Source organism: Apteryx mantelli, chromosome 7 (assembly GCF_036417845.1).
Source record: "Apteryx mantelli isolate bAptMan1 chromosome 7, bAptMan1.hap1, whole genome shotgun sequence".
NCBI classification, from domain to species: domain Eukaryota; kingdom Metazoa; phylum Chordata; class Aves; order Apterygiformes; family Apterygidae; genus Apteryx; species Apteryx mantelli.
In genome coordinates, this window is record NC_089984.1 from 33844826 (window position 1) to 33989004 (window position 144179).

Consider the following 144179-nt stretch of genomic DNA (forward strand, 5'->3'; position numbering starts at 1 on the left):
CTAGAAAATATATTGTCAGCTGGTCATGATGGAAAGGGATTTGTCTGTGTGACAGTATGAAAGGCCATTGCATGGCATGGCTTCCCACAAAACAAAGGAAATTAAGTTCTGGGTTTCAGCTCAGCATGTAAATTTTTCACCAACATTTCAGGGCTTTCTGCAGCAGTAGTTTTCGTAAGTGAAAATGGACTCACAATTATAAGAAAGAGCTTTGAATTTCATGGTAGGACGGATGACCTAGTATTACAGGGTACCTCCTAAGAGGAAACTTCTATAGTGGGAACTTCGTGATGTGTATTAAAATATAAGTACATATTTTTCTTGATTCCTGGAAGAAATGGGTCTTATACACAGCATGATCTGTTTAAAAAACAAAGCCCAGTTATATTTTCACACAGCTCAAAACTGATAGGTTTAGATGCCAAGTGGTTTCATGCAGTTCAGAAAAAAGACGGGCCCTATCATTGTTACTTATGAACCCCGCTGTGATTACATGCAGTATTTTTTGTGTTCAGTAAAAGAGAGATACTGCAACAAAATGTTGTATAGAGACTATATTACTCAGCAGGGCTAAAGTGGCAAAAACAGTGTTCAGAAAAATTGCCTGTAGGGGATTTAGCAAGAGATTCCCTGAGCATTCACATATCCAGGGAAAAATCCTTTAGTAACTCTGGATCACAAAGCACAAGGGCCATGGAGAATTCACAGTCAGTGTGGTATGCAAAGGCAGGGGAAAAGGCCATTCAGAGGTTACTGATAGTGATCTGCTATGCTGGTTAATAATTTTTGTAGATACATGCATTCTAAAAGCTAAAAGGTATCCTTCCATCATCATGCCTGTTCTTCTGTAGGAAACATAATCCATATAGTGTGCTCCAGTGTCTCCTGTGTGAAGCTCAGTAACTTATGTTTAACTGAAGAGTTTACCAAAAAGATATTCTAGGTATAAAGACTTTAAAGAAATGGACCATTTTGTATTTCGCCTTTACCGGTGACTTGAAATTTAGGATTTGGTATTTTAGATGTTTGCAAGTGCCCCAAAAGCAGAAATTATACAGATATCACACTGGCTTATTTTATGAGATTTATGGCATTTATTCTTCTTTGTTATGAGTGTTGAGATCTTCCAGAGGAGTGACAAGAGAGGAACAGAGCTTTGTGGTGATAAGACCTAGTAAGTGTTTCTTTTTATTACTAACTGTGACTACTTCTAAAACCCGGAAAAAAAAAGCGAGTGTTGTACAAATGATGGAAGTATATCTGGGATCTGGGAAGGCCTTCACTGAGTCAGCTGCAATGCTGTTTTCCTGAAGCAAAAGAGAAAATAGAAACCTAGGGCCAATAAATTGACCTTCATCTTCCTCCTGCAATGTGCTCATCACAGTCATAAATTTCACAATTTTCTAGTTCCCTCTTCTGATTGAAGGTTTTACCCGGGACAGTGTCATAGTTCTTTGACAGTTTAAAATATAGAGTATCTCAGCTACAGGAAGAAAGGCATCTGCATTTCATTAAACAGCCTCGGAGGCATGATAGAAAATGGAGGGGTATGAAGAGATTATTAATGCCATTAAAGGCAGTTACACCACGTTTCTATGCTCCAATTTAAATTCAACTCCTGGCCTACCAGTGGCTTGGCATGTACTTTGAGCAGCGCAAATCTGAGAGAAGGAAAGGAATGTGAATCAGTCCCTTAGCCCAAATCTCATAGATTTTATACATTTGAGATTTCAGAAATTGGCAGCATATGTTGGTAAAAAGTCTGAGGGATCAGCCAGGACAATAGTTACTGTGTGGAAACAACTTGCTTATTCGGCTTTAATTTGCTGCAACAGGGTTGTCCATATGTGAGCATGTGGCTACATGTGTGTGTGTAGAAACCTTTGCACTGCCACATACATGCCATCCTTCACCCCTTGAATCACATGCAACACTCCCAAATAATGAAGCAGCTATTTCCCCTTTCAAAGGCAGGTCAGCAGGAAATGTATTCTAAACTCACTTGCTTTGTGGAATTACTCAGGTCTCCTGCCAGCTGGAAGTTGGTTGGCAGGCGCACACCAACATCTAGCCTTTCTCCAACACGACCTTATGCAACTCATCAGAGCAGGCTATTAAATAAAAAAAAAATCATTCCATAAATGCAGATGGTTTGGCGGAGGATGCTGTTCAGTCTGTGCCGCCAGCATTTGCTACGTGCCATCCCCACAAGGGTCACAGCTTATTGCCAGAGAAGGGAACGATGCCTCAGAGAGGTCACAGCACTGGATACAGTAGAGTATATGTACTGCATGACATCACTCATTGACAACCTTGTAGAGATAAAAGCAAGCACACTCCTGCCTTGTAATATTCATACACAAAGAGCAGATGACCCAAAGTCCTGCAGCAGTAAGCTCCATAACAAAATCTTCACCTGGCCAAGAAGCACCAAACACTTAGAGACTTAGAGTACTGAGAGCCAGAGAGTCTTGGAGTAGCAGCTCTTCTAATGTCCCGCTGCTCCAACCTAGTGCAGGCTGGGTGTGCCGCTTGGTCCTGGGGAACCCCGTGACGTCAGCTTCAGTAGTGCTCACTGCTTCACTTCACCCTGCTGGCAGGGATTTAAATTAGCCAGTGTTTCACATGCCAGTGCTGCCCTGGTGCCAGCTCGGGACCCACACAATTTGGCTTTTGCATTTGGCTTCATAGCCATGGTTTGACCACAACTATCTCAGATTTGTTGTAATTTCCCTGAGCAGCATCCAAGGAATTTCCACTGTATTTTCTAAGAGAAATTCTTTTATAACCAAAATACACCTTACAGTGGTTTCCTGACCATTTGTTACAGAACTTGGTATCTCACCAGCCAACATAAGCCACAGTTTTTTAAATGTCCACATTATATGGCAAAATACATGTTTGAAAACAGTTCCTAAAGGGTTAAAGTTTTAAGTGTTTTTTGTTATAGAATTCAACAAGTCAACAAGCTGCCTATAACCATCAATGACATCTGCTTCAGATGTCATGAGAGCAATCTGTAAACACGTAAGATTCTATCCACAAAGTGAGGATTAAAGATTCTATTTATACTAAAGCCATGTATTTAAAGAGTAAAGAGACTGTGATCTTAACTGTGGAGCTATTTCTTTTAGGATCGAACTAATCCTGGTCCTCTGGTGCAGGAGGGAGGCTACTCCACTGCACATGGGCGCACTGCACGAGCAGCACTGGGGAGGAAGAGGAGGACAATGTTGTTGCTGTTTTAAGCTAGAATGTAAACAGCATTTATCACCAAATCTGAAATTTGCCCAGGATAACAAGTTGAAACAGTGACACCACCTATCTCTTCAAAAAAGCATACCAGACAACTTCAAGTGACGAACCCCAAATTGGGTGGTCCTGCCAACACGAGACAACTGCTTGTAAGCAATGCTATTTCTTGGCAAAGAAAAGAGCTTTCTTTTTTGGGCTTCACTGCAGAGGACATATAAATCCTGCCACAGTTTAGGCAAAAGTAAAACTCCTAGAACTAGAGTTCTAGGACCTGCAATATAAAATACAATTTCAGATTTTGACTCTCCCAACAACTGGAACTGGAGTTTACAGTTTGTGGCCACCTCTTGAAATACAGCTCTGGCTAGACATAAGTGAAGTTTCATTTATTTACTGAGGGAAGGAGAAAGATCATACCATGACAGCTACAAATATTGCAGTATCCGGAGGTGTTTTGGGGGGCTGAGAGGGGAAAAGATTCCATATATACAGTGTTAAGCATGGCCATGAAATTTTCCTCCCTTAGGAGACTCTGCTCCAGTTATGTCAGGAATACAAATCGATGCTTTTAAATTGGTTTAAGTTTTGTTTTGTACTTGGTGAACTATATCAGTATGATTTTTTTTGCTAAAGAAATAGAAATGAACAATTCTTTTTTTTTTGGTAGCAGTATTTCTGCATTCAGACAAACACTACTGCTGCAGGCAGCTTTTAGCTGGTGAAATATGATAGCCTCATTGTCTCCTAGGTAGCAGCTCCAGTTGGGAAGCTTAGAAATGCTTTCAGTTCTTAGAATAAAAATAAGCAACTACATTCCTAATTCATTCTCCATTCAGGCTGAGATGTCTGAGCTGATCTAAGGGCATTGGGCACCCACATCTACAAGTTCTGTGCACAGCAGCCAGGAGACCTGAGTATGGTCTGTTTGTCTTGAAAAGCCTGAAGGATAACCTTGTATTAAACTGAGAAATAATCAACCTTTTATTCTTCTATGTACTTCAGCACAAATTTCCAGCTGTTGGACTGGAATTTTCTTCCACTCAGACTGCATTTAATACCAATGAAGCTTCGCAGCTTTCAGCAGAGTTGCTTCTGGTTTACTTTGATGTAACTGCATGGATACATCCATGAGTGCAGAGGGAGCTGGCCAACATCATTTCAAGGCCACTCTTGATTATCTTTGAAAGGTTGTGGCAATCAGGGCAGTTTCTTGAGGACTGGAAGAAAGAAAATGTCACTCCTGTCTTTAAGAAGGGCAAGAGGGATCATTGGGGTAACTACAGGCCCGTCAGCCTCACGTCAATCCCTGGGAAGATGATGGAGCAAATAATCAGGGGAAACCATTTCTGAACATATTAAGGACAAGAAGGTGATTGGCAGTAGTTAGTACGGATTTGCAAAGGGGAAATCACATCTGATCAACCTGATGGCCCTCTACAATGAGATGGCTGGCCTGGTGGATGAAGGGAGAGTAGTGGATGTTGTTTATATTGCCTTCCTTAAGGCTTTTGACACTGTCTCCCATAACATCCTCATAGACAAACTGATGAAATATGGACTAGATAAGTAGACAGTGAGGTGGACTGAAAACTGGCTAAACTACTGGGATCAGAGAGTCGTGATGAGTGGCACAAAGTCCAGCTGGAGGCCAGTCACTAGTGGTGTGCCACAGGGGCCGATACTGGATCCTATACTGTTCAACATCTTCATTAATGATCTAGATGATGGGACAAAGTGTGCACTCAGCAAGTTTGCAGATGCTACAAAACTGGAGGGAGGAGAGTAAAGAGGAGAGTAAACTGAGGAGGGGCAGGGTAAAGAGGATGGGGCCAGACTCTTTTCAGTGGTGCCAAGACAGGAGACAATGGAATGGAAACTGTAATACACAAAATTCTGTTTAAACGTAAGTTTTCTTTACTGTAAGGGTGGTCAAAACTTCAGACAGGTTTTGCCGAGAGGTTGTAGAGTCTCCTTCCCTGGAGATATTCAAAACCCAACTGGACATGGTCTTGGGCAGACTGCTTTAGCAGAGCCTGCTTGAGCAGAGAGGTTGGATTAGACAATCTCCAGAGGTCCCATCCAATCCCAAATATTCTGTAATTCTATGACTGAAAACTGATCCAATTTCTCCTACCTGACAGTCCCAAACTACCTCCCTTTCCTCTCTACTTGGCAATTTAATAACTAAAAAGTAACAGATGGACTGCTGATTGCATTTGTTCATCATCATATTTAATTCATTAAATATCTCAATAAGAAGAACTCCAATTAGTAGAACAACTGTCAAATTTCCAGGTTTAGGCAGCAAAATGTAAAATCTTTAGTTCAGAAATTAGCCCAGAGCTTATATTTAGGACCCTCTTAACAGTCAAGAGCTCGATTGTACTTAGTGATTGTGGTTGTCAAAGTGTTCTCCAATCTAATAAGACTAGATTAATATATGGTCTAATAAGACCAGGAGTAAAGATTCACACAGGCAAGTGAGACATTCCAGAAATCCATTTGTTGGCAGTCAGTTAGGAGGCACAAAGTTACTCTGAACTTCAATTCATGTGATCTGGTCACAAGAACAAATTTCATGTTGCAATGCCTCCTCCTAAGCTACAAATATTGTAGTCTGGACTTATTATCTGGTGAATGTTTTATTCAGCTCTGAAGATGTGGTAATAGTGACTTCATTTCAGCCATGCTGTCCAACTGTGCCATGACTGAGGCACCAGGTTTCAGTAATACAGTCTATCTTCCTTGACGAAGTGGGTAAGACATGGGGATTTATGACATTGATTTGAAAGGAAACATAACAAGGTACCATCAGTAAAAAGTCAAATAGAGTCAGCGAGTAATGTTTTATGTTATATCATTGCTTGTTGTATGATTTGAATTGAAAATGTTGTGAAATATTAGACACAGAAAAGCAGCTGCCAGGCAGAGGATCTATTGTTTGCTTGCTGTTAATACCCTGTGAGCAGAGTGCATATATTAATGTTCAGGAAATGAAACTCTCTAATACCCTGGCAGGATTACTCAGATTGATGGCGGGGGGAATGTGTATCGGTGCATGCATATTTTTAAAAAATTCCTACTCGCTTCCTTCTCTTAAACACATCGAGGAATATTTTCTTCTCATTCCATGTTCACCCATCAGAAAATACATACCACTATCTTCCATTTTATTACAAACACATTGTTTTTACCAAATTACAGCTATGCAATATCAATTATCCCTCTAAATAAAAAAAGACTAATGATGAGGAAAGATATTTCAAAGCAATTAGTTGTAAACCTGTTAATAAACTTGACAATGTAATTTAAATTTCGAAATTTCTTTCTTTGAAGATCTATTGCCTCAAAAGACATTTAACTAAATATTTTCAACCTACTGGGAAAACAGGGACAGAAAAGGAACAAGTGAACAATATGCAGTTTGCTTGGTATCAGAATAACCAACTGGCAAACTAAAGAATGCAAAACAAGGGAAGGAAACTGAGGAGTAGACAAAGAGATTTGTGGAGAGAAACCTGGGAAAACAAGCTCTGCCTTTCAATATCATAGTCCAGGAAGAGTGTGGGTTGTCTAGGAACTAACTGGGTGAATACTGAGTATCATATCTGACTCCCAACATGAAGGAGGCAGCAAGATGAGGTGGATGCAGAAGCATAGGATGTTCATAATCCCCGAGCAGGTGGAGTGATTTATGGGTGGAGATAGCAGCAGAGCTGATGGAATAAAAGGCACAAGAACTAAGGATGGTGACATTCCTGTGTTTTGAAATGTGACAGGGTTAAGGAGATAATTCAGAGTCCACAGATGTTTGAAAAGATGTTTTACAGCTGACTGAAAAGGACAGGCTATTGATATCATAAAACAGTGAGGCCATGGTAAAAAGGCAGAGGGAGAGACAAGAGGAGAAATAGAGCAAGACAACTGACTAACAGAAAAGACGGGACTATATTGAAAAGACTTTCATCAAGAAGAGAAGAAAGTATACCCACAGATAGAGAGGACTACTGTTTCATTTCCACAGCAAAAGGAATTACATTTGTGGGATCAGGAACTCTTTATCAGGGAAAAATCAAAAAGCATGTTCCCAGAGTGTTTCAGAGGTTGGTCTGATGGGAAAAAAGATAAGCCAGAGACTGCACAAGCCTGTAACTGTTCTTCATGCTGGGGCAAATGACTGCCAGTTTCTTGCTGGAATGGATCAAGGTTGCCTATGGCAGATTGGGGAAAATGGTTCTAGAAGGATGGTCCTGGGTGATTTCCTGGTCCTGGAGAAGGCAATGAGAAGACCATAAGGATTAGTGCGGGGCTCTAGACCTTGTATTCTGAAATTTTAAGATGTCTAAGCAGTGGGAGACATTCACAGAGAAAGGAGTGCTGGTAAATGGGCTCCACTGGAGTCCAAGTGAAGCTGATGGAATTGATAAGTAAGGCTTTAACCCTGTGATTTTTAGACTGCATGGATAGGTGTGAAGGAGGGTCTACAAGACAGGGGGTATAAGGAGTATGAACTATTAGCATAGTTTAGCCCTCTTCCCTACATAGTTCCTGGAAAAAAGATTTTTAATACTTCCTTTAAAACCTACAGAGAAGAAAATTAGGAAGGTAGCGACAGTTAGAAGGAATATCAGCATACAGAAAAAACAGATAAGAATACATGGAGGAGAGCAGTTATTTGGACAATAATTTTTAATGAAATTTTTCATTTTTAGTGAAAGCCTTAATTTGACTGAGAAATTGAACGGCTTAGGAGAAATTAATTAAGATTCTTATACACTATTGCAAAGAAACTGGACAGCAAAATAGAAGGAACTAGACTGATAAAGAAGGAAATAAAAGTAGCTATACAGAGTAAACAGAACAAGGCTGGAAAGGTACTTGCTACTGGTACAGAGGTACTAAAGGACATTCATTGTTCAAAGGGGATAGGAACAAACATGAAGTGAGCTGAGGGACTGAAGGAAAGGAAGAAGCACAGAATCACAGGAAAACGTAGGTTGGAAGGGACTTCAGGAGGTCTCTAGCCTAACCTCCTGCTCAAAGCAGCGCTAACTTCAAAGTGAGATTAGGTTGTTCATGCTTTATTCAGTTGAGTTTTGAAAATTTCTAAGGATGGAGATTTTACCACCTCTCTTAAGAGAGACTTTGCTGGAGTTGCATATGTGGTCTTCTAGAGACATTCAAGGTCAGATCTGCTTATGTCTTGAAAGCTCTTCGATATTTTTCAGACAGATAAATATTACCTGGAAGTGTCTTCTTCTAAATGGCATGAACTTCCCAGTTATAAATTCAGAACAAATGTTATTAATAATATTAAAGACTAGGTATATTTCTCCAGCAAATAGCAAAGAAATCAACCAGGAGTGACAGCATTTTACACTTGATTTGGATAAATTATCATACATAACACTATAGGAAGAAATGTTGGTTAAAATAGGCTTGGATAGTGTGTGATATGTCTGATGTCAAAGGTTGAAGATTAAACAGAAAAAAATGAAATGAAAATGCAGCTGTAGACAAAAGTATTTGTGTAGTGGAAAGGCTTGACAGTTTGCAAGTTGATGCTGCTGGACCGCATCTATAGGGCTGTCTCTCAGAAAGCCCAAAGATTTGGTGCAACTGGGCCCAGCACGAGACCTTGCATTTTAAGATGTACTGAAGCAGAAAGGTAGGCATATTATTTCTGCAATGTTTTCAATACTTGCACATAGCTTTTTTTCTTCAGTATGCTTATTAGATCTGTCATTTTGCTAGCTGGCATAGTTGACAGTCTACGAAACAATTTATTAATCTGTGAGTAGAATATTTCATAAATTATGTTTGATGAATGATAACGTCTCCCTGCAGTTTTTACAAAGTAACTCTGAAGGTGACACTTTTATCTTGTGAATGGATGATGGGATTTATCATTCATATGAAAGAATCAGTCAAAGAGAAGATGTCATTTGCCACAGTGAAGAAGATGGTCCCTTACAGTGTGTGTGCTCACTGCTTTTGGGATAAAAATATCCCAAAAGCAAAAGGATGGAATAAGAGATTGGGAGTAAAACCAAAAGATGATGATAAGGCAAGTTGCAGGACAGCATGAACAGCAGCTATTTAAACAGGTGAGAAAGAATATATATGGGTCTTAATTCAGTGCTTATAATCTGGAATTCTTAACCTATGGTCCATTAAATGAAGAGTCTGCTGCACGTGATACAAAAAATGATATGAAGGTGTATGTACATCTAAAGAACATGGGACTTTCCCTAAAAGAAAAATTGTACACATAAGTGAAAGAAATTGGGGACCTTGGATTGGATTAAAATATAAGAAGATGGGGTGAGGGGGCAGCTTGGCAAAACCAGTCAAGACTATGGGGATGCTTGACGTGTATCATTCAGAACTGGATTAACCTCTCTGAAACTGAGGCTATAGCAGCCATTCTTTCCTTTGGGCTACAGGAACAAAACAAATGATAAGATCAGCTACGAAAATGAGTTGGTGAAACAATGGAAGCTCCCAACCAAAACACAGGGGTTGTCTCCACCTAAGACTGGGAGCCTTGCCTGTGTCTGAGCTGTGAGCTGGAGGGCTTTTCTCCTTAGTGTTAATAAGCAGCTATGTTCAATGGTGGGCATAAGAGACACTTGAAATGCCACAGAAAGTTTTTTTCCCTTTCCTTGGTCGGAAGACCAAGAGTACAGTGAGAAGAAACACTGGGATTTTAGCCTTTAGCGTCCACTAAGGGTTTGTAGCTTAAGTGTTGGCTGAAAATACATTTGGTTCAGAGTGAAAAGAGTCAATCTCCTGCTGTTTGATTGTTCTGCTGTGATCACAAAATCAGGAATTTGTGCATTCTTTGACAAGATGGATGACTGCACTGATATTTGTTTCAAGACTAATTTCTTCTCGTGTCCCACATTTGACTACTGTTTCAGTCATAAAGGGATAGCAGTATTTTTCTGTTTTTATCCCTGCTATAAAGCCTATAAAATGTCTGTGTATCTGGGAAGAAAAATGTAACATATCTTTTAAGTTTTTTTTTTTCTGTTATGACTTAGCACTACAGAGCAGCCTGCCTTAAATATCCTTATTTTATTAAAAGTAAAAAATTGTTTTGTTCTCATTAAAGAATACAGAATTCTTTAATATACAGAATAAAGAACTATACAGCAGAACCAAAAAGATGTTTTTAATAGGCAAGCTGAGAGTCAGAAAAAGGATTAAAAGAAGATTTCCCTTCATTTAAATGGTTTACCTTCATTCAGCCCAGCTCTTGCTCAACAGGGAGGGTTTAAAAAAAGAGCTCTTTGCACAGAGGCAATGAACTACAGAAAGGACCTTCAATTCCAGCATTGTCAGGATTTCTTTTTAGGCTTGACAAGAAAATCACAATGAAAAGTTATGTAGAGCTTGAAATGCAACACAGGAAACAAACGTGGCACAACATGTAAGTAGCAGTTGACATGTGATGATGCTCTATTTCATCTTGAAGCATTTTTAGGTTCTGCCTCAGCTTCACAAACACTTAAAGGCTGTTAAAAACAGAGTGAATCCTATTCATTGAGTAGGATTATTTGAAATCTTAAGTTTCAAACACATGCAGTTTAAGAAAGCCATTAAGATGCAGCCTGAAGGGCCTTCCTCTCCATGTGGCACTGAAGACATGCCCATTTTCATTAAGAGTCATTAAAAAGATGTGATATTAATGACTTATTTTCACACTTAATTTCCTTTTCAGAATCATAAATTATCTATAATTCTGAGTCCTACCCTTGCCTCATTTGGTTTCTAAAACCTTATATAAAGAATGGAGACTCTAAGACAAAAAGAAATGTCTTTAAAATTCTCCTAACCTCACCATGGACTGCATTTTGTGATGTCTCCTTGCAAGACAAGAGAGTGCAAGTGCTTCTAGGACTTTGAGCAATGATTTCATACTTTTAGACTTATGTCTGATATCAAACACATAAACCTACAAGTGTTAGTAGATTCTAAACAGCTTTTTGAGACTAAAGGAAGTATACTGAGAAACAACTTGGCAATGAATACAGCATGAAAAAGGAGATCTATTGTTTTTATTCAGTTACTTGCCTCTTACATTAACTCAGTTAAGTCCTTTGACTGAAGTGTTTTCCCTTGGCACTTTGAGAAATTTATCTTTCCCAGGGTAAACTACAGTAAGGGCGGACATGGGTCCTTGCCTTTGGAAGTGACAAAATAGGGACTATAAACATTTGCCTTCATTTCATGCCAAGGAAATGTTAGAAGACTGGAAAAGTGCTAAAGTTCTGCCAATATTAAAAAAAAGACAATAAGAAAACATGGGTAACAATAGGGGAATTTCTTAATTTGGTGATTAGTTTAATCATGGTCAAAGTAGTGGAAATACTAATACAGGATACAATTAATAAAGACTTAAGAGGTTGGGCATAGAGTGAAGATCAGCTAACAAAACAAACTTGGTTTAATTTTTTCAGAGGCAGAAGTATTTGCTTACTGATGATATTTGTGTATAATGTGATATACTGAGATCGAAAGTGTCTGACATCTGGACAGACTCAGCCAAACTTCAAACTTTTAGCAGTTTTAACTTCATGCTGAGCCTGAAAAATGATGAATTCTAATTTTAACTTCATACATGTAAGCCACAACACTCAATAAAACAGGTAAATACTGCCTTGGGGGAGGATTTTATCATACAGCCTGATGTCCCACACAGTATGAGGCCTTCTGTGAATAAAACTTTGGGTATGCAGTCAGGGTAGTGCTGAGTGGCTCCTTCAGAGCTGACTGGGTTATCAGAAACTGAGTAGCTCCACTAAAGAGGTGCTTCACCTACTTAGGCTTTCTACAAAGCTCTGAGAAGCGTGGATTGGGTGTCTTTGTAGATAGAGAGTTAAATAGTAAAGTGAAAGGGAGTGACGAAAACATGCTTTATTATGGACTATGTCAAATTTTCCTCCAGAAACTCCTCAAAGAGAAGGATGAAAACAACAATGGAAAAAGCAAAACACTCACATTTGGTTGGCTGGACTGAATTCCAAATTGGGAATCTGGTGGGCAGCTCAGCTCCAGAGAGGAGGGTGCACGAGACTGCAAGTTGTAGTGAACGCACACCCTTTATTTGCCAGAACACTGTTGCCTGTAAAAAGCAAATTAGGCAGTTTAATTGGAAATCCTTGAACTTTGGGAGTACAACTTTAAAATCTCACTCTAGCAAGTAATCCAGGCGGACAACAGTCTCACAATATTCTAGCATTTCTACTAGCTGACAGGTAGTGGGGTTACCCCTCCAGGTCAAATGGTACGTGCCTGTCTTCAGTCCTGGGTTCAAACTCTGTGGTTTTAATGGGTCAGATGGTACTATCCTGCTAAAAACCCAAAATAAACTTCCCCCATTTTCCCCACAAGAAAATGCAATAAATTATTTGCCATCTAGGAGGTAAACAGCTCTGAGGTGAATAGAATGAGTAATGTGTATGGATGTGTTTTGTCCAGCTTCTCATGATGAACTGAAACCAGTTGTGTTATGATCGGCCTGGTTATGAGTCATGGTCAGGAGTATTCTCTTTGCTGGCTTGGTAAACTGCACCTCACAGCTTATTTTAAGCTTTACAGGTAGTGTAAAATGTAATCCTTCTTAGCACAGATCTTCCTCACCCAGACTCAATTTGAAGTAAAATATTAAATCTTTTTTTCATTTATTCCCTTCTCATTGGTCAAGAACAGGAGATGCTTTTAAGTGTTTTCTTCTTAGGGTTTTCTTCCTTGCTTATGGCTCTTGGTGAATGAGGGGATTCTTGCAAAAGAATTCCTTTACTGTAAAACCAAGAGTCTACTCTGCGCTTAGAATAGTGGGACTTTGGTCTCCTATTGGACCCTGTGGATGCTGTCATGATAAAAAAACACTATGTCCACAAGCTTGCACTTCACCAATGAGAGGTAATAAGTCCACTCTGCTCTGGGACATCAAACACCCAAGAATTCTGCAGGGCAGGAGCCTGGAAAGCTCACCACTGAGGAGTCATAGGGCAACGTGAATGTTGACGTGTTTTCACACACACATGTCCTTAGGGCCAAGAGAAGGCAACAGAAAGTGCTTGTGCTTTGTGAGGCTGTAGCAATTTTCAGAGAGTAGAAAATATATTTTCAAAAAATATCTAATGACAGGCTTTTTCTCCTCACAACTGCCTTTTTCCCCATTGTGCTGATTTTCCAAGCTGTCTGTGTAGCCTGCTGCTCCATGTATGCACATACTCTCTATTTCGGGATTTTGTGTCATACTGGCACAGCACTTTCTCTTATAGCTGTCTTGCTTGGATGATAACACAGAACCAGCTGCTTACATTTCTTATGCTGGGATTGTCTCTGAGATTAGAGAGATTAAAAGGTACAAGCTAATGCCCTCAATGAGTAGACAAGCTCCTCATGTAGACACTCATTAAAGCAATCTTGCTGAGATTTAGCCATTCACTCAAAAGAAAGCCCAGGACCTGTCCTTGACTGGGCTCTCTGAGAGCTGAATCTAACAAAATGGATTTGAAAGCTCTTTGAGAGGCACAAAATGATCATACAGATTTTTGAAGACTGTTCTTTGCTGTTTGCAAATGCCATAGTGGTTTAATCATCTCTCTTTGCATGTATGAAGTCTGACTGTGACAATCTGTTCATACATATCCATCTTTTTCTTTTCTCAAGTGACTGTACAACATTTACTCATGTAACCTGAGGACAGTGCTGTCATTACCTGAATTTTGTCTGTGGGTTGTAGTGAAACCAAGAACATTTATAACCCCAGTTCATGTTGACCATTAACCAAATAATAAATTACAGATGTTAGTACCTGGGGCGTTTAGTCTAAGGATACAGAACTGATATGTTGTCAGTTCCCTCATTAACTGATAAAGCAAATTTGACAGGCAGAGGCTTTGAAGATGTTGAATTCCTAGAATTTTTTTGAGAACAGTTACACAGATACAGAAGGAAAAGTGCAATTAAAACTCTCCCCCAGAGAAAAATTGCAGTGGGAATTCATCAGTAAATTATCTATCAGTGTGTCCAAACAGAAGGAGTGTCTATGAATGCCAACCATAGAGAAACTTCCACCAGACCTCGTGCCTTATCAGGCACAGGATAATTCGTATGAAAACAAAACAAAACAAAACAAAAAACACACAAAAAGCCACAAGAGGAACCAAACTTTAGAAGTTCTGATACTTGAAGAATTGCTTGTTTGGTTGAATCTGAGCTATCTTAACCTTTTGGGGGGGATGAGAGTTCAGCCAAGAACACATTTGACAACACTTCAAGCATCCTTTACATTTTCCATCCTTCTGCTCTGGCACATTCTGAGTTCTCACAGGAGAGCAAATGCCACCATTATTGTATTCTTTTCATTTTTCGCAATAAAACTGACACACCCACAGGAGAAGTGAGGAAGTCGTTAGCCATTTCTTTAAAAGAATGTCTCACGGTGCACTCCGGAGGATACATAGTGTTCTTGCCTCTTTAAATGAATCAGCTGTTTAGCAGCTAAACTGGGAAAGCAAGCAAAAAGTTCCCAAGGGACCTGCTGCCAGAAAGGCATCATAGTCGTATAATATAAAAATATGAACTCTATAGCGTTAGAGCTCCTTTATTATAACTCTTTCCAAGATGATTTTGGATAACAAAATGTAATGGCAATCACACAGAATCGTATGGGATTCAAGGACACAGATAAAACCACCCAGATCCTCCTTTTTTTCAAACTGCCTGGTAGGGCTCTTGGGACTGTCAGCCAAGAATGAGACAACAGATACAACTGAGTGGCATTTTCGTTTGGGTTAAACACATATCTGTACCTATATCTGTCATGATACAACCCTCCCACAGTGTAAATGCGCGGGAATACATGGCACTAGCACTTGGAAGCCCTAAACGTGAAGGCAGACCCCTTTTGCAGTTGTTCACATGCATGGCAGGACATGGTTTCCATTTTAGAAAGGCTACAGTCTGAGCAGACAGACAGGATTGGAAAAAGAAAACACTGAGTACTTCTTTATTTTAGCACACTCATGTATCTCTGTGGCATATGAGTGAGAAAAGTACTTTGCTGTGTAAAGTTGGGGAGGGTTTTTCAGGTCAAAACTCATTGCAGGCATGGACAAAAGAGCTCCCTAGGCATAAGGCAGGACTGGAGTCCTGGAAAGTGCCATTTGTGATTTTTGCCACGAGGAAAGGTCTCAAATCTGTGGCAAAACTGAAAAACTTGCACACAGGTGGGCTGAATCTTAGCTGGGAGATCAGTGGTTTCCTAGCCTGCATGTCTGATGAAAACAGCCTTGCACACAACTTCTGGGAGTTCATTAGGACCAGAGCAGGTTGGGAACGCGTCACTAACTTTGAAAATAAATGGCTGCTACAGCCAGGAATAAAATGACTACTTTGAGGTTTCACAAACGTAGAATTTTCTGTTGAGATTCAGCAGGAGAGTAACAACCAGAGCTCTGATTCTTATATGTAAAAGTCAAAAATCTGTCTGACAGTCCAAAAAATAACAACTATATTATATATTTCTGCAATATTCAGATGCAATGAATCTTGTGCAGCTTCAGGGAATATCAAGTTACTTTGTAACATGTGATTTGATATTCCAAAGAGAAGAATAACCTGACAAAATGATTTGCAAAAGAAACATTACCAGACTCATCCAACTGTTCCCATCTCTCTCTCTTGCAGTATCTCCATAGTACCCAAGGGGATGGACTAAAAGTATGAGTTTACCATTAACTAGAAAGATCCAGAGCTGTTTTTGTAATATCCAGCCTGTTGTATGTATAATTTTTAATTCCGTTGTCACTAAAGGAAACAGCATCTGTTTACCCCCCAAGTAATAATCCAAATGCTATGCTGGACATTAGATGCACATGCAAGCATTTAAGTCAGTAGATATTTCCCATTGAAAAGCATAATTGTAGAGAAAAACCTTTTAATTTATACAAATAAGAATCGTTCTTAGACAATGTGAAAATGGGGAGAAGACTTGGTAAAGCTGTTAACCTTGCAGTCCATAGATCGATGTGCTTTATCTCTTGTTTTTTAGAAATAATATTCTGGGCTGCCTGTGAACAAGCAGGTTCGACCTGCAAGGTGAACAACTGCATACCGAAGGGTTTTATCTGTTCGGCCAGGAGGCAGCCATTGGAGACGCATTCCCCTAGAGTCACGCAGGCAACTAAAACAAACCTGCCCGAGAGGGAAGGAGGATTCTCCTTCTGCACCACAAGCCATATGGTAACTGGGATCACACAAATAAACAAACAAAAAAACAGTTTCTCTCCCATTCTGGCTCCTGCACACTGAAAAATTCCCCGAAAAAGCAGGGAACAGACTTCCTAAAAATACAGAAGCTGGTTTTGCTTTACTTTTGTAGCTTATGAGGAAAGCCACTCTAATTTAGCTTGCAAACATAATCAGAGCTGAAATGGAATATTCTTGTTTTTTGCTAAAATCTTTGTTCTTCAGTACTTTAGTCCAGTGGCTAACTAAAACAAGTTTTGTTAGTCCCAAATGAGGCTGGTCACCAACTCCCAGACCAACCTTAGATGTAGTGTATACAGACAATGCTGTGGACCAGTTCTAATCTGAGATGGGAAGAACCACAGTTTTCCTTCCCGTTACAAGTTGGGAACAAGATGTTTGTGACCCGAGACGGGATGATACGCTTGTGATAAGGACCTGAGAGACAGCTGGTTTTGCAAACAGTAAGTAATTACGGGATTTAACTCCATAATTCCAGTCTGAATTACGACCTTCAGAGATAATATTTTGAGTGAGGCAGTTGAAAATCTAAATGTCCAGTTTGTTAACCTATAGGTATTATATATGGACTACAGCTGGAATTCAATACTAAAAATACTCAGAATGCCGAGCCCACTCCCATGAATTTATTATTCAGAGACAAAGACATAGACTAATTACCTCACTGAAGAACAGAGATCTACCCCTAAGTAAGCAATATTTGTGGTGTCTATTTAAAACTTCCTCCAGGAACAACATACAAGCCAACAGGATATTTTATATAACTTGAGGGCCTTACCAAATGACGCACTTACAGAGTGTCTATGTCTGACCTACACTAGCTTTGACTAAATTTACCAGGACAATTCATTGTACAGAATGCATAGTCCACAAATTAATATAGCACCCCAGTACCTTCCTGTAACACAAAATCTGAGGGTTAATTTCCCTCAGAGGATTAATGTAAGCCAAGGACAATGCTCTGTGGGTCTGTGGGTGTGATCTAGCTCAAAGTTAAGGATGATTTTATTACTGAAAAGTAATCACTATTACTTATAAGTACCTAATATGGAAAATTACAATTAAAAATAGAGTAACAATATGACTCTGGTTATCTGAACAACATACATCACTGCCAACAAGTTTTTGTTTTCAGGAGTCAAACTAATTCATTTATAGAGCTTATTAAGCTCATTCCTTCCTACAAAATGGCTGGAAGCCTGCAGGAAAGAGCAGTCTTACCCCATTTCAGAAAGACAGAGGCAAAAAGGGAAGACCATGATGTCAAACTCACTGGGGACCAAGAAAGCTAATTCAAATAGTACACAACAAGTGATGCCCAAGCCAGATCATCTGCATGTGTATTTTGCAACATGGGATATTTTTGTTAGTTTGTAATATGTGCATTGATATTGAAAAAAACCAGACCCATAGATTGTTCTAACCAGTTGCCTGGGCAAGGAACTGGAACAGATTTTCTCTTTGAAGGGAGTCCTTTTACAGCTGTATGTTCAGTGTAGATCTTATCTGTCAAGAACATGCATACCCTGGGAAACTGAACATGCTCCTTACATGTGGCAAATACGTCTGCTACCCAGCTGGGCTTCTCCAAGTAGGTCACATCTATTCAGACTTCCAAACTGAGTCTTCCCCATTGCTCCAGGAAGCCCCCAACAGTGGTGGGTTCTGTTCCAGGTGGGAACTCAAGCCAGCTCTATCTAACAAGAAAACACAGAATTTGAACACAGTTCATATTGCTGCCAGTCAGAGCCCATCAGGATTACATTATGGTATATTTCATAGCAGACTTTCTATAAATAATCTGTCTTCATTGTTTGCTCAAATATTCTTAATTCTTCATGCCTGTATATGGAGATCTGCTGCTACAATGAACTATATTACTGCATTCTCTTATACTTTTGAAATTAAAAAGACTGCTTTTGGTCAGAAGTAAATCACTTTAGTGAGCTCAATCCCATAAATGGATCTTAGTCCACATCATTCTGGGCAAAATATCAGAGATTCTGATACTTTTGGCATGTGCAAAAGGTACAGAACTTTACCCATTGTCAGTGGAACAATCGTCCCATGTCTCTGGTGTTTTGTTCTTAGAGATTTTCAATATCTAAATTATATTAAATGCAATTTATTTTCACAAGATTTTTCATTATCATCTTTCTCTCTTTAAAGAAAACTCTGAAATAACATGCTATCCTTGACTTTGCTCTCCTTTGAAAATTGGTGGCAAGGGCTGAAGCTCTGTGTGTGAAGACAGTGTCCTGACTAACGTGTTCTAATGGCCTTAATTACTTTAAGTAGGTTCTCAGACTGAGCTCTTGCTCTGGTCACTTCAGCAAATACCTCATCTAAAACTGGATTTTTTTTTCATTTTTGAGAATTAAATTGACACACACGATATTCTAGTTCTGGACTTAGCTCCAGGGCACCTGGTAGTTTTGCTGAATGCTTGAGAGAACATGCGTTTGCAGCCCCCGAATACTCATTCATTTACAGGCAACCTGCAAACCATAAATAAATAATCCAAAACAGAAACTGGTTTCTCAGAAGGGTCTTTTCTGGGCCCCTTTTGGCAACGGTAAGGGCTGTCTTGCTCTGGCTAACAAACATGTGAAATTTTTACATTGATGAGGAAAGGCCAAAACCTCCATCTGTTTCAGAGCATATGGGCATCCTTTTTTCAGTGTGACAGACATCAGATTGTGGGCTCTTGACTGCAGTAAAAGAAGCGTGACAGGGAGACATTCCTCTTTTATGCTTCTGTCACAGCAGATACCTCATAAAGTCCATAGGCCATCTTTGCATGGTTGCACTCTAACTTTACCTATTAACCCCTAAAATCTTTGTTCTGGTTACTGAATCACAAACTCATCTCCCCCTTTACTGGAAATTGCAAAGTTGGATCTTTCAGCCTGCCAAAAGCCTTAGGTTCTCTTTTAGTTTTGTTTTCCATTCTTTCCAGAGAACTTCACTAAAAATTTTTTTTTTCCACTTTTTTGGTTTGTTTGTTTGGTTTTTACAAAGGAAAGACACCCTTTGTTGGTTGGATATGCTCCCACAGTTTTTCTTTTTCCCCTTTACAGATCACCACAAATTAGACCATGTTTATGATTGTTTAGAAAGCATTTGCAGAAAAGAATAGAAAGCTTGTTACCCGACATGATCGCTGTATCAGCTTTCACTTTCTTTGATATTGGAAATTGGCTGCAGAAGAAAACAAAATCTAAAAAAGAAACACTGAAACATGTCCAGCCAACTCTTTTCCCGTTCGCTTTCCATGACCTTGGACTGCAGCATTAGTTTCTCTTACAGAACAAGGCTTTGCAACAAATAGTCTGGGAAAAGAAATTAACTAAGATCTTGATACTATATGCCTAAAAAGTTTCCACATGTTTATGAGACAGGAACTTCAAGTACTGAAAGCACAGTGCTCACGTCAGGCTTTTGCAAGCTTTCCACTTTTATTCATTAAAAATATCCCCATAGACTTTCCCATAACTAATGTCATAGCTATACCACCTCCAGCTGCAATCTCATCAGACGTCTCGGGCAGAGCAAGGTCAGGTCGAGCTGGTTCAAGCTTGTAGAGCTTCTGAGAACCCCATCCTGCTGTGAGGAGGATGCGGTATCAGTAATTCGACAGGAGCTACTTTTTTCTCTGAGTCTGTGCTTTTGTGTACGAAAGCAATGAGCAACCTTTCTTCTATGAGGGATTAAGAAGCTGCAGGTCTCTGAATGTAATAAAGTCCAAGATGATCTCCATAAACGTATATCTAGGAAAAAACTCAGAATTACTTCAGAACTGGGATGCAAATGTTAAAAATAATGGTCCTTACTGGAGGAAAGAAGTTATAATGTCAGAATATTGTTCCAAGCTCACCTCAGTGATATACGTAGGCATGTAATGTGTGAATATAATACAGAGGTCAATAGAAATGACCTAGAAATATGTCATAACATACTCAGATCTCCTAGAAAAAACAGGACATTGGGCTTCCCAAATGTATTCTAGTTTAAACAAGTTCACCATTTTTTTTTCCCCAATCAACCAAAGTACTATAAAACAAAAACCGCTATAATTATTGTCTAGATTTGTCCATTTTCAGCCTCCAGCTGTTGAATGCATACATATTTTGTCCATTGGATTAACAGGCCTGTTATTAACACTGTGTTTACTATAAGTCAGGGCACTTCTTCATTTCCTTCCTGTTGAGCTAAATGAGCAGCACTTCAACTAGCCAAGACATCTTTTTTGGCCCTCTTATTTATTCCCATGGCTCTTCACAATATCTTTCTTAATCTGACAGCAGTAGGACTAGATGCACTATCCCCACGACAGTCACATCAGCACCGATAGAGACAGGGGCCTTACTCAAAATTCTCTTGTGTTATCTCTGGATTACAGGCACTTTTCCAGCCAAGGCTTCCATGCATCAGGACAAATATTATATCCAATCTTTGCTAATGAGTATAATACTTAAAAATGACATTCATCAGTATTAATTTTGCAGAATTTCTGATAGTCATGAAAGAGTAACACGATGCTCTCTGAAATGACTGAATGCCACCAGGAAATACTTGAGTAAAATGGCTTGATGGAGAAAAGAGCATTGATCTTTGGAGTTAACACAAATATCCACACCTGCACCTGTAAGGCAAGAAGATGGCTTGATTCCGAGTGTGGTCTTAAAGTGTTGGATGATAGAAACCCTAATTTAGACTTGGTTTTTGCTACCCACAGAAGACAAAAGAGGTTTCCTGACAAGGAAATTCAGCAACACCTGAATGAGAGAATCAGCAACTGCACAGACCAACAACTTTATGCAAATCAAATAAACTGTGAAAGGATAGTCTGCACTGGGGACAACAGCCCTTCGCTGTATGAATACAGTGAGAGCAGAAGTGGCTTGGATCTGCAAAGAGCATCTGCACAGGGTATGTACAACTTAAGAGGTATTTTCACACAAGCTTTGAATGACTCCACAGAGCTTCACTGGGAAGTTACGATAAGATGCACAGTGATTGCCACTGAGTGTTTCTATGAGCCCAGGAATAACACCACACAATCATTCACATAGCATACTCTCATTGTTATGGAAATTACCGAGCTCCTGGAGGAGAGGAGTTATTTGGCCGTAAAAAACACAGAAATCAACACTGGGTGCCACCTCTGGGGTCATATCTTGTTAGCATTTTCATAAGGGATTGCTTTGTTTACATGGCCAATCTCCTAATGTGTTTGGAAAAATGATAAATAAGAAAAGAAAAGAAAACTATGCTTTCCTTTAAAACACAGGAAAAACGAGCCTCTCAAAAGTAATAAAATAGCTACAGAATACCTTCCACTTTTGGACTGTTACTAGATAAGGTAGTTTCAGGTAAAAATCCCCTCTTCTTACTTGGAACAGATTTGATGAGCTTTATCTATTTTGAAGACTCTCTAATTATCTGCAACTTAATTTGCACTGGCCGTGTTCAACAGTGAGCCAGCTGAGGTGGTGTTCACTGACTGTAAAACCAGGCTGTCTCCACCTTCTGAGTGGTGATAAAAAGCCTTTCAGTAGCATGGAGGTGTCAGTGTTTTTACTCTCACAGTCCTACCCTATTAGCACAGATATTTCCTCATTAGCCTGGCCTATTGGTCCTTTGCCTTGTAGAACCTCCTGTGTACACAGGTTATGTCAACTCAAACTTTTTCCATGCATAATGTCTCATCTGCATTTCTTTCACGATCCGTGGCTATGCCCAACTCTGCATCTCCTGATTTACGCCCTTGAACAGCAGTTTAATGTTCTCTTCTGTTTCCTGTTTCAGTTTCCAATACCGAGCACAAACACACTACTCAAGTTAACAAGATTTTATCTTTAGACCTGGTGACAAGTATCCTGGCTGGATGCGAGCAAATTGAGTCTTCCACATAAATATGTCATGCCTGCCTCCCAGTGTCACACAAGATCAAAGGGGCAAGGGACACATGAATTTGAGAATGACGTCATTCACAGAAGCAGCACACCACTAACAGAGGCTGCATTTTCTGTATGACTGAAACAGATTTGGGATCCATGACACTCAGACACATTCACATGGCCTGGATCTCCCCATTTGCTGCCTAACCTGTGGCTCCTGCTGATTGTGGCTGATTTGAGAGTGCTCTTGTACCACTTAGAAAAACATGCTTGTTAGGATGTTTTTATCTAAATGTAACTACTGAGGGGCTGGATGGAGCATGCTGGTAGCGGACACACACATTTCCAAGCTTCACGTCTCCCTAGGATCTAAAATGGTGCTGAAGAGGCCAAAGACTTTGGTGAGTTTCATGTATCCAGAGGGGTCTGGTTCTCTCACCTCCATCTGGGAGGAGAACGGCAAACAGCCAGAAGACCTCAGGCAACTTAACTATTTACTTGCCTCTGTCGAATTCAGGAACTAAGCCTTAGACGTTCACCCTTGAAAACCATTAGCTAAAATCTTTGAACACTAGGAACCCGAAAACACAGTATCCCTGACAAGCACAGCAGACAAGGAAAGTATAAAAGTTAGGTAGAAATAGAGGCGAAAAAGACAAAAAAAAAAAAAGACAAAAAAAAAAAGGAAGGGCAACAGGAACAGATCTACTTTATTACAGTAGGTTGTGAACTGCGAAAGTTTCAGGGCCTGCGTCTTGAGGGACATGGTTTCCACCCTGACAGAAAGCAGCAAGGATGCTAACCTTGTTAGCAACATCTGTTTAATCTGCTGCAGCATGTGAGACAACTCCAAGAGAAATAGGCAAAATAAAACACAATAAAATTAAATTAAATATCGTGAATGTTGGCTTGGCATCTAGATTTCTCTCTCAAAGGATCAGAAGATGTGATAAACCCACACAACACTCCTTGTCAGTTGTGCTGAGGAAATAAACACCAGGACAAATGATTCAGAGGTAGCAAATTATGATAATGAAGGAATACTCAGGATGTGGCCAGGGGGCTGAACGCACAAAACCTAAATGGCTTAAAGAGTCACCACTCAAATGGTTAACTTAGCCTGTAGCTAGGCTAAGCAATGAATAAGAGCAGTGGAGCCCAAATAATGCTCTATAAGCTTTAGTTTTTGGGATACTAGAAATTGTACCAGGTGAGGAAAAAAGAAAGAGAAATACTAGACATACGTTTCAATTCTGAGGAGCTTGCAGCAAACAGCCTCTATCCAAACATGTTAATTTTTCAGTAGCCTTGAAGTCCCTCCCAGGCGTTGCTGAAAACATCAGAAAGACTGACTGCTAACTCCAGGAACAAACTGCTCTCAGCTGTGCCTTATTAAATTACACGTATGCAACCACTTAGATAAACTAACCACTGTCCTGTTTACACTATGTCTTCCAAAAGCCCCAAGAAATAAATCAAACCCATATCTTTACAATAGATGTGTCGTGTACTTTTTGTGATATGTTGTGTCTGCACCCAAGCCTGTTCTGCGTACAAGACCGCACCTAAACTATCAGGGAGCAAAGTCCCTGTTCCTGCCTCTGCTCCCTTCTATAAGCACGTGGAAGTTTCTTGCTGTTTAACTTCTCAGGAAAACACTGGATAGTATGCAGGTATTTTACTAATTTGTACACATGACTTTGATCAGAGAGGATTGTAAAGTGATTACAGTCCTTTTTTCCTGAGACAAGGCCAAATGCAAACAGGGAAGCTTAACCTAAATTTTATCTACAGGACACAGTGCTCTCAATTTCACATGTACCTGGAAAAAATTAGTGTTCCCCTAGCTCTATTGCTTTTTATGCTCATGGTAAAATAATCAGCCCATTTCTTGGTGAACAAAAGGATCTTTTATCAAAGAGAGCCTCATGTGGTGCCTTGGGTTTACTAAAAGTGTTTCCAGGCCTCCCTCAATTTAGCTTGTAGCAGCGGGGACGGCCACAGCAGCTCTCGGTCCTGCGCGGGGAGGCATGGAGGCAGGGCAAGAGAAAGCCTCTCGTCTGAGGCAGCAGTTGCATCCTGCTGCGAAGGAGGTTTTGTACCACAGCTTAAAAGTGTCCAAACGGCCGCAGTAGATGTGGAGGCAGAAGAGGCAGGTGCACAGCACTGCAGCTGTTACAGCTGTGCTCTGCAGGTGGGAGGGAAGGTCACTGTAAATCAGGATCAAATTAAAACATGGTCTAACTCTGTTATGAAGGCAGTTCAGTGACAGAATAAATGAATCCAGGCCTTGGGAGTTAACAAGTCTGACCGGACCTGGAAGCAAAGAGCCTTTTTTTCTGTTAACTACACAGGCAGGAGGAGATGAAACTGGTGTCACCTTAGCAGGTGGATACTGCCTCTGTCCTGTGGCCAGAGCTGCTTCAGGGTTTCAGGGGGTTCCCTGCTTTTTTGGAGCCACAGCAGCAGCAACGCCCTCCATGTCTGTCACTCCTGTCACAAGGTCACACATAGCACAAGCGAGGTCAGACGGCTGCCGCAGAAGTGACAAGGGCAGATGAGATAGTAGTTGTCCGGACAACTTCAACCATCTAAAAAGGTCCAAATGTTTGACATATTCTTGTATGCCTGAACAGCCACTAGTGCTTCTCTAACTATGGCAGGCACAGTCTGAGAGATCTAAATCACAGCTGGGCTTAAGCCATATCCTCAGGAAAGTATTTGCATGTGAAAGCATAATTCATTGCTCCCCTGCGCCTAATCTGTACATGAAAAGTTTTGCAATACGGTGGCTGAGCACCTCAAATACAGCTGCACTCCTGAGATTTGGAGCTGGGAGAAGCAGAGGAACTCGGGGCTATTCAGCAGAGGCATCTCCCAGCTCCTCTGAAGTTCCCTGCTGAAGGCAGGTAGGAAGTTCAGAAGAGGGCTGGCACAGTTACCAATGAAGAATCAAATGAAATGCATGAGAGATATATGCTAGCTGCCTCTTTTACATGCCAGGAACCATGTTTCATTTGTCTCCTAATTAAAAATAAAATAGACAGGAGTCATCCTTGGTAGGCATTACTCTTACCAAGTATCCGGAATTCTCTTGGCTTTTGAATAGCAGCTACAAATCCTGAGGCTGTATAAGTTGTATTGCTCCTGTTTTTGAAAGCTCCTTCCCTCTCCTGCCCCTGAGCTTCTTAGTCACAAGAAAAGAAAGACTCAGCACAGGAGGAAATGTTGTTTCTAAAAGGTAGCTATTATTCCAGAAATCAGCCTGGCTTCTTGACCCCAAAGTCATCCTCATATTATAGCTAAATCACTGGGGGGAAAAAAAAAAAAAAAAAAAGAAAGAAAGAAAGAGAGACATAGAAAGAGACAGAGGGAAGAGTAATACCTGCTAACATATTCCAGCTCACATCTAAGTAGCTAGCACACTCCTATCCCCTCTCTTTATAAAATCACCTGTTCTTTGATAAGGTTCAGCTGTAGCAGTTCAGAAGTCTCCTCCCTCTTCTTCCCCCAGGATCTATCAACACCCTCCATCTTCATTAAAGCTATTTGACCTCAAGTTTGATGTATTTCCTCTTACTGTCTGCAAACCCTGCTTAAGGAAACGTTGTTAGAAAATGCTTGCAAACCCCACAGCAACTCCATGGTTAGGGAAATTAATCTGTTAGTAGCAAAATTTCCAAAAGAGGTCCCTGCACTGCATGTCCAGTGAAGATCAGAGACTTTGAAAATCTGACCTAAAAAGATATATCTGGAGTTTAGCTGCAAATTTCAGCCTGCAGGCGAGGCTCCTCTAGGAGAATGTATCTAGTAACAGTCTCAGAGAAGTGCATAATTGAATTTCTGTTATAATTAAAAAATGTATCATTTTCTGTAGCTGAAGAATTGAACTGATTTTTTTCTGCTGTGATTTTAATGCTGACAAAGACAGTACTATCATTTGCATTTGTTTAACAAAGTGACTGGAATGACTCTGCATCTATCCGATGTTGCTTTTGAATCCTGCGATGTAGTCTAAGCCCATGGAAATGTGTTTAGGGAAACAAATTGCTCTTCCAGAAGTAGATATTTAACGTTGCTCTTGGCTCTGAAGTACATACAGAAGCTCAAGTTATATATGAGCTGAGCTTTATTCCCTGTTAATGGAACCTTTTCTAAATGGTACCACTTACAAGGGGTAATTTGTGATTTCCCTAAGAGTTGTTTTTTTTTTGGCCAGCTGTTGGTGAAGCGGTAGCCAAAAGGACCATGCAATAGTCTGTTATCTGGGAATCATGGATTCTACCCCAGTCTAATCGGTGTTTGTTGGGGGAGATAGGCTAAGTCACCTTGCATCTCATTGCTTCGGCTTCTGGATTGGTAAGAATGCGGTTGCAGGGTTGCTTTGTAGGAACACAGATTCACTCTGAAAACTGCTCTGTGAGAATCTGATGTCATTATGAGTGATTACATGATATCAATATCTTTAAGAAATTATTACCATAAATGACTGTGACCGAGTCACAGAAAGTGTAAATCAACAGCTGAGAAAGAATCTGAGCCCACCTTCTCCTGATTCCCCATCACCCCTTTTAATTAGATGAAATTTATAAAAAAGTTCCGAAACTGAGCAATACCACATGAAATTCAGTTTGTCAATCTAAGAAACAGGCCAAGTTTTGAATAAGAAACCAGGTAGCTGATGATCAGTGCCAACTGATGGAGTCATGCCATTAATCTATAAACAGAATCTCTGTTAATAATCTAAAAGAGGAGCACCCAGGAAATGAGTCAGTGGCTGTTGAGTCTCCTTCATGTAGATGCCACCTTCTTATTACATAGTTCTCATTCCCCCGCTTCTGTCAAAGGGATCCACGCACGTCTGTTATTATGGCTTAGATTAGGCAGCTGGGACTGATTTTATGTTTTTTTTTCTTTCATTTTTTAATAGTGCTGCAGCAGTTGCTTAGAGGAAAAAGAAGAGAAGTAATTACATTAGCATTTAAAACAAATCACTATAAGAAAGCAGTGTTCTTTAGGTCAACCAATTTGTTAAAAGTTATTTAAATCACAAGAGCAGAGTATAGGATTGCAAAATCTTTAATCGTATATCTTTTGCTTTTTTTTGTGTGTGTGTGTATAAATGCACATGTATATATTTATATATATATATCTGCAGATGTATTTTATCTATTAAAATGTGTGTGTGTACATTGACATATTTAATTTTGAAACCTTGGCAAAACTAGCTAAAAAGAAATGTCATCCTTGTCTGAAATACTGTAAAGAAGCAAGACTGACCACTATATTATCTGAAGAAATACCAGGTTATTAGAAGTGGAATAGATTTTTATTTGCAACTTTATCAATAGACACCACTGAGGTAATTACAGCCAATGAGGATCCAATAATGATACCACCGTTAGCATGAGCTCTGCAGGTTGTCCCACTCTCTCCCAGACACTCTGGCATCTGCCAGATCAGGAAAGTGTGTTTCCCCCTTGCACCATCTTTCCTGTGAAAACAAAATGGCTTAATAATGAGATCTCTTAGCACAAACCCAGGAAACAGTTCAGGAATGCTGCTGGGAACGGACGGCATATGCTGGATCTTCCGCCTGGAGACACGTCCGAACAGGCACACTGTTTTCTTTATTTTTCTCACCCTTCCTGTAGAAGGGAACTGGATTCATTTCTCTAGTTGAGGAGGAAGTCACCTTTTTCCACACTTTTGCAGGGTCTGAAGGGCAGGAAAAGGGAATCGTTTGCATGAGCTACTGGAGAGGCTGGGGATCTGTGCATCACGTGTAAACCACTGCTGCGTTTGGCGGAGCTGCACCATCAATTCCTTGGGCTTCTCTGTGCACAACCAGGAGGACCGTTAAAGCTGTAATATTCCTAACTAGATCATGGATGATGTGCATGTCTCACTCTGCAGAGCATCAAAGAAGGGAAGAGATGTTTATTAACTGGCAAAGGAGCCTCATGTTCTTCTCAGTTCTGTGATGTATAAAAGAGAGCAGAAAAGCCAAGTTAGGGAAGGGTCTTTCTCTGAGTGCTTATAAACTTTTATTTCCACACTTTGAAGTGTTTTTTACAGTCAGACTTGAGAACCCAAGAAGCTGAGAGGGAAAAAAAGGCTGGAGGTGAACTCTGCAACCATCAAGTAGGGGCCAAAGATCGCTGGAAGATTCCAATAAATTTTGTGCAAAACAAAAAGGATTTGTATTACCTACCTTTACTGTGGGATGAGACAATATGTAGTGAAAAGAGGATCTAGCTTTTGAAACTCATTTTTCTGCCAAGCATTACAAAAAATTCTTTTTTTTGCTCTGCCCTCAGTGGTCAAGTTGGCTTATAGTCTAGCCAGGCACAGTGCAAACCTTTCCATCTTTGAAGAATTTCAGTTCTTGTACCTGGGCTCTTCTAGGAGACCTGAAACTACATGGAGCTTCACCTCCAAACTTGAGTTTGGCATTCTGGGCCCTTTTTGAGCTTTAAAATTTCCCTTTTTCTTCCTAAATAAGTTATAAAGAGTTATTGTACTTTTTATTAAAATTATCTGCTGTAAATTAATCTTTTTCATTAAAAATTTGAAATACTAGGCATTTTGGAAGGAGATATATTTTTATATATTTTCAAAGTAGCTTTCCATTGCAAAATTGTTCTAACAGATATATTTTGATCAGTCTAAAAACAGACACTGACACTTGCCACGATAAGGAATGGTAAGGAGGACTACCCATACTATCTAATATCAGCTTCTGAGGTACTTAAGTTAGTATTCCATTAGCAATAGGCTTCTATTTAGTTAATGGAGCAAGATAGGATCTTGCAGAGAACTATTTATGAGAACTGGATATGTGTGTATGTCTGTATCTGTCAGCTTGTGGGAAATTAACTATTAGGTTTCATGAATCCTCCCTTCCCCAAAAGTCTCAGTCCTGGCACTACAGAAGTGGAGATAAGTGAGGAAGCCAGCCATGCCTTTATAACTGAGAGAAGGCATTGATGCTGTTCCCTGAGGGTGGCAACAGGCTGTGACTTCTCCTCAGAAGATGACACCTCAAGGGGACTAAGTGTGTTATGCATAAGGGTGTCATAGGTTCTTTTATTTTGGATTTCTTTTTTTTTTTCATCCATCCCCAGATTTGAATGGGACAGTTGACACCAGCTACCTACTGCCTAAGGAGAAACCGCATATACGACAATGAAGCATACGTTCCCGAACTTCAGATCTAGAAAACCTGTCTGAGTTTCAAGGAAGATAAAGTCACTCATTTTCATTTCTGTAGTACTGTATGAGTTGGTGCTTGTCTAGTCAGAGCAATATGGAAGCCTGTATGGTCTAACTTACCTGGAGCAAGACACAATGCCTAAAATGAATTAATCCCTCAAGGAACTTAGTTTGCCTGGCAGTTATTGGGAGTGAAAGTAACTCATAACTTTAGGGGGAGCTATCAGATTGAGAACATAGGGCCTAAAAAGTCTCTTTGCTGATGCATTGCTGAATAATGGGAAGGAGAAACATGTTACCGATAAAATATAAATGACATTCTCCACCTTCAAACCCAGCTGAAGTACCTCCTGACTGTCAGAAGGATGAATTACCTCACTATTCAGCCTTGGTGCAGCTCTGTATATCCTGGATCCGATCCAGGCTAGAAAGTATACTGAAAATCTCCTCAGAAAGGCCCATATGAGTTATTTCCCTTCTGGCATCAAGAAACTCAAAATGGCCATGTTGGCTGGTTTCCAGAGCACAGAGCACCTATAAATCCTTTGAAGTTCTTGACAGATGCTGGTACTTAGCACATAGCATGAAGACAAAATTAAAGTTGCCATGGATTTATGACAGGTCTTATTTTATGTGCCATACAGTGTCCTGCTCTGCCTCTGTTCCAAAATGAAGGCTTGCTAATACTGCAGAGTATCCCCTGGGATTTTTTCAGCAGGCCCCACTACTGTTCTTCAAGTGGTTTAAGATGCTCGACTGGACCATACATTAGCAACATTCACTGCTGGCCAAGCACGTAATATCATTTATTGCTTTTATATTCCTGTTTCTGAAACTTTTTCCTGTGTATTGCTGTGGCTAACTAACCATGTCTCACAGATTCATGTTATTTTTCAGAACTCAATACCTATGCTTCTGCCCTTCAGGGAAGGTGAAGGTGTCATAGGTGATGTCAGCCGAACTCAACGGTCTTGACTTTAGCCACCTGTTAGCCCACATGTAATTTTTTAGGTCATGTTTAGCTAGACTCTGCTTCAAACAAAGGCTGATGTATCCCACTTAGCTAGACAGAACATTGCACAAAGGGCAGGGAAATGTAATGGTTGAACGTGAGTAAAGAACAACAGCTGTCTCAGCATGGTGTTTGCTATTTTATAGTGCACTGTTGGGGTGTGCAGTGTGAGTTACTGTTTTAATGATGGTGCATGAATCACTGCCTGCGTACATTGGTTTCACTCAGTGGAACTATGAGTAGCACTGAGCTAGTATTAATTTGTCTGTTTTAATACAGCAGATTGTTGGTTTTGGTGTTTCCAAAACCTTATGTGAGGGCTACAAGACACTTCTTGTCACAGTAAGAATGACGACTGCAACAATATCACAGAATCACAGAATCACAGAATGGTTGAGGTTGGAAGGGACCTCTGGAGATCATCTAGGCCAACCCCCCTGCTCAAGCAGGGTCACCTAGAGCACGTTGCACAGGATCGTGTCCAGGCGGGTTTTGAATATCCCCAGAGAAGCAGACTCCACAACCTCTCTGGGCAACCTGTTCCAGTGCTCTGTCGCCCTCACAGTGAAAAAGTTTTTCCTCATGTTCAGATGGAACTGTCTGTGTTTCAGTTTGTGCCCGTTGCCTCGCGTCCTGTCGCTGGGCACCACTGAAAAGAGTCTGGTCCCATCCTCTCGACACCCTCCCTTCAGATACTTGTACACATTGATAAGATCTCCTCTCTGCCTTCTCTTCTCCAGGCTAAACAGGCCCAGCTCTCTCAGTCTTTCCTCATAGGAGAGATGCTCCAGTCCCCTAATCATCTTTGTAGCGCTTCGCTGGACTTGCTCCAGTAGTGCCACATCCCTCTTGTACTGGGGAGCCCAGAACTGGACGCAGTACTCCAGATGTGGCCTCACCAGGGCTGAGTAGAGGGGGAGAATCGCCTCCCTCGACCTGCTGGCAACACTCTTCCTGATGCACCCCAGGATACCATTGGCCTTCTTGGCCACAAGGGCACATTGCTGCCTCATGCTTAACTTGGTGTCCACCAGCACTCCCAGGTCCTTCTCAGCAGAGCTGCTTTCCAGCAGGTCAGCCCCCAACCTGTACTGGTGCATGGGGTTATTCCTCCCCAGGTGCAGGACCCTGCACTTGCCTTTGTTGAACTTCATGAGGTTCCTCTCCGCCCACCTCTCCAGCCTGTCCAGGTCTCTCTGAATGGCAGCGCAGCCCTCTGGTGTATCGGCCACTCCTCCCAGTTTTGTATGCAAACTTGCTGAGGGTGCACTCTGTCCCTTCATCCAGGTCATTGATGAAGACGTTGAACAAGACTGGACCCAGGACTGACCCCTGGGGGACACCACTAGCTACAGACCTCCAACTAGACTCTGTGTGGCTGAGCATAACCCTCTGAGCTCTGCCATTCAGCCACTCACTGTCCACTCATCTAACCCACACTTCCTGAGCTTGCCTATGAGGATGTTATGGAAGAGAGCGTCAAAAGCCTTGCTGAAGTCAAGGTAGACAACATACACTGCTCTCCCCTCACCTACCCAGCCAGTCATTCCATCATAGAAGGCTATCAGATTGGTTAAGCATGATTTCCCCTTGGTGAAGCCATGCTGACTACTCTTGATCACCTTCTTGTCCTCCACATGCTTGGAGATGGCCTCCAGGGTGAGCTGCTCCATCACCTTTCCAGGGATGGAGGTGAGGCTGACTGGCCTGTAGTTTCCTGGGTCCTCCTTCTTGCCCTTTTTGAAGGCTGGAGTGACACTGGCTCATTGAGCCAATGAGTGAGAAGTCGGAGCCAGTAGCATAAGTCAGTCAAAGTACAGCATCACAGAACACAGTAAAGCAGCAAAAAGCTTTGGTTAATAATATATGTAAATATATGTAAATATAGATTCACATGCAATTCTCTAAAAATGCATGTTTCTTATATTTTTGTGACTGGACTGCAAATTGCTTGAGAAGGCATTACTCTCTGAACATTATTTCCCCTGCAGCGGAAAACGAGGCTCAGGGATGTCACCTGATCTTGTGGTCACAAAGCAGGTTCAAGGCACAGCCCAGGAGCAGATCCTGGCCTGGATTGCCTCAGTCATCCTGTCAATGTAAAGCTCACGGTAACTTGAAAAAAAAACATGTTTCAGGATTAACTGCCCCCCCCCAAATGACAAACACCTCCTATCAAGACAAACGTCATCTCCAAATGTCAATATTTTAAAAAATAAAAATCTCTGAATAGGTTGCTATGAAGTACATTTATTTTTAGGCTTACTTCTCTAATTAGAAGTTACCAGGGCTTTACCAGAGCAGTCTTAAAGTGTTTATGGGGGACGTACAATGAAACAGAGCCTTATGCTTACAGTGAATATCTTCCATTATTAGCTAGTTCCTAAGTGCTAGTGACAAAGTCTGTCCCTGGCGTTTTGGCATTCACAGATTTGCTATTGATTGTGGACACGTCCTTGTGAGTGCAAAAGATAAAGGGAAATTTTTTAAAAATAAATTTCAGGTGAGGAAAGTTGCAGGGCACAAAGCTATCACAACAGGAAAGCAGAGAGGCTGTTTGGAACAGGGAAATGCATTCGATTTCCATAATGGGGGAAGAGTTTCCTGAGAAATCTGGTACATTTAGAAGCACTCATTAGCCCAGCATAGATTTATTAATACCAATTGAAATGCATGTCAGAAATGTTGCCACAAAAACTCCTCAAAACAGGAAAAATAGTAATAATAATAATAAAAAAAACAAACCCTTTTGATACATATCAAGTTCTCTAAAGAATCTTTGCCAAATGGTTTTCCTACAAATCTGCTTCTTTACTGTTGTTAGTCTTCCAACAGCAATAGACAAAAATGCAATGACTATCACATCTGTTAGACCATTATTATTTCATGTGTGGGGGTGACATTGCCACTTCATGATGCACAGTAATGATGCATAATCGGCTGATGACGCGAGTGGGCTGGCTGTCACTGGGAGCCTCTGCAGCTGTGACTCTTTTGGGTGGGGAGAAGAGACGCAGCATTTATTCGAGGTTTCTGTGTGACAGCGTGGAGGGGTTAATCTAAGTGCAAGGAGATGTGTAGATGCCTCTTGTCCACTTGCAGGGCACTGAACAAGCTTTGAGAGTATTAGAAAGAGCGTATAGGACTAGTTGATGGTAGCTGAAAACACCAGGCAGATCCAAACAAGCTGTGTAGGCTTCTGTGTCCCGCTTTGCACTTCGAAACATAGAATGATGCCAAGCCTCCAAAATGTTGTGTTTCTAGTCTTGTATGTGAAAGAGAAATGCCCAAGCCTGATTTTGGTACAAGAAAAGGAAGGTTCTTTTATTTTTTTAATGCCTTTCTTTATAGTGTCTGAGTGCTCCTTACCAATTCAAAGGAGGGAAATAGTATATTGTATAATAAACCTATTAATCTTCTCTTTCTTGGGAAGTTTATGAAGGCCCAAAATTCTCTCATTTTTATTATTCTGCTGGGTTCTTAAATTTCTCTCCAGTTCTCCGCCATATCTTTTATTCTGCCAGGCTAAGTAAACTGCTCCTATAGTTTTCTCCAATGTGATTCCTGTGTCTGCTACAATTTAAATCCATCTTCCTTGACTCCATCAAAATGAAGCTACGCATGCTGTCCCACATGTGATCCCACTTGAGCCATTTACAACAGTATCCGTACTTCCTATCACTATTGCAAAGTTAGATATTACAGTTCTCTTTCAGCAGTATGTATTGTTTGATATATATTGCCATTATATGAGCTATATTGTAATCAGAGTTGCTTTTCTCATGGTAGCAATCTTTTGGTAGCTTGTAATCTGCATCCCGTGTAGCTCCTGGGAATGGCCAGTTCCCAACCTTCCTGCCATCTCTAGCTCCTCTGGTGGTCTCCGAGTAGGGGTTGTTGCCTCCTTCCCTGGGAGTAGGTTCATTAAGGCCCTGGCAGGTGGTGACTCACTCCAGAGTCCTCAGCTCCTTGATGCTTCCCTGTCTCCAGTTCAGCAAACTTGGTGCAGCTCTGCCCAGGGTGCCAGTGCAGGCGCTGGGCTCACAGCTCTCCTTTTGGGTGCCCCCGTATAGTGTTGCATGTGAGGACTAAGTTGTCCTTCTGGGATGCTATGGTGCCACTGATAGAACATGAGTACTGTTGTGGCTACTTGCAGTATCCTGGGTCAGTTCTGCCATAAATCTGGAGGGATTGCACCCCTTATCCCTCTCATGGGAGCTAGTTATATTTCTTGAAACCCTCAGACAAAGGTGGTAATTTTCATTTCCATACTGTCTTTTGCACTGCTCTTCAGCACTTCTGTTTAAAGGTTGCAGCATCTGTTTTCTCCGAGGGTCCTGCATGAATTGCCTTTATGAAGATAATCTTAAGCCAAACAAAGATTTATTAAAAAGAAAAAGAAAGGAAATTGAAAAAAGAAAGAAATGGTTTATTTAACTTTCAACATAAATTTATCTACATTCCTCATGAGCTAAGCTAGATAAAATATTTCAGCTGTGTGATAAAAGTGAAGAGAAATACAAATAGTTCACCTTCCTTGAAAATCAGTCTTCTATCTATTTAAATACTCGTTATCATGAACTTTCTGTCTAGAGAGAGATATGAGTATCCTATGTGTTTCTCAGCATTTTCTCCAGGTAAACATGCAGCAGAAGTTGAAACCATCACTTTCCCTGACAGGTGGCACGTTGAGGATTAGCTTAACAGTGATGAACAGCTAGTTTTCAAATGCTCAGTTACTTGCTCAGAGACTGTCTTGCACAGGTTGTAACATGTCAGCAGAGTAAAAGTTATCCAGGCATCAGGTTTATCAAAATTTTCCTTTATATAAATTTTCCCTTTGAGTCAATTTTTCCTGCACTAATAATATGGTAATATGAACTATGAGCATATCTCTGGACTCAGCTTAACATTTGTCCAGTCTGAGTCTTGTAATAAGCTTTTGATTCTATTTTCAGGAGACAGGTCAGCAGTGAGTTGATCCTGAGCTGATCACCTCAAACCTTCTGATATTTGAAATCTAGAATCAACCCTAGTTCTGAAATATCTTTGCCATCATGAAATTAAGCCTAAAATGCAATTACTCTTTGTCATTTCAACAGAACTTAACCTGTTGTCAGGACTCCTAAAATGCAAGAAATAAAGAGTAAAGAATTAAATATCCATACAATCCAGACACACGAAAGGCATATCTTGAGCCTTGTGGGAAGCGTGTGACTGAATGTACTCTCACCCATTGCCTTCTAAATTGGATGCAAAGGCAGTGGCCTACTAAAATGAAGAAGTTAGGGCATTGCCTTGCCCTAGCCTGCCACAAAGTAATAATACAATTAGGAGAGGATGCACCTGACTAATAAGTAGATTTTCATCAGGGGCAGTAGGAAAGTTTTTCTCACATCCTCTCAGAAAACACAAGCATTTTTTTCTGCATGGCTGAGTTGTACAACGTGGTGTCCTCATCCAGGCCAGAGAGGATGCCGGGGTGTGCGCCAGCGGATCTGCACTGGGAGTTGATATCAGGCAGTGATGCTCTCTTTGGGAGACTCTTCTGGAGGTCTCAGTCTTATTGAGACAGTATGTGAGCAGATCAGCCCCACACGTAGGCTTATGGGGAGCCACACATCAGATATTCCTTAATGTCCATAGGGGTGTGTGATAGACCTGCTATGAGCATGCCAGCTCCCCACATATGGGGAACCTACACATGCCAAGACAGAAGCAATTGCTTGTCTTTAAGCCAGAGAGATGCATGTCAGTCCCACAATGGGATGAGCTGTGAGGAGCACTGTAGCTGTTGGTGCCTCTTACTGACTGTCCAGCTTCCTGTTGACCATGCTGCAGGTCCTGGCCAGGTGCTTTCAAGTATTATGATGTTAAAAGGCAATTCCTTTCAGCCAACATTAGCCATGTCAGACTTAGGTGCTGCAAAGCTAGCTTCTTCCTCTGCTGCCAATGAGAAGAGCCACTCTTGGTATTTGAAGGCCTAAATCTGTTTGTGGGATTAGCACCCTTGGATTAGTGCTACCATTTGGAAAATATGAATCTTGATTTCAAATGAATTCAAGGTTTTTAGCTGGGTTTGGCTGTCTTCTCTCTTAGATAACAACACTGTGATGCAGCGTTTGCTTAGCTTCATGGAGGCCCAACAGCATCAGCCAATAGTATAAGAACTCGCAAAATTACTTAAATCAGCTGCTGGTGACTATTTTCAAGTTACTATTTTCAGGAATTTTGTCCTTCCTCCTTTTGTATATGGCTAGTTGATATTAATTCTAACCCAGCAGAAATTGTGTGTGCTACAGAAGGTAACATAAGAAGCGTTACTGCATATCTTCTCTATAACAGATTTGCACTTATTGGCATAAATCCAATAATCACTAGGTTAGTTTCCTCTTCATAAGACAAAGTAGTCTGATACACTTTGCTTATTTGAATTTTGATTATCCAGATCTAGAGGCCTTATAATTCTGTCCAATACAAAGGGATGGTTATCTGATGGCATTTGTCTAGTGACGGATAAACACAATCAGTGTAGCTTCCGGATTTTCACTGTCAGCCATTGCCCTCCTCTCTTGTCAGCCTGACAGCTGTGCTTTGGCAGTCAGTCGTCCCCACTATCCTCGCTGCCCATACCAGAGCCCTGATAAGGCAAGCTAGTTAATGCTACCGCTCCTGCTGCTGGGGAAAGAGCTGGTCTCTAAGGGTAATGCCTACAGCTCTCCCCTCATGGCAACAGTAGTTACTACTCCGGCCTCACCCCTTTCCAAGAAGCAAAAAGATCATCAGACCCCCAAAAGAAGTCCATGTCCACCAGCATTGGACCTGTCCCTGGTTCAAGTCATGCTCCCAGCACTCTTTGTTCCTGAGTCTCAGGTGAGAAAAAAAATGGCATTTTGGCAGTCTGCTTCTTGCCCATTTCATCCTCATCCTGGTGTCATAATTATCGTGACTTCTTCATCCACCCCACCCAGGCCACGGCAGGCAGAGACAAGTGGCTGAAATTGTACCCCTTATCTGTGCAGTGCTGAAGCCTCATCTGTCGGGACAGTCCCACTGATCAGGAGCAATCCAGTTGCTCCTCTAAATGGCTCAGAGTTGGAGAGGATTAATGGCGAAAGCAAAGCACTCCAGCCAGGCTTCTCTGTCTTTCCTAAAGCGTGAAGGAGCCCAGGCCTTTGTGTGGATCTTTTGATGCAATTGTAGTACTTTCACCAAAGCAAGAGTTGGCAGCTATTTTTATGGGGAAAGCTGTACAGTTTCTACAGTAGTTAAGATTTTCAAAGCAGTCTAGGGGATTTTGACACATATCTTCCATTCGCTTTAATACACCCTCACTTTAATGAAAGATATGTGTCTGAATCCCCCAGGCTGCTTTGGAAGTCTCAGCTATAGAGTCTGATTTAAAACCTACTGAGATCAAGTCTCTCCACTGACGTCAATGGGCTTTGGACTGTCCCAACGTGAAGGAGATTTCTTTATTGGATGTGCCTGTAAAAGGCAGAATCTAAGCCAGTTCACATTGACCCATTCTTCATATCAGGCAGACTTTACTAGTCATCGCTAATGGTACACAGCCTTTGAGCAGCAGGATTTTCCAAGTGATGAACGATTGAACAGCCACAGTTACAATTAAATCTTTAGTGCAATTGCTATTAGAAATGGATTAGGGCAGGGGGTAATGTTGCCTGAGACATTCATTGTGAGGCAAAGGTCGAACAGGATGCCCAGAAAGAAGGGAAAGATTTTGAGATGGTAGCTTAAAATGAATGCAAAGGCTGGAAAGATGTTCTACGCCCTCTTTATATGCAGCTTAGCGTCCGGGCTGTTTTTTTCCTCATCGTTTTGAAAAACATCCAACATTATCTTCAGCTAAAAGAGAGGAGTTTGAGCAAGGGACACTGGTGTTCCTAGCGGTATAGAGAAACCTTTCAGCAACCTGTTTGTTTTATCTTTCATGCATTTAAGGCTAAACTGACTGTCAGGAAAAGATCTTCCCCTCTCCCTACCCCAGGGTCAGACCAGCAGGGACTGTTTTCATTTGGAAGTGAGAGAGAGGAAAAAGAAAGAAGGTTGTGGGAAATACGGAGTAGTTGTTTTCCTTTGTATATGGATATGGTCCTCTCAGGTCACCTTAAAATTTCCCTCCTATTTCTAAGGTGCTAGGACAGTGGCCATGCTGCCTATTCCTTTGGTAGCTGGGAGACTTTGATATCCAGGGGCTCCTGAACTGAAGGTCTTACATTCATTGTAAGCTTCTGGAGAGCATGTGGTATATTTGGATCACGATTTGAACCTTTCTAGACATAACCATCATATGTGAGCACAGGGAGCTCTGCAGGAAGACTAAATAGGTACTGATTCATAGGTTGAAGAGAATTTAATAGCTGTTATTCTTTTACATTTAATTAATAATCTAACAGTCTAAGTCACTGCAGAAATGGGCCTCTCCTTAGCTCCAGAAGGTTGCTACACCTCAGAGAGGGTAATTTAGGTTACATTGAATTTCCCTCCAGCCCTTCAAGAAAGCCAAGATTAGCAAGAGCTAACAGCTGTGTGTTGTAAGAAGCACAGACAAATCCTCCAACATTATCTTTTGGATTTTAATTGCCTTTTTTCCCCATGAGTTTTCCCAGTCTGACCAATCAGCCACACTCATCTAGTGGAAATAACTGCAATGGAGAATGGGACCTAGTTATCATTGGGTATCTGCAGCTGAGGCAGAAGAATTGTGAATTTAAACTATGCAGATATAAGCTTTCAGACCTCTTCTCAGCTCTGGAAATGTGTTCTATCCGCAGGAAATTCCAGGAAACACTTGACACATCTGTTTGTGCGGTGCAGAATAAAGAACCCATATTAATATGAAGACAAGTTATTGAATAACTCTTGCATTTCCAGGCTTGTCAAAGGGACTCACACCAAGAACCTGCACCTACTTGGGCATTTCACGTTATGTTCTTTAGCCTGTTATACTGAAAGGAATATGAGTCATTCAAATATCACAAAGTAAATTAATGAATCTGACTGAAACTGGAGACAGTACTCTTTTAAAACAAATACAAAATCAGTTCAAACAAGGAGTTCATTTCTCAGCAGTGTGGAATTACTCCAGTGACACATCCTATATGGTCACAGAATCACAAAGGAGTCTTCCATGAAGCATGAAATCACAGCATGTCCAGCTTTGGAGAAATATTCAAGTTTGCATTGCTTGGTTTAGTCTAATTTTAATTCTAATGATTCACAGGCAGGTATTTTGGACCTCTGTGTGTGTGTGTGTGTGTCTGTGTCTGTGTCTGTGTCTGTGTCCGTGTACATGTATGCATACACTTATATCCGTACTTACATACACCTTCCCCACACACTTATTTAATAATATGAATCCAAGCAGTGACTGTTGAAAAACCCTCACATTTTATGGAAAGCAGAGGTATGCTTTCAGAGAATGGTGTCATAGATTGTTATAACAGGTTAGACAGAAAATTAATGTGTAAGTGAGAAGTGATATATCCATCTGAACATGCTGGAAAACTGACAAGACATACAAACTGGCAATAAGTATATAGGTATATATACTTATTAAAAGCCCATTATATGATTACTGGCTCTGTTACAATATTTCTCCATATGTATACATACAATAGGTATATACAAATCCCATGTACACCATGGACTAGCTGTCACATGATATAAACTAGTACTGCTTTGTTGACTTTCATAGAGCTATGCAAATTCACTCTAGCTGATTATATGTTCTACTAAATGTATAAGATTAGCCGTAGTGTATGCCTTATCTCTGAAGTATTTAGGTAGTTATTTTGTAATTCAAACTATCTTTAAAATCTCAAAAGAGAAGTTTGAGCCCCCACTAATTTTTTTGAACTGCCTTCAGCACTAGTACAATGTTGTACAGCGGGTCTGTACAACATAATTTGGATTTTAATTGTGATGCTATAGCATCAATAATCTTCATTCTCTCTGAAGATGGTGATTTGGATGTCTCAGAGAATTGCTTATAGTCTATATCTGTTTTGTCCATAGACTGCTGATTGAAGAGCAGGAGCCTGCCGTTAGTAATCAAATGCAATTGTTACACTTGTACCATGTGGACAGGTAGGTTTGGGACTTCTCCACACCCCTAACTTCGCATCACCAAAATCACCCCTGAGTTTTTTTTCTTAGCCCCCCCAACAGATCAGACTTGCAACTTCAGTGCACCAGAAGATAGGGCGGTAACTTTTCTACCATGTTTGTTCCATACAAAAAAACATGTTCATTTTCTGTGGCTGTTTGGTCTAAATTGACACACAGAGAAAAGCAATAACATGGGTATCAACTGAAGGGGAAAGAAAACACCCACTCATCAATGTTCCCTCATATTACTCCTGCCAGATTTAATTTCAGACTATCCAATTTTTATCCCAACTCAAATATCTCATTTCACATGAAGTTTGTATTGTATTAGCAGAAAGAATAGCCAGTATCTAGCATTTATAGAAAGTCTCATAGCCTTTCTTTCTCATCATTGTTTTTGTTTTTGTTAATTCCCTTCCTGTTTTCAGAGAAGCAGAGCCGTTTCTCAAACAGTATTGCAGTGAACAACTGCTTGAGGACTGAGTCATGTGCCAGCATCTGTGCTGGGCCACTGCTAGGACAGGGAGCTCTTGGACCATCCCATTGCTAATCAAACAATCTGGCGACATCCTGCCAACCCTGTCCTTGTCATCTGCTGCTCGCTCTGCATGAACATTCGATTAGCTCGGCATCAGATTCTTCCTGCTGTGCACAAAGTTTCTTTTCCTTTGCTACCAGCCAAAGGAAGCAGGGATGGACTGTTTTAAAAATCTTGGCTCATCTTATCTGGTTCATGACAAATGCATTCTCAAATTAGTCTTGCAAGTCACTTTTTCCTAACTAGAAATGACTTGTTACAATAGCCTGTGACATATTTTTATTCTGCTTTATATCTTGCTAGCCTGCTTGTCCTTTTTTTTTTTTTTTTTTTTAATACCATGCTCATTTTCCCAGCCTCCTTCTTAGGGTTTGATTCTGAAAAGGGGGAGCAGTTTGCCTTTGACCTAGGAAAGTGATAAGCAGATAAGCAAGTCCAACTGTTTTCAGACCACTGTTACTTGTGTGCTTGAAGTTAAGCATATAATCAAGTACTAGGTTGCAGTAGGGCAAGACTGGTTCCAAAAATGCAAACATTACATATACCATGGGGTTAGTTTTCTTTTTTCTTTTCCTGAACATAGAGGAGTGGTGTCTCCTCCTTTCGGTATGATGGTTCCCAGTGGTTTAGCTCTCTCTACATCCTTTTTCTACTGTTGTTGTCTTCTCCTTGCATCCCCTTCTCACCACAAGAAACAGAGCAGGAAGAGGATTACGAAAGCAGAAATCCCCTTGGACAACTCAGATCAAGGATGAAGAACTACTACTGACAAAGCATGGCTGTAATCATTCCCATGTGCAGGGAAAGGTCAGTGGAGAGTTTGTCCTTAGGGGGTGGATAATTTCCAGTGACATAGGATCTTCCAAGAGCACAAGGAAAAAGAAAAAGTGCCTTGAAAACAAGCAGTTTCGGGCTTTGGGGCTAAGACAGTTAGTCCTGTGCAGTTTTAAAAGCACAAGCAGGGCTAAAAATAAATATAAATATCTTTATTGCATTACTATTAAAGGCTAGCCAATATCCACACAGAAACTTAACCTCATGGGACTGGATGTTAGGGACTTAAATATCCTTATGGATAACAGACAGCAAATCAAGTAATGAAGCAGTAGTGAATTTACACTTTAAAAAAGAAGAAGAATTTTCAAAACATAAGAAAGGGTTGAATCTTAGAGTTTAAGTCTTCACAGTAAATAGAAGTAACATGGATAAAAACAGTTATAATATGGATTCTGTATTCTTAGAGATCATGGAGTAAGGCTGCTTTTCCCACCCCTGATACTGCCTTAGGTAATACGATAGGTACAGTGACTGGGCTACTATCAATGTGCACCGCTTCTGTGCACTGGATTGAACCAGAGTGGTGTGTGCCACCAGCCCTGTGAAATTCACTGCAGCAGAGGTCCTACTTTCATTTACTAGGGATAGAAATCCCTTCCTGATCAGTGCTGGGCTGCATCAGCTGTCATCACCACCATGATGAAGTGAAACATGGTGATGGCAGACAAGGGTGAAGTCCTTGAGAGAAACACAGATTATCTGATTATGAATGAATTATTATCTGATTAGGATGAAATACCAATTATGCTATTTGTAGAGTGCTTTCTCTCTGCCTTTCCCATTTGGACACTTGCTTCTTGTTGGATATTTACAAGCTGGTGTTTACTCTCTCTCTCTCTCTCTCTCCCCCTCTCTCTCTCTCTATCCTAATCAAAAGGGAGCCATAGGTACCTCCAGAGGGCAATTCATCACCTCTTGGAGGATTCTCTCTCTATGGACAATAGAAGGAATCAAGAACACCAAAGTCAGGCTAAACATCCAACTTGCAGACATCTGTATAGAGAGTCATCCAACTTCTAAGTGTCTAAGTGACAAATTGGAACTTGCTCAGGGGGTCAGGGCAAAGATGCTACACTTCTCAGTGCACTGTTTGGTCAGTGTTTTGGTCAGCTGCCTATTCTCTCCCAGAGTATTGCCTCACAGTATAAACTATTTAGCTCTGTTTGATTCAAGGCTATGGCAGGAAAGGACAGTAATGTACGGAAAATCGAGTTAAAACGTATTTTCCTCCTGGGGACTTTAAAATAATGGGCAAAGAGTATTTACAAGGAGCTCCAATGAATAAAAGGCAATGTGTCCCTAATAAAACAGTTACTGGAAAGGTAATTTAGGACACACACACCTCAGATTTTCTGTCTGAGTTGGGACCCTTCAAGTACAGTTCCCTTGTGCCTTAGATTGAGTCCTTATCTTGCAAAGAGATGGTTGTTTGTTGTTGTTGTTGTTGTTTTTAATTTATACCTACACCCTTCAAAGAGGGGGGGAAAAAAACCTGACATGGAAAAAATCCCCCAAATTCTTGAAACGACTGTACAGAGAAATCTTGAGCTTGGTCAGCTGGTTTGCTGTTTAGTGGGCTAGAGAAGCTGTGAAGGCCACTGAAGAGAGAGGAAAGGCTTAAGCCTACTATGGGATCGAGTTAACCTTGTTGTTGTAAGCATGGATCTAGCACTGACCACAATTCCATGTTATGAGTCCTTGGGCAACAGGTCATTTAATGATTTCCCACCTTGATTCCCTTTTTACATTTGCTCTGTAATTGCTCTTTTAGTCGGATCTTTTCAGACATCACCCATTACAGAGTTGTGTAGTGGGAGCAGCAGCAGTTGCACAGGGTAGGCAGTAACTTCGAGCACAGGGGAGAGTGGCCAGTGATTTCGGCAGGGAGGGACAATGTCCTTTTGAGTCAGGACAAGCTTTGAGGCAGGGAGCAGTTCCAGCAAAATCACTGGCGTTCACTGACCACAAAGAGGAAAAAGAGGAAACTGAGCTTTTCCTATAGCTGCAAATGCAGAAACGTGAAACTGTTGCAAGGCTGTTTCATGGTACAGTCTTTCGCACCTGGGAAACGTTGGAGCTCATTTATGAGCCATTTTACAGCCTTCAAAGACCACTATGGCCACAGTATTCTCTAGAGTTCAACTTGACAAACCGCTTCACACCTGGAATTGTTTGCAGGGAAAACAGGAAAGAACTGTCATTGCTTAGCTCCAGTGTGGATCCAAGCTACAAATCTGCTGAGGCACGGATATTTTAGAGCATATTAGCTGGAAACTTTGAACTAACTTGAACTTGAACTGAACAAGCAGTTCAGTTAATTTGCATGAAAATAATTAGGGGTTTGGCTTCATAACTAATTTCTGTGCTGTATATTGTGCTTATTATCTCGGCAGGTACTCTGTAAAAGCTCTTGACAATACAGCCCATTTCTAATAAACTCCTGCCTAAATCTTGGTGAATCTAGATCTATGACTATGTTCTTCTACACTCGAATGCTTCTCCTAGTTTGTATTACTTCTGCAAGGAGAAATTGCAAATACCTTTTTCTGTACAATGATATAAAGAGGACAACTTACGTGATGAAGGAAGCTGATAAAGAATTGGGCCTGGAATCTGTATTTGCTCTTTGGTTGAAATCCTGTAATCGTTTTGAGGGCAAGTTGGGAGTTACTGTCAGCTGTATAAATGAAAACCACAGAAAGACAAGTAAATATATTTGTAGCACAGGCAAGCAGCTTTTAAAAAACATCTCTGTAGAATATAAACCCTGAGAATTACTGTTTCAATGATTCAGTTATTAATGACAGTGATTGATTTAGCTGAGAATTTAGAGAAGCAAGTCATCCCCATGTAACAGTTTTGCTGTGTCAGCTGAACTGGGATAACTCTCTCAGGGAACATTTACCTTATGTAAATGCAGCTCTTCCTCAGTAGGCTCAGCTGAGGTTACTCTTTACTTATCTGCCGCAGGATAGGAACAGGAATACAGCCAGGTACTGAGGATCAGCCGACACCAGCTATTTTTTTGTGGCTGAGCCCCAAGTTCTACTCAAGTCACAACGCCGGTCTCAGAGGACCCTGAAGGACAGAATTTTGAAGTAGTTCCAGGCTGGATCCCAGCTTCAAGGTTGGGGCTCACCAATTTTGAATTGACAGTCTAACTGCACGGCACAAGGGATCCCTGTGTTAATGATTTGCCTGGGCAGTATCATGTGTCCATATTCACTGAAAAAACAAACAAACCAAAACCAAGACAAAACTGCTGTAGTTAGAAAATTTGTTTTCATGAAATGTTCATTTCAACAGAAGAATTTGGAAGCATTTGTAGGGGAACTCTTGATACAAAGCTCATGGACATCAGTGGGACTCTCTTCATTGACCTCTGAGACCTTTGGATCTTAAGGTCTTAATTGTAGCTATAGTTTCGAGTTTGCAGGCATGTTCAGACCAGCTGTCCATTTACTGAGTGAGCTTTCCGTAAGGTTAGTAACCTTAAGGTTGCTTTCTTAGGGAAGTAACCTTCCTTAAGGTTAATTGGTTAACTCTTGTCTCAGGAAAAGTATTTCCCTGTCTAAAGCCACCTATGCATTCTCATAGAAGGACTCTACCTTGAATTATATGTTGTCTCCTTTCTATACTGTATTTCCTTGCAAATAATAAAACACCATGCCATTATAAAGAAAAGATGGTGTCATCACTTCTCTTCCTACAGCCTAGTATTTTCCTGGTAAGTCATAATGCATTGAGTACATTAAGCAGCCTTATAAATTCATTTTTTGGTAACTAAAATTTGTTGCATTTTGGGTCATTAAGCAGTTCTCAATGTAGCATCATCATAAAAGAAAACACATTAAAAGGCTATCAAAATTGCTGATATCATATTTCTTATCAGAAAGTAATGGCTATCATTGGAGACAGAGCTATTGCATTTGGGCAAATTAACATCATGACCCACAATTTAAGGCACATATCTATTGAGGACTTAGTTTTACAACTTGGTTTATAGAAGCAAATTTCACTTTGAATTTCAAGCTTGAACAAAGTTGGATAAATATGGAACATAACAACAACCCCATCAGTAGGCCAGTTTTCTGCCTGCCTGGGATTCTGTTTCTGTGGAAGAGTATAACAACAGAGAAAATGTGTCATGACATGTCCCCAGCTTTGGGAAACCTGCTTTCCCAACCCTCAGCCACTTCAAGTTCTAGAACTTCTGGCTGGGAAGTGATTACCATATCTCCCAAGGGATGCATTTCTATGCATTTCTCCGGTCTTTCAGTACCCGCAAATGCATATCCTGCAGCAAGGAGATCCATAACTGTACTGTGTGAAATTTCTTCTTTTATCTGTTTTGAACCTGCCTCCTGTTAGAGACTACAAATGCCTTTTAATCAGTGTTCTGTCAGAGACAAACCTTCCTCATGCCACTTAAGATTTAATCGACCTCTGTCATACAGCACCTCCCTTCCCCCAGTCATCTCTTTTCCAAACTGGTCACCAGATCTGTATACTTCTTCATGTGTAAACTACTTGACACCTCAATAAAAGTGTTGAAATCATGTGAAATTACCCAGGTCAGGGTGAGTTCGACCATAAACAATACTGAGCATGGTACATATTCAGAGAACCTTATAAATGTTATAAACACAAGCCAATAAATTTTCTCAGCTCCCATGTGAATAATTAGCCATGTCTTATGAGCAAGGCACCCTGAGTACACTCTGGAGGAGCTACTGCATAGCTTGCTGTGGCTTTCTTCTGCCTGTGTGACTGTCTCACAGCTCCGGCGGCTGCCTAGCTGGGGACTACTAAGCCATGGTCAGCGCTGCGAGCCCGTGTGAACTGGAGGGAAGGTGGTTTCAGCCACGTTGAAGATTATACTTGCAGCTTCGCAGCATGTACAAGACACAATCTTGTGGCTGTCACTGTAGTTGTCAGTGACTTGCCTGATTCTCCAGAGTTTAAGGGACCTGCTCTTGAGTTGAGGGCTTCCCAGCTCTCCTTCCCACAGAGCCCGAATGAACCTTCCTAGTCTCACCAGGAGCCCCATAGACTTTTCTTTCAGTGAGCTAGAACTGTCTCCTAAAACTTTACCTTTCACTGACTGCCATTTTACAGGCTTGCCTGGTTTTGAGTTTCTCACCCTCCTGAAATATTTATTCTTGTGAGACCTCCCTTGCAGTAGATCTAGAAGCAGAAAGCAGATAGTCCCTGGTCTGTGAGCCCACTAACGCTTGGGATAAGTGGGATTCAACTCTGAAGCTCTCCAGCATAAAACAGAAGAATAAACAAAACCAAAGCACAAAGGGACTGGATTTGAAAGTCTGGTGAGAGGCTGTCCTTTGTAGCCCCATGTTTCACACTTGTATACCCGTCACTGAAATGCAGCTGCTGCGAGAGCAGGGAGCGCGACCAACTCAGCACCCTGCTGAACAAAAGCAGGTAGGACGGAAAGTTAGATTAGCAATAATAAGACAAATCCTCATCATGGGGAATTACAAAGTGTTGTAGAGCTTTTTATATCAACAAAGAGAACCTAAAACCTTGCTGAGCCTGTGTCTGGTTCAGTAAGCGAACATTTAAGCTGTGTGATATTTGACATTGCTTTCTGTAAACACGTAAAGGATCAACCAGATCCTTTTGAGGCTGCAACCTAAAATTCCAGATGGTTTAGACCAGTTGCTTAGCCCTCTGAGCCACTGTCTACCAGTGCAGAGACTGCAGAGGTTTGGTTTTTTACACTCCCAGCATGTACATAAACACCAACCAGAAACTTTCTACTTGTCGCAATCACCATGAAAAAGAAGGTGAGAGGCAGGAAAATATCCAAGCCTGCACGTTAAAGAAAGCAACAATGAACTTTCAAATGTACTTTTACTATTTTGAGCATCTCAGGGCAGCTCTCTTCTGCAAATCCCTGTTCTGGAGATGGATAATTCTCTCTCTAGTGTTTATTCTTACTACACATATTTTTACAGGAGACATTCCCTGGATATACAGATATCAGCTATGACTCAAAGCAAATACTGTATGTAACTCTTTAGATTAGAACGGCACTGATTTAATTAGAAAGCAGCTTCGGTCTGTGTTGAGCAGCTGTAGAACTGAAAAATCTGGCCAGAAAGGGCACAGATGGATCTAACTGTCTCAACTCGAACTGTGCCTAGATTACAGCTATCATGTGGATCATAAAGGATGAGACTGTATATGCCATTCAATTGAGATGACTTTTGGCCTAAAGTCCTATGAAGAAGAAGAAGAAATAAAAAAGTTTGCATCTAGAACCAGCAGAAAGACAAATTTTCCCCAGAGAGATTTTAGCTAGAAAGGTGCCCTTCAAACCTTTTCTTAGGAAAAAAACAGTAAAAAGTGAAAATTTTACTATTTTTTTTGATTGCATAACAATTCTCTAATAGGTAAAAAGCTTAAAAACAATCAGAAAGTGCTGGACAAGATTCTTCCTTTTTGAAAGCAGCATCTTCACTTTTAAGTAACACCAAAGGAGAGAGTGTTACTTTAAAAGTTAAAAGCGGCACTTAACAGTGAAGAAGCTACTTTCAGCTGTTCTGTGTCACAGCTTTTATAATGATTTTTAAGTGAAAAAAATAGTGAAAAAATGACCTTTTCTCAATGCGAATATTAAAGTAATAGTATTTTGAGTGAAAAAAACTACCCTTTTTTGCTGGGAAATCCTACTTTAACAGGTGATTGCTATACCTGAAGCAAGAATATAATGCTATTAAAACACTATTTTGGACATTTTAGAAGGGGATCTTGTTCACCTTGCAGTATTAATGATTACTGCTGAACATTAAGAAATTCTTCCTGAAAAAAATGCACAAAAAATAGAACTAAACTCTCCAGTCTTATATATGCTTACAGAAGCATAAAGGCAAAATTGTGCAAATATCCAAACCAAAGCCCTTTAAAAATCAATGAAAAACTTCACAACGGGCTTCTAGTGTGGGTTACCTCCCCACTGACTACAAATGAAATTAATCTGTCAGGCAGCAATAATTCAGTGATATAATTAACTTGCTTAGAATACAATCACTTTAACTTTCATTAAAAGTGATGAGTCTCTTTCAATTACCTTGCCAAGATGTATTTTGTTGTTGTTTGTTTGCTTGCTGTTGGAAAAAATCCCCTTTTTGGTTAATTTCCCCTTGGACTAGTGATTGTTGCTATAATGGAGTCTGACTTCCTCAGTCATGTTTGCAAATGTAGTGATAAATAGGGACGTCTGTAGAATGGAGAAATAAAATGCCATTTTCTTAGTGGAGACGAGAGTATGCATATTTCACCCCAAAGTTAATGAGGACTCAATGCAATATTGATTCTGCCTCAATAGTTATATGGATGGTAAGCTCGTCTTACAATAAGAGATTGCACAAGTTTTCCAAACAGTGCTAGGCAGGTGAGGGGAAAATGTGGGCCCTGAAGCACCCCAGAGTCTGGATACATCACGACTTGTGGCCTCTGTTCCTGAAATTCTCCCGGCAAATAGGCTGGCCTGCGTTCACTGGTACATCAGGCTTTCACCGGGCTCATTGACTTCTCAGCGCTGTGGTTACGTTTTCCCTTCTCTTGGGGCTGGAACTAGCAGCGAGCAGCGACTGCCTCCTTTCCTGCTGTGCTCGCTCTCTCACCAAACTCCCAGGTCACTTTTGACTGCCCGCTTGCAGCTCATTTCCAGCTTGAAGCTCAAATCTGACCAGGATGACAGGAAAGCTGTTATGGAAGAGGTTTGGCCTTCTCCTAAGCATATGATACTTCTCGCCTGTGCAGCCTAATGGAAGTTACAGGGAAGAGCTGCACCAAGCCACAGCAGGGGAGAAAAGAGCATTAAATAAACATGAGACTGTACCAAGTGAAGCTATGAGGAACTTGGCAGTTTTGATTCCCGCAGGTTCACATGAGCATCTTCAGCTGCGATCCACTGAACAGCTGCCAGAGACACAGTAGCTGCGGGGGCTGTTTCAGTCTGGGCTGCAGAGAAGGAGACGCCACCTGGAGTGTGAATCTTCACCGCATTCACTCCCAGCGACATTTGTGTGAACGCTAAGACTTGTATCCCTCTCTCCTTTCTTTTCTTTTTCATTCTTCATCCCGAAAGGGTGGAAAGCTGATAAAATTTGAAAAGAATTGAAATCCCCCCTTTTTCGATTGGAGACAACAGTCAGTGGGACCATCTAGTCACTGTTTTCAGGCAGTGCTGAGATGGGCTGCTTTTTAACCTACCAAACTGACCACAGATATTTCTTTATCCCATGATAAAGGGGCTGTTCAAACGTGTTAAGGTCAGAGTGTCACAGTAAAGTCACAGTACAGTGTCAGACTGTATTGGGATATTAAAAGTTGGAAGAAGGTTCAGATGCATCTTTAAGCATAAACCTAGAGCTAAATAAATGATGGTCTAGTAACTGGCAGTGTGAAGAGCCAGAGGAGGATTGTTGACTGAGTTGACCTGGAAGAGCTTAAAGATGTGGAGCAAAGCAGAAAAAAATATGTGTAAATTTTTAATCTGATGAACCTATTCTGGTTTCACATTATTTAACAGTTATTTTAATATTAAAATATAGTTTAATTTTTAGTGGAAAAAAAACACCACTTTGAAGGTGAAGGGACAAAACAGAAGAGTTCCATTTCAAGAATGTTAAAATGTGAGTTCGTCCCTGCTGATTCTCCTTTCTTGCCCCTTCATGACAAGTTCACCCAAATCCTTTCAGTTGCTCTGAAAATCTATTTTTAAATGAATTTTTTAATCATTTCAAAAGCCTTGGTGAGGTCCTTACAGAGTCAGGATTGGTTGGATGGCACCTGCTTTGTCCTTTTACACAAGAAGCTTTTGAATAGCTCCAAGGAGCACATTGCTGGGGTATCTCTGTGTTGCGGAAACAGATCTCCTCCCAAAGTTCACCAGTGTGGAGAGGTAGCCTGTCCCTTTCCCTCCATTCAGAAGAGCCAGGTTTATCTACTTTGCTTGGCTGAACAGCGCTCTGGCTGGTTCCTACAGACTGCTGAGCTGCCTAGCAAAGCCTTTCCAACAGAAAAGGGCCAGACGTTGAGAATCAGTCCATTTTTTGCAGGCTGTGGAGGAGCAGAGAGTGTAATGGTAACCACCAGGAGAAAAGATTAGGAAGTATCTTGCTCTTAAAAAGTCAGGGATTCTTCGTAGCTTTTAATTTTCAACCTCAGCCTCACATTTGCAGGAACCCTTACTTACAGGTTCAATTTAAGCAGCTCCTTATTCTGGTTCTTGTCCTTTCTGTCCTCACTCTGTGCTTTGAGTCCAACCCAGAACAAGACACCCATTCCAGTGTCCTGTTCTGCAGTGACACCCATTAAAACTGGGGTGATGAAGCCAGCTGGCTGAATAAAGCAGAAGCAGGAATGAGTGGACAATAACATTTTGCTGCCCTGGTAGATAGATACAGGCAGAATAAATGATACAGTCTGCCTGTTAAACTCTGATTCAGGGTCTCTTCTGCTTAGGATTCCCCTAGGATTTTCTTCCTTCATTCTGTGCAATCTTTAATGTATGTGACGGTTGGTAAGGAAATGCCTTGTAAATCTGGCTTAGTATTCAGCAAATATCCAAAGGGCTGAATGATACTCTAATTAAAACCTATTTGCCTCAAACTTCCTCTATATGCACGAGCTTTCCTCCATGACTGTACTACATCCCTTGGCATTATCTCAGACGTGTCCTGCTCCTTTCCTCCTGCTGTCAGTGTATTCATTACCAGCTCAGCAGGTCAGCACCAAGTTTGCAGAGAGTAGCAGGACTTTGGACTCTGAGCTCCCCTGACCCAAAAGCTCAGTAAACATGGAGCTTTTCACTGCTGAGTTCAGAGTCACAAGTCCATACAGTGCCAGGACTGCAGCTCGGGGAAAGGTAGCTGGAGGATAAGGGGTGAAATATGTACTTGAATTACTCTGCTCCAGGGCAAAGCCAGCCCCCATGGCACAGCTATAAGCAGAATGTGCTCAGGCCTGCCAGGCCATCTGTACTGACACACTTCTTGTGAAGTGTGCCTGTGAGATGGGGCAGCTTTTTTTGGACATGGGTTTAGTGATTGGAGATATCAGATGGACATGTCTAGATCCCCTAAATATGGCAAATCCTAGGTGGACTTAGTGGATTCTGAGTATGGGCCAGATCCTCATGGCTTGAATGCACTGGGCGGCAGAGAGAGGGTCACTGTCCTTCCTAAAATCCATTTGCATCTGCTGTGATTTAATTTCCATCTTTATTGTGATACCTTCAAGAAACCAGAAAGCCAGAGCTCTTTCCCCACTACTTGACAGGGTCGAGCCAATGGGTATGCTGAGGCCATGGCCTGTCAGGAGGACAGATGTATTGTCCTCACTACTCTCTGGTGTGAGCTTTCATCCTTTTTTCCTCATGCCCAGATGTGGAAGTGTTTGAGGCAGAAACCACCTTTCCACAAAGTGCCTAGCATGGGATGTTATGGATGACTAGGTTTTCTCAGCACTGGAGTCACGTGCCTTGTGGCAATAACTAATGAAGGACACCAACGATGACAACAACCTCTTGTTCCCAGCTCAGGATTAATCTCAGAGCAAATTGTTATGATCACCTGGAGCAACCTTCCATGTATCCCATAATATAACCTTTAGGATTTGTGTTAATTCTGGTTTGGACCTGGATATTTCTTTCAGCAAATAATGAAAGCCAAACTATCCAAAAATTTCTAGGGACAGTTTGGTTAGTTGACCAATTTCACGTCATCAGATCTCTCAAACATTGCCAGTACCTGAAGACTGTATTCCTCTCCTGAGCCTCTGAGGGCTTCACACTACCACCCCTCCCCCCAAAAAAACCCCCTCAGAAATGATGTCTGTGATCTTAAAACTCTCTTTTACACCAACTCATTAAGCATTGCACTAAAAAAATAGGCTCTCACAAAAATAACCAAACTGACATGAAGTCTTTAGCCCAAGTGCTAAAATTAAGCCATGACCTAAACAATTATAAAATGGAGGGCACATTGGTTTCCTTATATAACAGCTTTATCTAGATGTATTCGGTCACCTTCCAGACACTCATACGTAATATGGTCTGGTGACCTGTTCCCTCAGCTAAGTTAGAGACTGAAATTTAACTAAAATTCTTGAGAAAAAAGTGAAAGGGAGGAAATCTCTTACCAGCATCTCCACTTGGCACTCCAGAAGACATTATCTTTCTACTAGTGTTATCTGCGCACACAAATGACCCCATTTTCTAGGACTGACAGATTAGCTGAAAAGTGTGCAGTTTAGGTGTAGCTGAAAAACAGGAACTATTAGAAACAAGGTTTCCTCTAAACCATATTTTCCTATAGAAACCAGAGATTGATTTTGGTGCTGTTTTCTTTCTGGGAAAATCCACAGAAAGCATTATTTAACATTCTGTAGATTAATCCAGATTTGCCTAAAGGCATTGGCTGTGTGGCAGGTTTAGCTCCAGGTGCCCTGAGCTTCTCTGGTGGCTGTGCTTGCCAGCCAAACCATATCTCTTAGGAGTCCTCTCCTTTGCCAGAGCTTCTGTGGGGTGGAAATTTCATTTTTTCCGGTCAGTTTTATTTTCTGCACATTTATTTTCTACTTTTGTCTCAGAGAGTTCTTTGCTTTAATTATATTGGAAGGCATGTTTAAATATCTTCCATGCCTCCCTTTTTAGTCCTGTCCTCCTGTGATTTACTGGACACTGTTAAACACAAATCTCTGTCTAGAAAACCCAAGGCTAAATGCTTGAGCAGAGGACAATGGTGGCTGAGATTTTATCCGAAAGGAGCCTTATTTCAATATAGCTCATACTTTAAGAGTGCTTGCCACCTTCTGGTTTGAGAAAGGATTACAGTTGTTTAACAACTCAAGCATATTGCGGAAATCAACTGTAAAAATGCTGGTCCTATTCCTAATCCCCCTGAAATGACTGAGAGATCTTTCAAGATGTCCAAAAGTCTATTGGTGAGTTTTGAAGTGAAAATATACATATATATTTTTTATCAAAAGGACATAGTGGCATCTGGCAACAAACAAACAAAAAGTGATCTTTTAAAGGAAATATTGGCATCCTTGGAAAATTTATGTAAAGTGTTCAGGCAAAATGTTGAGAATGGGAATAATGAAAAAAATAATCTTATAAGTGAAATAGGTACAAATCCTTCAAAAGGAAAATAACTTTGAAGTTGGGAACTTCTTTTCTCACAAAGATGTTTGCAGTTTTGGTCAGTCTGAGACACTGCCATTCAATCTTGTCAGCAGTGGACAAGATGCCCAAGCTCAGTGATGCCAGTAAGACTATTGTATATACCATTTATACAAGAGGGGGATGTATATTATCTCTAAAAGAGCTGCTTAGCAATTATGATTACTCAAAGAATATGAATAGCCTCACTACCAAAAATCAAGGCTTACCTCAGCCAGTCATTTGCAATTTAGCCAGATGAAAGAGTGTTTCCTCAAAACACATATATATCAGTAAGGCCAATAAATGCTTATTCCAAGGGATATCACATTTGTCTGGCTTCATGTAATTCATACTTAATTTCAGATGTCACAAAACTATCCAAAAATCATTCATATTTAATTCTACAGAGATCCTAATAGAAGGCACCGGAGTATTTGAAAGCATTTCAGGAGTGCATGAAGCAATGTGACTAACATATGCCATTTGTTTGTTCAATTTGTTCCTTCACAGCAAGGGAAGAATGGGCAGTGAAGCAGTTCTTTTTGTACGTGAATTTTTATACTACACAGAAAGAATTGTACTTATATTAGAAAAGGCAAGTCAAAACCAATGTTCCTTACACACAGAGAGGGTAGCGATAAGATTTCAGTGGTCCACAGTTCTTGGCAGTTCACATAAGGGTTTTGGCCACCGCTCCAAAAAATGGTTGTTTGTTTTCTTGGTTATAACTTGGCCTTACCCATTTTCACAGTGCAAAGGACTGCAATACAGTCCTTGCTCATCTTAACTAAATAAAACAGACCTTCCTGTGCCCCACCACTGGGCACTGCTTGAGTGATGAATCCAGCCACGATGAGGAGAGCAGCAGCTATTTGTTTGATATGATCCACTAAGAAGATGTGGGAAGAGAAGCTGAAAACTGGAGGAAAGCCAGCAGATGTAGGACAATTTTGTGACGTGCTGCAGCACTGCTTGCCAAGGATGCTCCATCTCTATGGATGCTAAAATTCTACAGATGATACAAGAAAGGACCAGAGAAAACATGAAATCATGGATTTCTGGCCTGCCCCAGAGTTGTGGGGGTAAAACTGGATATGAGCTGGGGGTGAAAACTCTACTGATTTTTCCTCTCCAGACAAGAAGGCAAAACAGGGTCAGCGCTAGTGGGAACAAAGGAAGCAAAAGGAACAAGAAGTCTCTGAGTCACAGAGAAATATTTTTGCACCCGTATTCACTTAATCTCAGGCCTCTGAGGCGATGCCTAGAGTAACACTAATGTCTCAAGTGATGAACAGCCTGGACATCAGACGACTATTGGCTGAAGAAGTAGCCGACTGCTGACCTGCAACAGAATAATGGCCATTCTCAGCTTTGCTTTAATCACTCACAAATCACTACCAGCCCCATTTTGAAGCTGTGAGGTTTTGGCAAGGCTTTCTCTCCTGAACAGGGATGCATCAGGTTTATGAAAAGAGAGACAACATCATCCAGGCTAATTTCTGTAAAACTGCTCTCTCAGGCCCAGTGCATAAATCAGGTTGTTCTGTCTTTGCACTGGTTGAACCAATTGTTCTGCCTTCTGTTCAGCTATATGAGAATTACTGATGAGAAACTGTGGTAAATATGGTTAACTTAAGATGCTTGTTTGTCATCATTTAAGCGCCATTCACTTGCCACACAAAAACAGGGGCCCTTTCTCACTGAATATTTGAGTTGGCTGTTAATAACAAATTTGGCTAGCCACACTACGTATGTTTGAACCTTTATTAGCTCCAAGGTTTGCTAATTCAGGAATTAATTTTGTTACCAAAATGCCCAAGAGAGATCAGATATTGTGACTGCAACAACAAAAACTTTCTGAGGATCTGCAAGGTCTCAAGTATCTTCCATCACTGTGGAGTCTATTCAGTGAACAGAACAAGATAAGAAACAAATTGATTCCCCTAAAGTAATACCTGTGCCATGCAGAACAAAAAAAATCTCTTTGGAGGGACTGAAGAACTGCTAATAACGACTAAGGTATCTATACATTTCAAACTTTTTTTTTTTTTTCATTCTCTGGGTCACTTTGCCATTTTTTCATGTTCACTCATGTGAATAATTTCTGCTTGGTAGATCACTTTATAACCATTTTGAGAGTACAGTGTAATCAAAACTGGTGTGACTGTTTGCTTAAGTGATATATTATGTATCTGTTCACTATTTGGTTGAACATAATCCAGATTTCCTAGTGCATGCATTTGAGGCTGATATATTTAAACTTCCCTCTTGGCAAATGTTTTCTAATAGTTTCTTAAATAAACCAGTTTCCATGGATGTTCCTGCCAATACATTTATTCATTCAGAACTTTGGGTCTTATCCAAACTGAACACTTATTTGTCAGTCAAAAAAGGACAGATGCAGGAGGTCAGCATTTTCTGGGTCAGGTCATAAAAAAGAAATTTTAGCTCCCAGCTCTTTCCACATTGTTCAGGGTGCTTTTCATTGTGAGCATTGCTGATCCCACAGCTTCAAAATACATTTTCAGAAGGCAAATCCAAACACTGCTGTAGAATCTGTTGCATTTCACAGGTGAGGCAACAGATGTGACATCAAAATATCCCAAATTCTCTAATCTTTTCTTTAGCAAAATTCCCACTGGTCTTATTGAAAACTTTGTCTTGAATGAAGACTCAGCAAAACAAAGTTTGCATTCTTGGTTAAGAAGAGGTATTGAAAAAAAAAATCAGCTGGATCCCCTTTTCTGACCTCCAGATCAGTGAAGACTGAGTGTTCAGAAACAAACAGACTGTCTGTGCAAGTTTGACCTATGTTAGATACATTACATCAGGTGGGACTTAAAAAAAAAAGAGTATTTTCTTGATTAAAGTCAGGACAAAGTGGTTATATTATCCCAGGACGTAATAAAAGGCAGTTTATCCTCTGGGCTCGCTTCACTATTATACTATATTACATGATAGGAGGTACCACGGCATGGTGAAATACTATTCCTGTGAGAGGAAAAGATGTAGCTGTATTTATCTAGTCACAGCATGCACAGCTGAAAAAAAAGAAAGCCCAGGTATGTATGCCATGGGATGGTGCTAAATACATGCAACCTTTGTCTGAGATGCCTGCTGTCTGAAGACTCTCTCTGCCTAGGATGGGGGAAGGGGTGAGAAATCACTTTGCTTCATTCTTCCCTTGCTATAACATGTCACAGAGGTAAAAGGATGATTAAGTGTAAGCGAGTGTAGCCATAAGCCCAAAGCTTCCAGATGAAATAATGCTCTGTCTCATAACAGGAGCAATTACAATGTAGCTGTCTGTAACACATTTAACATTACTACTAAAAGGCTACGGTGCTCTCAACTATACCACTGACAGCAGCTGAATAATTCTGGCTACACTGTCGTTTCTGCAGCTGCTGAACACATCCTAAAGCCATCAGAGCATTACGGGCAGACAGAGAATGTCCAGAATATGTATTCTGGATGAGAATACATAGCTTGCATACAAAGTCTCTATGCATTCCTTCCTACACACACACACACACACACACACACACACACACACACACACACAGTGCCTCTATTTCGGACACAGGATGAATTTTCATGAGACAGATTTTACTTTTGGTCTGTGAAACCTTCAGTCCAGAAATTATACATTTTTTGAGTTTTTGGAACTAAATAAATGTTATCCACATTTCCTTCATTTGAATCAAAACTACTTTGGCATTTCAAAATTTTGAACTTTTTTTATGGCAGTTGAAAAAAAATTCTTTTTGCTGAGGAAAAAGAATATTTTTCAGCTGTCTCTACTAGTTGCCTCAATGTATTCAAATGCTTTGCATAACTCAGCGATTTACAGGAAGATCAAATTCTTCATTAGATAACACTGAGAAAACAGTGCAATACCCCCTGCATTGCCTCCAACACGGAAAGACATGCTCCGGGCTTTGCTGTGCCCTGCTCCCCCGACCCAAGGGGGTCAGGAATGCAGATGGGGGCTGAGGGCTCAGATTGTGAAATGTAAATGAATCCATGCTGGGAATTGATGCTTAAACAAAATCTGTGAGTGCCACTTTTTATAGCCGTGAAGGTGTACTAGCCAAGTCTTCCCACGCCATATGCCAGAGGTCTTAGCTTTGCCCAATAAGTCAGTATCAAGCCCATAATTTGATTTGGAGACCTCGAGAAGTGTAGAGGTCACCACTTCTCTGGACAGTTCATTCAGGTGATTAGTCATCTCCACAGCTTAAACAAACATTGTAGTTTATTTCTCACTTGACTATGTCTGGTCTGACAAACTTTTCCAGATTAAGGGGACTTCCACTGCGCACTGTTTTCTACACTTTAACTGTAGAAAATACTCCTCTGAGGTAGTCCCTATAGGCAGGACTTCCTACTTGCTTTTGAGACTTGAGGCTCTGTCTGTGTAAAATGTTTTGCCATGCAATCTGGATTTACAGATCAAGGTAGATTTAATTAGGGGTCTATTGCACAGAACAGATCTACTTTCTATGTAAGATGTATTGCAGGATTAAACTCGCCATACTATAAACAGTGAGTTTATAAATTGAAAGTCATTTCCTGCCTTCTGCTCTCTATTCTTCCACTTACATAAACCAAGAATCATAGAAAAGGAGAGCTGGAAGGGATTTCAAGAAGTAATGTAGCTGATTCTTCTGTGCCCATCATCTTCAGCTGTGACCTCCATAATTCCAAAAAGCATTTGTAAAATCTCTTCCTAAAGAATTCAGAGACTTCCCGTGATCACAGCACTTTGTTGAGCAGTTACCTTTATTCATTTCTTGAACATGACCCCTAAATACTTTTGCAGAATCCCTGTTTTCCAGTATACACTGATATACCATTTTGCAGCTGGGTATACTGAAATTATTTGAATAGACCAGATAACCAAGTGATGCTAGATCCTTCTATATCATTGCCCTGTCCTTATCTTTATTTAACAGCCTGACAATCTTCATCCATAATCAAAAATGACTTCGTACTTCCCTGCTACTCTTTGATGAAATATGTACAGCACTGTAGCCTCTAGACAGAATCACTTCCAGACAATCTGCACAAAAACTATCCCATTCACTAAAGATTTCCTATTGATAGATCTCTTTTAGGATCTGTTGGTCACTTATTAGTTCATATTAGTCCATTCTTGTTCGGTTTTGATGTTTAATTAAACTTTGAGACAATTCTATTTCAAACACTTTTCAAAAAATCATAACATCATAGATTAATAGAAAATAAGGCTAGGGGAAATGCAAGGGATGATCAGTTCTATTCCATACCCCAAGACAGGATCAACTGTACCCTTGTCTTAATCTAAGAATATTACAGTTCCCGAGATACCTTTATCATCCAGTTTTGCAACCTTATCAAAGAACAAATCTGGTTTTGTTTGACAAGACTTCTTTTACACAGAGAAATTTTGATTAGCATTAATTATAACCCTCCTTCTTACTTCCTTACCCATTACATTTAAAAAAAGTCATTCAATTTCAAGTGTTCATATTCGAACATCCCTTTCAAACATAGAAATGAAGAACCTTTATTTTGCCCTGCAAGAAATTTTGTATATTCCCAGGCTAGCTAGATTTTATCATCTTCTCATCTCTATCCAAAATCACAGCTTGATTCAAAGATCATCAAAGTCAAAAGAAGTACTTGCAATTAATGAACCAGGTCTTTTTTATGCTTTAAAAGGTTAAAATATTTGTCAGCTTCTTCATCTAAATAGAAGTTCTAAATGGGTAGATTTTGTTCTGTAGAGGAAAAATAAGACTTGGGAAAGAGGAGAACAGTTATCTGTTTGATATGCACCTACCAACATGTTTTGGAAAATTAGACTCCCTCGTATAGTACCAGCCTACAAAACACCCTAGGCTGCTTAAGAGTGAGGCATGAGCAGAAAGTAAAGTTTGCTGCTGAGAAGACCAAAGCCTCAGACACATAAAAGCACGTACAACACAACTACATACCTAAGATCTAGTATTATTATTCAAGTTTAGTTTCGTAGAGACACTCATGTAGCCTAAGGGACACTGGATTCTGTCTTTGAACTTTTCTTGTATGAGTTCAGAACCAACTTTTTGCAAACACACTTGTGTGAGACCATAAATATTTTTCCCTCTCACAAAATGTTCTTTGTTTTATCCCTTACTATTTGTTCCACAAGTCGTATCATAAACTGGGGGACTCTTATTAATGTTTTTTTTGGTGCTTTCATAAATCAGCTAGTTGTTCAGAGCTGATTTTCCTGGGCAGTTTAAAATCAAGTTATTCTCCAAGCCCTGAAAGTAAAGTGATAAACACCTAAGTTATTACTGCCCATTTTCAGCTTTTCTTATGTGGATTTCAAGATTAATATGTGTTGCATGTAATAAAAAAGCAGTGAGTAAATTGACTTTCTTCCAAAGGAAAGGCATGAAGTTTTGAAAAGGTAATTTCTTGGTAGCACCTTTTATATTCTTTTTGCTTTTTGTTTTATGGTTTTCATTGATATTTGAAAATGAAAATGTCTAACTTTTTTTTCAATATGATTAGTTAATAGAACAAAGTATTTGGAGGGAGAAAAAAGTGACTTGTCACAAATGATCCATGTTTGTTACTGAAAACTTAACTCCTTAAAATTTAGAAGCTATGAAGCAATTGAGGCAATCCTGACTGAGCTTTGCCAGCTGGCTAAAAAGACATATGGGTTTGGTAATTGTATGTAATCTTTCCTACCTAGGATATTGGTATCTGCTTAGCTGGGGTTCTCGTGGAAGGGTATCTTCCACTTTGGAGCTCACTTTGTGTAACAGGACCAGGAGTTTGAAGCTGAGGTTTCCCAAGGGAGGTAGGCATCCAACTCCTGCCATGGCATATATCCTGTTACACTTGAACATGCAGGTGCTCATGGTAAATGTGCTTGCTCAGACAATAAGGAGAAGGGAAAAAATATCATCTGATTGCTTGGTAAGTCATGCTGAAGTAGATAACACTGGCCAAATGTTTGTTAATAGTTAATACAGGAATACATTCACAGGAACTACGAAGCAATTCCAACAATAAGCATGCTTCAACAGCGCCAGCTCAAAGCTTCTCAGACTTGAGAACTGCAATTTGCTACCCCAAAGATGAAGATCCAGATCCTGGCCAGACAGGGCTGCCACGCAGAGGAGGGGGAAGGGAAGGGAGAAGCTGGATCTGACCACAAGACAGGAGAACTGGATTTGATATTCCTGGTCTCAGTTGGAGAATAAGCAGCAGTTGCTGTCAAACCATGTACCCAGAGCCCTCCCTCAGTTGCACACAGCCCTGTCTGTTGCTCACTCTGAAAATCACAAAGTAGAGGACAGAACCATGGCTACTATGCTGTCCTGATAAATTGCTGACCTGGATAAATGCGTATTTTGCTTGTGCCTACAGTTAGTCCTCAATGCCAGAATCTAAGGCACAAGCATAAGACACAGGCTAAGGCACAAGCATAAAAAGGAAGATATGTTTTCAAAACAAAAAGAGGAATTGCAGATAGTTCTCTCAGCAAGACAAAAATTCCTCTTGTTTTAGGAGCTCAGAAGTGTGTTTCAATCATAATCAATAAGGAATTGTTTAAAATTTATTTAGATATGTGTAAAATTAAAATTCCAGACTGATGTGGAACTGTGCATCATGTTCAGTGTGTTTCACTCTGGATTTTCTGTTTTGAAGAATCTCCAGAAACTCAAAAAAGATCAAAATTTCTGGTTTTTTTCTTTTCTAACTTTGACTTCAACTAATGAAGCAGAGTTTTTCCTAATACATATGAAAATAGATTAGTCTATATATTTTTTAAGTTTGCAATGCCTCTCACATTCTAAATATGCCGGTTTAGTGCTACGAATACAACTCTGTATTGAACATTGCTCAAACAAGAGAAAAAGCCGGTGAAATACAGAAAGATAAGATGACCAAAATTCTGTAGCAGATGCACATGGCAAAATTTGCAGTAAGAAGCATCACAGAAAGTATATGATAATGCCAGAGAGAAAAGAACTTTCATTCCCAAGTTCCTAAAATAACACAACTGACTTGGAATCAAAGAAGAAAGATGCTCAGGGTGAGTTATAGGATTCCCTCTGACTATGTTGATCTTTGTTGAAGATCTTTTTTCTCTCTTTCTCTTTCTCTTGGTTTCTCTCTTTCTTCTCTTTAACTATAAGGTCATGGTAATCTAAGCATCTGCATTGTTGCTGGCAAGAGTAACTTTTTGATGGGAGCACTATAACTAACACAGGAAGAATGAACAAAGAATGCTTCTCTTCTCTGAGAATGCGTGTGTGACTGTTTGAGCAACTGCAGAAATTAATATATAGCATAGGTAAATTATCTTGATAAAATTGTCAATTAATGTCCTAGTAATGATTCAAATACTTATTACTAATGAAGAAAAAGAAGATAGATAGACAGATTTCAATGGATGAAAACTAGTGCTGAAATAAAGAGCAAGAGAAACAAGTCTTACAATAACGATTTCATCCACCCTGAATGAATTGCTTTGAAATAATGGCTTCACTCGGAAACAGATGTTTAGCGAATCCTAAATGCTGGTAAATGTCAACACAGAAGCTTCAATCCCTTATTTATTTTGGACTGGCTTTTGTATGGATTTCCTAATTTTCATTACTAGTTCACTATTGCTAAATTTCATGCTGCCTCATGAACATACCATTTTATTTCTGACCTTGCGGTTGACTTTAAAAAATAACTTTATGTATGATTTGTTTAAAATTCCACCCTTCCCCAGATATTAAATTAGTTAAATACTAACATTTCAGAATGATTACAGTGCTGATTCCCAGAATGATGTTTATCTGCTCCCACCTCATTCCAGCATTCTCTGACTCCAGGTCAACGCCAGGGTGTATATTTTGCCTTCCTCAGGGCATTTCTGACCATCTGTCTTTCTCACGTAGTTACAGTCACCATCTTAGAAATCAGCTTTGAAAATTGCTCGGATGAATGGTAGCTGTGCTTGTGTAGACAGTATGCGATAGTCCTGACAATGACTGGCAAGACCACAGCAGAACTGGACAGACCAGTTGGAAACCAATCAGATGGCAACTTGATTGCTATTGCTGCTTCTGAAAACAATGCAGAGTACCCATAGTTCGCTAATGTGGTCAAATTTAGACTAGATTTTCCTTGTTTTTGTGTTTGTTGGTTATAGAAAGTATAGTCCCCGAAGAGAGCTAACCTGCTGTTACAGTCAATTGAATGTATGATATAGTTATAAGACTCTAAATACTCAAGTGAGAATACGTTCTAAGTCCAAGATGCAGTGAGCAAATCCTGGCATTATTGACAAATCCATGAAGGGTTATTAAATACAGAAACACACCTCTGGCACAGGAATTCTCTGAACCACAATTTCCTGGAGGCTGTGAGAGTATTTTCGGAAAGTATCATCATACAGTCATCTTGTTTTATATTCTCCATGAGGCAGCTGCTATTGGTCACTGCCGGAAACTAGAGACAGGAGTAGGTGGATTTACTACGTAAATCAGAACCGCTGTTCTTATATAATGAAGCTAATGGGTATTTTATTAAAGCCCTCAGTGGGGAAGGCTTCTCTCGCTGTTTTCACAATGGCAAAATTTCATTACCTAAGTAAAAGTTCTCCCAAATAAACAATAGACAGTTTCAGTGCTAGTGCTTAGTCTTAAGCTCTTACAGCTGAGTTACTTCCAGCCACCCAACTCAGTTGCACACAGCTAAATTGAGTATCTTCATACTATATTAAGGTCTTCCATATAGACCAAACATATTATTTGGATATTTTCCTGAATTTCTCAATTATGGGAAACATACTCCCAGACTTGCTGATCTTGTTGGATCTGGATGAAACACTGCTAGTGCCAAAGCAGTCCCTGTGGTTTAGCACTAGTGCTGGTGCATCTTTTCTCTGTAGTCACTGCGGTAGTTGGTGCTCCCTTGCCTTAAAGCCTATACTAGAAAAGGAAGCAGAACAGGCAGGGTTTTTCGGGGTCGGGGGGAGGGGGGAGGGAGAATTCCAGGGTATTTTTGTCTCTGATATGGCACAGTCAAACACAGACACAATGTTTCCAAGAGATGTGGGACAACAAAGATCCACAGGACAGGAGAATATCTGTCAAGAGAGTCTCTGGAACAACTGGTCAATAATTTGTCCACAAACAAGAGGTTTAAGATTTGCTCCCATATGGATAATTACAGATGTTCTCAGAGTCCTCATCTTGAAACTGAGTTCTATTTATTTTACCCATGTTGGAGCGAGTATGCCAGAAGAAAGCTGGGTATTGAACCACAGGATCATGAAAAAAGGATGAATGTGTATGTATTTTAATGATTGTACTTGGAAAGAGACACCTCCTCTGATTTAGATGGAGGTCACGGTGCCTGATCAAAGTCTAAACCTACAAAGTCCAATAACAACTGTCTGGGATGAAATGGAGATGTTCCTGCTGCAATGCTCATGGCAATAAGAGTGAGTAAAAAATCAGACATTTAAGAATACTCAGGCAGTCAAATAATCTTATTGGAAGAAAACCCAGGTATCAAAGATAAGGCAACAGAATCCTTTGCTCATAAAAGTGCTGCTCTGTTCATATTTTGCATTTTTTCCATTCACCCATTGTTCCGCTTTTTTTTTCAGACACCACATAAATCCCTCCAGTGAATCTTTTGCCAACCATAAAAGATTTTGGAGCAATGATCATTTGGAGATGTGCTTGACGTGCATCGCTGTTTTCCACTCCCAAATGTAAACAAAGTGTGGTTACTCCTGGCATACGGTTTCCATTAAGATTCCTCTCTGACTGTAAGAGCAAAATTGGAAAAACAAACTTACTATTTCCAAAGCAATTCACTGCCTCTTGCTTCAGTGCACAAGACAGTCAGGCACATGAAGACAAAGGTCAATTGCTTAGGTTCAACATCACCTCTTGTCTTCCTATCTCGTCTTTTTCCAATAGGGTATAATGTAGCTGACTATACTGTGTATATCATTTCAAAGCAGTTGGGCTTCTAATACTTACGCACAGTTCTCATTTCTATTTGAAATTTATGGAAATTTACTATTAACTTCAAATGGGAGATGGCTGGGCCCTAAGTTAGCACGACAGACATAATAAACCACCTGCACTCCTATCTGACCAACTCCTTGAAATACACAAAACAGCACTGAAATTCAGGAATGGAATCAATGACACTTTTTTTTGAAGCTGATTGTCAGCTGACTTAAATGTTGGTAGGATGGTCACAAAGTTAGTTTTGAAATCTGGTGATGTTACTAGGGAACAGTTCTCTTGACAACTTGGACATTACCTTTGTACTACCGCCTCCAAAAACATAACCTTAACTATGCATGTTCGGTGAGAAGAGATCCAAAGGTTCATACAAAAACTGACCTGAACCTGAGGTGCCGAAGCATCTGGTTACCTATTTCTAAAGAGTTTATGTGGATCTGCATTTGCTCTGGTCAATTCAGTACACCATTTCTGCCCACACCAGGGCTCTACCCCTGCCATGACTCCCACACTACCTGGATTTCTGTTTCAGTGTCCCTGAGTTGGTGACAGAAGCTCTTTGCATAGCATACAGTAATGACGGAGCAGGCCTAAGCACCACAGCAGAATATTTACTAGTCGGTATTGTATGTTAGATATTTGGGTGACAACAATTCCCAAAGAGAGACAAAAAGCTATCAGGGTCTCCTGATCTCAGCTTCCTCAAGCCCCTCCTATCTCATTCATTGTAAGGAGAAACAGGTAGAAGGGAGAGAAAACACCAGTCTGAGCCCCAGGTCCTGCACCTCAACAACATTTTCTGCCCCCCAGGATCTCCCCCTTGTCCTTGGGACGGGGGAGAGTGGGGAGAAGTGATGCCTCCTGGGAAGACATATGTAGTTCGTTAAAAGGAAGTCGGACAGGATGTAGGCAAGGTTTCTGAGATCTGTGACAAAGTGACAAGCTGGAGTTTTTCCTTGGGACAGAGGGACAAAGCTATCCTGGGATTGTCCCCACCTACCAGGAATACTTGCCCACACTAAATTATAGTTTCAGTTTACCCATCTGTAAAATGTGGTTAATGGTATTGCCTTCCTTTGTTAAGTGCTTTGAGATCTCTAGGGATGAGAAACACTGCATGAGAACTAGCAGCCTTCTTCCTCCTTGAAACTGCTTGGTGTGTGCGTTTGCCCATGCCTCTCTGCTCTCTGTGTTACAGCTTGGCACCATGTGTGCACCATGAAATGAATTCCTCTTCTACAGTTGTAAATCTGAATTAGGTCAGAGACCTTCAGACCCTCAGTCTAGCTTTGAGCTAAGCCTCTAAATGCTGAAGTGAAGCTGAGCATGGACTGGGACAAAGTATTTACTTCTTTCCTTGAAGAACATGGATATAAGGATTGCTAGCAGGATTGCTATCTATTTTACACAGTTAATCTTGCAGCAATGCTGCAGAATGATTACATGAACTGGCATGACATTTCAGGAAACTTTCATATTTAATGGTACGCTGCATACAGAGTAAATAACCAGGCCCAGTTCCAGTCCTCCTTATTACCCACTGAGGTTACAAGGTTGGCTCATGTGACAACTTGCTTCACGCTGAGTCGTTCACAGAGCCTGAACTCATGACCTCTGTGACTGCAATTATAATCTTCTATGACTTGAGCTAAAACCACCAGCCTCATTGCCTCAGAGGCAATAAGAGCCCTATAAACCTTCTCTGCACTTCAGCCAGCAGGAAAGGAAGAGAAATACAGCAGGGAGAGCATCATGTCAGGTGTAACCCAGGGTAGAAAAGGTCCTCAACCAGGTTTGTCTGAGGTGTAAGCCCCACCTGTCCATCAAGTCCCACCAAGTCATCATGAAAAATTAGATATGCTTTTTATCAAATGTTATTTAATGCAGCACCTGATTTTTCTCAAAAAATAATTCAGCTGAGTCTCGAGCTCATGCAAGCCTATGTGATATATCTCTTTAAAAACAGGCAAAACAATGCCTTTCACTTCAAAGGCAGTGAGAGAGAGAACAGGGACTAAGGGATCCTGTGATAAGGACATTTTGTCAGCTGAATATTAAAGCAATCATATAAAACCTGGGTGATATGCTAACAGTTAAGCAGAGGTGGAACAAGCTCTGCAGGAATGGGAGAGAACACAGTTATTTACAAATATATTCCTCACAAAGGTCACAAAATGTTCCAGAGGAAAATGTTCACCCTTAAAAACAGTCTCAATAGGGATGAATGAGTCAACATCAGGGGGAGATTTTTATTCAAAATTTGGCTGTTTTTTTTTTTTTCAGTCAAAATCCCTCTTCCAGCCTTTCTCTTTGTGTAGCAGGAACTACTAAGATCTGAGAGGGCTCTGCTTCTCATGGCAACGTTCACTGCTCTTCCATGATCAGGTCCTCGCTGTCCAGACCTCCCCATGTTGCCCTTTTCAGTGATAACTTTAGCTAACATCTTTAAAAATGATGGATAAGAACCTAGTCCTCTCTCTACCCTGATTTGAACTGGACATAAACATTCTGGCATGCAATGAGAGAGGGTTGCTTAGTGTTTACCTGAAAAGGATTGTTTGAGCCCTCTTTCACAGGGACTCAGATTTTCCTCTACACTGAAATCTCAGATGATTCAATCTCATTTTATGAGGTGGGAGCTTGGCGGCTGGAGTTCGTCTCCAGTAACAATTCCCCTGTGTGGAGAGCGATTCTGAAAGCGAGCTCTCATGGAAGGTATCAAAGTCCTTTGTAGTTATGGTCTTTGCATGGTTATATAACCAAGAAGTGGTGTTAAAACAACATTACACTAAGCTTAATGATATGGCTTGCTCAGCTCTATAATGGCTAATTAAACATTATGAATGCAAAGCAAATAGCGTGTTCATGCTAGTCCGGGATCCACATGGCATCTGAATGTGCTGAATGAATTATTCACGTCTGTTTTTCTTCACCAGTGCCGTCCCTCCCCATCACAGAGTAGAGCCTCTTTTGTGGCCTTAGCAGACTTTTCTAAAGCTGTTCTTGTGGCACTGAGAAAAGTTTTGTTTCTAACTTGTCAAAAATAGGAGCCAGGTCCTATGGTAAATGAGAAGTGTTAAAATATTAATATGCTCAAAAAAGAAGAAGGCTAACGGAAGAGCTGGCAAGTTTCCTCCCCAAAGTGGGTGAAAGTCTTCTCCTTTCTCACTTTTTATTTTTTAGCAAAGTATCCCAAGTGTTGCACTTTTTTGCACCTCTGTCCTACCCAGAGCTTCTCCTTCCCTCTTAACTTCTAAATGAGCCCAGCTCATCATCTCACAAACTCCATATGGGCACTGGTACTCTAGGGGAATTTCTGCACAGGGCAGAGGACACCAGTGTAGGAATACAGCGTTTAAGTCCAAATAAGAGGCATTAATGGTTTGAAGGACGGAGTCCAGCTAGCTGCATGCATGGACTTTGCTGGACTGCTGCTGAGACAGACACTGCATGTCTGGCACAAACCAGAGAGGCATGCCTTGCTTCTCCCTCTTTCTCCTGAACCTGTTGAACCTGCAGTTCTGGGCTTATATCACTAAATTCATCTCCTCACCCCTTTCTTCATTATTTTAAGGACCTGCATAAGAGCTGGCTGTGCTGGGAAGTCACTCAGTGAAGAACACTAAGCCCAGCAGATCTAAATGCCTTGTTGCATACCCAGTGCAGGGCAGGGGAATTATGGTCTCAGTTAAAAAATTACGTTCCCGTACAGGACCAATACTGCCTTCAAATGAGGAAGGACACATAGCCAGAGCACTGCATACATCTCATCTGTTTTGGGGGACTCTAAGGCCTAGACTGCATCCAGCTACCCGTGCCCTCGCTGACAGAGAGTGGCAGAGAGTGGAATCTCCATGTTGTACAGAAATGAGGGGCTCAGCCACAGGCTGTGCTCTTCATCTCAGACGAGGGCAGGGATAATGAATATGAGCATTTTCTGCTTCAGTGAAGATAAACTGATTTATCTCAGTGTGAGAGTCCAGCTGACTTGCTGAGGGTGAGGAGGGTAGGACAACCCATATGCACTTCTAACTTATTTCTTCCCTGATTAAAATGCCCAAGACTTCCCAGGCAAGTAAGATGTTGGCCTGCTTCCTATCTATAGCTTGTCCCTGATTTTTATCAATGCTGTGAAGCTATATATCTTGGTCAGTCAGGCTGAGATGCCCCGTGTGACTCTGTAAACCCTGGAAATTTTAGAAATCAGTGATTAGAGATACTCTCATTGTTGGAGTAACGGAGATTAAAATGAGACATGCTGACAAATTTATCAGCTCTCCTGTAGACAAGGCAAGCAGAGAGGAGCAAACTGAAAAAAAAACCCCAAATAAACAAACAAACAAACAAAAAATCAGGTTCACCAGCTTTCGTTAAAGCAAATAGCAAAGTATTTGGCCTGGTGATTGACTCTCTACCAACCTCTTTTCTATGTGCCTACAGAATCACTGCAAATATTTACCTCCTGCTAAGAGGCCAACAGCAGATCGATGCTGAAAAATAGATTATGTTGGTTTTGAAGTCAAAATGGAATATCTCTTATTTCCTGGCTGCAGAAATTAGCAAAAGAGCAAGGGAGGTCAAATAGTAATTATTGCAGTAATATGGGAACTGAGATTGGAGGAAAGGTGTGGGGGACATGGTTTATACTGATTCATAACAGGGTTGGTTCTGAACACTAACACAAGAATGAACACCTTGATTTTGAGGAAATTTGGCTTTGTCTGCAAATCCTATTTGTATTTCATGCTTTTTTCTGCCGGACTTCTGGAGCTCAAATACACGGTGAAGTTGGCTATAAAAATGGGAAGTAAAGCTTCAGTGACAGGAAACCACTGAAGTTTTATGCCCTTGCCCTGTCCTAGCAAATAATTGAGTATATCTTGCCTGGAGTGAGCTTTCTGGCAAACTCCAGCTGTGTTCTGATCCCTCATTTCTTCATACCTGGCCAGCATAAGGTATTGGCTAACTGTGTGCTAGTACCTATATTGTCACTGTATCAGCTCAGTCATTGCAGATGGTCTATGACAGTGTATCTTTATGCATCCTTCCTTCTCCCCAGGTACCCAGTTCAGCCACACATCCCACCTTACCTTATTTTAAAGCCTGTGAAATCTCTGTTAGGAAACATGGTAAATAGCTAAAGTGGATAACAGCACTCAGGACTGTAATATCCTGATGAACCAGGACCTCTGTGACAATAATTCCTAATTACAGTCCAGGGATATTGCTTCTCTGAAACCTTGGGGATATTTTTTTGCTATCACCCGTATCTGGAAAATAGTTCCACAGATTTGCATGTAGCTACCCAAAAGTGCATGGGGTCAACAAAACTTTGAACAGGAGCACTGTGCATCAAGGAGCACTTCTAACCTTTTGGGTCTGGGTGTTTGTCCACAGGTAAGAAATGCTGGCCATGACTTCTTTTAGAGAAGTCTTAAAGCAAGTCCTCAAGTCATTGAACAGAGCACACCTATCCCCTGCATGGGCACAGAAAAGCTGTACTGGTTATAAACTGGAATATGTTCAGGGCAAAAGACTTAGTGATTTGGGACACACTGTCCAAATGTATGTTTTGATGACTAAGAATTAATTTTTCTCTGCTGCCTTTAGAGAAAGATTCAAAGCTAGGACAAAAGCACGAAGAACAAGGCAAACAGCTGTTCTGACTGTACCTTTCCACTGCATCTCTAGTTTGGGGGATGTATCGATGCAGTTCAAAACCCAAGTTCATTTGCTGAATCTTTGTAAGAGGGGAAAATAATCTGCCCAGCTGATCCCCCTAGACCATACAGTTGATGTATTATTCCTTATTATTGTATCAAACTTCAAAATAGAGCCAGAGAGGCCAGTAAGCAGCATGCAATTATCTACTCCAGGTGTTCCTGCTCCTGCCCTTTCTTGGCTCTTATTTTTCCTCTCTGTAGGAAGCAGAAATGACAGTGACATGTCTATTAGCTCACATTCAGCTGTGCTTGACTGATAGTTACACAATAGCAAAACAGCTCTTTGCAACTGTTTTATTTTGATGAAGGATGCTGTTTTAATTGTCATAGTTAGTCTTTTGTCAAACATTTGTACATTGCTGAAGAACCCAAGGTTATACACTAGCTATTATTGCAGGATTAATGAATGACATGTTCCGTTTACACAATACTGATGCTAAATTAAATGACTACATGCAAGAAGAAAATCTTGGCTAATAATTGGCTAAGGACTGCAACTGAAGGAGTCCAAATTGCAAGCAGCCAGGATCTTTCTTAGAAAGTTGGTTATTTTTAGAAAAAAAAATCTGTTACTCCTTTGAAAGTTATGATCATAATAGATGCTCTTCCCAGTCATTTCAGTGAAAACATATAATAGTGATGGCGCTTTTGTATTTTTACAATGAGTGATTATGATATTGAACAGGGGTTCAATCATGAGTAATTTCAGTTCCCAGATTTGTCACAGACATTTTATATAACAGGGCCTGATTCAATGATCTTTGAAGTCAAGAGGATGTTTTCCATCAAATTAGTGCTGTTTAGATTAAATTCTTAATTCTATTCCTTCATTTACCCAGGTGGTGAGGGAAGGAGGGAGAAAGAAACAAGAAAACAAATAAGCTAATGTAGCTTACTTGAATGTGGGTTACCAGGATTAATGAATGAAAGTTGGATAGCTTTCTAATACTCACCATATATGTGTCTGGATGGAAAGGACATAAGATATCTTTGTGATTCTTCAGAATAAACATTCTCTTTGATTTTGGCCAATATAGTGTGTATCAGTCATGTGTGACACTGCCCTGTACTATGGAGAATGGTCTAGGGCAGAACCTACACAAAATTGGGTGAAGCTCAGCATTTTATAATTTGGTGCTTTTCATGTCTGTAGTTCTTGTCATCCTAAGATAGTGCAGTAACTGTTTAAGGCCTAGAGCATACATGAGGTTTCAAGTTCTCATGTTTCATGAACATGTTAACTGACAATGACATATTCTGGGGGCTGTTGCCACTGTGAATAATGGGAAGGAGGGAAAATAGTGAAGCAGATATCATTGCTGAACTGATCAAGGGTTCCCTCAAACCAGGGGGAAAAAAATCATTTTAGATTAAACACATCTCAGTGAATCTTTAGTGTCTCTCTCTCTTTTTCATTTAAAAATATTTAGTGTAGGTGATACTGTCACTTCAGAGACAGTCAAAAGATATGAGAAAATCCAGGTTTGTAGGCAAAAAAGGTAGAAGTCAAGTATATTTCCAAGCAATATTTTTAGAAATGCAAAATCAAAAAGCCTTTGTACGATTTCTTTTTTCTCCCCCCCCAGGGTTTTTCTTTGGTTTGCTTTAGCCAATAGAGTTTACTGAACTCTCTGTTACTCTGAGGATAACTTTGATCCAACCGTGCCAAAATACTCCGAGGTCACCTTTCACCAATAACAGATGGCAGGACTCTTGGATCCCAGATGCCTACACCTGCACCTCCTTTGTAATACAGTAGCTGTAGCAGTTGTGCATCTGAACAAGCCATTACCAATGTGCTGCGGTCGCAGCCTTTACGTGATTAATCTGTAGTCCAATCAACATATTTACTATTCGTATGGTTTAGGAAAGGATATTCCTTCCTATAGGAAGGAATAGCTGGAAAAGGTTCACTTTTAATATAGTTTGTGTATTTGTTTATATATACTAATACCAAACATTTATTAAGGATAGCCCTTAAGCACAGTCTCTCTTTTGGGGTAAATGTTTTAGGGGAATGATAGTGAGATTCATATGCAGAGATTCAAAAAGAACAAGGAATATATAATTTCCTGAGGTGTTTTCTCATGGAACAGTTAAATCTGAAATCTTACAAGAAATGCTACAGTGAAAAATAAGGCCAGATCCTCAGCTGCTGTCCCAAATTGACCACTGAAGTCAATGAATAAAAGGCCTGTTAGAACCAAATGTGAAGTGGTCCACCTCTGAAAAGCGATCACTCTCTCAGCAAGAGGAAGCCAGACAAACTGACAGATGATATTTATCTATATTGCCTACTAAATATCTATAGTCATACACATCTCATGTTCTGTAAAGATATTTAGGGCTCCAGAAGAGGCTCCTCTTACATACTCCATATCAGTTTTCTCCTAGTATCACTTCATATATGTCGCTGCAGGGAGAAGAAAGCAAGGTACCTGACCTGGTAAATCAATAACAGTGGAACTTTGTGAAGTCTATTCCAAATGCAAGGTTAAAACTCTTGCGCTAAATACTATGCGGTTGGTGCCAGCACAGATTCCTGTTGATGCCAATGGCTTGCCATCACTGTGATAAGAGACCTGGTTCTTTGTAGGTGGGGGCACACTGAGGGTCCTCCGGTGCCTTGAGGCAGGATCAACTGTGGCTTGAAGAAAGTGGTCTTAAAGTTTATTAAAGTCAGTGTTCAAGGTGAGAGCTAACTTTGGGGGTCTTGGTCTCTCAGGTCAGGGATGGAAAGACAGGGGGACAGTCTGAAGCAGTTTAGGGGACCCACTTGTAAAGGTTGTAAAGACACTAGACCCACAAGCCCAGCTGTGAATATTCCCTAAATGTTGGATTAGTTTTTAATCAGATTCTATATCTATATTTAGATATATATCTATATTTTATATCTATATTTAACAGATTAACATCTCTCTCCCATTCTCTCTCTGTTTCTAATGCTTCAGAGTGAAATCACAAATTAGAATACCCCTGAATTCTTAAAGCTCTGAATCGAAAGATGATGCTTTGCCACATTTAATACCCAGTATTTAAATACAGTTGTAGCACAAAGGAGATGGATAAGTATGTGGTGAAGGTCTTCAAATACTAGCGTCATCTGTTTCCAAGACAGAGATTTGTAAATAGCATTTCTCACTGCCCACTTGTATATTCTGGATCCAAATACTAGTTTACATGCCTGTCAGCAGTAAAATAAGTAATTTCATTATCCACAAAGAGGAGAAGCAATTATTTAGGGCTATCCTTGTAAGTATTAATTTATTCTATTCATTAACCTGTTAAATATTTATTAATAGTTTTTCAACAATTCCGTAGTTGATTAAAGTTTAATTATTTCACATCCACTTAAAATATAGTGAAAATAACTGTTAATGGGCAAGGAATATTATCCAGAAAGCAATTTAGACATCATCACAACTCTTGTTCAATTATGGCTTCCTGTCCAGTGATGTATTAGGATCCTAATTCATTTGTCCTGTGAAATTCTAATTACTGTATCTTATCAAGAAAAAACACTCAAGCATCTGCTTAACTTTAAGTCTGTGATTGCTCCTGGCAGATGTCCTAAAATGCGGCTGAGCTGAGAGCAGAGTATTCTGCAACTAAAAAGACACCGTCCCATTTAATGACTGTTGCTTAAGCAAGAAAGAGACACCAAATTCATTATAAAATGTTACCAAACAGAAGTAGAAATAATTAATGCCTTTAATATTCTCAGCAATGGTATTAATCCCAGGGGGAAAGTATTTGGCAGAAGAAAAGATGCATTATGTGAGTCCACAGCAGCTTATGAACAAATGTTCACTTTGCTCTTACATAGTTATCTATCAGGGGAGTCCTCAAAGCTCTTTAGGTGTTTCAGACACTTGAGAAAAACTGGTGGGAGCCAGCAAGGTTTTCGTGGAGGAGGGTTGTGGGAGAGGAAGGGATTCATGCTGAGGAAGGGGGCTTGGAAGGGTCTACTTGTCTTGGGAGAAATCTTTGACTCCCTCTCCCTCGCCCCCCTCCCTCTCCCGTTGCCTGGAGCAGCAGGATTTGCCAGCTCAGGCAAAACTGTTGCCTGGTTTGCCTGCTACCTTGAGGCAGCTCATCAGTTTTGCAAAGGGATCTAAAGGATGCTTTGCTCACATATGCAAAACATATAAGGACACATTATGACTAAACCAATAGGTACCAGTGTATCAACCGGTGTGAGATAACAAATGACATAACGCCATGCAATCAGCTTGATTTTGTACTTGACTACATTAACAAGATGATGAGTTTGATACGAAACATACTTCTGCTGGTGGTGAAAGTCAGTGGCAAAACTTGTGGGCTGTAATGGGAGAACCATCAGGATTATAGTGAGGCCGAAGGCAGAGGTTAAAATCACAGACATTTCCTTTCACTAGCTGTATTCTGTAGAAATTCACCTCTTTTGATTTTTAATGTTGTTATTGTCTCCAAATCATAGACAAGATAAATACTGTTGTCTTTGTTAATCTCAAAGCCTGGAAACCTGCGTTGTCTGGCATAAGAGAGTAAATATATAGTTGAAACAAATCACCGGAACTTTTTAAAAGGGGCTTGTTAAAGTAAGATTGTGTTTCAAGTCACCCGTCCTGGTTTTGCTGACATTTGGCAAGTCCAGCATTCAAAACCAGTTGTTTTACTCAGAGTGTATTTTGCTGAATAATGGCATGATTTATTTGCTTAACCTTACACATCTCTGCTGCAGTGGCACAGCCTATTACCTTTCATCTTGGAAAGAGAAACACGTTCCTGTTATGCTTATTTCTCCTTACATCTAAACAAACATAGTCTCCATAGAGGAGAAGACAAGTGCATTAATTTCATTTAAAAGTATTACAGTTTCCTCTGTTTTCCCAGTTGAAAAGTTATGGGCATACCTGTGAGGGTGAACAGAGTCAACGGAAGCAAAAAAATGCAGTTTAGTAGATTTTCTTAAACCCTATTCCTCTTGTTCAATCTCAGTCTCTCTGTGCAAGCTAGCAATAAACCTGAAAGCCATCACATTGAATGTACAGAAGAAAAATATTAAAAAAAGAAAGATGGTTTTGGTTATTTCTTTAGCAAGTATTTCATAAACATGAAGTAAAAAGAAGAAAGTCAACATCATTCTCTTATTTCACTTGTTAGTTGCTTACCATGAGCAAGAATATATTCCTTCAGCATTTCATAGGAAGAGGTGGACTTTGCCAGTGAGATGAACGGATCAAAACCTACACGCTGCCAACACTGTATTTCAGCTCTTCTGACTCAAGCAGACTCCTGGAAATACAGAGTAGTTCTCAAAAATAACTGCAACAACAGCAACAAAATGTCTTAAACACAGGCATTCAAAAAATAATCCTTACTTTGATATGTGTAAAAAATCTTGTTCGCCTCTTTTATCCAGTTGTTTCTCCTGTTCATGTCACACTCACTATCATGGGAGAAAAAAAACCTATTGGCATGCCAAAATTCATGCCACACTAGGCCTTGATTATGAATAACTCAGATATTGCACATAGCGAGAATAATCCAAAATGCTCTCAGAGTCAAGAAAGACTCAAACAGCTCCCATCACGCCTGAGTAGCTGATATCAGATAACACTTCTATAGGTAATTAGCACTCATCAGATCAAAGTAGGAAAACAACCTAGAGTTATATAAAATGCACAGGAATGGAGGATATTAATAGACCCTTGTATCTGGAGAAAAAATTTTGAAAGGAGGCTGGAAAGTTGATAAGCCAGGATACAGCTCAAGGAAATCCTACCATTAGGTCTCTGGCTGAGAATGAAAACAGATCATCAACGCCAGGAAACCGCATACACCTGGTGGCTGTGATTCACAACAATTAATGGGTCAAAGGGCCCAGCTCCCAAAGGACAGTTGCCAACTCCCTTAAAAAACACTGTCTCCACAGCTGGCTTTCCTTACATCCATGTCACTTCAATAAAGAGGCAAAGGACTCAATGAGCATGAGAATATAACATGCCTCTTAAATATGGTTATTAGGAACAGGCAGCAAGATTGAAAAAGATGTATTGTGCATGTGTGTGTATGGGTAATTTCACACTACTGATAGGAATTGCCCATATTGACACCAGGGGCTTTCCACCCACACAGTGTCCCTTAAGTCTGATCTCTGACAAACATCTACTAATCTGTCTATCAGCCTGATGGAAAAAATAGAATAAGACACCTCCTATTGCTATTGTACTGATGAACTCTGACACTGTTTTAAAACATTTGATACACTCCTAATTATACAAGATAGAGTTAATTTGCAGATTCAGACATTAGAAAGCCAGAAGGGATGGTGTGATCATCCAGTATAGTTTCCTTTATAGCACAGGGTAAAAGACCTGAATTAATTTCTGTTTGAACTAGAACACCTTTATCAGTACATTTCAGGTTAAGATGTGGTTTATTTACAACATACAGCTCCCCATCTTTCATACATGCGAGTATTCTAATTTCATAGCAATTATTAAAGTGATGGCAGATTAATAAACCTATAATGGAACTTGATATCACTCTCACTCTTTTAAACCAACTCAATATTAAACATACTGCAGGACTTTCAATTTCTTTGCCAAGCTCCTATTGTGTGATCTGGGAAGCAAATTGGAAAGCTAAACCATGACTTAAGCAATTACATTTGAAACTATTAATCTACCTTCACCCCAGATGAGCTGACCATCCCAAGAGATTTGGTAATATAGATTTTGTGCTTTAGAACCAGACAGTGTAGGACATTTATCAAAAAGGAAAGGTATGATTAAATCACCTTTTTTGGACTCTTTTTTCCCCCCCAATTTCAAAGAGTACAGTTATGTATTTATAATATGCAAGAATTGTTTACCTATTTCTGGAACAGCTTGACTGCCCTGACAGAATACAGTTTGACCCCTTTCCTGGTTTTCTTTCCATAAACGAATGTTCCACAAAATTTGACACTGTTTCCAAAAACATCACTGCAGTGAATTAGATTAACTTATTCCTAGGTGCATGCTTTTATAGTTCTTTTTATAGAATCCCAAAGTTTACTTCATGTAACTAGATATTCACCAATGTTGTAGAGTAACTAGGGAGAGTAAAAACCAGCTGAAAAACTGCTGCCTCTTACCTATCTATCTGATTCCCTGTGATGGCTGAAACAGAGAGGGTAATTAATTAAAGCACATTTTATTAGCAGGTCACATGTTACCCACTTTAACTATAGTACCTAGAACTTCAAGTTGTCTGTGAGGGCAATTTCTGGTTCTACTGAAAGAAGAAAGAAACCTGTACTTCAGCAAGATCCTTTGCTTTCTATTTCTTCACTGGTGTCTCTCCTTTCCCTTAAAATGGCTGCAATGATTCAAACCACAAACACATCTACTGCAGAACCTTTTATAAAGTATGTTTATAAAACACAAGTCAGTTAAGCCTTTGGTATCACTATTTGAAAAGAATTTGAAAGATATTTGCTTTGTAAAGTGGTGAACAGAGAAGATAATTCCTCTGACCTCCCAATTGCTCAGCTTCATTTCCCTTTGTGATCTTGAGCTCTTAGATTTGAGTCTTGTCCTTTCATGTAATTAGGGAATTCAGAATGGTTTGCTTTTCAATTATTGCCTGAATCCTAAATTATTCTTAAAACAGCACCATATCAAATAATCCCAATAGGGTTTGCACTCTGAAAATGAAGGGTGTTGTCAGAATACACTTTGCTGTATTAGACACTGTTATAGCGCTCCGTTGTGCTGCAGGTCTGACTCTTAGGAGGCAAGAAATGCTCCAAGTTGGTAGTTTCAAGGAGAAATTATTTGAGCATAGGCTGGGAGAGGAGGACAGAGAGAACAGATAAACAGGAAAAAAATAAGGACAAGGAAGCTTTAGTAACTGACTGATACAAGGAAAAGAATAAGAGGGGAGTTTTTGTTAAAGCAAGCCCAGGTGTCAGAAAAGAATTACCTTGTAGTTCATAATTCTATGTGCAGTAATGAACAAATGCAGCAGATGCTGTCTATGTAAATGTAGTAAATATATTCATTTAATCTTTTCCTGTGTTTTTTAGCGCAGGCATGGAAGATCTATATTTTTAATTGGTCAGGGCTCCCTTGAAACATATATTTCAAATTATGAAAACTCACAGATGACAGGCAGCAAACCTTTTGCAACAGTTCATCTTCTCCCAAAGACATCTTGATTGAAAGTGGTAAAAAATGTCCCTTTAAGCTGCCCTTTGATTGAAAACAAGCTTTAAAAGTCATTGCCATTTTAATAAAAAATAAACAAAATCTCTGTCCAATGGAAAGTGTTTTCTGCTTTTTTAATTTAAAGTGTTACCTGGTTTGTTCTTGTTTCTGTGAAAATCTAAAAAAGGGGGAGGAAATATGCAAAACAACAATGAGAACTATGTTTATTGAATATTTTCAAGGGCAAAAAAATATTTCTTACCCAGATCTACAGATCACCAGATAACCAAAATCAAAACACTGCAACTGGCAGTCTAACCAGTAAGCTGCAAGTCATACTATTTTCTTTTGAAATTGTCTAATATCAGCCCAATAGCTCTGGAACAAACTGATGTGGCAAGATACAAGTTTGGTTCATTAAAAGAGCTTGGTTTATTAGCTTGATTTCTCAACTGATTACATACTGGCTTTGGTTTTCTCACCTACTGAGTAGAGTTAGGAATCCAGCCTTCTGCTGTTCCCAGAAACCATGGCATAGGAACTCAGTCCAAAATTCATCAGCAATGTGTAGTTGTTTGACCTTGCTGGAAGGTTTCTCCAGAAGAGCACATCTCTGGTAAATGGAGAACATTTTTCTAAGTTCCAACATACATCCATGGCCAACACATTCCTACTCGCTACTTCCCACACACTCACCTTGCGTTAGAACTTTTCTTAGTTTAGCTATCTCTTTTCCTTGGTATTCACATCAACCTTTAATTCACTTCAACTGCTAATGTACTTACTAGCAATAACCACCCAAGTCTCCTCAATCTCCATATTGCTGGGCTAAACAAGCCAAGCTTTTACAGTCTCCTGAGACAGACTCTCCATTTTCCTGATCTTTCTAGCAACACTTATCTGTGCCTGTTTTACTCTGAATCCATCTTTTCTGAACCCAGGCGACAGGATTGTGTGCTGCATTGCATCTGAAGTTTTAGCACCAGCTCAACAAAGCGGAAATAAAAGAGAAGTTTTCCTTTATCACACTGACATTTGGTGGGCTATCTGAATATGATAGTCCCCTCCCAGCCTCTGTGGGGAAGTCTCTGTCACAGAAAGCACAGCTGTTGGCACTAATTGACATGATCCCTGGCTTTCTCAGCAAAGCAGGACTAGTTTGTTAAAACAAACAAACAAAAAAACCCCATGCCATAAATCTGTCTTTTAACTCCTATAAGCCTTTCTTTTTCATTGCAGCTGACAAAATAGCGGGGGGGATTGGGAGGAGTGTATGGCCGATGCCAGCTATGTTTGTCTGTATGAATGCATGTACATATGATGGAAAGGCTCCGTTATTTAGGGACACCTATTTATTACGCCCGTAAGCACTAAGGCCTTGATTTAGCAAATTTCTGAAACACAGAAATGAAACACATTCTCTAACCAGTTTCTCAGCTATGGCTGACTGTGCGAGTGCTTTCTCTGCAAAGTCAAACAGCTCAGTGCTAAAGGTGCTTTAGGCTAGGCTGAGTGCCCTAAGTCAGAGCAGAAGAGCTTCAAGACTCAATTAACCCATCTTTGGTCTGGAATGACAACTAGCAGATGAGTAGGTAGTAGATGTTTTTTTAGGCATTCTCAAGTGTTACTGACTAGCTGAATATTTCTAGTGTGCCTTGGAGAACAGTCAAACAAATTAAAATAAACTGATTTCACTAGGCTTTAAACCAGCCTACTTTGTTTTGCCCTGAAATGTCCACACACTCTGCCCTCTCCACCCAGATGAGTTGCAAGTGGCTATTTGCTGAGCACTGGACATTATGGAAAGATGGTATGAAGCCCTGCCCATGCTACATCTAGAGACTTGATTTGTTATCGCCTGTTACCTCATCCTAGTAGATAGGAGAAAGTTCAGATGTGGCCACAAGCCATGTGAAGGCACTAGTATGGGATCAAGATGGTACTAGCACGATCCTGGAAATGTATTTTATTCCTCCTTCACAGACAAGATGTATTTTATGTCTCCTTCACTGTACTAATAGAAGGAGTTGTCTCTCATCATGGAAAATGATATCATCTAGACAAGCCCAAGCATGGAGTACCTTTAAGATACAGCCTAAGTCGTAGATACAACAATCAAGCCTAAAGAGCTCAATATGAGTTCAATATGCTCCCTGCTGGAGGGGAGCCAAGGAGGAGTCAGGAAGCCAGGCCAGTTCTCCTTTGCAATTCTGTATGGGGTACCCTGAAGAGTTTGTGGGAATGGTGGTTTTGAAGGGATGGAGCTTACTTTGTGGGTTAAGCTCAGAAGAATCCTACTAGTGTCTCTTCCACAGGCTGCTGCTTATTCTCAAATGGAGAGCTTTACTTCTGTCCTGTCCCTATGACAACATTGTATTTCTTTTCAGTGATAAAAATGGGAATATGTATCTTTCACATTCTTTTTTTCTTGTTTGGCAGAAGCAGATGGGAAAGATAAGCCCATGCAAAAAAAGTAAGTTGTTACCCCTAGAAGACCTTTGAGGAAAATGGCTTTAGAAAGGCCACACTCCACTCATTATTTGTCTCATTTTTTCTCAAGGTCTAGCAAAGGGCTTGAATCAATAATAAGTTGCAAACAACAAGCTAGACAGGGTAAGTAGACTTAGAACTCTTGTCAAAATACATGACATTAATTAACATCATGAAAGTAAGTAATAATAATACCCCATAAAAACTACATTACAAAGAAGGTAGAAGAACACAGGTCACATTAACTTACTGCATAAGGGAAAAGAGGGGATAACATCTTTTTCTGGTGAGAATTAGGAGACTATGTTGCTCAGTGTTTATTAAGAGGAGACAAGCATCTTGGGTCACAGGCCTCAAGTGGGCCCAGACAGGCAAACTAGCGTATGTAGGCGAAGTTCCACTGAATAACGGCGGGATGCTATGTGGATGTTGGGTTCTGTTGGGCTAAATCCTGTTGCAATGCTTGGGTTTTGATGCTTCCTTTCATGCAGAAAAAGAAATATGTTTTGAAATGTGGAGAGGCACATTCAAACTAGGCAGACCTATGCCTGCCTTCCTTCCTTCCTTCCTTCTTTCCTTCTATATCCAGTGACCATGAGCCAGCTGGAAGAAAGGGAATAAGGAGGGAGGGAGAGAGAGGAAGAGAGCATACCCTCTTGGTGTGTGAGGTTCTGCTGTTGTGTATACTACCCTCAGTCCCACTGAAATCCTGAATATTTTACTCCACACAAAGCAAAAGCAGCAGTATCAGAAGCTTCCCTTGGCCGTGCCAGAGTTAAATCCTGTCTGTGTTAGACTGACCTGTTTTGTGACCTATTGCTATGACCTTGCTGCTGATTTATAGCTTCTCGCCTAAGACAGTGCGTGGAGTCATGAAAAGAGTTTTTTTCTTTTTTTCTTTTAAATTCCACGCTGCTGCCTTTTATAGCTCCTCCTTGGATGTGTTGTGCAAACCTATGAAATAAAACAACTCCCAGGTCTCTCAACCCTTATATTTTTTTCCTTCCACCATCTTTTTGTGCCATGTAGGAATCATAAAAGAATAAAAAACCCAGAAAACCCTCCTACCAGTTCATGATGCACTATAAGTACATTTTTATAGCCAGTTTAATGTTAATGAGCACCAATTACTCTTGGAAATTATCATAGAAGGCATAAAAAGGCTGATATTGTACATTTGATTTGCTCTGGAGGCCAACTCCAAGGTGCAAGTGCATTTTTAAGAGAATCATACACAAATTCCCTCTGTGAGGGGAAAATAATTTCTGGGTACATGCTGCTTTTGTGGTTTGGGCATGCATTGTATTTACAGGAGTGCCAAGCCATTACTTATCTTTGAGAGGATGGAATTTGCATCCTATATAAAATAGGATGTAATAAAAAAATCACTTGATTGGGAAGTCTCTTCAAAACTGTTACAGTAGAATCATTCTTGAGTGCTGAATATTGTCAGCAAATGAATAAGGAGCTAATCAGCCTTTCTTCCAGTGTTTGGTTGTGCAGACAAGGACTCCATATACAAAAAAATTAGAGTGGCAGAATGTGAAGTAGCAAGGATGTAGACATGGCCAATTGTTCTTTTACTGCACTGCGGGTAATAAGAATTGTAATAATAATTCTAATTATTAGGCTCAGCAAGCATTATTTCTTGACGGTAATTTATGCCACAGTGAAGTCAATGTGACTTTTCAGGGTTGTAAGAACCTGCTGAGCTGCTAATGTTTATGGGACAATCCCATAAACATGTTGTGAATTGTACTAACATGGTATCTCCTGGCCTACCCTTAAAAGAACTTTGTAAGAAATATTTTGCTATTTAATTAGAACTTACAGTTCTCATGGGAGGCAGACAAGCATTAAACAACAGGTAACACACATACCAGTTCTGTCACTGTATGCCTTGGTCGCCATGGTAGTTAGCAATCATATGGAAGTCTGTGCTCTGACAACTTCATGCCTGCTGGTTTCCTTTAGGGAAAAATCAGCATTTGCTGTCCACCTCTACATCAGTGCAGTAGCTGAGCATGTTAATGTATTTAGTATTTATTTACCACTAAAATACCTTGGCAAGTGAAAATTTTGACCCTATCTTGAAGATGGCAGGTGAAGGCAGAAGGCAGCTGAATATTAATAACTGGAAAGGTGTCATGCAATATAGTATGTGTACTGACTATCCACCTTACTCCACCTTGGTGTGTGTTTATGGGATCACAATTTAAATCTCCTTAAATATATCAGATGACATCTCATTTGACTCAAATGTCATTGCACTTAGAGACATTAAGTTAGTTTGTTGGGGATCAGGAATGAATTCACCTTCTGTCAGCCTGGCCATCTCTTTTTGTTGTGTGTTTCTCCAAGTAACCTCAGTCCTCAGGTAAAGGATACAAGGCAGGAGTCCACAGGGAGCTCCCGCCACTTAGTTTTGCTCATTCTACTGCAACAGGACACAAACAATGGATTTGAGGGGGACTGGACAAGTTCACAGAGGAAAAATCCATTGAGGGTCACTAAGAACATCAAAAACATGTCTAACTCGGGAAAGTTTTGAGCTGAAAATTGCTAGAGGCTGGACAAATATTAGGGAGAAATACCATATATGGTCCCCCTGTTCTTTGGGCACTGCTGCAGATGGGCTACGTGGATATTGTTCTCACACAGCACAGGCACATAGTGCAAAATGTTTATGGGTTCTTGAAAAACAACTGTATGGTCCACTGGGCTCTTCAGACAGCTTTGTGTCACACAAGTGAAACAAGATAAGGGAATGTCTTGTTTGTGGCTATAACAACCACCTGTGATCAGAAAAGGGCATGGCTTTTTCTGTAGGGCCATGGCTAGGAACTGGTGAATCCTCCTTGCTCATTGCTGTCCTGGACCTTAAGAGGTTGTCATAGAATATGAAGAGCCTGAAGAGGTTGTGGTCCTTCCAGGAAGACATGGAGAGATTTTGCTTATGTCATGTTGCCCTTCAGGCAACCTGGTGTCAGAAGAGATTTTTAGAAATGTTGATTCCCTTAAAACAAGGATGAACTGATAGTTTAGTTACTGAAATCTTGTTCTGCCTACCTGAGAAAGATACAAATGATCAATAGAAATGATGGCCCCTCATTAAAATTTTAAAAAATCCTCCCTTGCTGACATGTCTGGCATAAGGTGTGAAAAATAGCACCCTTTCCTGTGTCAGCAAGTGCTGTGTGTGATACTGAAAGACAGCCAGCCCTCTATCTCCCCACCTCTCTCTTAATTAGCAGTGGAAAGACCTGTCCTGGCCTATCAAACACTGCATTATGTTCTTAACACTCAGAGTGGGGCTGCCATTTCAGACAATGTGTTAATATCTTTGTCAAGTCTTTCTAGTTCAGTCTTCTATCCTTTTATTGATACAGAAACAAGATTATTCAGAGCAGCTGATGAACCACTTTGAAAAACATGCTATTTATGGAAAGTGCTGCTAGGATTTTCTCTGATCTTGGCTGTTTCTTTTTCTCCATAAGTCATTTTATTTGTTAATTATCAATATCCGGACATGAAAACAGGATACACCCTGCAGTTAGAAAATACTGAAAACAAAGGAATTGCTACATTCACATATATTTTCCCAAATCTATTTTTTCTGTAATAGTGGAAGTATTCTGAGTGGGGCATTTTTTTGAAAAATGTAAGGTGAAAACCCTGAAAATCCTAGCCTAAATCCTTCTTAAAACTTCTGTAACTGTGATCTGGTTTTATTTTTCATTTTGGAAGTTTCAGGTCAGCCTGAACTATGGTTTGAATTATTTCTATATCTGTATCAGCACTTTTGGAAAACATTCTTTCTGAAAAGCTGATTTCTGTTGCCCACAAATTTTGTAGTCAGAGTGGGTAGTTCTGTGGAGCTTTATTAACCAATTTCCTCATAGGCTTGCTGAACCAAATTTGTAGGCTATATACATTGATAAGGAATGTCTCTCTCCCGTTTGTTTCAATGGAAGAACTCTTCCAGAGTGAGAGGGAACGAAAGTTAGGTCTCCCCTGCAAACTTCTTTGGGTTCCTTATATTGCTCTGCATCCCAGGAACAAAGGTGAAAGGAAAGGCTTGAGACTACAATCAGTGGCATGACTGCAGCTTAGGAAGGCATACCTGAGCTATCTTTAAATGGCTAACACTACTAAAATCACAGCAACTAGCATGACCTATAAGACCCAACAGGGAATTGCTATTTCACCTTTAGTTTGGGCTGAACTTTAGGATACCAAAGTTCCTTGCTATTGGCACCTAAGCAAACTAGGTTAAAGTAATTTGAGAATGTCTCCCTGTGCTGCAGTGATACCCTTTTCTACAACAGAGACCCAACTTTAGATATCCATGCAGCCCTGGTCTTGGTATATCTGTCTACCCTCATGCAATTATCCTCATAACACTCCTGTGAGGTTGGCAGGCACTATTAGTATTGTTTTAAACTTGGAATATTAAAGCTCTGTGTCACCTCAAACTTCAATGGAAAAGCCTGGAAACAAACCAGTCTCTTCCAACGCTTGACAAATTTACCATTTACTGGGAAACTCTTCCCATGAAATCCCCATGCTTAACTGTGAATGCCACAGGAAGCGTAGAAAGACTGCATAACATGGGCTGGTATATGGTGACCAAGCCAGAGTGATTGCAGGATGGGTGGCTTCACTTGCCCCCCCAAAAGATTTTACTTCTCCATGAGTCATTTGGAAGATATTATTAGACACTTAGGCCACCTCAAAAACAGCATTCATTTTTCCCATTTAAACTAGTGACATTTAATTATAAAGGAGAAATGTAAATAACTTTGAAATATCTCCAGCTCTGAGAAGCTCCTTTAACGTCCAGAATTAGCTGCCAGATTTGTCAAATGATATATCAGATAGATGTTTCTCTCCAAACAGGAAAGTAGTAACCAATAAATCTCTGAACTAAGCACTGCCAGGCACAGGCAGGATGCCCTTAAACAAAATATCCATGGCCAGCAAAATCCATCTCTGTGCTGTGCAAGAGGTTTGCTTTGCAGATTTTTGCACCACAGCAAATTTTCTTGTGACTTCCACAGTCCAACATCTATGCCACAGGAGACTTTTGTCAGAAGCATACAATCTTTCCCACTGCCATGGGAAACTCGCTTCAAATACTGTTGAGTATCTGACAGAGATATGTTTGCCCAGGCAGGCAATGCATAGGCACCAGAACTTGTCAAAACCTTGTGATTACAAAACCTGCAGCCTTCTAACTGCATCTCCCAGGCTCTACCTCACAGCAAGAAGCTCAGATACAAGTTAGTACTGCAGCAGGGAACTGCACTATGCCATGTGGCTGTAACAGTCTAGGTGTCTTTGGGCAGCTCTGCACGACACTCCATCACCTACTATGGATACCTCCTCTGTTTTATAGGTACTGACTGCTCTGGTATTAAGCGTACATTACACACTGGTCTCCCAGACTCAAGGTTTGCCATGAATAAAAAGCCTTTTGTGGCTAGTTGTTTTTTAAGGTACTTTCAATAGGAACAATTCAGACAACATTGCCTAGGGGGAAGAATGTTCCCAGACGCAAGAAGTAATGTACATATTATATAAAACATAGAATTCAGTAATGTATGGAAGGAAGAACTGAATCCCCAGTGGAACCACTGAGAGATTGGCATTATCTACCTGGGAAGGGGACTTAGCCTATGAATTTTTAAATTTGCTTTTATTTGTAATATACTTTACAAAGATTATGAAAATATATTCACTTTATTTTTAAGGTCCGTGAAAAAACAAACATTTGAAGTTATACAATTAGTGTTTTTAAGGACAGACTTATTTATAGTGCACAGGCTTACAGTGATTCATGATTCAGTTTCTTCTTAATTTCAAATTCCAGATATGAGACCCTATTCTGCAAAATGGATTAGAATGTAATCTTTCTGGGTTTGTGTCAAATCTAACACCTCTTCATATATATCATGTTCATTGTTCACCCTAATGCCACAACCAAGGCAATGATTGTATTAACAAGATGATGAGATTCTGTCTGTCCCATAATGAATGGCAGGAACGTAGCATAAAACCCAGTAAGAAAGAATTAATCTTTTAAATACAAATATATTGTTCATAACAGGTTTTTTTGTGGAATGCTTGGGTGCAGTGCAGGAGCCTGAATTCTCCAGGTTTAGTGTTAGAACTTTAGAACTTAGTCTTTTGTGTGGCTTTGGGAACAAGCCATCCTTCAGGGTTGGATTCATAAATGTATTTAACTATTTAAAAAAGCTTATAGGTACCTACTTAGGCTGTAGAATTTTCCATCTGTGATTAGGGCTTGCAATAATTTGTAATCTCATGAAAGAAACAAAATTCCATTGACTTCAAATAAGAAATTTGCAGTGATTTCAATAAGCTTTGCTTCTGACACCCAATGAGAAAAGAACTACATATTTATCATAATCCTTTCTCCTCATTATTTCTTCAGTCAAAAACACAAATGATTTCTCTTACACACAGCTGTTATGAATATTCTGCCAGTTACTGGTACAATCTACAAGAAGGCAATAGTGTTCCAGAAATGTTTTCTGCAACGTGCATATTTTTCCTGTTTTTAATCCTTTTCTACTAGCAGGGTAGGAAAAAACAGCATAGAAGCAATTTGGGGTGGTGGGGAGAGTACAGTCTGGAACAAATACACTTTTTGAAAATGCACATAATGCAGAGTGTCTGTGTACTGTATTTATGAAATAGTAGCAGTTTTGTGCCCTGTAGCTGAAACTGCACAGTGAAGAGGAAACTGATGATAGATCTGTGAAAAGAGTGGGTGTGGGCAGGTTTTCAGTGACCTCCATCTTAATGAAACGACACTCATAAGGTTACTTTGACTGCACTGTGGCTTTAATAAAATGAGTTTGCTCTTCTCAGTTTTGGTCTTTGTGGTCAAATGTGAAATCATTAGTGAAATCACCATCAAGATTGGCACAAATTGGCTACTTTGTTAAGAATATCAATAGTGAGACTCACCGACCTCATTAGCAGAGCTCAGTTAGGCAAAGTCAGCGGCCAGATTTTCAGAAGCTTTTGGCACTTTGGACGCCAAGTTTTCGCCTTCAGTTGAGTGCCTGAAAGAGAGAGAAGAGCCTTTGAAAATCTGATTCCAGCTGGGCAGAAAGACTGAGCTGGAGAATAGCCCTTTCAGGCATATCAAAGCTTGCCTTGTTGCTGTCAGGACTGGGCACGTTCAGCAGATAATCGGCACGTTCTAGACACTAAGGCTATCAAATCAGCACCTCTCATGAGATCTGAAATGACACACACATAGGTAAAATAACAGAGATAGAGATACACACACAGAAACTTTTCCGTGCTTGCCCTGGATGCATTTTAACAACTCTCTTTTAAGCTTAAGAGAAATTGTCATGCGCTTCTTGCAATCTAAACAATGACACCTCACGCCTTCCTGCTAAGCTACATAACTCACAGCACTAAGTAATATTTTATCACCATTTGACAGTTGTAAGCTCATGGAGCTTAGCTCTTCTAACCTGCCTCTCAATGCCAGCTGCCCTCTATGCTTTGCCAAGCCTCTTGCAAGGCTAGGCTTCTACTATGGATGGGAAAGATCTGGTCTGCCCTTTTAGAAAGAAACTACCTAACTGCAGGGAAACACAAGATTCCACCCCCAAATAATAATAATAATAGTAATAATAATAATAATAATAAAGAAGGAAATTATGTCTGGCTAAAGAGTAATTGCTGGTTCTTGCATTTCCTGACTTCTGTTGTAACTCCTCATGTTATTCTTTTTTTTTTTTTTACTCTCTTATCTAATTGGGATGAGGGCAGGATTGCTGAAATGACAGATAACATAACCTTGTCCTTCTAAAACACTAATTTAGATATAGCTCTACTTAATCATCACTTTAAACTGTTCCCAATAATTTGCTTTTTCAGAAGCCTATTAGGAATAACAATGTCAAATGTAAGGAACACAGAGTAAGGGTTCATTGCCTGTGGGACAGATAGAAGTAGTCCTATTTTGAGAAAATAAAATGGAAAGAGGTAACAAGAAGAAAATGCACCTAATAGAGAAAACTGATGGTTGACAGAGCCCATCAGGCCTTGGCAGGCTGACCATCCAAGGGAAGGGATTCAGACTCAACCTGGGACATAGAGGACAGAGATGCCTGTCTCCCATCTCCCCCATGAAAGGACAATGAATAGAATTACCAAATTTCTATCACAACACTTGAAATAGAAGACTGATGAACAAAATGGTTTGAGTGTCTGATCTAAAGTCAGCAGTTACTGTAAGAACAGGCAAAATTCATCAAAATTAGTAGATCAGGCCTTCAAAATTGTTTCTTTTTTTACTGACTGATGTCTCCACTACTGTTCTAGATATCACCAAGTGGCATAAATACTGATAAATTCCCAGGAAAAACACAGATTGAATAGACAGTGTACAACAGATAACCTTTCTGTACCCTGGACAGCCTCTCCAGAGAATATATAATTAACTGAAAATATTATCTGGCTTCTCCTTGAGGCTGCACAAGCATTTTTTTTTCTCTTTCATTTCATAGGTCATGTTCCAGTTGCCCTCCTGTGAGAGTGTGATATTAGCTTTACAGCCTTTATATAAAACATTTGGCTTAGAACAAATATGGCCTGAACAGTAGCACCAATACTCTATACACTGCCACACGAATATTAACTTCATAGTCATATGCCAATGAGAGGTGATTTGTGCTGCAGACCCATGTAAACCATAACAGATCCTGGAATGAGACCAATGACTTTTTAAAAAATATGTTGTCCATAGAGCTATCATGCACCGAAGACTTCCAGTTGTTGCTGACCTGAGATGAATATGAAGCCATGATATAGAGGTATAGAAGCTCTGTGCATGTATGGATGTCCTGATGCATCCAGCTTCCAACAGGGAGCACTTACATCTGTCTAATTTTCTTTAATTCCTGAAGTACAAAGTAAACATCCAGTCTCCTGGAAAACAAAAGAAAAACTTGCTGATTTTTTTCTGATAATAAATAATCAACAAAGGAAATGAAGAAAATAATACATTCTGTTGGGTAGATATGCAAAGTTCATCTCTCACCAGTAAGGCATAACAGTGCTTTGTAAGAAAAAAATTTAGTATGACCTGTGATGATTTTGTAGAGGGAATGACAGGGAGATAAGCATTTAATTTAATGCTAATTGCATCATAGAGATTGGCTAATTTTTTGATTCTGGGCAGAAGCAGGCACAAAACCCCCATCTGGAAGAGGCAAAAATCTCAGGATCTCTTCTGGTGAGACTTCAAATTCAAATGGCATAAAATTGCAAGATCATCCACCAATCCGAAAAGTTCAGATGTCTTTAGCCACATATAGATGCAAACTGAAAAGTTATAGAGTCATTAGCTAAAATAATAGAGGTTTGAATGTGGAAGTTCAATTCCAGAAGATAAAGCCAGAAATATTTGAATTTGAAATAGAAATTTAATTTGAAATCTGAAACGCATTTTTAAAACCAGAGTAATTAACTGATAGAGAATAAACTACCAAGGTTGGATTGTCTGTCTCTTGAAATCCTCCTCTCAAGACCACATGCATTTTGAGAAGATAAGCTGTTGCCAAACTAAGTCTACTTGGCTCAGTAAGAGAGTAGACTTAGTTCAGAAGGAGAAACAGGACAAAATTCGGTGGCACTTTTTTCCCAGACTTTCAAATTATGTGTTCTGATGGTTCTTTTTGACCTATAATCTGTGCAATTACCAGTGGTTCAGGTGTAGGACTGGATAAGAGGTCTTTTTGTTTGTTTGTTCTTTGTAGAAGAAAGTGATTACAAGCTGCATGGATTTTATCAGGGATTTGACAGTACAGAGCAAGTCTGGTGCCCATAAACTGGTGCTTTATTTCTATAATTATGTTCACAAATTCTTTGGAGGTGGAACTGCTTCAAAGTGAGCCTTTCATTCAGTTTCAGTTGTCCCTTGCTTGACTAAATATATGTTTCTGCAGCAAACCTCTCTCAAACCTCCCATTCCTGGAAGCTAGGCCTACAAGGTGATATAAATCTCAATATCACTATCTGCTACTTGGCAACCTGTAAAACAAACAAGAGGGGCCTCACAAGGAGATAAAACTGTATTCCTGCACAGGCCAGCAGCACACTGGTCTCTATTCCTAGCCATGCCTTGCCATTATATGTTGCATCACTTCTGGACAAACCATACCATCTATTTTTGCTTAGGTTTGTCCATATGTACAAATGGGAAATACATTGTGCTCCTTGGACAGGCACTTCAAACTCTGTTGATAAAAAAACAAAATACAAAAAATGCAAACTCTCCTTAAGAGTTGACTATGATTCATCATCTGACCTCCAAAATTTGAAGCACCAGAAACAGGAAATAAATGTTACCTAATACAAGCAATGTTCAAGAGAAGAATTTTAGGAAACTTGATTTACTGAGTGAAAGTAAAAATCAAAGATTTTAATAATTCATCATAAGAATACAGTTTTGAAAGGAAAAGGTTCTGCATTTATTACCGGTCTCTGCTAGCATCCATCACTCAAGAGGGAGTAATTAATTTTGCCTTGTTTTTCTTCCATTTTTCTGATATTTGTGAATGATGCAACTAGGGTCAAAGGTATTCCATGGAACAAGTTCCAGCCAGCAAACTGACAGAGAAGTGAATGAGACTCTCCACATGACAGTCCCTTCTCACTGTGTAATCTCTAGACAAGTCTCATCATAAATTACCCCTGGATTCCACTTAAAATCCTATCAATCAGCTCAGTAGGAAAGGTCTTCTAAAACCTTCCGACTCATGGAGAAAAATCTCTGCTGGCTGGCCTGAGTGCCAGTGATTTCTTCCTTCTGTTTACCTCTCCTTGAGAGGCAAGCACCCAAATCAACTAGTCTCCAGAAAGCTCTGTTCATAAGATTTGGGGGGGGGGGGGGGAGAAAGAAAGAAAGAAAGAAAGAAAAGAACTTCAGAGCTGAGGCAGAGAGATGGTCAAGGTATAGCATCCTTCAGTGCAAGCAGCCTATGTGCCCAGGAGAGCATGAATTAGGACCTAATCCGATATCCACCCAACTGGAATATCTCTTCTGATTTCAATGGAGTCAGACCCTTACATCTTTCCATGATAGTACTATTTAATTTAGGAAAGCCTTTTATCAGAGGGGAAGCATTGCAGGAATGCATGGAAAGCTGGTGGTAGGATCAGAGAGCCAATACACCTCCTTTGCCTCTGACTTTTGCTAAATCCTTGAAGTGAACATAATCCAATAAAAGGAAACTCAAACCCCTTCCTGGCCCAAACATGCAGCGTGGAAAAGATCCGCATACACACTTGCTGGCAAGACATTCAGCACTCTCTGCAAACACAGGGCTGCTTTTTTCTCCTCTCTGCAAAATGAAGTCCCACAACAGCTGTGGCAACCACCTGCAACATCCTTCCCTCCACAGAGGAGGGCAGATTATTTGGGACTCGGAGGCTGACACAGGCTACTCGGAGCCCATCGTGAGGCAGCAACAGGCTTCAGTGAGAAAGACTCCCTTTCCACTGGCAGCAAGAGAGGCTAAGATGTTATTCAGGACAGATCAGGCCCCTAGAAAGCTTTCTTCCCTGGAGAAAGATAGACCTTCTCTGATTTCTAATCTCAGCAAAATAGGAGAAATTTCTCTTTTGTTCTGAGCTCCTAGTGCTTACAAAAAATTATCAGAGGACATGTTGCAACCTGGGGAGGTTACAGTGGCCATTGCCATGGTTGCTGTCTCCCCCACTAGCCTCTCTCCGTGGGACAGCGAGGTACTATTAGGCAGGCTCACTGACTCATTTTCTTGCTACCTGTTGCCATCACCCCCAAGCTGCTTAAAGTCTTTCCCTCTTCAGAAGGGCCCTCATCCCTCAGACATGGACACTGCAGTGCTGAGGGAACATAAAACCTCTCATTCCCTTTTGCCAACATCCCCTCCTTTAGGTCCCTTTGCTGGTGAACCCTAGCTATAAGCACCACTTCTTCACCCAAAGCACTCAGCCTTCCTCCAGCAGGCTCTTATGGTCTCCACTAAAGTCTCTGCTCCCCAGAGAAACAGTCAGCACACTTCTTCCCAGCCAAAAGCCTAAAGAAGCTCTTTCCTGCTCAAATACCACACTTCTGTGGCAGGTGGGGCTGATTTAGCATTTCTAGGAAGCTGCAAACTTCCTTAAGGGTGTACATAGCCTATTACTGGCTTCTTTCTTCCTTTTATTGCTACCTGAAATGGTTCACTGAAAGATAAATGATTTTATGGATCAGCATTCTGATTGATCAATAACAAAAATCAAATAGGGAGATGCTAGCTGGGCTGCCACAGTTGTACAGGAAAATACTTGGTCTGGGATTTCTAGTTCTTTCTTGAAAGATAGACCTGAGTCTGAAATCCCACCGAAGTCAAGCAATCAATTTCTAAAATGAATTTGTTCCAGTGAGCTGACCTTCCCTCATTGATCTGCAAGGACTCAGACAAAGCTCTATAGATGGGGAAACTGAGACTTGAAAGACTGAGTGACTTTGCAAAGACAGAAAGCAACTCAGTGGCACCTTGGAGCAAAACAGGCAGTTTAGCCTAATTTCAGGCGGTGCATGTAGAGTCATGAGAAGGTAAGGATTCTCTTGAGCCAGCTTGCGCTTAAGGCCGATTTCCTCCAAGGAGATATTTGGCTTTGTTTGTTATCAGAGCAGAAAACAGATTAAAAAAAGCTTTTAATCACCATAAGAATTCAGGGCTTATTTCTTCAACAGCAATGAATTAACCCAATCACAACTTGAATTAACTAGAAGCTTTGCTACTATAATATTAGGTTTTGCAGGAGATCCTTGCCAACAGTCTCTGTGCCTGTTACAGCCTTGCCAACCGAAAAGGAAGGAAGGGTTGAAAAGAGAGGTCTTATATTCAAAACTTCTGGCTGAATTCTGTGTGAGGCACCATGTTCAGACTTTGCTATCTTATCTTCTGACTGTGCATATTTTGATAACTGCTGTGAATTGTCCTTTGAAGCACATAGAGTTGTTCTGATTACACAAGCTTAAAACAAGCAAACAAATTCAGTATTACCTAACTGGACCACCTAAAGAGGAAAGGAGGATGAAAATCATTTCCCAGAATGAGGTGGGGAGTTTTTCTAGACTAAGGTAAGTTGTGATGATATTCCCTACATATCTGCTGCTGGGTGATAAATTCAGACAATGGATTCATATCCTTTTGGCCGGCTACTTTGAAATACACAAGCTGATTACAATCAGCTCAGGGTTGAAGGTGGGAAAAAATCACAGGTATGACACAGACTGGTTAATGTGAAATCAGATGAAACAATAATATTAGAACAAGTTTAAACTCATGGTCCAATACCACAAGCTGTCATGGCTAAAGTTTTTTCTGAAACCATATGGTATCTGCCATGAGAATATGAAGAATTATTGTTCCTAGCGACATAACTGTCTGAAGCATGGCAGATGGAGGGAAACAGTATATGTGCCAGCATGTCTAATTAGCTCAGGCATTCTTAATTCCTCAGTTGTTTTTAAAATGCCACTCTTCCTAAGTCTGATCCAATGTCCACAGAAGTGGATGGGAATTTTTCTATTGACTCAGTAAATGCTGGCCTAAAACCCACAACAGAGTTAAAAAACCATTTGGATGCTACTTGCACAGTTGCTAACAAGATATAGGCAAGAGAAAGGATGTGGATCAAAAGTAAGGTACAGACTGGACTACTTCTGGCCATTAACTGCTCATGGCTTTACTGTGGGACTATGAAAAAGTGAATACTTCCAACTGGAAAAAGGCTGGGGATGGTTGGGTGTTTTCCACTGATATATACATACACATTTAAGGCTGGTTTCCTTTTCTTTTTCTCCTCCCCTCATATTATATCATAAAACATTTCTTTTTCTCTCCCAGATGAAGCTCTCTTCCTTTTTCTGTTCCCGTGTTTTCTTTTCTCTGTCCTGTGCTCATACGTGCAGACATACTGCAAGGCATAAGGCTGTGCCAGGAGTCCCACTCGCCTGAGTGCGGCTCATTTTCACATCAGCTGCTGGGCTGGGTTGCTGTGCCTCATCCCATCCTCTGCCAGCTCTCCCCTTCCCATGGAAAATGCAGGCATCAGCAGGAGCCTGAGTGGAGAGTCACCCACTTGCCATGGGGCCTGTAACAGCATCTCAGGAGCAGAATTTCTTCTGCACAAGTGGAGCACTCGCTGCTTTGCTGGTGCTGCAATGACTTTTGCATGGCAAAAGATGCGGGCTCAACTGAGCTGCAAAGCCAGAGTTCATTTTCCTCTGCTTTGGAAAGGTGGCAGCAGCCTGTGTAGGAAACCTCTGCCCCAGGTCAGCACAGATAGCGTTAATGGTGCCTGATCATGCTGGAATGGATAAAGATCCACTCCCTCTATTCATCCATCAGAGAGGGGCAAGGCAATAGCTGCCAAATAGCCTTCACACAGCCCTGTGTAATCAGTTGCATGTGTTGAGCTCCCCTGGTCTCTGCCTCAGGCTGGCCTGAGCTAATCGATGGAGAGGTGTTAGTGACCTACCAATGACTTGTTCTTGGATACCACCGACTTGTGCTTGTGCTTCCTTAAACAAGCTGCTGGATTGCTGAGCAAAGGAAGCATTGCCGTCTTCACCTCTTTAGTGTGGAGATGCAGGTCTGTGGGTGATTAAATGACTCAGATAAGGTGATGCAGGAAGTTTGAGGCAAGACTGGTAATACAATCATAAACAATTTCATTCAACATCATGGGACTTCTTATACTCAACTTGGTGAGGCATTTAAAATAAAATAAAATCGGATCCTGTGGCTATGAGTCACTTGGTTCTAGAGATGAGTGGTTAGAATAACTGCTCATTTTCACTGCTGTATGCTTGGGCATATCTAGATGTTTGAAACAGAAGACATAATATTTCCAGGAAAAAACAGTTATTTTTGTGGTACCTCCCTCTTGTCTGAGAAATGTTTCTGAGAATAACAGTCATGAGAGATCTGCCCAGTTGTCCAGAGTGGACAAGCAAGACCAGAGTGGACATACTCTGAACCTGTCTTTCACTAAAAGAGAAAGAAAGATGCAGTTTAAGCCTTGAAAATGCAGTTTCTATAAACAAAGACAGAACCCCCACCCCCCATGCACGTATACAATTAAAACTGCATAGGTAGCAGAGGACTCACTCACCCAGGTATACATTGCTGCTCATTCTGGTGAAGGGCTAATACCTAAATTTGTAAACATATGTAATTCCTATATGAAACTAGGATCAATTTTATTGTTTTGGTAGCTTCATAGCCTTTTTTCAAGGGGGAAGATTTTTGCGTCTAGGTACACAGTTTCCACATCCTTCCAAGAGCACGCAGGCGTATTCACATGATATCTGGGCAAGTGACTGTGCTGCTGGCTATCTGTTCTTCCCCTGACCCATTGGGCCCAGGTGAATAGTTTATCCTTTAGAATTATTATTACCAAATTGGTAATTGGACCTTTAAACCCCCTTAGCCTTTGGCAGGCTTTGAATCCAGGTCCAGGCTTTTGGCTTAAGTTTAGGCTTTAATAGAGGACTCTGCCTTGGAAAAATGGGCAGGAACCATCCCACTTTCTGAAGACATTTGGGCTGACATGCTAGTGCAGGACAGTATGTAAAAGCTGGAAAACATGTTCAAGGCAAGGGTGAAATGCTTCTTCTGTTCTTGGAGGATTCAGCTTTTTTAGTCCTTTGTAATGACTCTTAAAATGTGCTTTCTACACCAATTCCAAAAAAATCAGGCCTACTGCTATATGTGCTGATGTAGGTTAGTTTTGTATTTACATATGAACCATGAATAACCCTATTTAAAACTAACAGCCCCTTCCCTTCCTTCTCTGTGTAACTAAATACAAAAAATAACAAAAAGAAAACAGTTTAAGAAACCTCAACCCCCCCAAAACACCATAGCTGAGACAGAATGTAGCTCACTGTTGTGTCTTGGTGTTCAGAATTCTGGAGAGCATGATCTTTAAAACCTTTTTGCATGAAATAAAATGTATTTCCCAATTGTGATTTATTTTTGCAGTCCTTTTTAAGCTGACTTGCTGGTTTTGCTTGACTTTCTCTCCTCCGTAATTTCAACCACATTCATAATCCACTCAACATATGGTATAATCTGAGAAGATTCACAGTCAGGGAACCATCAGAGTAAGCAGAATGAGCCACATTGTCTATTTAGCTTTATATATTGCCTGCAGGAATTGCTTTTGCTTCCAGGGAAAGAAACTCTACTTAGCATGTAGATATTCAATTATTAAATGTAGTGACTCACAAGAAAAAGTTGTTCCTTTCTGTCCCCTGGGGATAAGTAGCTTATGACTTCAAGAACAACGGTAAATACCCCAAAGCTTGAATTCTAGATGGTGTTATTAAATCTACAGCCTTGCAAGTCAATACAGAATTCTTGCTTGCTTAGCCAACTGCAGCATTTTATGTACTGAGATGTTAGATGATTGGCAAACACACTCAAGAAAGGAAGGAATAAAAATATTGAAAAAGGCAGAAACATCTTACTAAAGGGCTGAGAAGACACACTTTTAGTTCTTTGGTCACCTGTTTAAAGGTTGTCTACATCAGTCACTGCCAACAGACATAGTCCAAAGGCTATTTTAGAAGTATGTGATTCAGATGGGATGCACGACTTGAAGGGATTGTGGGGATCACCCCTGTATTCATGGTAACTGTGTATTAAATAGATCCTGGTATATCTGTGTCCACAGAACATCCACTCCAGAGAGCTCTCTGCGCTACCAGCAACAAAACCACAATGTTGGGGTCCATTTAAAAGCCTTTCTGAAAAATCCTGAGACCTCACTGAACAGCGGAGCAGAAGGAGTAGTATCAATTTCTTACTCAAACTGAAAAGTACCATACTTTTGAGGTTCAATTCATTAACACTTTTAAAACTCACACTTCATTTTCACTGAAATAAGGAGTAGATAGTGGAAAGTTTTCTGAAAAACTGTCACATAGGAGACAAACTGCTCTGCCTGGAAAAATGAGTACTCTAAGTAAGGGAAGAGCTTCATCATTGTATTCTTGACTGTGCACTGTGCATTATCAAAAATTGAACTGCGCATACTTGGTAACTTCTTTTAGCTAATTTGCTGCTTCTTGAACTTTGAGAGGATGTTTAGAATTTATTGTACAGGGATCACCCCTGCATTTCAGATAACATAATACAAGCTCTCTGAGTAACATAAAAAAGCTAATAACACAATGAAACTGTCAAAGAGACATATTTAATGTCAAAAGGAAGAAACATAGTATTTTACTGTCATAGAGTTTCTTGGGAACAAGCAAAGCAAAAGAAATAAATTATCCATTGGTTGGGAAAAGTTCAGACCTTAAAGATATTCCTTAAGCATCAGCTCCAGGGATATCACTCACTCGATTCCTTTGGCAGCCAAGCAGTGATATCTCATTCTTGGAAAAAAAGAGAATTATGGAAGTGATCAATGCAATGCAGCCCTGCAGTGGCAGGAGTCCAGAACATCAAGTTCTATGTACAAAACAGAAGTGAGGGCACTGGTGCTCAGCAGTGGACTGGGGGAGAGAGGGAGGATGGGAGACTTTTAATTATTTCATTCAGAAGAGAGGCTGGTAATAAACTTCCTTCATATCAGGGATGTTGGATTATTTTTGTGTCACTTTGAAAAGAATAGGTTATATTTATTAAACCTCTTTTTATTAATCAACAAGTAAACAGCATCTAACTACAACACAGCTAAGAGCAATAACCAGTAAATCATAGTAGCGGTCAGGATAACACAGTTGCCCTGAAGAAAGATGGTTTCTGTGCTGAGGAAGGATGTATTTCTAGATGTCATCTTGTAAGGAGAGGTTCTGGAAGAATCATGAAATGAATAAGTGAATGATGAATGGTGTCATGCTTGTCAACTTGAGTTAGGTAATGGGGGACTGAAGAAAGAAACAAGTGTTGAGGAAGTGCTATGAGGTTTGAAGAAGAGGTTGTGGAAATGATACGATGTTCTGAGGCCTTCTGGAAATAAGGGTAGAGGGAACATGGGTGACAGACAGAGCAATATGTTGGGCCTGCCACTATAGACCTGCACTCCTGCATACCTGTACATGCTGGACCTGGAAGTCACAAAGCTCTCAGGGTTGAGCCTGAGCTACCACAACCTGCTTAAAGCCAGAGACTTAAGTGATATTAGCCCAGGCATGGCACTACAGTAACATGGGTGCAAGCATCTGAACACTCACAGCTGGCCAGACAGCTGTATGTGAAGAGATACCAACATCTACCATGAAAATGTGGCTGCAGCGTGTTGAATAGATGACACCCATGTAGCCCGCTGTTGGCTTAGACGGCTTAGAGAAAGGGTCGGTCCGGACACGTGGCTATTGCCAGCTGGGAGATCCTGCCCAGGAGCAGGGATTCCAGGTCTCTGACACAGACAGGACCCAGTATTTCACACAACGCATAAAAAGACTCACCAAGTGGCAGATGGATTTCTTCTGGAACAGACAGAGAAACAGACACATTCACCACTTTGCAGTACCCAGACAGCATTGCTAGTGGAGTAGTGTATTTCATGACCAGAGATGAAATATAAGTTGCAGACTGAATCATTTACATCAGGCATGATTAAAATAAAAATGACTATGAAGGACTGTTAAATCTGATTCTAATCAAGCTAGATGGAGGACGTATAGTGACATATATTTATCATAACCCAACACTTAATTACACACACAAGGAATACTATAAGTTATCTCTGTCCATTGTTTTAAAAACTAATTGCTATGACTCAGGAAAGACCTGAATACCATCATGGAGAGCTGAAATAAAATCTCTGCTCAGGGTGCAAGTGAGTTGTCAGAGAATAGTATTAGGAGAGAAAGTAATGGAGATATTGTATAGCTTTGAAATATATTCAAATATACAACAAAAGAAAACTCCATCAACCTTGAAATCTTCAAATTCTTCCCTTTCTGGAGAAAAAAAATGTCTGTTTTCTTAATGGTGCGCAGTGCTGTGCAGTGGAAGTTGTGTTGCAGTGCAGGAAATGTTCTTCAAGGAACAAATAGAATTTGAAAGATCAAGGAATGAAAAGGAAACACCCCCCCACCGCTCAAACAGAACCTTAAATATATATTTTGAATAAGACAGCTCTCTGGCTGTTTTTGTATTAATGTAATTTTAAACCAAAGTCCTTCAAGCACTGTGCAGAAACTGTACGTGATAAATCAGACAGCCCCTTAACTGCTTTAATTCCAAGATATTTTGCATTTTCTGCTCAGATCACAGTTTAGCACCTTTTTGGGTGTGCACTGGTGATACACCTCTAAAGGGGAAGTGGAAGAGGCTAAATGAATAATCCCAATAAGACAAAAGCTATTTATCAGTCCAACAGTACATCTTTTCTCGCGCTTTTGTTGGACAGTACAGAGTTGATCTCTGCAGGAGCGAACCCTCCAGGAAAATAGCTGAGTAGTAGTGTTTCTCTGATACACTTTTTGATCATCAGAAAGGTGGTGTATCAGTACACTGGGGCTTGCCAGCTTTCTTTACACTTAAGCAGTGAGGTATGTATTAGAGTAATGCTGGAGGCTCTTCAATACCTCTTTGTTTCCTCCATTTAAAACAGTTAATATATCGGTCCCCTACACTAAAAATATATGAAGCACCATGACAGCCATCCTTCTCTGACAACAACCCATTGCCTGGTACAAAGCATGAGAGATTTTGAGGCAAAGTGTTTGCCTACACTGTGTCTGAACACAGTGTCTGGCCGTTGTTGGGAAACGTGGCATACCTTCCCTCTTCAAAAAGGGTTCCCTAGTCCCCAGCAATCTTTTCTGCCTAAGAGAAACCAGTGAGAATGACAGGAGGGAACAAATAAATCAAAACAAAAAAATCCTACTGCATGAAAAGGTTAGCTCCAAATAAAGGCTCAGAGATTCCATGAAATCCACAGGTTTACACTATTGGTTTCACAGTGAAGGCTTTCAGTGAAGATGCTGGCCCAAACCTTAAAAAAGAAAATAGTGGAGTTTAGTGAAAATAAAATATCCTGTTACATGAAATAACAGAAAACTAAGTAAAGTGCCTAAGTAAGTCCTTTAAATCTGCTTAAGTGCTAGCATTGAAACCTCACTGCAGTCTGTGGAACAGCTGAGCATGCCCATGAGTGCTTTCCTGAATGAGGTCCTTTAGGAACTTAGAAACGTACAGGGAAAGCGGTGCAGGTAATGTGAAGGTTTGTAAGCCACTGAAGTATCACTATACAAAAGAAAACAAAAGTATGCCTGCCTGAAGCCATCTCCTCCTGCATCTGTGCTGAAGAGCTGAGTCATGAGTTCATGGAGTCATAGCATAAGTGACCTATGTAATCGTGCAGTCTCATAACCTGGATAATAGTATTTTCACATGGAAATGATCCAGTTACAGCCTGGAGCTTCTGACTGGAGTTTTGATTGATTTAGAAGGCCTGAATTGGCGGAAATTAACAGCAAATCTGGGCAGCTCCTGGACACCAAGGAATGCTCTCCAGATCACAGTGATTGCAGAGCAGCGTGGGCATGATTTCCCTCTGAAGATAGCTTGCCTGAGGCCCACCAGTGCTGTTGGACTTTGCATATTTTTTTACTCTTCATTCAGGGAGACTCTGGGTTTGTCTTTGAGGAAGTGACAGGATAATATTTATGGTCTGAACAGACAGAGAGCTCTCAGACAGGGTGACAAGCCAAAGTTAGTATACTCCTATTTTCAGCAGAGCTTAATAACTTGGATTCAAAGCTGTTTTGACTGTGGCTACGTGACCTCCATTGAGCTCAGAGAGCTAGCTTCCTTCTGCCTGTAGAAGAGGGAGGGAAGGACCCTTTCCTGCGGGGCTCTGTGCCCTGTGACAAGGTGTAAACCTTAAGGTTTAGCCCTAAACACTCTCCTCTTGTCTCTACCAAAACTGAATGTTGGAATTTCCTCATCTTTCGCCCATAGGCCTTTACTGTATTTAAACTAATTACTGGAATGAGCATTAGGTTCATAGTAGATTACAACTAATGTGCAACCAAACCAATGGACCAGAATTAAGTGTACAGCAAAGTTTTTCTGGGTCAGTGTATCTTCTGCCAGTACTCTTGATGGAAAAAAAAACAGGGATAAGGTTTCAACTGCTTTTATTCTTGCTCCCTTTGAGGAAAATGTAAGAGGAATATTTTGTCGTGTTTGTGGTCATGTACCTCATAATTAGAATTTTCATCTACTTCTTGATCTCTGCCATTTTGTAGATAACTTGGTGGCCCACATCCAACTATATCTGTCAGTCAAAGAGTGCATTCCTTTGATTGGCAATTAAGGTGCTATATGCAAAAAAAACAAATGCAGGAAACACAGGTCACTATAATACCTTAAGTCAAGGTTAGATGATTAAGTCAATCTAATGGTTCTGTCCTAAGGGGAAAGCTGTTATTTCTTAGAAAGTAACAATGACACAGGGAAAGATCAAACAGAGCAAAGTCCTTCTTTTCACTGCCATTTAATTAAATGCATGGCTATTTTTAGGCACTGGCCTGGTGAATATTGTAGGCTCTCATAATGCTATAGAGTCATAAAAGCATCCTGGTAATGTTTTGTTTCTCCTGATGCTTAGAAACCAATTCCTTATGATAGAAGCATAGGAGTAGAAGCTCATTTTAAACATGATGGTAGATCTAAACAATTAAATGGCACCACATTTCTTCTTCATAAGTATTTCCCAGACTTAGTTCACATAGTAGTTGGTTCAATTGATTGTCATGGTAGCTAGGTATAAAGCAGACCTTTCATCCTGTGGAAATGTTTGTAACTTGGAAACCGTTTCTGGATCCAAATGGAATACGGTGGTTAGAACGACAATATCTCATTTTTTTCAAAAGCAAGATGTTTTCTTAAAATATTTTGCATTTTTCAAAAAATGTTTTGAGATGAGTTTTTATTTTGATAATTTCAAAAAAAAATTCATTTCTGATAAATTACATTTGGATACATTACAATTATCTTAAATTACCCACAATTTAACATTGATATTTTTGTTCAGGTAACAGATAGAAGATGTTGGCAATCAATTTTTGTTGCTATATTTTTTGGACTCAAGAAACCTATTGAAATTGGCAGTTCCAGAGGAAAATTTCTGTTCTGATGAGTCAGCACTTTTAATGCTAAATGTTTCATTGCAGAATCCACCACCTACAAAAATACTAGCCTTTATAGAACTTCAAATGTGAATAGCTAATTATTTTTCTCATTAATATTCAATATTACTGCTGCCCCTGAATTTCTGTTTTCCTTCTGAAATTTGAGCTAGAAATGCAATGAGAAAAGTTTTTCTGAGATTTCATACCTTATTATGAGCAGAAATCCATGAAGAAAAAACGAAACAAAACAAAAAAATCCTGAACAGTTATTAAGCAAATATGCATTTCAGATTCACATTCTCCAGATTAAAATCTGATGTTGTTTACTCCTTACTAAACCTTATCTTGACATGTTCAGTCCTTTTTTTTTTCTAATCATGTTGAAACTCTTACAATAACAGACATCTGAGAGGATTTCCAGGATATACTGGTTTCAGCAGTAAAACAGTTTTTATTCAATTTTGTGGTATTTCTGGATAGAACTTGAACCCATGAAAGTATAAAAAAAAGTTTTAAAAAGACAACTTATTTAGAGGCTGGTATGTATTATATTCATTTGATCCTTTGCTTTTTTATACTGGAAAAAGTATTAAAGTTCAACCACATTTTATTGGACCTGATAATGGTCACTCATGTTTAAGAAGACTAATTTTCCCACTGAAAGATTTAGGGATGGAAGTTCTGACAAACATGTTATTTAGGGGAGAGGTTTATGCTAGATGGTCACCACAGTCCTTCTGGCCTTATGGTCTATGTATCTAAGTAAATAAAACAGAATAAAGATAAATACTCAAGGATTAAGTAAACATGGGTCCAATCAAAACATTTATTTTAGTGGCAAAAGCGAAGCCAGGTTCTGAAATGTGCAGCTTGTACCTGTCTCTAACAAAAAAAGGGCAAAAGCTCAAACAAGATTATATTAACCTAAAATCCTCCAATAAGTCTACAGAGGGGCACTTACAAAAAAACAAAACAAAACAAAAAAAAACAGAACTAAACCACTGTTTCTTTTGGTTTGTTTATTTTTTAGAGAATATTGAGGAATACATACGGAGACAGAAAGAATGTTTGCATCCTACTTTTGTTCACAGAAAACTCTTTGTCACTATTTTCCATGTTCTTCATAATTAACAAAAAGCAAAGTTGTTTTTAAAGAGATTTTAGGGGCCTAGTGCTGTATTGTGGTCTCTGCATTTTCCTGGGCTCTACTCATGCTGAGTAGCTGAATAAAAGGCAAGAACATAAGGAAAAGGAGGTTAAGGAACATGATCATGATCTCTATAGTAGCAGACTGTACCAAAGAGGAAAGGAATAATGACTTTTCCAAGGACATGGTGCAGTTGCCAACCTTGGAAGTCTTTAAGAACAAACTAGATGAGCATCAGGCAGCAATGATACAGACACAGCTGGTGCTGTCTGATGACAAGGGGAGTGCACTAGATGAGCTCTTGAGATCACTTCCAGCCCGACTTTTCAGATTTTGTCTGCTAGAGACAATCAGGAGGTAAGTTAGCTCATCAGAGTGAAATTCAAAAAACTCTTTTTGGTGTTCAGCACAGCCCTCCCGGGAATGAGAAGCCAACGGACTCTTGACATTTACAGCTTCTTAGGCAGATCTCTTCCTGCCTAATTACAATGAAAAGGTATTTGTATGCATTGAATTTCTTTACAGTTTAAATCTCTCATGGGTTCATACTCAGGGAATTTAGTGTTGGATCTTAATATTTTAGATGGGAAATAAAAGATCTGTGATTTTGTTTTTTAACATCTCCTCTTAAATGACATTTTTGCCATGTTCCTGTGATGTACTTCACCTCCACAAGCTGCTTCAAGGGCATGAGGGGAGACTCCAGTCTGAGCATAAAAGTGATGTTTGTGGTTACACACAGATGAAAGTTAAATGTCGAAGTACAGAGGCAAGCACACTAAAAGGTAGGTTTAAAAATTAAAAACATAGAAAAGAAATTGCTTGGAGCAGGTGAACGGTTTCACTGAAATTCCCTTTGTGCTGAAATGTAGACTTTTGCCCTTTGCTCCAGGAAAATACCGGAGAGGAAAATATTTAGAGATTTCTCAATTTTATCATAACCAACTTGGAAAAAATAGCTGAATGTCCTTCCCACTCAGAGCTACTATTAAATGCAGCAGACGAGAAGTTATTTCTATGTCTATCACAGAAAATATCAATAAGAAAAAAAATCCTTCTGTACTATAAAGGTTTAAATAATATTTCATGGGACAGCCTGTGAATTTTGGCACAAAGAAACAGAAAATAGGTTCCCAGTGATGGCTCTTTCCTTTGCTTTGTGGTATTGAATAAAGGCAGTTAAGGAACACAGAAACAGACAGATAAGAAAGTAGTAAGCTGTTTGAAAAAGAGAGACAGGCAGGAGGTGGAGTAAGAGAGAAATGCACACAAAGAAGCAGAGAAAGTCTTGCTCTAAAGATAAAACCATAACCAGTACATGAAAATCTGTACCAAATCAAGAATTTCAATGACCTCTCAGAATCATTGATTTAAGTATGCTTGGGAAACCTGTTGTTCCTCAAATATTCCTAAACACAACCCATTGTAATTCTTCTGTGCAAAAGAAACTTTTCAAAAGCTCTGTTTACCTCTACCCTCCAACATTAACCAAATGGCTCTGGAATAGGAGTTACAAAAGCAGGTGAGAAGCCTCTAGCCAGCACTGTAAGAGGCAAAAAGGCGGCTGCTAGAGCAGTAGGGTGCTAATATCTCTCTTTGCTGAGTGCCTACTCTCAACATGTGATGGAAGGGAGCCTTGCAGTCAAGAGACTTGCCTGGCTTTAAGGAGAGGGGGTTCTTCTTGATGCTCTGGCACAGCATCACTTTGAGAAATTCAGCAAGTAACTTAATTTCATTGTCTCATTTTCCCCATCTGGAAAACAGGATTAATGATTTTTATTTTATTTATCTTGAATATTCAGACTAAAATTCTCCAAGACAGAGGCATTCTTTTCTTCAGTATTTTTAACTTCAGGAATACAAAATTCAGAACTCCTGGCTTTTGAACTTTTAAGGTATCTTTCAGCTTTTCATCGCAGAAACAAGGGCTGGGAACTCACTTGTTTTTCATAAAAGAAGTGCTGCATAATCATATGGCTTCTGGGGCTCAGGCTTTAAAAAAGACACCCAGTGTTACATTGCCAGTAGTAAAACCACAGTAGGTTTGCTCTGTGCTTATGCATTTTAAGTGGATTTAATCTACTATAAGGCTTGCAGGTGCTATTGTAAAAAGCTACTAGGAAGCTATCAAGTTCAGTTTTGCAGTGATGAAATGCTTGCTCCTAAACCTCTGCTTCTTCCTCCTTCTCTGTCTCAGCCTCACTGTAACACAAGGGCAGCCTATATGTAGTTGAACTTTAAGGAAAAAAGAAGTGCTTTGGATCAAGAGATTCTGCCATACCTCTGTGCAATAGAAAAACACTTGCACTGCTGCATCCCCGGTCCTTTGGAGCCAAAGAAGTATGTTACCCTCTAACTTTCAGACCAGAACCATTTCCAAGTGGATTCCTGTGCCAAGTGTTCGAAGTACAAGGTTCAAATAGAATTAAGACTCCTGAGATCTTGGAATGCTCGCAAGTTACCTCTACATGAGAAGATGGGTTTCCTGTGGCCATGCTATGGGAATTGTAAACAACAGTATTATTTTTTTTGTCTATCTCAGAGCAAAGGAAGAAAGGTCTTTCTAAAGTTACCTTCAGCAGGATGCAACTGTACAGACAAACACCTTGTGTAAATTAAAGAAAATAGCCCTGAAAAGGATTGGTTGGAATCAAGGAACCTCACTTTTAGTTATTGGAGGGGTATTGGATTGGTTTATTGTGCTGTAGATCCATTCTGCACAATAAATCTCCCAGATGTGCTGGCCAAGACAAAAATTAAGCTCAAGACTTATGGCTCGTGGATAAATAGTCTGATTAATAGGGTTCAGAAATAATGTAGCTGGATTATTTGTGACTTTCCTCACCACAAACTGTAGCGGCAGCTAAGATTTCGGATATTTCCTGGTAAACAGACCTTGTTTCAACTGAGGAGTTCATCTGATGCTTATCAGAACACATAGCTTTAAGTGAGTTGTAAAGCCACACCATTAAACATTACAGCCAGACGTAATGGCAACAGAAGTTATTTTGTGGAAAACAATACAGCTGCTGCAGTCAATAGAAAGTGATGAACATCTCTAAGAAGCATGATATTCTATCCCAAGCTAGTAGAAGTCTAAGTAGTCTAAGGAGGTGTCCACCTATTTCCATCCAGACCTCGGAAGCAGAGGCTAGACAACCAGTTAAAACTTCATTTCTGTATGTTCAACATGAGCTGAATCCCAGCATTAGGTTCTAAGTTTTATGTTCTGCTCCTGACCTAATAAATATTCCAGGCTTATTTTTAGGTAATTTCTTAGTACTGGGTTTTGACATTCAGATTCCTAGAGTCATAATGATGTTTTCTGTGATAAATGATGACAAATTATGAAAACAACACACTGTCTGACTCCATTCTTGTTTCATTTTTACACTTGATCTATTTTCTTTTAAAATATTATGTAGGACTAGTGGCTATGACACTGAAACTCTTCTACGTAATTAGCTGTGGATGGCTTTTGGTGGGAACTGTTTTTCCATCACACTCTGCACTGGGATGAAACTGAGACCATTTGAAATGTCTTGCAAAAATAGACAAAGAAGAGGCCAGTTGCAGAAGAAGGTATTGACTGAATGTTAAAACTATCACCTGAGGGAAAGCCTGCTTGAATTAATTATTTATTATGTTTTACAAACGGAACATTTCTAAAAGAAAAGACGTAAACAACTGATGACTTGGCTTTGAGGACAATACTTTTCCAGGACAAATAAAACACAAGTTCATATTCTTGGTCTGAAGCACGGACTTGCAGTTGAATATTCTAAGCAAATACTTGAATCCTGAGGCTGTTTGCTTTCTGTGATACATCTCTTCTGTTTCAAAGAGAAATTCCATCTTAGGTCAAGCTGGGAAAAGACATTTTCCTACAAAGAACTCCAGTACATCAAAACATTCCTAATGAGTTCTAGCTCTAATGGCATCTCTTGACCTTTCATGAATTAACTGGCTCCATTCTGATTCTTCAACTGTGTAAAAGGTCTTTACAATTCAGTTAGGTCAACCAGCTCAGAATTCCCCAGGAGCAGGGGAAAATTAAAATAGTACAAAGGCATTCCTGTAAAATGAATCACTGACCCTTTGTGAATATTGCCAGCAAAAGCACTAGTTAGCTGTAACAGTGATTTTTGATGGGGGGGACATTTGTCCATTGATCTCCGGACTAAGATGGTTAGTTCATTTCCCATATAGTAATGAAGGATAGTAAGTGGTGCTCAGTACAGCACTAGAACCAAGAATTTGATCCTATCACCAAGTTGATAGGAATTTACGGTCACTATGACCACCTTTCATATAATATAAGCCACAGATTTGTGGACACAGACAGTATGGTTAACTTAACAACCTTCTGCAGGATATAGCAGAATGTGAATTTACAGCATACCTACTACTTTCACAGGTGAGCTATCTCTTTTTTTACCATGGAGAATAGTACGCATAGAGGCCCAATATTCTGTAAGTTCACACATTAATGTATCTTTTCTAACTCAGTGTCTTAATACAACCTGTACCTTTCTGTCTACTTGATGATAAGAGCAAATTGTCAGTTCTAGTACTTATTTATTTATTTATTTCTCCAGGAAAAATGAAAGCCAAGGGAAAATAACCCTCCACATTGGGGCCGATTAAAAGTCCTGGGGAGACAATTCTTTTATTAGTAATTTGTCAGTGTCACCCACCATTTTCCATCCCAGCCTGGATCGCTTGATACTTAATCTTTCTTCAAAATGACGCTAAGAACCAAATTAGCACTCTGCTATCCATATATTGAGAAATAATAAACATCTCCTTACCCATCCTCAGTTCCCAAAGTGCTATGTTCCAGCCAAATATTTCCAAGAATGATATTACAAACTACGTGCCACTGAGTTCAGCTGTTTGAGAAGAGAAATCATTGTCATAGAGTGTCCTTCACTGAGCTGATTCAACATGTGGAACTTCTCCAGCCTGGACGCTTTGCTAGAGGTGAAAGAACGCAGGATTTTCACCAGTCAAACCATAGTGCTTTTCAGCATGGCTGAGATATAATAACATAAGAATGACCACAAAAAGTGAGACCATGAGTTAACTCAATAGTCTGTCCTTCTCATTAATTTCAAGGACTTCAATAATAGATTAAAAACAAAGACAGAAATCCAGTTTCCTTCAGAGATGGGACTACTTTCCATGTCTTTATGACCCTGCTACAGGGATGAGATTGATTTGTCTGGAGTGTTTCTTTTAAAAAAGAACATTTGGTTTGTTCATGTATTTCCCTACTGCTACCCCTGGAACTCACTGTTACTGACACAAGATGTGCAGCAACCACAAAGTGCAAGACTGATTAAAAGCATTGTGCAACATCTTGTTCTAGAAACTGGTGATCCATATAAAGTTCTGCTTATACCTCAGGGTTTATTTTTCTTATAATTTCCAAGTGAATCATGTTATCTGAGGACCATAATGTTGTCTTCTTTTCAAGTCATCCCGAGCAAGAAAAGCCAAGTAATTTAAAGCCATCAGTAATTTAAAACAACTTAATTTCTAAAGAGTAATCCATCTTCAGCTTCTCAGGTTGTCATCAAGCAACCTACAGTGCGATCAAAGCATGTCAAAAAAATTGGATGCCTCACAAATAACCTCTGACATTGTCCATTTTAGGACTGAGAGCCATGGTCACTTCTGTGAAGTCCTGACTGGTTTCTTATTTATTGGGGGAAGACTAACAAAAGATGCACAGTCTGGAATAAGGGAGACACAATCTTGGCCACAACAGGGATGGCATGTGGATGGTTCTCTGTGAGTAATGGAGAGAATCGAGCCCTGTTTCAGATAAATGGATCCAGCAGCTAAATCCTACATAAAGTCACGAAACACAAAGTAAAGAAGGAAACAAGAAACTGAATCAGGAGACTGAGATCTGTTCCCGAGTTTGCTCCTGACCAATAGGATTCCCTGACCATGGTCAAATTGCTTCATCCTCCTATACATCTATTTCCCTTTCTCCACTTTTGTTTTTGATTTTGACTTGTCCTTTAGAATAGTAAGATCTGGAAGAGGGATTGACTTGTTTTCATTACTTTTGTACAGTAACTAGCATACAAGGATCCTCAGGCATATAATGACAGCATTAAGGGGTTCAGTTTTATTCTGTGACGGCTCTTGTCTAAAAACTCATTCCATCTCATACACTCATTGCTTTGCCTTTCCGTGTAATAGAGTGCCATACGTGGACATAAGAGTTAAAGGAATCTTTGCCTGTTTATTTCAACGGAGCTTTCATGCCAAAAGTTACAAGATCTAACCCCAGCAACACTGTTATTTCTTAGCTTACCAGCTTTTCATAAATGGATTGAAACAAAATTATATGTTTATAATTATATGTTTAATTTAAAAGATGATGTATCAAAATGTTTGAATTAAATTTTTATAGATTTAGTAATAAAACTGGTCTAAAAATATTTCATACAAGATTTGTATTATTAAGCCATTTTTTATCAATAAAATGTTTTGCTACTTGCATTTCTATAAAAATAAAAAATAAAGTTAAAAAAATCCTTAGCAACTTGCCAAGGTTTTAATTACAAGATTTTAGGACTGGAATTCTTCACTCTGTTTTCTACTAGATTTAGCAAGTGAATGGCTATTTATGCTTCCTTTCCCAAGCTCTCTTCTACCATTAAATATAGAGACAGAAAACACACTGCCCTCTGTTTTTTCCTTCCTTCTGTATTTATGCCAATAATCAGGAATGTATGGAAACTGAAATGTATGGAAGAATTTATGGTGATTTCTGTAAGGTAGTACAGACGTATTTAGATAATTCTAGACACAAACCCCAAATTAAAGAGCAGCAAGATTTCCAAATCAAAGCTTTTGTTAAGAAATGCTGAAATGAAGATTGTCTCTGCGATGTCAATTGAGTCTCTTATATGCATTAAACAACATGCATTATCTGATACAATCTTTGAATGCACAGTTTTAATCTCAGGCAACTTGACACAAGCCACTGACTCTCTGCACCTGTTTAAGAGCACACAATACCTACTTACCTGCAAAAAAATTGTCCTCGGTCTTCTGTAGGCTGTAGTATTGATATTGTTGACATTCAAAGGACACAGGATCAGATTTTTTGAAGAGCAGCATGCATGCCATTGAAAGTTCTGAGAAAACTTCCCATTAAATAGCTCTTAGCATTTTCTATCATGGAGCCTCTTCACAGCACCTATCTTTGCTTGCTGAACCAGAGATGAAAATTCTCGCTTGAACTACTCTTTCATAAGCCAGTACTTCCTAGGTATTCTCCATTGGTCAATCCACAGCAGCTAAATGTGATGACTCAGCCACAGCAGGATCAATTCTGCAAAAAGATGTTTATACTGGTTTGAAATCTGTACAGCAGGTTGCATGGAGAATGGGTTTGATTTGGGATGAAATTCATCTGAATGTAGGAAAAACACAGTCTGTTTAAGATGTAACAACTCCTAAGCAGCATTTTGACGGAATCACGAAATTTTATTGGACCAGAAGAAACAGGAAGATGAAACTGAAAGAAGGCAAACAGCAGTTACTTTCATAACCAGTTCAAAACAGAAAAATAAATAGTTAATACAGTCAGCTTAGCTGGGTTGAACAGTGATAAGAAAAACCTTCAGGAGGAGATGAAGACTTTACAATAAGACATCTAAGCCAAACCTAGCCTTTAGGTTCAGCTGTATAAAAGGTCTCACTGTTCTGCACTGCTAGATCTGTAGATCTGTAGATCTGTTGTTTTTCTCACTTCATCCCACATGAACTCAAATAAGACACGGGATAGGAACACACTCAGTAGAAAACTCTCCAGTATCACTACGTCAAAATAAAATGTTGTGTTGGCCTCATTTTCAAAGCAGCTTAGCAATGTTTATTCACATTTCAAAACTGTTGGTGAACATTGTCCTTGTAAGTCCAAAGTATCTGGCTTTTTAGGACTGTGTGGATTTACACAGAAATCATGGGGGACCACCATGAATTCAAGAATGTCTTGGGAAACATGTAACCCACAAGGTTTCTGCAAATGTTTGGTGTGTGAGTGGCAATATTCAAGGATGCTGCAGTTGGTTACTCAAACATTTTAACGAGAAACAGATTCTCTGTATAGAAACAAAGTTTGTTGAGTAAGGATGAAAGATTTCAGAAGAAGGGAACCACGGTGACCCCTCTACTCAGTTATCAGGTCAGTGCCTGTAGCTGGCTGACTTACACTGCAGACAAAAATTGCTTTACCGCAAAGTGATACTGGCCTACACCATAACCACTTTTTTTTTTTGGGGGGGGGGGCAGGGGATAGATTTAGCCGTGAATACTTGATGCTTCATAATACTTTAGGTACATGTCAGGGAAAAAAAGCTAATACACAAGCAGATGTGGCAAATACCTCTGTTGTTACATTCTGTTAGCTCTGAAGCAGTGCAAAGTGACACAGCTGCATCAAAATTTGTATCCACTATTAGGTTAGGTTGATTCAAGCTTATCTCCTTATTACTACAATTCAAATGTTAAAAGATATATTGAGTAACCAAGCATATGTTTTCAGTTATCCTCCTTCTTGAAGAGGAAGTTGGTCAGACAAGCTTCTGAGATGAAATAAATAGAAAATACATTTAGAACATACAGCTCTTCCTGTGAATATTTTATGGGAAATTGATGTTTTTCCATACAGAAGTTGCTTACAAAGTAAAGGTCTTGTTTATAGATTGTAAAATATTCATGCAAACATAATAATCTCAGAGCTATATTTTCAAACATTTGATCCTTTTACAATGTGGGAAAAAAAGACTGTGTGAAAGGTTTTGATTAGTGTTAGAATCCTTTCAGTTCTCAGAGCATAGAAAACCATTGACCTGGGCTTTCTGGTATTCATCCTGCATTAAATCCTAGAAGCAACATATTTCTGTTATTTCCTCATAAGATATAAGCTGTAATATTGATTCCTAACCATGGTTCTATTATTATGCATATGTTACACATTAACACTTCCATGATTTAATTCAGTAGTCTGGGATCTGCAGATGTCCTCTGAGCTTGATACAAATCCCACTGAAGACAGTGAAAAAAAGTCTTTGTATTTCAGTGGGGTTTGGCTGATGCCAAAGGCTGATGCCTTTCCTGAACAAATTTAAATTTCCGTTCTGCCCTCTTCATGAACCTGTATATTATCAACGATTACCTGAAAGAAGAGCGTCTAGAAAGTCTATGTTGTATTCACCTAATTTATGCGATTACTCAATGCACTGGAAGTGAGAAATGCCGATAGAACCCCGAGCCAGCAGCGTTAGAAAGAAACACGGTACCATGGTACCATGCTCTTGCATGCCCAGGACATAGGCACTACTGGCTATGAAGCTAACAGTCCAAAGAGGCATAATGATTTCATTCCTGAAATTTATGACAAGAAGACAAAGCTCAGCCCTTCCCAATACATTCCCTAAAACGAAACCAATTGAATCAGCAGATATTCTTCAAAGGACACTGCTTCAGACAACCGCCACATCACCACTTGAATTTCATGGGTTACAGACCAGGATTTACTCTGCTCAGAAGTAACAGACAATTACTGTAATTCAAAATAACAAAGCTTTGGGTGGATGCTGTGGTACTTAGCTGCCATTTTGCCTGACTAATGCATGCAAAAAAACACAGTGAGAAAGCCAAAGCAATCAAAAGTTACGCATGCCACTCTTGCCTTCCCTCCTGCTATAGAAAGAATATTGCTTAGTTCCTTGCTTTCAGCCACTCTGCAGTGTCAGTTTTCTCTGTCATAACCCTCTCTGTTTTAGGGAATATCTCTTATTTATGGTCCTCTGCACCCAGTTATTTTGGCTGCTTTCTGTGTATTGCACCAAATATCTCATACGGTTATAAAACCACAGTGGCGACTTCAGTTTGCCAACCCTGCTGTCCGTGACTGACGTCTTCTCCTCCTAACAGGCTGACAGGAATTGAGAAAACCACTGTTGTGGTTTTCTACAGAAAATAGAGACTCCAACAACCAGGATTAAAAGAAACTTTAACTTTCCACCATGATGTTGGCGTATGCTGCCTGTACTAGTCATTGGGAATCCTAATGTTCCATCCATGAGAGATCAGAGCCAACAGCAGAGCAAACTATACAGACATATCCTGTGTATGAATTAGTAATAAGAGTAATACCATGTAGACACAGGTCTGGACTGAGCGTTTCCCAAAATCTGGGATCATTCAGACCTGAGCTCAGAGATTGCCCATAACAGTTACAAAACTCAGATTCAGAACTCCCTGATCTAACCTGTTTAGACCTGTCACTGTTTTGCCCTACCACTAATACAGAAGTATATTTTGCTGCTCTGATTTCCTCTTGTGCTTTCTTATTTTTTTGGTGGTTATGAAATGACTCCTGTTCATACAAAAAGTGTGATTTTTTTTTAAATCTTACTTATCACATGGGAATAACCTGCAAGCTGTCATTTCATTATTAAATTTGAAAGCAAAGCAAACATCAGAACACTGCAAGACTAGATATTCCCAAGTGAGAATAAGCCCATTTCTACCTTTCACATTGGAGCAAAATGCAGTGTAACTGAGAGTAGGTAAAGCTTGCAACATCAAATATCAAAAATAGTCAGTGAAATCCCAAACATTTAATATCAACATTACTGTTCAAAAGTGGCTAATCCCTGTAGTCAACAAGATCTGCTTTCAAAGTTAGGTCTACCTTCCAAAAATTGCTAGCAAATTTATGATTCAACAATGAACTCTTAATTGCTTCCTATTTATGTTGATCTGTTTTCCTGGAAATACAATTAATTCTCTATGGTGAGCCTTTAAGAATGAAACAAATTGTAGCGCTTGCTCACTTTGGCAATGCAATCACTTTTAATCAGTGCTTAATTAGGATTTAAACAGTATCAACCTGTCCCTGTTGCAAGAAGGTAACTGCGCTTAAACTTCAATTACTTCTAAATTTAAAAATCAATTGAAAATAAAATGTCCTGCTGCTGATGCTAAAGAGATTAGAAAGACCAGAATACATTCACACAAGAAGCTAGTCATGTCAACACAATCGCAACAAGCAGCTGCCATGAGGTAGGTAATTCTGCTGTAATGCAATATTAAGGCCTTTATCTAATCAAATGTTGTGGGCTAAGGCTGTCAAAAACTACAAGAAGCCTCAAAAGGCAGTGTTTATTTTTTTCTACATGGCTTTATCTAGTGCAGGATAAATAAAGCACCCTGCTTTAAAAAGGATTTACTTTGAATGCTTGACAATTCATGTTTTTCCTATAAATCCATTTACAATGAGATGACAGAGCAGCTGAAATACAGCCATCATTTGCAATGATTCTAAGGTTTGAAATAACAAGCCCTTTTTGTGTGTTTTCATCACAATGTTTTCTGGATACATCAGTGGAAAGAGGGCCTCCAATGTGCTAAGCACTGCATAAACACACAGTGAGACAGCGTCCTTTCAAGGGAGCAAGGCATACAACTGGTAGGGCCTGTGGGAAACTTAGGGATTGAACTCAGGTTTCCAGGGTTTCAGTTCTAGATCCTTACCCCAGCTAAGTGTGCAGTGCAAGGGACTTCGGACCTGTGCTGGGAAGGCAGAGGAAAGCGCTCACAGCTGCGCAGTATGAGGTTGAAGAAACAAAGGTATCACTGGGCTGTGAGAACTGTGTTTTTCTTGGCACCTTCTCTGAATGGGATTGCAGGAGCACCGAAATATTCAGAAATGAATCTGGCCTGAAATTATTCCCACGTCTACCTCTGTGTGCAAAGAGGGGAGGACCAAGAGGCCTTCTTGCCCTAGGCACCATAATACCCAAGGAAGACTCCTCATGGCCACTGAAACACTGCCATTTTCTAAGGACTTTTTCCACATCCTCCATTTGGGAATTCAACTTTCACGTCACCATGATGGAAATCAATAGTGAATGCATGGTTGTAAAACAGGGATAAACTAAAGCGAGCTGAAAAGAGTGAGCAGATTTTAAATATGCAAGCAGCTATCATTCTGCAACCTTAGCTGCCATGCCCTGATTCTCTAAGCTACATTAATGCCTTTACAGTCTAGTTTCTATCAAAGTGGGTGTGGGGAAAAAGCAGAAAGCATTGAGATAGCTGACAAGAAGGTAGTCAGATATATTGCTCTGATCATTCATTTTGTGTTTACTCCTCTGGAAATTAGGCAAGCCTGTACCGTAAAGCATCACGTCCACATTTGTTGAAACAAGCACACAGCTAACAATAGCACATATTATAATAAACAGCAGGGCAGAGGCTACATTGAAACTACCCGACCATTCAACTTTTCAAGGTAGAAGAAAGAGCACTCATGGCTGTTTTCCCTCTGATGCACATCTTTGGCTTGTGTTCTTCTGAGAAGCCCCTCCATTTTTTTTGGAGACTGAAGGAAATGACACATGGTACCTGCAACAAGACCATTCAATAAAGCAACGCTAGTGGCAAGCACTGATGGCACAAGAAGAAACTTGTCCGAGTGGTGTTACATCACAGAATATCCCTTTGGTGTGTTGTTCCCAAAGGAAAGATAGGCCCTCTATTAACCTCCATTTTTTTCATCTTCCCTTTTATTTGTTTACAAGTGTGCCCACTGCCATCTCTTTCAACTTTTCTTTTCTTTTTAGAAACAGATCACTGTAATACTCTACTAAAGCTCATAAAGGCTGTTGATGAAGGAGTTTACCGCAGCAAGCTGCTGGGAGAAATTCCCAGAATACTCTAATCATCCCAGGTATGTGGAGGAATAATCTCGTTGTTACAAGATTTTAAGGCTTGGATACACATGCAGGTGGAGGCACTGCTTTATGCCCCTTCTGGGTCCTTTGTCCTTTCTTGGTGTTCTTGCAGGAAGGATTCCACTGACGAGTGCTGGGGCCGACTCCTAGAGCAGGCTGCACAAAATATATCTGAGAACAGAGAAAACTTCTCATTCCCTTCCTCATCTCTACACAGCCACAGCTGTAACCCAGAGTCTCTCTGACATAAACCTGGGTGTCCTCAGTATTTTATTCATCCTCCACCGAGGCATATCTCCCACCGAGACACCATTACCTCTGCATTCAATTCTCTCACTGAATGTCCTAAAATGAAGCACAGCCTGACATCCTACAGTGTGTGAGACTGAAATAAAAATGTTGTTTCCTTTACTCCTGTGTGACACAGGTGTAAAAATCCTTATTCCTCCCTGTGGCTTGATCATTCTAACCTGGTCAAGTACCACTCAAGTTTTTGGATGATGTGTTAGAGGCTGCAGCCTGTGTGGGACAAAAAAAAATCTGGAGAAGATGTGAGAAATGGCCTCAAAATAATTAAGCCCAGGCTTTACATTTCCTCTTCCCCAACATTTGTGTAATCTCATACATTTTAAATCTCTCAAGGGCAGGAAATACACCTTTTTTTTAGAAACCAGACACATAAGTCCATATCTACACAACAGAGCCCCCAGTCTCTATAAAGATGTGTTAATTGCATCCTGGTCCTGTGGAGAAGAGACCTTGATACATGTGCAAGGGTCCATGGTGCCAAACCAGGATTTGCAGGACGGGGTCCCTGATACAGTGAGGAGAGGATGCATTTGCATCTGTGTCTGTCATAAGGTAAATGGAAGTGTATGCGGAAAAATAACCAGGCAAACAGCATCTTGAAGCTGGCTTGCAAGGAGCCAGCCTGGCTCAATGCCTGTTATTACTGAATCATAAGATTAGGGCACAACAAGAAAGAGGGAATGTTCTGTATTAGCTGAGATGAAGCTGCAGGTAGGGGAGGAGCAGAAGAGTTGTTTGATCACCCACCATGCTTCTAACAGCAGAGCATAATCATTTTTAAATTACACACCTGATCAGTCACCACACAGCTTGCTCTGCCCGGGAGGAATGCCAAAATGGATGTTGTTTTCATGAGGATTCCCATGCGCAGATATACTCCTTCCTCTCTGCAGTTAAACAACCAGTTATTCTTCCTTTTATCATAATACATTTCTCTGGTAAATATAGTCAAATGACTTTTTATATCCTCTATGCAATTTGACGTGCACACTTATTAAAAATAATAATAATATCTGAACTTCTACCTGCTAGCTAGTCAAACACATCCTAGCACTTAGTCCTAACATTAATGTTATCATGAGACTTCTGCAGCACTCAGAAGCCTTCTACGTTGTGTTTCTACATTTTTCAGCACGGTGACCCTTAACTGAGCTCAGTGATTTTTAGTACTACTGAAATGTAAATAATGGTACTGTGAAGAAATGAGAAATACTTTCCCCCAGGAACTGTGAAATCGGTTCTGCTATAATAGCTGTCTTGGCATTTTATACCACTACCTGCATCTTTAGAGTCTGAGTGCCTTTCATGTTAAACCAGTACCACGATTATACCAATAAGAATGGCAAAATTTCAGTGGTTTTAACAGAACCAAAAATATAGAAAATCCTGAGCCTTTTTCTGCACTCCTCCAAATTGGGATTATTATTTTTTTTAAAGGCTGGTGATATTCAAAGAGTTCTATTGTGACACAATTTTTGGCAGTGATGTGGAGGACCATTCTGAGAGCTCTTAATAGCTGCATTTGTAGAAAGCAAGGAGTGTTACTTCTTCAGAATAAAACCTTCTCAACAAGTCTTATGCTATCTGAAGCACCAAAAATCACTAATCAGATTTGCACAGCAATGTATCCCTAATTTTCTGTGATGGCCAGAAAATGACTCTGCCAGCAGAATGCAGGACATTTTTTTACCTGGTATTATTTTGTGCTTGACCAAAAGTAGCTGAGATCTGATCAACAGTGGTCAAATTTTTTATCAAAGTTGAAGCTTTCCACAGAAGTTACAGGTAAAATAAACATTTTTCAACTATTACTATAAAATAATTTTTCAACCAGATCTTCCCATAACAGGTATCTTCCTAGCCAGGCTTTGCAGGACAAAGAAATTCCAGTAAGAAGGAAATAGGCATCCACTGAGCAATGAGAACTGCTGCCTCACTCTGTTCCCTCAGCCAAAGCTTAACATTATCTTAACTTCCCTCTTCCTACTTTAACATGATGTTTGACACCACGTGTTCCTCTCTAAATGATCATCCATGGCACTGCACATGTCCCAGATACCACTTCTCCTGCACCCTTAGGAATTAGCCAAAAACTTTGAGGGTTTACTTTATTTGGGCACTCCGAGAGAATTTCGCTCACAAGGGAAGGCTGGCATAAGAGGGCTGTGAACTAATTTCTACTGAAGCCATTAGATAAGCTTTAATTCACTTCACTAGGCTTTGGGTAAGTTTTTGTCCAATTCCCTTTTTTTTTTCCTGGTGGCTCTGACAATCACGGTCTAAGCCCATCACACAGAGAATGAGATGATTATTTATTTCACAATGATGTTTCTTGATAGTTCAGCTGCTCTTACTGGCTCCCATGTTCAGAACAGTTTGAATTTCCTGGTACTTTTGTAAAAGTGATATTTCTCCTCTTGATTTTTGAGGATAGCTCTGGCTGTTTTCTCATTAGGTTCACAGCAAGAAATAAATGAAACAGGTGACCGGCACTGAGCCTTCAATTCTGATGGGATCTCTGCTACACAGTGAGCTATAGCTGTAATGTTAAGTATGTGCATTTGTGTGAGAAATAAAGATGTAAAATAAGTCAAGTATCAGAACTCAACTTACTTTATTGATGAAAGTCATGATTCAGTTATGGTCCTATATAAACCAAGAAGTTACATATTTAGTGGATTCCTCTTTTGTTCAAAACATTCTCTCACTGGTTTGAATCATACAGTCCTATATCTTTTCCCCAGCATGCCATCACAGTTTCTAATAACAAAGGCTTACATACCGAAAAGGCCAAATCTGAGTCTATTGCAGTGAACATATATTTTACTATTATCTCCAGTGGAAAGTGGATTGGACAGTGGAACTGAATGGATGTCCTGTTCAATGCAGACAGGAGAAGTTTCTTTACCACTACGTATTTACAATCAGAGTTGGAGCTGAGTTGTTTTGTGCACCTTCGACAGATGCATGTTCCACTAACATTACAAACGTATGCTAAGCGTAAACAGAATATTTCACAGAGATTGCGTTCATAATTAAACTGCAACTGTCTGCAGCGTTTCTGGCAGTTGCTGTGATTCTGATGCTTCTTTAAGAAAATTATATGGAATCCAAGAGCCTGAGCGCTACGAACAAGAACACTGGAACCCTTGATAAAGTTCTTAAGATCGGATGCCTTTGTTTTATGCCTACAAGGAGAACTATGACATTGGAGATTATTATTATGTGCCACTAAAAAAATAAAAAGGCCCTTCTTATGTACATTAACAATAAATACTTAATAATATACCAAGAGAGCCTAAATCAGGCATATCTAATATGAACAATAAAAAGATGGGAATGCCTCTGAGAACATCCCATTAAGATTCAGTAAAGTAGCTGTCCACAAATACTAAAAGTCATCCTCAAACTGTTGAAAATCAAGACAAATATCTGTCATGTGGGCTATCTGAATCTCAGAGCAGTCTTAGCACATACTTGGGGTACTTACCTCTCTACATTATTTATATCTGTGTGCATATTTAAATATTTTCTTTCTTCATCTTAGCTCACAGATAACACCTGGAGTGACTTTATTTATTATTTATGACCTTGATACATATTCATTTTATACTCAGTCCTGTTCAGTCACATTATTCCTTAATATAGTTCAGGTCATTGTGAGATCTTCTGGTCTTTGGAGGTGTGTCGTGATTTGCTTGGCTTTAACTCTTAGGTGTTGCTTTCTTCTGGACAATTATTATTTTTCTCCACACCTGAAAACATGGAGGTCCTCATCCCACTCTAAATTTTATGCTTCAGTCCTGCCAGTAATGTGCTGGAATCCATTGAACTGAGGTGGGATACTGGGAGACAGCAATTCTGATTCTCTGTTTATACTATTTTTATATGAATGAAATTTCCTTAGCTTGAACAGAGTTGCTCCTGCTTTACTCTAGTTTAAGTGAGAACAGAATCAGGCCTAATTGTGGGCTAATTCTAAATCAGTCACAAGACCTTTCTGTTGAAAACACCCAAGAGTTGACAATATATGTTCAGCATCATTAGGTTGAAGCTCACTCCTGTTCTAGGAAACTCAGTCATCTAAAGAGCTTTTGCTCTCTAGTTTCTCCTTTGGTCAATAGCAGGGATATTAGATTTCACAGATATAAAGCCTAGAAGAAACTATTCTGCTCATGTGGTTTGAACTACACCATTACTCTCACATCAGGAGATAAATCCAGAATTCAAGGTTCAAAGCAGAAATCTTACCTCCTGGCTCAGGGATTCCTATGTTTATGGATTGCTCATTCAAGTGAGCTTGTAACAGCAACAGGAATTTGGGTTTATCATCTTCTGTTTTTGCTTATATTCGACATTGCCCAAAACAATTATTCTGAAAGCGAAGGTCACAACTGAAAAATATTTGGAAACTAAGTCCTTTTTTTTCCCTTATGCAGGGGAAGCTGAATGGCCTTTGTATACTGCAATATCTGTACTTACTGTTCTTTCTTTTTTGTGGCTTTTTTTTCCTCTCTCTCTTCAAGGAATCATGTGAACACACACTGAATGGAGAAATGGCCTCAGACTAGAACATTATGTGAACCTCTGCTGAGACACTGTGCTGAACACTGTGGTTAAGGATGTCCATACCTTACACACTGGGCACTAGTAAACAGGCAATTAAGGTTCCCAGTGAAGGCTTACAAACAATGTAATGTAACTATACCTTTATTACATTGATCAAATGTAATCAGGCTGCTGCAGTTACAGAAGAAATGAAAATCTATCCAGTTTGTTGAAATAAGATCTTTACATGGCATAATGGACATTAATTACACTGTGTTCATTAAATTAGTCACTTCCAATTAAGCTGACATACAGGGAGTGTTTTTTATATTCAGCTATTGTCTAGGCTAGGAAATAAGCCAAACTGATACAGCCTTACTGAAAATCAATGGGACTTTGCAAACTCACCACAAGGGAGACACTTGCCATTCAGATGCAGATTTCCTTATTTGCAATCTCATGTACAATGAACCTGTCACAAAGGTGTCTACCAGGGTAGAATTAACATAAGGTTTTCTTGCTGCTCACACAGGAATCTTATGTGCACAAATTATTGTTGTTAGTACTGGGAAATGTAGGCTGCACTGCATGGAGGCAGGCAGCATTCTTTGGGAAGAATATGGGTTTTCCAAAGACCTCTGACTATCAGCTACTTTTCTCCTGGATTTCTATCACAGGAAGTCAACTTACCATCTTTACCCATTTGCCATCTTTACCAACTTTACCATCTACTCTTCAGAACTGAACAGTAAAAAGGAGGCTCCGTAAAAGCTTTACTAGTAGGGACTAAAGTTTTTGTTATGTGTATTTGTCTTGGAGAGCTGTCTCAGGAGCTACCCGCCCTCTGTCCACCTGAAGGTCCTAGAGCAAGACTGCAGAAAGCCAATGTGAGATTATTAAGCAGCCTCCTGACTACGTGCTAATGCTATATTAAATGGTTTGGTGAGTGCAAGACCCATAGGGCCAGTCTAGGCCAGAAACTAGTTTCCCTGTGTGGGCAGACAGAGAGTGAGATCTTGGGAGGAATCCCTGCAAATTACATCTTACAGAGAAATAGCAAGTGTCCCTGCTCCCTTTGCTGTAAACCACCTTCCTCTGCTCTGACAATTCTGATTTTCATTATTGCCAAAAATATTCTTCTTCAATGGAGACCTTTCTGCCAACAGTGTACCCAAGTCTAGACCCTCCAACACTAATGGGAATAAATAAAAGCCAGGAAATCAGGATTCTGTCCTCACACTTGGGACATTTTCTCTGTGTATTTCCAGTTTTCTTCACACCCTACCTTTCCCAATTCCTATGTGGTTATGTCTATGTAGACTATGGCTATCCAGGGTTTTCTGCCCTAGGACCAGCTCTCTCTGTCTTAAGTGCAAAAAGACCCTGACAGTGACTGGAATTTCTAGGTGCTTCTGTAATATAATAATGACATGAGACTCCATACGCATTTGGGCTGAAATGTAGGTTTCTGAGCGTAGTCCTGAGCAGTACAAAATGATATAAAGAGAGCTGCTGTGAGAATGAAAACAATTCTTAGCAGATATTTTACTTAATGCAAGATGCCAGTATTCTTCAGCTCCTCTGTTTCAATGAATCAGCTGATCAGCACTGGTAAATAAAATAATCACACAGTAGCTGGGCTACTACAATTTAAGCATCCTCAAAGAGAGACTTGGACAATATATACTACTGGAAAGGAACCTATCAGTTACAAACTGCACTGCAACAGAGATTCATACATCAGTCACAAAACGGCACTGAATAGGTTGGGGTTCAACCCTAAACAGATTTTTTGAGTGGAAATACAAAATTGTTTGAAATCCAAGAGGATTATAATGGAAACACTGTCAAAACCTTGTCCAGAGCAGCAGAAATCAGTGGCACTAGAGTACTGACTGGAGCCTGACAGAGATGAAATACCTAGGCAGATGTTACAAGACTGAGAGGTTTCTGTAAGCTTGAGGCTTGCTAGCAATGAACTGATACTATACAAGTTTAACAAGGGTTATTCTGAGCCAGATACCTGCCGTGAAGAATACGGCAGGGAAAGTCATCCCTTTGTATCACAAGTTGGCCTGTGTACTTGCCCGAGGTGAAATACACAGAGGTCATCTCATCCTCTGTGCGGGACACGTTCTGGATAAGCGCTTGGCTGCCTGCGGAAATACCACAAAGGAAAGACTACCGTAGGAAGTATGGTGCCTCTCTCCCCTGCAATTCCCAACATTTCACCACTTGCTGAGGTGTGAAAATCGAGGAGTTTTGCAAGTCAGTCCTTTCACGGGGACTTGCTGACTGGGAGGGGGAACAGCAGAGGGAAGGGCAGCAAACTGGTGAAATGGGAAAAAAAAGTAACAGCAGAAGTGAGATGAATAAAATGATTTGGATCTTTTTTCCCATCAGCTGAAACTCTGTAGCATCTTATGTTCTCCCAAGCCCCTAAAATGAGCATGAAAAAGTGTTTGCTCAACTAAATGACAAGTGTAAAGTGAAATCTATTATCCAAAGGGATGTCTGCTGAAATAGTGAGTCTTACCGTGTGTGAATCTGGATGTACTTTTTACAAAAACATCATTACTAAGATCTCCTTCCTAAGCTGATAGCACCTTAATTTAAATTATGGTTTCTCTGCCTTGCTTGATGTTTTAAGAAATTACTTGTCAAGCACATAAGCTAGACGTACTTAATTATACTACATTTGATTGCAGTCAGTTTTCATTTTAGCATAATTTTTTTGAAAGTGGCCTATTTTTCTCTTATTAATGAACCTCCCAAATATCTTTCTCGGGTATAATATGCTAGAAATCCTATTATCACAGTTGTGGTTGTTTGCCCATCTGCCCATCCTGCTAATGAAAAAAGCCTTAATTGTCAGGGAAGGACTATCTGAATCCCTTGGTATTAATGCTTCATATTTCACATTTTAAATAGGGGTTTTTCACCTTTGGAACACCTCAAGAACTAGTGATATTGTTGATTTCACTCAGCTAAGGATGACAAGAGACAGGGTATATTTCCACTTAAACTGAAAAAAAAATGAATCTCATTATTTTTGATGATGTAGCAAAGAAGTAATGACCCTATGGGATCTTATTACATGGCTGAAAACTGAATTAACTTTGGCATAACTATATCGAGTGAATTATTCTAACGATCTGTTTCCTAACCCTTATGGGTGATCTCATAACAATGCTCTCAGTTTGGGAGTATGCAGGAGAGCACAAGTTGATTTTGCTGTTCAAACTCCAAACTTCAGCCTCAAAGCAAATCACTGAGGCACATCCATTGCTGAGGGAAGTTAAGTCTTTGCTACAGGCAATGATGGCAACTCCTGTGACAGGGACAAAATGGGGGAGACATTCAAATATCATCATATGGATGCAAAATCCAAGATGGCCCCCATCCGAAAGCACAGTAGGAGCGCCTGGCTTTCTCTGACTAGTTACTTTGATCCACAGGACAGACTAAGAGACCTGAAAGCCACCCTGCCCTAAAATTTGTGCTAAATGTGGGAACAAAATGAACTGGATGTTAGAAGGTGGAAATTTTTCACTTTTACAAGAAAAGTTGGATTTTTCAGCAGAGAAATCCTCAGGATCTTCTGTAAACCACACCTTTCTGAGAGACTTTAAATTGTGGGCACTCAAATTCATTAGTCATTTACAGCTTAGAAGATATCTCCTGATTTTTTGGCTGAAAGATAAGATACTTATCAAAATTTGAAATAATACGTTCTACAAACTTTCATTTAGTAGTGAACAAGGCAGAGCGTAACGTAGAATTAACTCCTCATTGCTCTGCTCTGAGGTAAATAACTCCCCAAATTATATATATGATGCCGGCAACACGACTGACTTCCCCAGGGTCTGCGAGTTGCTATCCAGTGCTAAAACTCCTCAGTGGCTAGCACTGTGCTTTGTTTCCTTCAGTGCCTCCGTGTCCTGGAGTCCAAATGGTACCCGTTAAATTTGCATAATGCTAATAAGAGATGTGATCAGACAAAGTAATCAGCAGTAGTCCTGCTGTGCACTGTGATTACTGCAAGTTAAGATGTAGGTAAATATTCAATTTCAACACTGGGCTTTTAATTCTGCAGCAACAGGGATTAATGAATTTGCTTTAAGTTGGTCACCAGTGATGTGCAAAGCGCTGGAAAGCAGAGGTTGGCTGTGTAGGAGAGGTGCACACTGAACATGTCTTCCTGGCCTATGCTGGCCCTGTTGCTACTGCTCTTCTTCCCCTTTGGGGTATTGTTGCTTTAAATGGTTGTTTATTAAAAAGAAGACAAGGTTCCTTCTGAAGGTTAATTTTCTGGCATCTGTGGAAAGACCAGCTGTTGGGTGACAGCGTATTGGGTTTTTTTAAACAGTCTAACATTAAAGAGCAAAAACAGTGTGTCTGACAACACTAGCAGCAGCAGCAGTTTTGCCACGCAGCTAGTAGAGCAGTAGGGTTATAAGGTACTACAGCACCGTATGCTGACTGCCACAAAAACTCTGCAAAATGAGATGAAATCCAAAACTGAATATGATAAAAATATGGATGAAATAATGCCACTGTGTATCCTTAGCTGCCTCTCCTACGCACAGTCCTGGAAAGGGCAAAAGAGGTGCTGTTCAGCTGTAGTCAGCAAACACTTCACTGGCGAAGGAGCAATGCAATTTTCATCCTCCTCTCGTCAGGGGAAGAACTGGAGCACAGAGCGAGGAAAAGACAGGGCCAAGGGAAGCCTGCAGCAGAGCTCGGTACAGAACCTTCTCTTCTGCGCCCCTGGGGAGCGCCTCAGCTGTTACTCTCAACAGGATGGTATAATTCACCAAATACACTCTTTGCCTTGAAACTTTAACAGAATGAGACAGAGGGAGAAATGGTGCTGCTGAGTTCTCTTTGTACCATGCCGAACTCATTGCTGGGCGGTGTGGAGCATGGTCCCTGTGACTCAGGGGCTCCCAACCTGGTGGTAATGACAGGCACACCAGTGTTTGCCTCCTGAGAACCGGGCGGTGCTGTCATGACTTCTGATGCTTTTTCTGATGTGTTTGTTAGCTTTCCTGGGATTATTACAGACAGCAATCGACTGACTAGCACCTCCGACCAGATGGCACAATTATTCAGCCCCAAGCCGTATGGTAGCACTGGCTGTTTAGACCTGTTCTGAATAAAATACACTGAATAATACTTATAGAGACTAAACGTTCATTTAGCTCAGGATCTTGCCTCCCACAGAGGCCACAGGAAGATATCAAAGGAAGTATATAATCACCAGGCAAACCTGCTAGAGATACTTCCTCAGAATATTTTCCCCTTCACCAAAATTTTGTGGTTCCTGATCCTGATGTGTAGGGACTGTGTCCCTTATTATACTTCTCCTTGCTGTAAGATATGTGGTGTAGAAAAGCCCATGTAACAGCCAAAGTAATGCCAATGAACAGCCCAGCACTGCCATGCTGACTCGAAGTGTTTGATTACAACGTGTTAACCTTACATTCGTGCAATTAAGTCATGATACAGACAGATTTGTCGAAACTGAGGGCCTCAGGTCAGTCCCTTGAACAGAGCTGTCAGGAACTGCTGTGATAACAACCACAGCAGCAGCAGCATCAAACACACGGAGAAGTCAAAGCCTGCATGGAAGTGGTTGTTGAATTGCTCACTCCAGGTGCACACATACCCCCTGCTTTTTACAGGTAGGAAGAAGTGCTGTTAGCCAGCTGGTTAAAAAGATAGACGTTAAGAAGACTCTGAAGCAGTAATGCGCATTATCTGAGCAGTGCAGGTTTGAAAATGCTAGTATTTTCCACAGCACCCTGCTTACCTGTCTGGGAACAACACAATTGGCAGCAGTCATTTGAAATAGCAAGGAGCTGCTGTTTTCACTGTAGGTCTGAATAAATCTCAAGCCATTTATAATAGCAGCAAACTCAACCTGACAGCACAACTGATCTCTAGTGATAAAATCTGCTTTCTCTTTTGGTCAGTCTTCCTGCTCCTGGAACTTTTCCAACAAGGTCTCCTTCTTGAGGGAAACAGTGAGACCCATCACTATACATTCACTGAAGCAGATTCTCCTAAAGATGATGAAACAATATTTGGCATCTCAAGCTACATAAAGGATGAAACAATCTCTGGCAGAGTCTTTTGCCTGAACTGTGTGCTGATATTCATTAACAATGATACCTTTGGCAGGTGCTATAAATTACTGTAGTGTGCTCATGTTTGTCACACGACCCCACCAGAGAAGGCAACTGACTTTCTTCAGGGCTCAGAGTTGCTGAATGTATTTGACAACAGAGATCAAAGGGCATTTTCAGTCAGGGTCCCTGGCCTAGAGTTATGGCGTGAATCTAATCTTGTTACTGCTTGAGCAAAACTGGGAGGAAGATGGGTTTGTTCAGCCTGGATAAGGCTAAGAGGGGACCTATTTGCAGTCTTCAGCTGCTTGAAGGTGGTGATAGTGGAAATACAGCCCCAAGGACACAGTGAAAGGAAAAGAAGCAAGGGTCACAAGCTACAGCAAGGAAAATTCAATTGGACATTATATAAAAAAAAAAAAATTACAATGAGGCAAGTTAAGCACTAGAACCAGAGACACTGCAGAATCCCCATTTTTGGAGATTTTGAAAACTCGATTGGTCAATGTCCTCAATAGCTGGAAGCTGACTTTCATGAAAAGGTAAGAGATGAAGAAGATGAATGTAACAATGTACAAAGAGATAAGAAACAGCATACTTGGCAGTGACAATTCATCAAGGCAGCAGGCATCCCTGTTTGCAACAATGCCAAGAAATTACTAACTTTAAAAATCCTTCTTATTGGTAAATAGTCTGTTTCTCTGGGGATCACTTACTCAGACCTTTTGTAACTTGATGTGCAATGGTGAGAGAGAAGTTTTACTAAGAAAGAAAATTAGACAAGGAAAGTGTACTTATCCCTTCTTAGCAGCCACGTGGCATTTTGATTTCTGATCAGAATTTGTGAGTGTTAATGGCTGTTCAGTATTTTTCTCTTAAACAGAGGTTCTTCCCCTAAAAAGAATGTTTTTTTTCCCCAATTCTCTATAAGGATTTTCTTGGAGGAAGAAAAACTAAAGCCCTTTTTCCTCTAAAACACCTTAGGTTTGAAAATTTCAGACATTTTTTTCAGCTGTAACAAGCACTTCCATATTGGATCATATTCCCAAAGAGTGAGGTTCCTTTCCCAGTGCAGAAACATGGTCAATATCTTATGTGCACCTTTTGTAACTGCAATAAGCAGAACTTCAAGAAGACATCTTGTTATTTAACATGCATCCGGTGCTACCACTTATTATGGGGGCTCAGTAGGAGATAAGGTATTTTGAAATCCTAAACCTGTAAATATTCCTCAACAGACCAAGCCGTACACAAGAACTGCATTTGAATAAGCCTGCTCTCTGTGTGCTGATTTCAAAGAATAGTAGTTAATAAGACTGACATTTCAGGAGTCATCTACTCATTAAGTAGACTCAGACTATGAAACGTGGACTATTCATCTTACTCTTTTCTCCTCATCTACTACAGAACAGCTCTATGACCTCCGCCTCTTTTAGTTTTTCTCCTGACTCTTGAGCCGATCATTTTCCTCCTACTCTTCTCCTTTTACCCATTCTTCTCTGATATGCAGTGATCACAGGCTCTTTGTGTCCCAGCAACTGGGGTTTTAGAGTACAAGTACACTGGAGCAGGCACTTTTCCGTACACTTTATGGGTGCTTAAACTGAGCAAACCCAGCTACAACCTTTGAGTTCTAACTTTTTCTATGATTAAATAATAAAAATTGAAGCCACTATTTGATATTCAAGAGATATATGGAGGCAGAGATTAAACTCTTGAGATAGAGTCACAGATTTTCTAGGGGCAGAAAGGACCATTACCATTTTGTTTGACCTCCTCTCAGTAGAAGCTGTAGAATATTACCCAATCACCTCCACATTCAGCCTAATATCTTTGTCATAGAACAAGGAGATTTCCTTTGTAAAGACATCTAGGCACCAGATTACCATTGGGGAGACAGCTACCACAAGGCTACGTGTGTTTGAATTTTACAGTGGTCAGGAACGTATGGCTACATCTGCAGACACGAATGACAAACAGATTCCCCCGAGTGAAGCTTTCGTACTTTCTCCTTAATGCCTTCACTGTATCAGGATTTGAATGTGGATGAGAGGAATTAAACAGTGGCAATTAACCTCCATATCTCATTCCTCGAGTGAGAAATGACAGTACAATCCAAAGGCAGGAAGATAGCATATTATGTTAGCTAGCATTTGGGAGCTTCTCATGCTCATTATTTCCTCGCTTTCAAAGTACAATTGTGCCTTACATACAAACAGATTAAATAACTGCAAAGAGGTTCACTGGTTTAGAACAGGAAAGCAAATATTTGTGGCATCTGAACATTATCCAGCAAAAGTGCATAACCCTTCTATTTGTAAATATTAATAAGAACTCACCCATTAAAACCTTTCTAGGTAAAGAGAGGATGGAGGAGGAAACAAGTTTCTGTGGCTTTACATCTTGTGTGTGTAACGGATTAATTTGTTACTGTGCTTCAGAAGCTGCTAATTAAATCCCTTCCAGTGCTGCTCTGGTCACTTGTTTTTTGCTGATGCCCAAGTGAGCACTGTGGAGGTGATGTTGTTTAATACAATAGAATGATCAGCACTGCAAATGGAAAAAATACCAGAGATGTTGTAACTTCTGCCTTTCCAAACACTAGCTTCTGTCCAGTTCAGCTTATCTCCTATCTTTTTCACTCCTTCTCACACAGGTTTCTTTAGCATGCTTTCACTCCTATTTATGTTCTTTCTTGCTTTGAGGGTAATTGGTCCTCTGCTATGTAAGTATGGTGTTATAACAGAATGAGAAAAAAGCTTGACTGGCGTTACTTATATATAAAGCAAAGATATATGCAGCCAGTGTGCATTACAAGTGACACGAAGCCATGCTGACAATGAGGAACATAAAATACTCCCCACACCAACTGTGTGGGGATGACCCATGTGGCTGTACCCCATAGTATGCTGACACTAGACATACTTAGGTATGTGGGTTCCTGTGGGTCTTGGAGGCCAAGCTCTGGCTATGTCTGAGGCCTTATTGCAAGTTTCTCTTATAAAAGAAAGCAAGTTTGGTGGGGCTCAGTCTTGGTGATCACTCTGCCAGAAAGTAAGCAGGGCCAAGATTTGTCTTTTACTCACCTTTTTTTTTAGCTGGAAGGTAATTTCTGGCAGTGTTCCTCTTCTATACGGAACCTTGCACATTGGGGTGATGACCTTGGTTGTCACCCTCTCACTGTAATAAAAATAACAAAATTGTATCAGCAGGAGGGATTTTAAAGAAGGAAGAAAAAAGGTTTTGTGCCTTAAGATAACTGCAGTCACTCAGCAGATCCAGCTCATATGGTACTCTGAGATACTGTAAATACTGTGATGTATTTCTACTCCTCTTAACAGCTTAGACATGGTTGTGGAATCTTTACGTAAATGGTCTTAAAAATGGAAGTGCTGAAAAAATCTATTCCATGCCCAGTATCAAGCTATGGGGTAAAGCACTCATTCTATAGAACCCTCTCATTTACTCATACCGAGGATCTCTCTAACAAATACTGCCTCTAACAATGTTTTCTCCTATGGTTTCTCAGTGGTTCTACAAAGGTTAGGCAGTTTGCTAGATTCTCTGGGGAAATCAAATGTCTCCTACTTAATCACCAAATTCCACATCCATATTCTTTCCATGCTTCTAATTCTTCAGGTTTGCACTCAGCTCCCTCTGACAGTCCTGTGGAAGCCTTGATCCATTTCAAGGAGAGTTTGATGGATTCTAGATGAAGTTTAGATAGCCTGAGTGTCCTTCAGCCACTGCCTGGCAGGAATAATTCCCTCCACACTAGAGCAAGTGTTTTCTTGCTTGATGAAGCCTGTTCGCAAAAGCAATATAAACTGTCTAAGAGGAACAACTAAGTAGATATCAGTTTTTGGGAGGTTTGCTGGCCATCGAGTCTGCTACTCAACAACTAAATACTAAAAAAAACAGGACATTTTTCAAAGGTGTCAGCATGATTCAGGAGAGTGGTAGGACTCAGGCTCCTGAGTCATTTAGACTTCCTTGAAAAAATGCTACTCAGTACATATGGAGAGAGGGACCATCCAAGGCTCTCTCAATGCTTTATATAGAGAGACAAACTCATCTTGTGTACATTGGCAGAGCTCGAAAGACACAGAAACACAGGGGAATCTAGAGGAAGGGCACCACACAGGAGACCACATGCTTTTTTTCCCCAGCTCTGGCTTGCTGGGGACTCTAAAGAACTGATAATGCTGTGTGCAAAACCTCTCTACAAAACAATGGGAAATAACGTGAACAGCATTTTTTCCCCAGTGTCAAGTCAGATGAGGATTTGTCCCAGAAGATCTAAACCTTATTTTGGTGGCAGTTATGTCCTTTCTTTCTCTGTTATTTAGCCTTCTCGTCTCTATTATTTAGTCTTCTTTGTCTAGGTTCATTATAAAAAATCCAGATGATGAAGCTATTCCCAGTAGCCTAAAGAGGCTATTTTAGTGTCAAGTGCTGCGCTGCCAGGAATGTTTCACAAGAGTTGCCCTGTGTTTCTTTTTCTTTATTTGTGTTCGTTTGCTTCAGGCTGTCTCCTGGTGCACTTCGCAAAACCTGTCCCCACCTCTCTTTGTGCTCATGGTCTTCAGAGGTCTAAATCTCCTTTCAAGCATTTTCTCTTATCTTTCATTGTATGTGAATCACCTGATCATTTCAGCTGACTCATTTTTGAACTCCCTCCAATTTACTTGTCTCTTTGTACTCTTATCAGGCTTATCTGACCTGAACAGAATTTGCTTAGGTTTAACACTATTGCAATAGTATTTTTATTACCATTACTATTTTTCAGCTCTGTGGAATGTTCTTTTTTTTGCAGCTCTGGACCTGATTTTAGCCTTTTCAGACTGACCTGTGAAACAATCATTTGCTGATCCACTTCTTCAAATGTTATCTGTCTTATCCATGTTAACCATCCAGCATGCAGTGTGTGCCTGTGGATTTACTCCAAGTGATTAAGATGATTTTCCTGGGATCTCCCAAATGTTCCTCACTTGGTTTATATCTCTCTTCATTTTCACCATTGTCTTAGAATGTCCAACACATATTTCTTTAAAACAATTTTGCTGAAGGCATCTTATCATCTTAGTTGTTCTGGTCTTTGATGCTCAAGGTTGCTTAGTAATTTGTGTGCATTTAACTACAAAATTCTATCTGGATAGGAGTTTTATCCTGTTATTTGCCCTACAGAAATCATTAGCAATACCAAGGCCAATAGTGGACTTCATGGCATTTCTGATACTTTACTTTTTATTGGTCTGGGCTGCTGACAGTCCATATATTTAGCTGGATAGACTAGCATTATTCAAACCTTTTCTGTTCTTAAGAGTTTTAAATAACTCTTCTGCTGCAGGAGTGAAAAAACATAAAATCAGTAATAAAATGCAGTCTTCTTTAAAGACTGCACAGACTTCCCTCCACAGATCATGGTCTCTAAGACTCTGAGGTTTCCTAATTTTAAAGCCCAAAATTTATTTAGCCTTTCCAATAATCATTTTGTCTTCTAGGAAAAAATATTTTGGGGATAATTTCAAAATCCAGATTTTTTGAGGAGTTTATATAGCTTTGATCTTCCTCCTTAGATTCATTGTGTTTCTCCAGTGCATTTTGCTTTTATTACTATGGATTCCTTGTTTTCCATGTATCTTGATGGTCTCATTGCTATTATTGTACTAATTTATTAAAGCTTCACATTCCCTGCACAAACACCTACAGTAGAGGGAAACTACTACCATTCCTAATGAGATACAAGGAGCCTGGGACTTTCCCCTCTCAGCCAATCAGAGCTGGAGCTGAAGATGAACTCTAATAGCAGCACCACTCCTTTATCACAGAGCAATTTTTCCTTCAGAGAGGTGACAAACAGGCTTTCTGGTGCACTAACCAATAACTCTGCTGGTCACAAGGCTTCTGTATGGCCATAAACCTGAAGCAGGAAGATCATCTGAGTTACTCTGAAGGACTGGGAGAATAATATGAAATGAAAATGTCATGATAGTGCTAAAAAGGTTTAGACAAGTGCATTCTACTAGCTGGGATAAAATTAAAAGTATTATCAAATTTCATGCTTCAGAATATGAAGTGAACACCAGCTGAATTCAGGAAGAAATCCTTCCTCTGATCAGCTTGTATTCTGGATCACAGAGTGATAGACCTTTTATTCTAACTAGAATAATTAGTGACATGGTTTTTCATCTGCAATTTTTCATCTTCTTTTGAAGCCAATGGCGTTGGCTATTCTCACAGATTAAACAAACCAGTGTTATTTTGTGGTTTGGAAATTCCCTTATTTTGATAGACTCTGCATTCCTGCGTGACAGCAGAACAGATATCAATCTGGTCCTCCCTAGAGAAAATCTTGGCAACAATTCTAGGCCGCAAGGAAATTTCCACATCAGTTTTCCAAATAGAATAGTATCCAAATTTCAGAATTCATCAGTACAAGGTCAAATAATGGATCAAATTCTGGACTATTTAGATATCTAGGCATTTTAGAAGCATCCAAGTCTCTCCTTTTCATCTTCTTTCAAGTGTGCTCTTAGAAATGTGAAAGGTTTGGGAATCTCCAAGTCCCTGTGAAGTACGTGGGATTAAAAGCAGGATAGTATATTCAGCAAGTGCAAACCAGCAGAGATTCACTGAGCTTTATTTGACTAAAGCTGGTGACCTTGGTAGAGCTACTCTAGTCTATGCTATCTGAAGTTCTGACCCTGCACAGAGTGGATGAATTAACAAGGTCATTTACTTGCTTGCACCTCAGGTCCCATTTGTCTGCTGACTAGTGCAGGATCACAGGACCACATCACAGGAGCACAAAAGGCATCCATAGTATCTTGCCAAAGCCCAGCACACTTTTGCCCATTTTTCTGAACAAATGGTCCAATTTGAAGGCCTGGGTTGGTCAAGGGACGTTCTCCAAAAGCGTTTGGAGAAAGGTATCAAAATCTGACAACAACCAACTTATAACAATTAGCTATCAGAATTAGTGGGGACTACAAAGGATAAGGAAAAAAGACACAGATTTGTGTGGGTATTTCCTTACCAGGAAAAGTGCTGGGAGGCTGAAAGTTCAGACCACATGCCTGAGCAGTTGGTACTAGTTCTCTTTGCACCTCCATGACCATATTGCTTGTGTTGCCTGTACAGACAGAGACAGTTCCCTGTATTGAACCTCAAACCATTACAGCTTAAGACTCTTGTCAAGTTTAAAATCAAGGAAAGACATACCAAAAGGTATGCAGAAAAAAGTATTATTATTATCCCATTATCCAGATGGGGAACTGGGATAGAGAAGGGTTATGGTTATTAGGAAAGCAAAATCAGTATCTTCTTGTGCTCTGACCTATGTTAGAGCTAATTAGTCTAGGCAGAGTGCTGAACTGGCAAAGCTTTCTGCTTTCTGGACCCCTGAAGTCTCTCAGTACAGCACTCCATTGGGTGGAAAGAGTCACAGACTGAGACTTGAAATTCAAACTCCTCTAAGCTAAAGATATGTTTTTTTTTCTCCACAAAAAAGTAGGATCTCATCCACAAACTGAATGCTCCTAATCAAAAATTTTGGGCTGGGTCATTTCTACGGAGCCACTGGTTTCAGGCAACATCTGCTTTGCAAAGCAGTACTGGAAAGTGCAATGTAAAAGTAAAAGAAAATTCGTGCTATACACGTGAACTTCCAATGCTTCCACTATCTATGTCTGGGAGTCAGTCTGCTCCATCCTCAGTTTTTGACTGACAAACATTTTCTTGTGACTGGTGAAGAGAACAAAGCCTGCAGAAGCCAGAGGAAAGGTTACAAAAACAATTTATTTCAGAGTAATGGAAATAAAATGTAATATAGCTCCAAAATAAAATCTTTTCAACTACCTCTATTTGTTTCTCATCTACCTCAAGTAACAATGAATAAAAAAAAATCAGACAGGAACCATACCCTTCCTCACAAAAAAAAAGAATCAAAATCATCCACTGTGCTCACATAACTAACAAACATAAAATTGATGTAAAGGAACAGCAGCCACCATTTATTTTCTTTTAGACATATATTTTCTTGCAATGGAAGCCAATTAGTGTTGTTCTCTGAAGAAACATGAAAACATCAGAGGGAACAATTTTTATCTGAAGAGAAACAAACAGGGTGGAAATATTTTTTGATCTAGAAAGACATCTTAATGTGCTTCCAAAAAATGGAGAGAGAGAAAAAAAAAGAAAGAGAGCAAGAGAAACTGCTGTGGTTTTTCAGACAAACATAATGTAAGTTTACTCTTGGAAATGTTGGAGTTCTGATTTTTTACATTAATATAATCTCCCACTGAAAATGTTCTGCTTCAGACACTATCTCCCTTTGCCAAAAATTTCCAGCTTAATTATTTGCTTTAAACACTAAAGAAAAGATGCTTCTAAAGCATATTTCAAAAATACTATTGTTGCCTGTTAAGCTCATACCTTCAGGTGGAAAGAAGCGATTATTTTTCTCAAATGTTTTTCTAGTTCTTGCAGGAAGATTGTTGTTTTTCCTTATTTTAAAGTTTTGAAAGTTTTTCTCCTCTTCAGGGATGCACCATCTTCTCTCTTCAGAAGTCTACTGTTTGTATTATAGAAGCCTTGAGGACAAATGGGACACTGCTCTGGGAAAACCTTTAGATACTGTCTCGGGAAGTGAAAAACGTGCCATGGCTCTATCGCACAACGTAGCTGCCCCTGTGCAAATGCCTAATACGGGCCAACAGAGTCAGGCACTGCTGCTATTGTATCAGCTTTCAAGTGGTTGAATAAAAGTTAGAATAATGAGGTAAAGAGCACATCTGTGCAAATAAGCATTTGAGCTGACATCTAATCAAGCAAAAAGCTGAAACCAGGTTTCACAAACTAAGGCAGAAGCACCACTGTAAACATCAGTGCACAGAGCGGTATGGCACTGGTGACGCGGGGCCTCACGTGGAGCTCTGTGTCACTGCAGAGACCAGTGAGATGGAAAGTTGAGACTGTCAACGCTAAAAAAGGCATCACACTTTTCCCAAAGGGCCAGGGGTCATTCTTAACGTTCAGGGCCAAATTCCAATTTGGACAACATGACAAATGCTGTCAAAAAGGAAGAAAAATCAAGCAAACAATGTAAGTAAACCTGCTCTGCCAGCTGAAAGATGACCAAGCAGTTTTCCAGAGACAGTCCCAATTGTCATAAAAAACAATTTTAGTACATCATAAATACATAGAGAGAACACTAAATCCTCTGGGTACTAATAAGCAATTGGAGAAGGGGACGGACAGAAAAGTCCAGAAGGCTCCAAGCAATGAAGTTAGCATGTTTTAGGGAATTACCACCCTGCATCTGAAAATTATAGAAAATTCAGGAAACACAGTAACTGGCTGCATATATTCCTCCTACTGTCCTGTTATGACAGAATAAAATGGGTGAATTAATCTTATTGTTCCTGGATGATTTTCATTTCTTTTTCATGACTATTTTCATCTAGGTCTTTGAACAATATTTTACTGTCCTCATTTTTTGGTTATAGGGAAGCTGTGCTGATTTTTGTGCGTGGACTACCTGGTCCATTCGAGAAGTCCTTTGTTTTGGAAAATCTTAGACTTAAAAAGCAGATCGTGTCAGTGAAAGAAATCTTGCATTTTTATTTCTTCTCTAACCACATGAGGATGCCCAATTTAGCACTAGAGTACTGAAGAGATCTTTTGAACTTCTCTTCTTCCTAAATGTCTTTGGCTTTCCAAAAATAATATAAATACATGCTGAGACATTTGTGGCGCAACAGTAGGGCCAGATCAACGCACCTGAAAAGAATTAGCATAAAACTAGCTAAAGACAAACAAGACCAGTGGCTTTCTTGCTGCTACACAGAAGTCTCGACATCTGTGACATGGATAATTTTATTCAGGAGACCATTCTTTCTCACAGTGCTACTGTCAAACAGTTGAACAAAATATCTTCTCAGCATTGCTTTAAAGACATGATCTAAAGCTCTCTGGAGTCAATAGATACCTTTATATGGAACTACTTGGTTTGCAATCAAAGTTTATATACACCCATCAGTATACTATTGTTTTAGTTCAATCGTTTTGATATCACCTCTGCAAATGTACTTACTATAATCTAAAGAGACCATACATTGAGTCTCCCAATTGAAATATCTTCATATTTAATCTGATTTTGATAACCCCATATTTGTATTTCAAGGTTTCCCGTTTGCCTGGCCAGCACAAACTACTATTCTGTAACCTCTCATCTGTACTTGTAGTCCCTTTTCTAGCTTGATTTGGTAACAATATTTTAGAAATGATGAGGTCTTTCCAGTACTTTCTTTCCAAAACAAAGGTCATGGGAAAAAAACTCTTATACTTGAGTGTAACCACAGCCAAGTGTAGGCTGGGCCAGAGATAAACATCTTTGAATGATAAGGGAGGCAGATTAAACACATGGGGCTGTCTAGAGACATTTACACATATGGTAGTGCATTAAACAACAATGAATTAATGACACATTTTCACGAAATGTTTCCTGTATGCCCAGAAACACTAACAAGGGATATGCACATAGCCACATTTTAGGCACTCGGCTTGGGTGACTAGTGTCCCAAGATACCTAATTTAGTTGATTTAGAAGTGCAAGCTTCTCCAGAGAGCAATTCAGAGCAGGTGTTACACTGATGGCAGTATTTCTGATAGTGTTAAGGGGGAACTGGATCATAGCAATTTAATATGCTACACCTGAATATAAAATCTCTGTATTTGCTTGGTGCAATCAAGGAGTGAAAGCATATATCTCTGCTATGAGATGCTGAACATATTAAGGCACCCAAGCAGTTACCTCTGGGACTGAACAAAATGGTAACAGAATGAGAAGAGCAAATGAAAGCAGAAACAGAAACAGTAAGGCAAGAGAAAACAAGCCAGGATGCTACATAAGTAAACACTTCTCAGTGCCTCTGCAGCATTCCTCATGTGCATTCTGCACTGGTTCAAGTGTCGCTGTTCATTGAAACCACGTGGAGTTTATGAAGAGCTTAAACAAGCTCAGCAGAATCATCCTGTGATTACTCTAAGCTGCTGTATACAGCACACAACAGAGATGCAGAGAGTTAAGGATAGCTTGTGCAAGGCACATTAATAGTAATAAAAGCCCACACAGATTACAGCATGATGCTTTAATTAACTAACAGAGAATATACCAGAGATGGACATTAAAGATCTATGCCAAATTCTCCTTCAAGTCAATGCACTTCCATAAAGTAATTGTCAAGGATACAGTCTAAACCTCAGCATGATCCGATCATGATGGGACTTTCCTCATCATTTTTGTACTCCTTATGTATTTCTGGACTTCAGCCAGAATCAGAACCAAAACTTCTGAGCACTGCAAAAGAGTTTGCTCTGAGGGTATTTCTGTCTGGGAACACATACACTGGAAATCTCGTGAGAAAGCATGTTGTGAAATTGCTGGAAGGGTTTCGGGAACCTGAAAGAGTAAGGTAGCCTGAATAAAGTTTCATACTGGCGTCTATTCATGCAAATTGGACATGAACTATTAAATCTCTCTAACCATTCCAAATAATTAATAATGTCTGTTTCTACACTAACTCCGGTGGGAGTGGATCTATAAAGCAAAACAGTTGGTGCTGAGGACCTGACATCAGGATTGTGCTAATTTGGGGGGATTTATTTCAGAGTAGCTCCCCAACAGAACAGTATGTTCTGAAATTGCTCTGCAACACAAACTAAAGCATGGCAAGTGGTGTTGATGGGGAGGTTTGCTTCAAAAACACATTTCTGACCCAAGAGAAGATGTTAGTGTAGACATGCCTGAAAGTGCTTAACATTTGGACACCAGTGGGAGCTCATATTTGAATAATGCTTTATATTTTCAAGGTGTTTTACAGATATTCATTATAGCTAATTAGAAAATGGACTTTTACTAGCAAAAAAATAAATCAAGATACCCTAAATTCCAAAACATTCTTCCAGACTTTCCATGCAAAAATATTAAACACTAATTTTTTCAAGCAAAAAACATCAAGCTATTTTGATTCTGGCTTTCTTGGCTCTTTGTACTATGCTCAGCTGATCTACTCAAGTAAGAGTCTGAATCTTAGCTCTGTGCAGACTGTGCTTGGAAAAACAGCATCCATCTGGTAGGTTCAGAAACACCACAAAAAGATTAATCCACATGATTTTCTATCATTTTCATTTCTAATCTTAGAAAGAAACCAGAACTTCAGTCGTGAAGAGGAAAAAAACCTTCATTTTCACGGAAGAAGTTCAGTGCCTGCTTGACATGCATTACTGTGCCTGACATCAGCTAAGACTCTCCAGAGCTTGCAATCACTCTTCATAGCCTGCCTAATGAGGCAAACTCGATAGCTAGGTGTTATACTAGGCTCATGACTTTAACTAATCAGAAACCAAGTAAGGACAAAGCACTAACTGACTAATAAGTTCTACTTATTCTCTCCTACAGATCTGTCCAAGAAGTAAGCAAACAACCTGAGGAATCCCTCGTCAAATGCAGAGTGGGCTTTCATTTAATGGTAGATAAAAAAATAACAGTCAGGAACATAGATTTGTTAGCTATAAAACCTCCAACTCCTTGTGTGCTGCATGGCCATTCAGCATACAATGAATTCCGAGAACAATAGCCCCACCCCAAAAAAACCAGTTCTTGCCTTCTGAACTAAAGGAGAGTCAGCATTACCATCAGAGGCATCAGCTGATACACATCCAAAACATTTGCATTTCATCCAGTAGAAATATGAAAGACACACGCGGCCAGTACAGTAGTATAATACACTGTGTTCAAAATAACTGGCAGCTACCAGCTGAGCACCCAAAGACAAATACTTCTGAATTCAATGGTCATTCAGTGTTAGCAACACACCTGAGGAGTTGGAGAAGGTTTGATATCTCCATGTCTGTATGTCTTTGCGAGAACAACAAACTGGGAGAGCCTTCTTTGCCAATGGCTTTGCTGTGCAACCTTGATACACGTAATTATGGCCATTTGCTTCAAACTTCTGCAAGACTCAGGTAAGAAACATACACATTTGTCACAATCTGACATGTTTGATGAAATAAGAAAGGCAGGGCTGAAATCTTTGCACAGTGGTTATTTTTAACTAGAGAATAACTCAAAATACGAAGGAAGGAGACACAAGAAAAGGAAATCATACAGATACTGTCAGGAGCATGTCAAAGTTGCAATGTCTATGACAAGAAAATCAGCACAAGGCTCTCTTATTCCATATGCTTCATCTTCAAGCCTTAACAGCCATAATAAAAATTTTTAAATATGTGATTTCAAAGTTACCTAAAGATTAATAATCTTTGTTTATAAAAACTCAAGAAAAAGCCCATGGATGTCTTACCATGGATAGCAATAGTCATTAGAACAGATTCTTAGTGGTGGGAATTATAGGGAAAATGTAACAAATCTGGCCATGCTGCTACTGGTTTCATGTTTCAGGGACCAGATGATGCTTAATAGCCTCCTACTAAAAGCAACAGAAAATGCATTCCAGACAAAGAGAGCAGGAATCCCTAAACTAAACAGAAGCATCAGAAAGAAACATGAGCTGAACAGAGGAGGGAGAAAACACTTTTTCTGAGGTTTTTAGTTTGATGTTAAGGCCAACAGAACAAATAGCTAAAAAGAAGTAACCTTCACCACCTTTCCTGTCCTCCTTGCAGGCTTTTGAGACCACTGTGTCTGCTAAAGTATTGCTCAGCTTTATTTCTCTGACCTTCAAAGAACCCCTGAACAAAGTGTGCCACAAAGAAATTAATATTTTTCACCTGGAACATAACTTGCTTTCCCTTTGGTGCATATCTCTGTGTGTGCTCTTTCTTTCCTCAAATCTGCTTCCTCTCTTCCCTCACTGCCTTTTACTAAAGGAAAGGATATGGACTGACCCATCAAGAACATGTCTTTGGCTGTTCTGCTCTCAGTCTGTGACCAGAGAGGCAGCTGTATCTTAAATAGTCTGATACCAGGGTAAGTTTACCAGGCTCTAGGCAGCTGATAAGGATGTGTACTGAACCCATCTTTCAGTGACACAGAGACTTCAGCAGGAGCTGAGCTGAGTGGTGAGATGGTACCAGCAGATTTTATGTTTGGATTATCTTCATCTTTTCATCTTTAATTTTAAGCTAAGTTTATAAATAATTTACAGTTGTACTTTTCTTATCTTGGCCAAGATAAAATGTCAAGTCTGTGCTCCACAGCCAACCTTGACAACAGATACATTTGCTTTTTGAAACTTTTACAGAAAGCTTTTACTTTTTAATTCTCATTTCTTTCTTTACATTCTTATTATGCTAAAAATAAAATCAAAGTGATGCAATGTATTTAATCCGCACAACTACAGTTATTGATTTAGCATCTGAAAAGAATTGATAACCAGATTTATATCCTTTTCTCCATTAAATTAACTAGCCTTCCATGACCATAGTCTCTAGAGACAAGCCTGCATGAAGAAATATATTCTCTATTAATTCCATATAGAAAAATCAATTCAGTGTCCCAGAACTTAGTGTTAAAGTTCATCTTAATCAAATTCGCACAAACTCCAATTCTTTTATTTACCATGATAGTATTTTATACTGCAGTCACTAGTGGAATGAAGAAAATGGAAGCAAAATGATACCTGAACCAGGCTAAGGTTAAACACTTCCTCAACACGCGCAGTCATTCTGTTCTTATAGTTCCTGTTCATTCCCTCTGATTTAATGTGGGGGACGTCTGTGGTTTCCTGGTGCACAACTAGGGTACTTCATCCTATGCATCGTAGCACAAAGTCCAGAAATGCACATTGTCAGAGACAGTCGCTGGGCATGTCAGCAGAGATATAAATACAAATGACCTTTGATAATTTTCAAAGGGTCTCCAGTACTCACCACCATCATTAACTGTAGTGACATTTATGGCTGCTTTGTTATACTGAAAAGCACGATACTCTCTTGATTAGGTTCCTAACTATGAGTTTAGCAGGCTAATTTATGGAACCCATATTTGAAAATAATTCCTTTGAAGCTTTCTTAGTAATGTTGATATTACATTAGATATAAGGACACTGCATAGACTTATTCTAAATTCCAGACAAGCAGAACAATATTTCTTTTTGCTTCAACTGAGCAACCATAACAATTCTCCATAACATGCCTCCAATGACACCAAGTGATTTTCTGAAGCAGGGTGGATAGTTCTTCAGTTAGATTTCAGACTTCTAGGCTATCCAGAAATTTTTCATTTTCATGGCAACTTTTTCAAGTTGT